The 111,242-nt window shown below is 42.1% G+C and overlaps 9 protein-coding genes and 1 pseudogene across 14 annotated transcripts; 9 read left to right on the forward strand and 1 right to left on the reverse strand.

The window, feature by feature from the left end:
* Positions 1-16,326: 16,326 nt before the first annotated feature.
* Positions 16,327-24,019, forward strand: LOC103703823 (RNA-binding protein csdA-like). Of its 2 annotated transcripts, none has more exons than XM_008786851.4 (4): positions 16,327-16,680; positions 22,572-22,959; positions 23,508-23,578; positions 23,706-24,019. In XM_008786851.4, the coding sequence occupies exons 2-4, from the start codon at positions 22,583-22,585 to the stop codon at positions 23,717-23,719; spliced, it is 462 nt and encodes a 153-aa protein (XP_008785073.1). In that variant the 5' UTR covers positions 16,327-16,680; positions 22,572-22,582; the 3' UTR covers positions 23,720-24,019. The 2 variants fall into 2 exon arrangements, with proteins under 2 accessions (XP_008785073.1, XP_017697636.3); XM_017842147.5 differs by lacking the exon at positions 16,327-16,680 and adding an exon at positions 16,708-22,024.
* A 4,095-nt stretch (positions 24,020-28,114) lies between these two features.
* Positions 28,115-32,145, forward strand: LOC103703808 (zinc finger CCCH domain-containing protein 39-like). 2 transcript variants are annotated; one of them, XM_008786822.6, is made up of 3 exons: positions 28,115-28,337; positions 28,971-29,777; positions 31,699-32,145. In XM_008786822.6, the coding sequence occupies exons 2-3, from the start codon at positions 29,060-29,062 to the stop codon at positions 31,926-31,928; spliced, it is 948 nt and encodes a 315-aa protein (XP_008785044.3). In that variant the 5' UTR covers positions 28,115-28,337; positions 28,971-29,059; the 3' UTR covers positions 31,929-32,145. The 2 variants fall into 2 exon arrangements, with proteins under 2 accessions (XP_008785044.3, XP_008785025.3); XM_008786803.6 differs by lacking the exon at positions 28,115-28,337 and having other exon boundaries at positions 28,898-29,777.
* A 2,409-nt stretch (positions 32,146-34,554) lies between these two features.
* LOC103703798 (nudix hydrolase 19, chloroplastic) lies at positions 34,555-41,169 on the forward strand. Its single transcript, XM_008786791.6, has 6 exons — positions 34,555-35,420; positions 35,969-36,109; positions 36,350-36,454; positions 37,020-37,119; positions 38,489-38,581; positions 40,613-41,169. The coding sequence occupies exons 1-6, from the start codon at positions 34,878-34,880 to the stop codon at positions 40,897-40,899; spliced, it is 1,269 nt and encodes a 422-aa protein (XP_008785013.3). The 5' UTR covers positions 34,555-34,877; the 3' UTR covers positions 40,900-41,169.
* A 5,307-nt stretch (positions 41,170-46,476) lies between these two features.
* On the forward strand, positions 46,477-48,755 carry LOC103703786 (transcription factor HY5-like). Of its 2 annotated transcripts, none has more exons than XM_089926737.1 (4): positions 46,477-46,728; positions 47,268-47,451; positions 47,642-47,798; positions 48,569-48,755. In XM_089926737.1, the coding sequence occupies exons 1-4, from the start codon at positions 46,599-46,601 to the stop codon at positions 48,632-48,634; spliced, it is 537 nt and encodes a 178-aa protein (XP_089782863.1). In that variant the 5' UTR covers positions 46,477-46,598; the 3' UTR covers positions 48,635-48,755. The 2 variants fall into 2 exon arrangements, with proteins under 2 accessions (XP_089782863.1, XP_008785002.3); XM_008786780.6 differs by having other exon boundaries at positions 46,477-46,680.
* A 2,747-nt stretch (positions 48,756-51,502) lies between these two features.
* Positions 51,503-62,111, forward strand: LOC103703779 (putative cellulose synthase A catalytic subunit 1 [UDP-forming]). Its single transcript, XM_008786759.6, has 14 exons — positions 51,503-51,847; positions 53,369-53,564; positions 53,748-53,941; positions 54,687-54,771; positions 54,867-55,053; positions 55,786-56,052; positions 56,169-56,514; positions 56,601-56,738; positions 56,819-56,944; positions 57,047-57,259; positions 57,337-57,601; positions 59,114-59,310; positions 59,401-59,751; positions 61,232-62,111. Exons 1-14 carry the CDS (start codon positions 51,767-51,769, stop codon positions 61,817-61,819), a joined length of 3,234 nt encoding a protein of 1,077 aa, XP_008784981.3. The 5' UTR covers positions 51,503-51,766; the 3' UTR covers positions 61,820-62,111.
* Positions 62,112-63,249: 1,138 nt separating this feature from the next.
* Positions 63,250-70,410, forward strand: LOC103703774 (uncharacterized; the record flags this gene model as incomplete). The annotated part of the gene is made up of 4 exons (XM_026803457.4): positions 63,250-63,473; positions 65,910-66,071; positions 66,196-66,247; positions 66,332-70,410. Coding segments are annotated over 4 exons (528 nt in total), but the record flags the coding sequence as incomplete, so codon positions are not given.
* Positions 70,411-75,792: 5,382 nt separating this feature from the next.
* On the forward strand, positions 75,793-81,060 carry LOC103703764 (F-box/kelch-repeat protein At1g55270-like). Its single transcript, XM_039130514.3, has 2 exons — positions 75,793-77,224; positions 79,350-81,060. Exons 1-2 carry the CDS (start codon positions 77,174-77,176, stop codon positions 80,592-80,594), a joined length of 1,296 nt encoding a protein of 431 aa, XP_038986442.1. The 5' UTR covers positions 75,793-77,173; the 3' UTR covers positions 80,595-81,060.
* Positions 81,061-82,626: 1,566 nt separating this feature from the next.
* On the forward strand, positions 82,627-87,342 carry LOC103703756 (uncharacterized protein At2g34160-like). Of its 2 annotated transcripts, XM_008786728.5 has the most exons (5): positions 82,627-82,894; positions 83,791-83,839; positions 86,657-86,719; positions 86,878-86,942; positions 87,012-87,342. In XM_008786728.5, the coding sequence occupies exons 1-5, from the start codon at positions 82,778-82,780 to the stop codon at positions 87,105-87,107; spliced, it is 390 nt and encodes a 129-aa protein (XP_008784950.1). In that variant the 5' UTR covers positions 82,627-82,777; the 3' UTR covers positions 87,108-87,342. The 2 variants fall into 2 exon arrangements, with proteins under 2 accessions (XP_008784950.1, XP_038986444.1); XM_039130516.3 differs by lacking the exon at positions 86,657-86,719.
* Positions 87,343-88,437: 1,095 nt separating this feature from the next.
* On the reverse strand, positions 88,438-96,079 carry LOC103703744 (adenine nucleotide transporter BT1, chloroplastic/mitochondrial-like). Its single transcript, XM_008786716.6, has 4 exons — positions 94,654-96,079; positions 89,433-89,594; positions 88,852-89,351; positions 88,438-88,686 (listed from the first exon to the last, which is right to left on the reverse strand). The coding sequence occupies exons 1-3, from the start codon at positions 95,248-95,250 to the stop codon at positions 88,878-88,880; spliced, it is 1,233 nt and encodes a 410-aa protein (XP_008784938.1). The 5' UTR covers positions 95,251-96,079; the 3' UTR covers positions 88,438-88,686; positions 88,852-88,877.
* Positions 96,080-106,121: 10,042 nt separating this feature from the next.
* Positions 106,122-110,579, forward strand: LOC103703737 (chaperone protein dnaJ 49 pseudogene; annotated as a pseudogene). Its single transcript, XR_015971774.2, has 3 exons — positions 106,122-106,329; positions 106,553-107,715; positions 110,215-110,579. The product of XR_015971774.2 is annotated as a chaperone protein dnaJ 49 pseudogene (transcript).
* Positions 110,580-111,242: the final 663 nt, after the last annotated feature.

Consider the following 111,242-nt stretch of genomic DNA (forward strand, 5'->3'; position numbering starts at 1 on the left):
ATATATTATGGACTGATTAACATTAATACCAATGTATTGTATATGAATCTCCATTGCATGGTGCGCATGGATTAACTTCTTTTAAGAAAGAAAAAGTAGGTGTACAGCAATAACCTTGAGAATGGGAAACAATATCTGCCTTTAGCTTTAAATGTTTAGGTGTAAACGGTGTACAAACTTGAGCAAGAAAAATAATGCCCTACGTCTTAGAGCAATGAGAATTGGGTGTAGCACAAATTGGACTATGATACGTGAAGAGCTAGAGGTCACCCGCAAGATCATTGCTCAATCACCGATTCGATATAAAATTGGCGGTTCACCGAGCAATAAATAGGGCCCAACCGAAACCGCCGGTCTATCCATATACCATACCAATCCTTGATCGTTGTAGCAATTTGAGCCACGAATTAATAAGTAATTTTGTTTTATTATTATACAGTTGAGCCTCCATTTGACTATGACCCCCATAAATCTCAAGGCAATGCATGATTTTTTCTAAATTGAAATGAGCCACTTAAGCTTCGGGACGGGTCATATCTGATGGTTAGTAGGCATGTTTGAGCTATTGCTAACATACCATGAAGCATATGATGTGTCGGTTGCTAGGATCGACCATAAGTAACCTGTATGGCGATAATGATGGTAGAGGAGTATGACAACAAACTAAGGAAATAATAATAGTAGTAGCAGCATAGCAATAATAATTAGAAAAATAATTGAAATAGTTGGGGTGGGGGCTGTTGGAGGAGGGGGCATGATAAGGTGGTGGTGTGGGTGCAGAGGCCGATGATGGATGGACGAGGAGACCGGGATGGAGGGTCAAAAGCAGGTAATGATAGCGGGGGAAGGAAGTTCGATGGTCTGGCTCTTGGTCAGCCAGCTCTCGATGACACGCTTAGGCACGCTCGTTTTGTCCCATTTCCCAATTACGTTTCATCTTCGTGCAGGCCGATGCATGGGTTAAGCCGACTTATACCGCCCATTTGCAAGTTATAAGATTAGAGTTGGGCACTGGGCCGGGCCGTGGCACGGCCCGATAGCTACAGTGCCGGGCCGTGCCGGGCACGGCCCATTTAAGGAGGCCGTGCTGGGTCACAGGTTACTGGCCCGCGGGCCGAGCCCGGCACGGCCCGCTTCGGGCCTGGGCCGGCACGGCCCGCTCTAGGCCCGCGGGCCAAGCACGGCACGGCCCATAAGGGCCTGGGCCGGGCTGGCCCGCGGGCCTGGCACGGTCCGGGCCTGGGCCCGGCCCGGCCCGATAAAAATTAATACTTCATAAATTTTTTTAATAAATTAATAAATATTGAAAACTAAGGATTTATGAATATAAAGCCACCTTAATGGTGGGGGGTTTGGCATAGACCCCTACCAGTTTATTAATTTAAATCAAAATGGTACATGAAGGGAGGTTTGGACCTTGGTCTGACCTCCAGAATACAATAAGAAAGGGCCGAGGTTTGGACCTTGGTCTGACCTCCAGAATACAATAAAAATGTACAATTATAAAAAATTAAGAAATCTTACTAATCATCAGTGATTCAGTGAATCAGTATTCACTCTTCAGTCTTCAGTAGTGTTTGTATCATCATCATCAGAGGATGTTGTATTATGTCCACCTTTATCTTGAAGTCTTGCCTCAGCATCCAACCAATCTTTGAAGCAGAGAAGCATCTCCACCGTTTCGCCCGTCATCCTACTTCTCTTTTCGTCAAGAACACGCCGACCTGCACTAAAAGGGGATTCCGATGCTACCGTGGACATCGGCACAGCTAAAATATCGCGTGCAATTGCAGACATAACAGGATATTGATTTCTAACACTCTTCCACCAAGATAATACATCTAGATTCTCTATTTGATTTTCATCATATGCAGACTGAAGATCATTTCGTAAATAAAATTCTAGTTCACTACTTAAAGATGAAGAAGATGAAGATAAACTTGAAGCATGTGTGTGTCTTCTCTGTGCGATGAATGAAAAAATAGATGACGAACGAGAACTACTAGAAGAAGAAATAGAGGTTTGTATTTGTGTTCTAGATCCACGAATTTTTTCATCATATATAGCATAAATATCATAAAGAAGTTGTTTTACCTCATTTTTAGCAGGTTCAGGATCTTTAATCATATTTTCACAGTATGCATCAAGTAAAATTAGCACGCCATTCAATTTAACTCTAGGATCAAATACAGCAGCTAAGTTATGCATAGGACATATCTTGTCCCAATACTCATTCCATTTAGATTCCATTAGGTCAATAATAGGCATTAAAACATCATCATATCTATGTTCTGCAAATTTTTGACTAATTATATATGCTTGTTGTAAAAATGAACATGAAGTTGGATAATAAATACCAGAAAGAACATTGGTAGCATTATAAAAACTAAGCAAAAAATCTTCCAAAATTTTTCCTTTATTCCAATCAGTTTCAGTCAATGTAAAGCCTAATCCACGATCATTAATATATGCACTTAATAAGTTTTTATATGGGTATGCATCATGTATCATGCTATATGTTGAGTTCCAACGAGTAATTACATCAAGTTTAAATTTTTTAAAACGTTTACCATGATTTATACATAGTTCCTTAAATTCTTGAAGTCTTGATCTTGAAGCATGAATAAAAGAAACTGCATTTCTAATTTTACCAATCACATCTTGAATCATGCCCATGCCAGCTTGAACAGAAAGATTTAAGATATGACATGCACATCTAATATGCAATAAATTTCCATCTAACATGGGATGCAATGAGTCTTTTAATAATGCAACAGCAGAATTATTATTAGATGCATTATCAAAAGTAATAGACATAATTTTATCATTAATATTATATGAACATGCAGTTTGATAAATGATATTTAAAATTTGTTGTCCAGAATGTGGAAAATCAAAAGCACAAAAAGCAAGAATACGTTTATTTAATTGCCAATCATTATCAATATAATGAGCAGTAATGGCAATAAAACAATTACTACTTACAGATGCTGACCAAATATCAGAAGTTAATGAAATTTTTACATTTAAAGTAGAAAGTGTTTCAATTAAACTTTGTTTCATTGCTAAAAAGTTAGTCATAGCTACTCTTCTAAATGTACGCCTACTAGTTCTTTTGTAAGCAGGTTGTAGGTTTAATTGAACATGTTACGGGGGAACTTAGCCACCATGCCCCACGTGACCGGCACGCGCGCCCAGGAAGACTACGGCTGCCCCTTGATCCAGCAATCCGACCTCGAGTCGGCAATCTCTCGACAACAACAGACTGTTCCTCTGAGGCACGCCGCGGCCCCCTGCTCCACTACTCCCTGCAACGGCCGTATCCGGCGCTGCCCCACGATCCCCTGTAACAGCCGTACAAAGCGGAGCTCCACTATGCCCTGCCATGGCTGTACCCAGCGCTGCCCCACGACGCCCTGTAACGGCCATGTCAGTGGCAGCCCCATCGTGCCACACGATGACGAATCCCCGGAAAAACCCCCCAGCCTGATATATATGAGGCTGGGGGGGAAGGGGGAGGGGAAGATATATCTTCCAGAGTATCATCTCACCTGCTACCTTCTCCTTCTCCTTCTCCTTCGATCTCCTCTGACTTGATCGTCGGAGGGCCCCCACTACCCCGGTGGTGGTGCGAGGCTTGCTTGCAGGTTTCACGGCGGAGGGCGGAGCGCAATCAAAGCAACTCAAAGGGAACCCCGTTCACACCGCTGTGTCAATCGTTCTCGGTTTGGACCACCAGCAACAGTTGGCGCTAGAAGGAGGGCCTGATCTCAGAGCGATCGTAATGGCACGGCGAGGTGGTCGTGGAGCTTCCAATGCTTCCGGTCGCGGGGCCTCTCGCGCCACTGGCCGGGAGGCCGCTGCATCTCCAACACGCTCTCAGCAACACTCCACCGCCCCACCGCCCATTCAGATGGTCGAAGCCGCCCAGTTCGACCAGCTAACCCAGCAGGTTCGCACCCTCGCGGAGGCGGTGCAGAATCTGCAGGGTGCGATGTCCCGGGCGCCGCGGCGGGCTCAGGAGCCGCTGCTGCCTGAGCGTTCGCCTGTCCTCCTCAACCCGCGCTCCTTCCTCTCCCATGGGGAGGAGCGCCGGCGCGAGGAGGATTCTCGAGCATGCTCCATTCTGCCGGGACCTTCCCACCGGAGCTGCGCGGGGTACGAGAGGCGGGCCCGGGCGCGTTCCCAGACCCCCCAGTCCTCGAGGAACCCGCGCTCCAGTCGGTCCCCCTCTCGCCGCTCCTTGTCTCCCACCCACCGGTCGCGCTCCCTGGACCGGCGGGTGGACGATCTTCACCGACAACTCCAGGTCCTGAAGGGCCATTCCAAAGATCCCTTCGCCGACTTAGAGATCTCCTCCCAGCCGGCGCTCGCCTCGAGGATCCTGCGGACCCCGAATCCGCCGGGGTTCAAAATGCCGGCGATCGAGCCCTATGACGGGGCGGCAGACCCGCGGGATCACGTCGAGAGTTTCAGGACCCTTATGCTCCTCCACGGAGCATCAGATCCCCTTCTCTGCAAGGCCTTCCCGGCAACCCTCCGTGGCCCGGCGAGGGCGTGGTTCGCCGGGCTGGAGGCTGACTCAATCCGGTCTTTCGACCAGTTCACTCGCCTCTTCATCACTCATTTTGCCGTCAGTAGCCGGCGGCGACTGGTCTCCGACTCCCTCTTTGAGGTCCGGCAAAACAAGGGAGAAAGCCTGCGGGATTATCTTACCCGCTTCAACAGGGCTACGCTGGAGGTCCGGAACCTGAGTCAGGAGGTAGCTCTTTCAGCCCTGAAGCGTGGCTTCCGGAAGGGCAGACTCACCTTCTCCCTGGACAAACGCCTGCCGTGGAGCTTCCCAGAGCTGTTGTCCCGGGCGAACCAGTATGCGGACGCCGAGGAGGCGGCCGCCCACCGGAGCAAGGAGGCCGCCGAGATACCTCAAAAGCTTGGGAAGAAAAGGCGGAAAGAGGCACGCCAGAGGAGGAGCCCGACGCCTCAGCGTCGGCGCAGAAGCCCGTCGCCGGCGAAGAACCACGGCGCCCCACGCCCTCGTTCTCCGCCCCGACGTTTTCACCGGTACACCCCTCTCCTAACCCCCCGGGCCCAGATCCTTATGGAGATCAAGGGGCGGGAGGACCTCCCGGCCCCGAGACAGATACGAAGGATCCCTGGAAAGAGGCCCTCCCGGGCGTACTGTGAGTACCACCGAGACCACGGCCACGACACAGAGGACTGCTTCCAGCTTCGGGACGAGATCGAGGCTCTTATCCGTCGGGGGTGTCTCGGTCGATATGTGAGCGACCGACGTCCCCCCGCAGACCCGCGTCCGGCCAACCCGGCTCCTCCGGAGCCTCGGGAGCAGAATCGACCCGTTGCGGGCGTGATCCACACTATCACTGGGGGCTGCTCTCGGCCCGTGAGGAACGCAGGGGGCTCGACGGAAGCGTCAGGGACGGCCGTCGTAAAGAGGCAGAGGGTCGGCAATGTAATCACCTTTTCTGATGAGGATGTAAAGGGGGTTCAGACTCCCCACGATGACGCCATGGTGATCTCCCTCACTATGGCAAACTATGATGTAAGGCGTGTTCTTGTGGATAGTGGAAGCTCAGCTGATATTTTGTTTTACGAGGCCTTCCAAAAGATGAGCTTGTCCAGACAGTTGTTGCACAAAATGTCCACCCCCCTCGTAGGATTCACCGGTGACGCTGTCCCGGCGGAAGGTGTCGTTGAGCTGCCTGTGACTGCGGGCGTCGCACCCGCAGAAGCCACGGTGCGACTCGGGTTCTTGGTCGTCCGTGTTCCCTCGGCCTACAACGCTATCCTCGGGCGACCCGGGCTGAACGCCCTTCGCGCGGTGGTCTCCACGTACCACTTGCTCATGCGGTTCCCCACGGCGGTCGGGATCGGAGAGGTCCGAGGTGACCAACCGACCGCACGGCAATGTTTTCTAGCAACCCTCAAAGGGAAGAAGCCCGTGGAAGCCCTAAGCGTCGAGTCCCTTGATGCCAGAGACGAGGTGGCCTTGCGGCAGGGGGAGCCGGCCGAGGGTGTGGTCGAAGTCCCCCTCGAGGAAGGCCGCCCCGACCGGGCGGTCCGGGTCGGCGCCAATCTCGATCCGGGAGCTCGGGCCCGGTTGGTGGAATTCCTCCAAGCCAATACCGATGTATTTGCCTGGTCGGCGGCCGATGTACCTGGGATCGACCCGGAGGTCATTTCTCACGCCCTCAACGTCGACCCGACCCACCGACCAATAAAGCAGAAGAAGAGACACTGTGCCCCGGATCGGATCCGGGTGGTCGACCAGGAGGTAGACAAGCTCTTGGAGGCAGGATTCATAAGGGAGGTAAGCTACCCCGAGTGGCTGGCAAATGTTGTACTTGTCCGGAAGGCGAGCGGGAAGTGGAGGACGACTATACCGACCTGAACAAGGCGTGCCCTAAGGATAGCTTTCCGCTTCCGCGAATAGATCAACTGGTCGACGCGACTTCCGGATATCAGCTGCTGTCTTTCATGGACGCCTTCTCCGGTTACAACCAGATAATGATGGCCCCACAGGACGAGGAGAAAACTGCCTTTATAACAGACCGGGGGCTGTACTGCTACAAGGTAATGCCCTTCGGTCTGAAGAATGCTGGCGCCACTTACCAGCGCCTCGTCAACAAAATCTTCAAAGAGCAAATCGGCCGGAACATGGAGGTGTACGTGGATGATATGCTGGTGAAGAGCCGCCATGCAGACCAGCACATCGCGGATTTGGAGGAGACTTTCACCACCTTGCGGAAGTTTCGCATGAAGCTGAACCCAGCGAAGTGCGCCTTCGGCGCTTCGGCCGGGAGGTTCCTCGGTTTCATTGTCAACCAGCGGGGTATCGAAGCCAACCCGGACAAAATCAAGGCCATCCAAGGTATGTCCCCTCCGACCAAAGTAAAGGAGGTTCAGGAGCTCGCTGGAAGGGTCGCCGCGCTTGGACGATTTGTGGCAAAATCGGCCGAACGTTGCCAACCATTCTTCAAGGTGTTAAAACGCCCGAAAGACTTCCTCTGGACGGCCGAATGTCAAGCAGCATTCGACCAACTCAAGGAATACCTGGCGTCTCCTCCCCTACTGTCCAAGCCGCAAGAAGGGGAGATGTTCTACCTCTATCTGGCGGTCTCCCCAACCGCGGTCAGTGCGGTGCTGGTTCGGGAAGAGGCAAAGCTCCAGAAGCCCGTGTACTACATCAGCCGGGTCCTACGGGATGCCGAGACGCGGTATACGAAGGCTGAGAAGATCGCCTTCGCGCTGCTGACCGCGACCAGGAGACTCCGCCCCTATTTCCAGGCCCATTCTGTCACCCTCTTAACTGATCAACCACTACGACAGATCCTCAGCAACCCCGGGAATGCGGGACGGCTGGTGAAGTGGGCAATAGAACTCGGTGAGTTCGACATCCGCTACCAGCCTCGACCCGCCATCAAGGCCCAGGTGCTCGCGGATTTCCTCGCTGAGTGCACGGTGCAGGAGGCGGAACCTAGACCGCCGGAAACGCCCAGCCTCGACCTCCCGACCTGGACGCTTCACATCGATGGGTCGTCGAACCCCGAGGGTGGAGGAGCCGGGCTGGTCCTTACCAGTCCTGATGGAGTGATAGCCGAGTATGCCTTGAGATTTGGATTTCCAGTGACCAACAACGAGGCGGAGTACGAGGCCCTAGTCACGGGACTCAAACTCACCAGGGAGCTCGGCATCCGGCGTTTGAAGGTCTTCACCGACTCCCAGCTGGTGGTCGGGCAGGTCCGTGGGGAGTTCGAGGCCCGGAGCCCGATCATGCAGAACTACGTCCGGAAGGTGCAAGCACTCATTCCCGATCTCGGCAGTGTCGACATCCAGCAGGTCCCCAGAAGCGAAAATGCTAGGGCCGACAGGTTGTCCCGCTTGGTGAGCGCAGAGGCGCACAACTTGTCGAGGGCAATCTACCTGGAGACCCTGGAGGCCCCGAGCATCGGCGAGGCTGGAGCGGTGATGGCGATTGATCCGGAGCCGTCTTGGATGGACCCGCTCGTCGCCTACCTCGCCGAAGGGATCCACCCTGAAGACGAAGATCAAGCTCGGCGACTTGTCAAGAAGTCCGCCCACTACGTACTCTATGAAGGGAGGCTGTATCGGACCTCGTTTACCGCCCCCCTCTTAAGGTGCCTCCGCCCCTCGGAGGCGGCCTACGTCCTCGGCGAAGTCCACGAGGGCGTTTGCGGATCGCACTTGGGGGCTAGGTCCTTGGCGCACAAGATCATGAGGCAAGGCTATTATTGGCCTACCTTGTTGGAGGACTCAAAGGATCATGTACGGAAATGCGACGCCTGCCAGCGCCACGCCAACGTCCAGAGAGTCCCTTCTGTCCCCTTGGCACCAATCACCGCACCCTGGCCCTTCGCACAGTGGGGAATGGATATCCTCGGACCATTCCCCGTCGCTTCAGCCCAGCGGAAATTCTTGATTGTTGCAATCGACTACTTCACCAAGTGGGTGGAGGCAGAGCCGCTGGCCACTATCACGGAGGCGCAAGTCCGGAAGTTCGTGAAGAAAAACATCATTGTCCGATTTGGGGTACCCCGAGTCCTCATCTCGGATAATGGTCGACAGTTCGACAACAAGCATTTCTGTGATTTCTGCGATGAGTTCGGGATCGAGCATCGGTTCACATCTGTGTCGCATCCCCAAACCAACGGTGAGGCCGAGGTCACAAATCGGACAATCCTCCAAGGAATTAAGGCGCGAATCGGTCGGACGGGGCAAGCTTGGGTCGAAGAACTCGAGAATGTCCTTTGGGCGTATCGGACCACGCATCGGACTCCTACCGGGGAGACACCTTTCAGCCTAACCTATGGCACGGAAGCGGTTGTTCCCGTGGAGCTCGGACTCCCCTCGCCCCGGGTGGCCGCGCACCGACCCGAGGCCAATTCGGAGCAACTCCGAGGGAAGCTGGACCTCTTGGAAGAAGCAAGAGAAATGGCGCAGGTTCGGATGGCGATGTATCAGCGGAGGGTGGCCCGATATTATAACTCCAAGGTCCGACCAAAACTTTTCAGAATCGGAGATCTGGTGCTAAGGCGAGCCAAAGCATCTCAACCCGCGGAAGGTGGGAAGCTGGCGCTAAATTGGGAAGGCCCGTATAGGGTTCGCTGGGTAAACCGACCTGGCTCCTACCAGTTGGAGGCCCTAGATGGTCGAGAAATTCCGAGGAGCTGGAATTCCGCTAATCTGCGGGCGTATTACCAGTAGAACGACAAAGCCAGGAAGACAGTTCGAAAAATGTACAATTCTTTTCATTTCAATAATTCCTGGTTACAACGGTGTGTTCGTGTGATTGCAAAGAATTCCCAGAGGGGAATTGGGGAGTAAAGAAAACAAGGAAGAGGTGGAGACTCCGTGGAGCTGAAGATCTGGGATCCCGAACCCTCCATCCGAAGCAGCTGCAATCCCACCGGGCGTGGGTGCTTCCCCCCGGAGGCGCCATCGACGCCTCACGAAAAAGATGAGGAGCCGCCGCAGAAGAAGTTCCCGCTGCCTCCAGAGGAACGCCACCTCCAAGGGATATTCCGGTCCTTCCCAGGAGAAGGGGAGGGAAGGAATACAAGGGAGAAGAGCGCGAGGAGGCGCGATCCCGGATGAAGCGTCTGGCGCAGAGCTCAATCGGGAGGCGGAGCTGAAAGGAGGGGGGATGTGATCCCGGATGAAACGCCTAGAGCGGAGTTCCGCCGGGGAGAACCTCCTTGTTGATCCCAGATGAAACGGCTAGTTGGCGGAAGTCGCGAGGGGCGCGCCTCCCGTTCCTCCGGCAGGGGTTTCCCAGCCACACGCCGGAGAGGAGGTCCACGATCCATGGCAACCTGAATAGCTCCGGCTTGGGAGGCTCCACCGCACCTGCACTTATATTTATAGCCAAACTGTGGCCCCCCGGTCGTTCCGATGCGGGTGGCTCCAATAAAGGCGGGCGCACCGAATCCGGAGCCGTTCCAGCTCTCGAGGCGTATCCTCCCACGATCTCCTAAGCGTCGTTCTCCTTAATTGCATTCTTCATGCAGGACACTCCGGGCGGTGTGTATCCCACGGCCCACGTATCTCCGCTCGCGCCCAGGCCGCATCCGCCTCGAAGAGCGCGCGTATCGCGGCCGCTTAACTGACATTCCTTGCAAGCAGCAACTGGCGATCCGATTTCCCAGGTAACGCCTCAATTAGCATTTAATACCCTTCTGGTGTTCCCCAGGCGATGCTTGGAGAATAGGAGAAACACGATCGTAGCTGGCCACGGAGAAATCCCGTCGAGCGGCAAGCGACAGGCGCGTGGCCAACGAGCGGAATTTCCCGAGGCTCGGCCCTCGGATGCCAGGCTAACCCGATGATCATCCCGGGAGCAGACTAGCCTGAAGCCCCGACCGGTCGCCTCGGCTTGCGCCAGCCTTGGCCGACCAACGAGCGGAATTTTCCGAGGCTCGGCCCTCGGATGCCAGGCTAACCCGATGATCATCCCGGGAGCAGACTAGCCTGAAGCCCCGACCGGTCGCCTCGGCTTGCGCCAGCCTTGGCCGACCAACGAGCGGAATTTCCCGAGGCTCGGCCCTCGGATGCCAGGCTAACCCGATGATCATCCCGGGAGCAGACTAGCCTGAAGCCCCGACCGGTCGCCTCGGCTTGCGCCAGCCTTGGCCGACCAACGAGCGAAATTTCCCGAAGCTCGGCCCTCGGATGCCAGGCTAACCCGATGATCATCCCGAGAGCAGACTAGCCTGAAACCCCGACCGGTCGCCTCGGCTTGCGCCAGCCTTGGCCGACCAACGAGCAGAATTTCCCGAGGCTCGGCCCTCGGATGCCAGGCTAACCCGATGATCATCCCGGGAGCAGACTAGCCTGAAGCCCCGACCGGTCGCCTCGGCTTGCGCCAGCCTTGGCCGACCAACGAGCGGAATTTCCCGAGGCTCGGCCCTCGGATGCCAGGCTAACCCGATGATCATCCCGGGAGTAGACTAGCCTGAAGCCCCGACCGGTCGCCTCGGCTTGCGCCAGCCTTGGCCGACCAACGAGCGGAATTTTCCGAGGCTCGGCCCTCGGATGCCAGGCTAACCCGATGATCATCCCGGGAGCAGACTAGCCTGAAGCCCCGACCGGTCACCTCGGCTTGCGCCAGCCTTGGCCGACCAACGAGCGGAATTTCCCGAGGCTCGGCCCTCGGATGCCAGGCTAACCCGATGATCATCCCGGGAGCAGACTAGCCTGAAGCCCCGACCGGTCACCTCGGCTTGCGCCAGCCTTGGCCGACCAACGAGCGGAATTTTCCGAGGCTCGGCCCTCGGATGCCAGGCTAACCCGATGATCATCCCGGGAGCAGACTAGCCTGAAGCCCCGACCGGTCGCCTCGGCTTGCGCCAGCCTTGGCCGACCAATGAGCGGAATTCCCCGAGGCTCGGCCCTCGGATGCCAGGCTAACCCGATGATCATCCCGGGAGCAGACTAGCCTGAAGCCCCGACCGGTCGCCTCGGCTTGCGCCAGCCTTGGCCGACCAACGAGCGGAATTTTCTGAGGCCTAACCCTCGGATGCCTGGCCTAGCGCCGGATGAATTTCCTGAGGCCTAACCCTCGGATGCCTGGCCTAGCGCCGGAAGAATTTCCTGAGGCCTAACCCTCGGATGCCTGGCCTAGCGCCGGAAGAATTTCCTGAGGCCTAATCCTCGGATGCCTGGCCTAGCGCCGGATGAATTTCCTGAGGCCTAACCCTCGGATGCCTGGCCTAGCGCCGGATGAATTTCCTGAGGCCTAACCCTCGGATGCCTGGCCTAGCGCCGGATGAATTTCCTGAGGCCTAACCCTCGGATGCCTGGCCTAGCGCCGGAAGAATTTCCTGAGGCCTACCCTCGGATGCCTGGCCTAGCGCCGGAAGAATTTCCTGAGGCCTAACCCTCGGATGCCAGGCCTAGCGCCGGATGAATTTTCTGAGGCCTAACCCTCGGATGCCTGGCCTAGCGCCGGAAGAACTTCAAGAGTCAGGAGTCGGCGAAGCGCTACCGAGAGGTAAAAAGAGGAAGGATGTCCGCCGAAATCCGCAGACCGCCAGATCAGCGACAACGGCCATACGCCATAAAGAAGGCGGGAAGCTCGGAGCGCGCGCGCCTTTCCGAGGGATGGCGGCAATCTCGAAGCATCACTCCCTTCACCCGTTCCCCTCCTGGTTCCAGGCTCGGGAGTGGGGGGCTACTGTTACGGGGGAACTTAGCCACCATGCCCCACGTGACCGGCACGCGCGCCCAGGAAGACTACGGCTGCCCCTTGATCCAGCAATCCGACCTCGGGTCGGATATCTTCGGCTCCGCAGCCCGACCCCGAGTCGGCTGCCCCTTGATCCAGCAATCCGACCTCGGGTCGGATATCTTCGGCTCCGCAGCCCGACCCCGAGTCGGCTGCCCCTTGATCCAGCAATCCGACCCCGAGTCGGCAATCTCTCGACAACAACAGACTGTTCCTCTGAGGCACGCCGCGGCCCCCTGCTCCACTACTCCCTGCAACGGCCGTATCCGGCGCTGCCCCACGATCCCCTGTAACAGCCGTACAAAGCGGAGCTCCACTATGCCCTGCCATGGCTGTACCCAGCGCTGCCCCACGACGCCCTGTAACGGCCATGTCAGCGGCAGCCCCATCGTGCCACACGATGACGAATCTCCGGAAAAACCCCCCAGCCTGATATATATGAGGCTGGGGGGGAAGGGGGAGGGGAAGATATATCTTCCAGAGTATCATCTCACCTGCTACCTTCTCCTTCTCCTTCGATCTCCTCTGACTTGATCGTCGGAGGGCCCCCACTACCCCGGTGGTGGTGCGAGGCTTGCTTGCAGGTTTCACGGCGGAGGGCGGAGCGCAATCAAAGCAACTCAAAGGGAACCCCGTTCACACCGCTGTGCCAATCGTTCTCGGTTTGGACCACCAGCAACAGAACATATTCTTCAAAATTAAAAGATTCACATAAACTAAAAGGTAATTCATCCTTAACTATCCATTTTACAAGTGCTTTTCTTTGATTTTCATGATTATATGCAAAATTACCTACAAGTAATCCCCCTTGTATATTAAGGGTACTTTGAGTTTGAGCATGAGAATCATGCATCCTATGACTCTCTTGATGTCTTTTTAAATGCCCTGTTCCCCCACTACTACTACAACTATAAAGTTTGGCACATTTTTTACATTTAGCTTTCCAGACTCCATCAACCATAACTCTATCAAATTCATTCCATACAGCACTAGTCCTCTTACGAGAAGAGGTTTGATCTTCACTCGGTTCACTAGTTCTAGAGGAACTAGGAACATGGGGTTGGGGATTAGTTTCTTCTCCCTCAGAAACAGGAGGAATGCCAAACTGACTTTCCTCAAAAGATGACATATCTAAATTGATGAATTCAAAAAATAAAAACTAACCACAAGGAGGAATTGAGTAGAGGGTCGGAGGGCAGAGGCAGAGCCGAGATTCTGAGCTTCCTCTTGTGCTCTCAACAGGAGTGACCTTCTCTTCTCAACAGGAACCTCCTCTTGTGTAGCACTTGAACACTTGCTAAATGCAAACTAAAAATTAAATTGCTAGAAGAGCACTTTAGAAGAGAGAAATAATAGTAGTAGAGAAGGAGAGAATAGTTGGTTTGGTGTGGTGAGAATGAGGGAGGAAAGGGCTATTTATAGAAGCCCCAAAAATTTTTTTCCCAAAATACCCCTCAATTTAGCCGTTTTTGGACTGTTGGGAGGGGTAAAATTGGAATTTTCCCAAAATAGCCGTTGGAAACGGCTATTTTTCTCCCCCCCTCACCAGGCACGGCCCGTCTCGTGCCGTGCCCGGCCCGGCCCGTCAATAGACGGGCCTGGGGCCGGGCCGGGCTGCCGTTCCGTGCTGAACGGGCCGTGCCCGGCACGGCCCGTTTAGACCTCGGGCCCAGTGGGCCTGGGCCGGGCCGGCCCGGCACGGCCCGTTGCCCAACTCTACATTAGATGACCAAGTGAATTCGAGTTGACCTGAATTTGACGGATCGGACCTGAAATTGGTCAACTAACAAAAATCTATCCCTCTTTCGACAAAATTTCTTGCTACTGAAATATTACAGCATTTTGTGGTGGATATCAATGCGTACGGCATCGAATGCTTTCACTTTCTAATTAGCAACAGAAATATTCTTGGGGCCGTCCATTTTGCCGGATGATCTGGCATCATGTCGCAATAGTCATGGTGCAATCCTTTTCGGCTACACCTTTGCATGATGATCACTCCGGGCTGTATTAATAGTCTCCAAGCCTTGCACCTAATACCCTAACTCGGGCCCTCACCTCTTTTGTCTACCAAATTGCCTTTCATCCATTCTAATGATTTTTCTTTTCCTTTAAGAAAAAAAAAAGAAAGAAAATAGCTGGACAGCACTGATCTGCCGCGCCACATAAACGTTTGTTTCATAAGATGGTAACGTGGCTTCTTCAAGTGCTGCAAAGTCTTGGTTCATATCAAATATTAATTAAGGATTTATATCACCAAGTTGATCATTAACCGACCTCATTATATATTGTGTTGTCTTGGCTCCCCGAGTCGGATGCATTCAAATTAATTTTGCATATGTTTTGGTCGGATATCGCTTTATTACTGGGCAAGCCGTAAGCCATTGGCATGTTATTGTGGGATCCGCAAACCACATCAATATACAAGTAACATGGCCTGCGGATGTCACTCGATTGGCCACTTGGTTTTGACATGTTAGCTTATAAAATAACTCACAGGGAACAATGAAACCCCTAGTCTCCAAGGAGAGGAGCCTTGATGTTTAATTACTTGGCTATCGTGGCTCATAATTGTTTAAATCTTACCAAAGAAATCATGCGAGGAATCCTAAAACAATGAGCAACAATCCGTGTCAATGATGGACCTCTCTTGCATGGATTTGTTATCAAGAATATACTATCCAAGTTAGCTCTCCAATTGATGTCTCCAATCATCCCCGCCCTTCAAGGGGAGTGAAATGATGGAGGGCGGTAAACCTTGTGGCATCGTGATACATGAACCCGACCCCTCACATGATTACATGAGGTGGGTGGCGGATAGGAGAGAGCTTTTTTCCTTCTTGGCTGTTGCATGATTTCAGGTCCACGATTGATGGAAATATGCACGCAAGGTTACTGACGAAAAGACCAACTGAATCATGGTAGATTATGACTTATTTACTGTTCTCTCCAGTAAAAATGGGCAAGTATATATATATATATATATATATATATATATATATATATATATATATATATATATATATATATATGGTTTGGTAGGAACTGCTCAGTATCCAAGGATATTAGATATAACGTTGCGTGATTAATCATACCCACGGCAGTAGCGGCTTTCAAGCCAACCTGATATTTGCCCTAGGCCTCTTGTTTATGCCCGGGCCAAATCCTGGGCCGGGCATATTATATCACGAGCCTTTCAGCCCAGTAGATCAGTTTATCTACTGGATGTTCAGGTTTGTAAAGCCACTGCTGATGGGTGAAAACAGGTCAGCGTGTAGCAAGTTCCGCCCCTGACACCATCAGGAGCTGGACCAAAAAGCCTTCCGTAGAATTTAAACACAAGTTTGCATTCATTGCTTTCAAATTTTTGATCAAATTATATTTCACGCAACAATGAAGAATTCTTTTTACGCATTGTTCGGCAAGTAACTGCGTCAAGTAATTTTCAAGTGGAATGCTGGAGAAAAACTATGGCTATTTAATGCCAACTTTCATTGCAAGAGTGAGAGCGGCCCTTGTACAGCAGCTTGAGTGGCCATCTTCGAAAGGGTGGTCTCAAGTCTCAACTACCTGCCTGCCTCTCATGCATAGCATGTGGGCTCCCACCAACCCCACCAGCATTTATATCAGCCTTCCCTTCACGTCTTAAGCCATTCCAGTGACAAAAATAAGTTACACATATATACAAGGAAAAGGGTGAATCAAACCCAATTTAGTTTCTTACGGCAAGCTGGAGTAATAAACTGGAGTCACGTCGTTGATGGTCCCATCCACCGTCTCATTCCATGCATAGCTGTATACCAAGTCATGGGCCATCACAAAATTGCTATTATTGCTTTGCCACGCGGATAGCAACCCGAAGCCAGACTCAATGTTTTGTGTAGGTTGGTTAAGAACCGGTCATTATCCGAAAGAAAAATCATTAGCTAGATGAGATCTATCGTCGTCGATCGGTCCAACCGCAAACCGGCACGTACAAATATATATATCTCCATCGCTTTTCTCTTCTTTTTGATCAGTAGTTGTATTTGTTGGTTTGTGATCGAACTGGTCCGGTCGGTGGATCCGAATTTTTCCTCTACGTGGAGAGTAGTGGGTTTGGATCCCGAGCCAATTCGGTACGACTCGACCAATTTACGCCCCACTACTCCCGTTGGTCCTCAAAAATGCCAGGCGGCCTTTGAGATTGATTTCCCCAAAATTCTCTCTCTCTCTCTCTCTCTCTCTCTGATTTGAATTCGATCTCAACGAGATTTGGATGCGATCGTCCAACCCAACCGCTCACCCACCACCTCCGTGTTATAAATCTTGGGAAGAAATGGAAGGGTCCGGCCGTTCCCATTCTCCTCCTTCTACCTTCTAAGAACAACTATCGGGCACCAGCAAAGGACAAAGATCGGATTGGAATAAAGCAGGTACGATCGTCTCCTTTCAATGTTTTATGCGGATTCTTTCTCCCTGGCTCTTGATCTCTTGTTCTGATATCCGTCATGGAGGAAATGGAATTGCCAAGGTTCTGCTTTCGATCTTCCCTTTTTCCCTTTCAAGATTCATTCTCCGGACCATCACTGAATTCCTCGTCGGAATTGAATAAATTATTATTGGTGATGGGGAGCGTTGCTTCGTGAGAAACGAATAGATTATTTTCTCTCTCTCTCTCTTTTTGTTTTCAATAGAACAAACCAATAATTTACGAATGTGCAATGCACATAGCATAAATGGATCAAAAATGATTGCGAGAAATTCTTTGACGTGTAGAATGATTTGCAGGGAATTAACCTCCCTTTAATTAGCATATGTTATATCAAAAATTAGAAGTAATTTTCGTGGTATCAGAGCATCTCCTAACCTTTCATAATTAATATCCCGAAGATCTCTCAAAAGCGAGGAGTTATGCTCCGCCAACTCCATTAAACGAATTAATCAAGGATGGGCTAGGGGTTCGGGCTGGTGGATAATAATGAAAGAAGATTTATAGAAAGATGAGTTAGTTAATTAATGACCGTGATTGGATTCTCTGAAATCATTTCTAAATCTAATATTAGAGTGGTTTCGCGTTTGTAAACTCTATAATTTAATTGGTGGGGAGACTGGAAGGTCATTTGTGACAAATGGACCTAGGATGTTTGTGGGCCAGGTCTAATATATTGATTCTATACACTATTCTTGAATAGACTTATAGACCTAACCTTAGATTTCTGGAGAATAGAGGTCAAGCAATGTTTGGCATGCCATTTCTTTTAAGGTTGATGACGAACTCCCTCTCTCTCTATGCGTGTGCGCTTGTGTTTCAGTTATAAGGGTGCATATTACTGGTCATGGACCAAATGATGACTCGGGCTTATATAAATTACTAGGGCCTAGTGGTTGTACATCCAAGTAAAAGCACTCAATTAGAATTGTCGATTGTTTTGGGGAAATTTTCTAAGAGTTAGGTCACGGTTTAGGTGAAGGTAATTTAAGGATGCAAGCCTTTTAAAGGATGTTGCCCGAGGGTGTATATAATTGTATTGATTCTACCACTGTAGAGAGCAGGGGCCCTACCAGAACTTGGCAAACTGCAGGTGCTTTCCTCAGCCTTTTCATTGTCTAAAGACTACTCTTAGCCCACATTTCATTCGACATATAACGCGTGCAATTAATTAGTCTAATACTCTTCTACATGCCGATACTTACGGCTGGATATTTAAAAGATTTTGAAGCCTAGCATCCCTTTTCTCCAAAAAAGAAGAAGAAAAACATACATCTTGTTTTTACACCAGAGTCGAGCCATCTTTCAGTTAAATTGGTCGCATTAATTTGTTCCTGAAAGGCTCTAATGCATTTATGCATACCCATTAGAAGTCTCGATCTATTAAACATGAACAGATTCCTCCATTTATTTTGCTGCATTATTCATTCATTATGCACCCAAGCTAGCTGAAGAAGACTCTTTATTCAAAGTATCTCCATTATTAGCAGATTATTTTGTGAGAAAAAAATGTTGCATGAGAGCACTTTTCTCTAATATAAAGTTTATCTCTTGACTTTATAGCATAGTTTGCCCAATCATGTTTACATAAGTTTCCAAGCTCATGATACTGCCCTGGATCTTATTTGCAAGAGGACATCTTGCGCATATCTCGCAGCAATGCGGGATATATTTACGGTTATTGCGAAGATGCTTTATCATGTACTAGCTAGTTAGTTTTCTTAGGGAGTAAATAATCTGCACGATGCATTGCTTGTACTTTTTAGGACAGCCTAAGCTTCTCCCTGTAAAATGTTCTAGATTCAAGTTGCAAAACAAATAGAGAGAGGACACTCAGGTGCTCTTCTCAATACCTCATCTTCTTTGCTTGAAGCGCCAATCCATGTGACTATTACAGTTAAAATATTATGGAACAGGCAATAGAACTCATACAGGAAATTTTTTTTATCAAGAATTAACGTCCTTGTTGAACCTTCTTTTTTGATTGTCTCAACAAGGTAATTGGTTCTTGATGTATGATATGACATAAAAAGATTTGTCTTGACAATGGCATGTGAACTTATCCTAGTATTAAGGGAATCCTATGACAAAACCCCATTATACTCCGTTCAAATCAAAATGTTGCAGCTTGGTCTGGATCAGAGACATCCAAACACAAGCTTGCTTTGAGAGTTTGTGGTGGGGTTCGGGGAGGTGTGCAAGGAGAGGTTGATACTTCTCACGAGAAGATGGGGTCGCAACAAGAAAGAGAAATTTATCGCTGTGTTTACGTCACTTACTGCACATTGACCAATGACCATGCCACGTGAGTGCAATCCAGCCCACAGACCCCATTCCAACGTTGGTATTTTAATATAGTCGGATATTTAGTTCCATGGTAACAAGAATATGCTGTAGATGAATTGTTAGTTAATGGCCATGAGTTTTTCGATTATTTTAGTTTAGAATTAGTCGGGTTTTGATCTTTAAAGCAAGTAGATCTGTATAAATATAAGTAAACTGCAAATGCGTCTATTTGTATGTCCGTAAGATCTATGTTTTTTTCTTTTTTTCTCCGAGGGAATACTACGCTTAGATAGTCGAAATGAGTTGGCTGAAAACATTGGTACTCATTGTAGTATCACCTGCCATTGAAGGCAAAGGAGGGTGTTGGAGGAGTTAAAGAGAAGAATAAGGCATGTGATGTCATTGAAACCCCCTTGCTGGGCTTTGGTCATGGTCATGCATGGAAGCATTTCCCTAGGCGAACGGAATCAGCCCACCATCTCTTTTCCCTTTAACTTCACCCAAGAGAATGGAAGGCATATCATCCTATGGTTTTGAAACATCCTCATCACTAACACCACCGGAAAGAAAGAGAAGGAGCAAAAGCAAAAGCAAACCCACTCAAATAAAAACGCAAGGGGTCAGAAAAAGAAAAGGGAGCTGAAGTTGGATAGACAAATATCAAAACATGAGAAGAAGCCGGGGGAGGAGGGATGTAAAACAAAGGAAAAAGATGGTCAACACCATCCTCGAAGACTACTTCCATTGTCTTTCTTTATCGAAACTCACCAGTTTTCCTTTACTTCCTTTCTTTTGAGCAATTCACTTGGTGCATGAAAACTAATAAAAGGATGCTTTCTCCCTCTTCAAAAATTCCTTCAGTCACTCTCAACTACGACAAAGATAAATATATATCTAAAACATTGTGGTCCTTGGCTTATGTTTTGTCTTCTTTCACATGGACATGGAATAGATGCACATCATATGCTCACATATACAAGTATGCATACTCATATATGTAGACGGAAGTCAATGACAAAAGAGAAACTAGAACAGTAATATCAGATTGATGGGATAAGATTTGGTGGACTTTGTATTTTTTGAATGAATGTGTACATGTACGAATGTATATGTATGAGTGAATTTCATCGTTTTATGCCACATGTTAGATAGACAGGGGCTTGTATTGGCTTGAAGGATCACCTGTGGCTGTTTGACCCTTCCAAATTCCAATTTAAGGTCAAGAATATGATGGTAGAAACTGTAGCTCTTATAAGTGTGTATTCATCAAAAAGTTGATCGCATAAAGAAATTCCATCAAAATTGGCAATTGGAAGGAAAGCCATATATGGGCAAGCTTGATTGATTCTGGACTGATTTCCTCAAGTCTGATCAAACTAAGGCATCCTTGTGGCCTGAAATTATCCATGAAATTGAAGGAATATTCACTCTCAAGAAAATATTTGATGACCGTCAGGAAGTGGGTTTTTGGGGAAAAAGACATAACCCCCTTGTTCAGGATGAGAAGAAGAGGTGGGGTGGGTGGGTCTCAAAGGTTTTGCTGATGGGTGCAAGAGCATTCACTTGGTCTGCTGATTGAGATTGTGTGTGTCTTCCATGTTCCTTCTTATCCAATCCTAGGTCAACATGAAGGTACCTCTCTCAAGCTCGAGCCCACGTGGACCTGAGCTAGTTTTGACACATCAGCATGGAATAGATTTGTAGGCCCACATTGATTTCTTTGTCGCTTCTCACCGAAATCTGAGATCGATCAAGTCTTCAGCCAAAATGCTCAATCCTTCTGGACTATTTTTGTCAATTATGAATACCGCTGGGCGTGCAAACAACGGACACGAATAAGAGATCTATGACCTTTTGAATTATTGTTAAGGAATGTCTCCAGGTGTGAATCTATGGCCTTTTAAATTATTGAGAAAGCTGAGGTGAAGTGATCGAGAATATATAAGAGATTGGAATGGGTTTTGGCCAATATGGGAATCGATTCTTAGGATTAAAGTATAATCTACACATGGACACTACGCCACCTTCCAACTACCAGCATCTTGGCTGCACACACTACTCAGAGTAGGCACATCAGCTGCCACAAATGGCAGGTGCATCTAAAGTTCTCCAGACCATACATGCATGTGTGAGCTAGTTGCATTCGTTTTGAGCTGATTCACTGTTATTCGCTCTGCTGTTATCTTTCTGTTCTATCTTGTGCTTCCTTCTAATACCCTGCCTGTCTGCTGTGTGTATAGTTTCTTCTGAATAAATTGGGTGGCCTAGCCTCCCCTTACCTCCAAAAAAAAAAAAAAAGAAGGACTAGTGACGTTCATGGTTCCAATGCCTTGGTGGTCCAATCATTTTACAAATAATTAGACTGCAGTTAAATCTATGTGTCACTTAGTCACACATGCGAACGATTGATTAGTTTCACTAGCTGAGACATATTTATTCGAAATGTAAAACCAGCATCCTAAGAGAGGGCCTATCCTGAAGAAAGGAAACTAGGACATGCATCCACCTCTTAAAAAAAACGCTTTGGGCAGCATCATTACATAGTAGATGAGATTTAACGTGCGTTTAACCAAGACAAGTGGGGTGAGAATCACGTAAAGAGGCGATGTTGGAAGTCGGATGCCAGATTACGTTCTACATCATAATGCACATGCACTTCGCTCCTACCCACGTCTAAAAAGAAGTTACTAAGAAAGCCATTTTCGAATTCCCCCTTGGTTATTGTATCTTTAGCATCCCTCTCAATGCCCTTTTTCTTCTTTTTCTTCTTTTGGTTTTCTGTGATTCCCTTGTTCAAGGAGTGCAAGTGGAAAAAAAAAAAAGAAATGAAAGAGAACATCCCCGGGCCTCCACACACAATCTTGATTCTCCATTATTGAGGCCCGCAAGTATAAAAGCCCCCCCAACCCCCAACCTAAACCACAGCAGCACACAAGCTCACCAAGCCATCCTCGATCTCATCTCCGACTCCTCCCCAGCATTCCCTCTCTATCTTCTTTTAGGTAAGCCGCTCGTGGTCATTCTCCTCAGCTTTCTGGTTCAATCTTTCTCCTCCATCTCTTTCTGGCTCACTCCCATGCATGCATAGCAAACACAGGCGATCCAAGTTCAAGTGCTTGGTGCAGAAGGCTTGTCATGTACTGGTAGTGCAGTTGCAGATGGAAGTAGTACTGTTAATATGGTTTCGAACCTTCAGTTATGGGAGTGGGATCTTGATTTGTTAATTTCCCTGCTTTGCTTCAATACCTTTTAGCTCTTCTTGTTTGTTTGGTTCTTGCTCTTTTAGCTCCTATTTCCTAATGCAGATTCTCTTTCATAAACTACTATCTACCAAGTTCAAGAAAGATTCGTACAGCAGTAATCTTTTTTGGGGTCTCTCCTCTCTTTTTCTCTACCTTCTTTCAGGCCTAGATGTTACTCGGGTTTCCTTTTTTTTTTTTTTTACTTTTTTCCAGCACTATGAGACATCCACCAGTAACAATCTCTCTTATATTGTGTCTCTCGTGTAACGAAGCAATGATTTCTGTATTCCTGTTGTGATGGCGGTAGGGTTTGAGAAGATGAACAGGAAGCCAGGAGACTGGAACTGCAGGTCCTGCCAGCACCTCAACTTCAGCCGCCGCGATTCATGCCAGCGATGCGGCGAGCCGAGGTCCGGCAGCGACCGCTCTGACTACGCCAGCTTCGGCGGCGGCCGTGCAGCTGGGTCCTCATCCTTTGGCTTCAGTGGATCCGATGTCCGGCCGGGAGACTGGTACTGCTCATGCGGCGCCCACAACTTCGCGAGCCGCTCCAGCTGCTACAAGTGCAACGCGTTCAAGGACGACGCCGCCGTCGGCGGTGGTTTCGAGGGCGATGTGCCGCGCTCCCGGGGGTTCGGCTTCGGCGGTGGCAGTGGTCGTACCGCCTGGAAGTCTGGAGACTGGATTTGCACCAGGTGTCCTTCAGTCCCTTATCTTCACTTCCCTCTTTCACTGGAGTTCTATAAACTTTTTAAGCCTCGCAGACACGGCTGCGCTGATTCCATCTCTTCTAGGCACGCAGTTAACAGACACCTAGTTTTCCTCTCTTTTCTCCTCCTTTCCTCACAAAAGAACAACGAAGAAGGCCGTAGATAAGAGAGGACGAGGGGGAAAAATATATAAAAAATCAGACACACATTGCCGTTGCTCGGTATATCTTGTCTAGGTGTGCAGAAAGTACGGGTTTGAATCATGTAGGTAGCTCCCACGACCAAACGCCTTCCTCAGCATGTCACAGTTGGCCATCTTGAAGCGTGGAGCCCTGCATGAAACCGTGACACTTGTCACACTATCTTACCCTACCTCGTAAGAAATGTTTGTGATGTAGATATATATTCACCATGGATCTGCTGCATGGTCAATAGACGACACCACGCCTGCAGTATATGGATAGTCTGCACGTAGTTGATTTGCTCCGGTTCAATAAATATACTTGGCTAATGACATCCTAACATGTCATCAGGTCGGGCTGCAACGAGCACAACTTCGCGAGCAGGACGGAGTGCTTTCGGTGCAATGCACCTCGGGAGTCTGGTAGTCCATCTCTGTTGTTGGATTTATCTCTCATTTGTTTTTTATCAAAATTTACTTTGAATTTTTCTATTATAATTTGTCTTTCCTGTTTCAAAGTTCTCATAGAATCCGTGGTTTTCCCTGGCAGGAACTGAAGTCTAAGGAGTAGACCAAGTGCTCTATAAGATGAACGTGAGACATGAAATCATATGATGTAGTAGTAATCTCAAGTTATTACTAGTTTTGCTCCTACCCAACTTGCTTCTCTTTTTAGCCAAAAAAAAAGGAACTTCTTTTTTCTTTACTTTGGTTTTAAAGCCTCTGGTGGAACCATGGCTGAACACCCATGCATCTTCCATGTTGAAGTCTCCTGTACCAGTTTTTTGTTCGCTTTTGAAGTTGTATCCCCACCTTCCTTTGCTCTAGAAGTATAATTATCTACTTGTGCTGTTGCCCCTCTTATTCAGCTGCTTGGAAAATTGTCTGTGTGTAATGCCTTAAAGATGGGCTTTTTAAACTTCTCGTAGGAATAGGATGGGTGGTGATCCTAAGATCCTTAAATAGCTAATGGCAAATCCCTCGTCGTCTATCTTATGAATGGAGAAATTATATAATCCAGAACATGTTCTCCGCCTGTCAATCTGCTATGATGGGATAGGTTGGATATGTTCTCACACCCATAATGCAAGTGGTCCAAGAAATGTCTTGGGAAATGACTTTGGTTCACATTTCAAGAGCGCTTAGAGAAAAGGAAGGAGATGATGGGCAATAACTAAGGCTTTTCTTGCAAACAATGCAGCATAGATTATAGACTTAAGATTAAAGGGATATATATGACCCACTTTAATTTCTAAAGTTGAACTGTATTTTTCTGAAAAAAAAGGGGGTTCTACTTTTAGACGTTGAATGCTGACTCATCAGGAGGCCTGAAGAGAACATCGATTTGCTAAGGATGATAAATGGATACAATGCTGATAAAAGTTTCGTAGTCCATTCAGATCCCTTTTTTTGTTCCTACTATGTGTGCTCCCCTTTTAAAAAATTGGTCTGCCAGGATTCAACATCTCTGGGCTTTCTAATTGCAAGATTTAATTCTGACATGCGTGGCCTCCAACTTTATGATAGACTTCACGCATCGCCGCGCGGAAATACATGAAAGTTAACAAACAAGCTCATCTTTATGACGCCTAGTTGTCCTCATTCAAGATTCATCCATTCCCTTCATCATCTTATGCCAGAAGCTAAATCATCAGGTACGGGGGATGTCTTTTAAAAGCAAATGCTATGATTCTTCTGTCTCTCTCCGCATGACCTAGATCATTTCTACCTGTGTTTCTTCAATTTTGTAGCCAGGTTTATCTTCAAGATTTCCTTCAAATTTGGCTAAAGCGGAAGGATTTTGATGCATTTGTCCCTAATGATCAATATTGAGTTTGACATGATTCACTATAAAATCGGACATTATTACTGGAGAAGAGCAATATATTTACTGAGAAAACATTCATTCAATTGCGTACCTTGGATTCTCTTTTGGGCCGACTTTACAAAGGCTTCCTGGATCGATTGAGCTCTTCCATGTGCTATCGGTCAAAGTCCATGACGCATGCATGAATGTATCCCGCCACCCTCCATTACTTCCAACTTTTTAGCGAGATTCTTATCCACCCCTCTAAGGCCACTTTATGTTGCTTCAGCTTTGCGTTGGTTTTCCAGCTTTTATCATATCTTGCACAAAGCAAACTGATTAGAGAGCACTTCCGTGGTGATATCTTCTTGGTTTTTTGAGTGATGCATTAGTACTTGTATTCATGGAGCAGGCCTTTCATCTGAATGTTTATGCAGATTTTTTTTTTTTTTAGTACGACGGCAGCTCACACGCAATGGCCAACAAAATTAGAAAACAATAGCTCACTAAAAGGCTCCGGTAGTGGGCAGCAAAAGACGCAACCCAGCCCGCCGCGCCATTTGCCTCCCTGTAGACATGCGTGGCCGTGTAAGAACCACACCCCCTAGTAGTTTGCAAATGTCGTGGAGCATCGGCCGTCCCTTTGCAGCACCTCTACGATTCCGGATCCACTCGATCACCGTGCCCAAGTCATCCTTAAAGAGAAGACGGTCTGCACCCAAGACACGCCTCACAAAAGTGATACCTTCCCAGGCAGTTTTGAGCTCGGCACAGATGGCAATCGTGTCGAAGACGCATCTATCCCCAGCTGCCACCAGTCTGGCCCCATGGTCTCTGATGACGAATCCCATACCACCACAGCTCCCGTCGTCACCGACGCTACCATCAAAGTTCACCTTGAGATGACTAGAGGTGGGGGCACCTAAGAGACGAGCACAAATCTGGACGCTACAAATAACAGAATAAGGGCCCCAAATTTTCCCAGCCATCTCAGAATGTGAGGTGAAAGTAGTACCAACAAACTTCGTCGCCTGTTGTAGAGCTTTGTCAACCACAACCCGTAGAGGAGTGCTGCTGTTCTCGAAGATCTGGGCATTTTTATTCAACCAACAGTGGTAGGCCAAGTAGGCAGCTCGCATCCCACTCTCCAAGAGCCTGGGACTCTGCTAGGAGGTCGACAAGAAATGCAGCATCTCCTGATAGATGTCCACCTCTGTTGTTGGTCGGGATCAACTGCAGCATATAGCCTGCGAGCACTCTATCAACACATGGATGACAAATAGCTGCAAGTCATCTAACCAACCAGGAGGCGAAGCTAAGGCCTATAGGTCCCTAACTAGCAACTTGTGGAACACCAGCAGAGTATTTGGCATCGGCTGTTCGGCTTTGTTTCGTATTGTTTTTGGAGGCCAGAAGCTCTTTTACATGATTTTGAGATACTTGGTAAATATTTCAAAACAATTTTCTCACTCCTCCAACAGCTAAAAATAGTCTAACAGAAAAAAGCATTGCTTGAGATGTGGCGTGAAACTGTTTTCTCGTGGGAAACTCCGTTCAAATCCTGATTATAATTTTTTGTTGAAAAATAATTTAGAAATAATTTTATAAATAAGTACTACTTTATAATAACAATTTTGTTAGCATAATACAATATAATACGATATAATTATAGTGTTAGCACATGTTCCATACGGGCCAAATTGTCGCTCGAGCTTAATGGGAAGAAGATTTCTTTAGGAAAAGCCTTATGGGGAGAAGACGACGTCGTTTCTTCAGGAACCAATGCACTGATAGAATGGATCCTATAATAAAATCCCCGACACAAGGACGCTTCTCAGACTTTGTTTTGCTGCATGGAAGAAAATAGGATAAACTCGTACGTGAGACCTGCAAGCAAGCAGCATGAGAGTTGAAGAAAATGTCTGGTTTTCAGCCTCTCCATGGTGGACAATTAATTTTTGGGATGGGGTGCAAGTGGAAGTGGGTCAGGCAGCAGACCCGGATTCAAACCGTTCCTGGCCTGATGCATTCTTGCTAAATAACCAACGACCAGTACTTTCCCCACTTCCCCACCGCCACAATTAGGGATTAGTTTGGCCCGATGAAAAATAGGTAGGTACTCGTATTTAGGTAGAATTTTCAAAAAAATTTATATTTTATAAAAAAATATATGAATATAGAAAACTCCTATTTTTATTGTCTAAAACTTAGATAATTTTATTTTTAAAAATATACTTTAATTTTTAGATAGAATAAGATAAGATCTTTCTCTTTATTGCAGGCATAACAACTATTTTATATATTTTTTCTAAAAAAATCCAATCAAATATAAGCCACTAGGAAATATGGTACTTTTTTATAATCAATGGAATATGCAAACACTATTTTTTTTTCAAAACATCAGCCTTTTAGAAAAAGATATTTTAATATAATATTTTTTTGCCGGCCAAGGGAGCCTAAGTGCAAGATTTTACGGTGGCGAACAACTCACCATAGGGAAGGAGCGAAAATTCCTTTGGTTTAGTTCAATAATCCGACAAGTCTTTGGATATGAATGAATGAGTGAACTTTGTGCTCCGGCGAAGGCAGGCTGCGGCTGCTGAGATGGGTCTCTAGTGGCCGCCGAGATAGAAAAGAGAGAAAAAAAGTCGCCGGCAGCTGGTGACGCGGCGGCGGCAGGAGAGAGGTGAGGGTTGGGGTGATGGGCCTTCGGTGGCCCGACATCGTTCGGCCCGCGTCGTTTGGACCTTCCTGACTCCTGACAGGAACTCCGTACGGGATGCGCGAACCAAACACTGTCCCCGCATTGCTGGGCCCTATCCAAACAGGCCTCTTTAAGAGGACACCCGAGCTTAACGGGACCCAAATCCATATGTGACCTATAAATCCTCGGGGCCCGCATGTGACGCTCAGTTCAGCCGGTCAATGGGTGAAACGTTCTTGCTGCCCGTACCCGGTGGCCGCCGTATGGCACGTATTTCCTTTCCCACTAACGGAAAATAAACACCAGGAATAATACCCAAAAGACGACTCCCAGGAAAGGGAGAAGCTCCGGATAATACAACTGGCAGTTGACGTCAATCGTCGGGTCAGACGGTTCGAGTGTCCCACGATTTTTTATTTATATTTTTGCAGCTCGTTAGGGTTTTAGAGGCGACCGTTGGGGTTTAGGGACTCCGAGAAGGAACTCCGGACGGCTCTTCCTCCTCCCGTTCCCACGATCGCATGAATTTTCCGAATGAAATTAGCTTCTAATTTCGGAAATCTAATTCCATTGTTTTTTTGGAAATCTAATTCGTTTTACGAATCCAACACAGAGTCTCTCTTTCTATATTCTTTTCCGACGTTGAGATTTTTTTTTTGGCCGCAATTAGGGTAAGAGAATCATGGAGATTTTATTTTTGGCCTTCTTTTTTTTGGGGTTTCCAATTAAACCGTCTAGAATTTTGGCCCATGGGAGCAGACGTTCTTCCTTCTTATTTTATGCTCAAAGTATTTAATGCTGATTTTCTTTTGGAAAACCTAATTGTGCCCAGCATTTATCGTCAGGGATTAGGGTTTTATGTTGATAAACAACTTTTCTTTCTCGAGTGTATCAATCTATTGGGGGAGGACTTGTTGTTGGTATGGAGCACAAGGTTTCTCCCTTCAAAAAATCGATCTTGATCTGAGATTTCATGCTGGGGTTAGTGTAAGAGAGCATCGATGCATCATTTCTTTTTGCTATTTTTTATTCGAATAAGCATTTGGATTTTTCCGTGGTAGCAGAGGTTGTTTCCGTCGATCTTGATTCTTGGGTTTTCCCTGGATTACAGATTTGCAATTCATGGCAGTACCAATGATTTAGATTTCTCATAGGCATTTTAGAAGTGATCTTTTTCTCAATTCTTTTATTTCAGTTTTCTTTTTAAATCTCCATCTGGATATTTTGATAGCAGCAGAATTTGTTCTCCGCTATTCTATGCTCAAAGTTTCAATCTTCATTCTTTGCTTTTGCTTGGATTACAGTTTCTCAATCCATATCAGCGTCCAAAGGAACTTTCCTAGAAATTTCGAAGCGAATCATTGAAAATTGGTATATTTCAGCGTTAGTTTCAATGGGCACTCCCCCGGATCAAGCCTCAGCTAGCTTCATCCCTCATCCTCCTCCTCTTTTCGCTGCTGCTATCAGCGACCATGTGATCACGCTGTGGCCGCAGAACCCTGCAGACCAGGCAGAATTTGAGGCTCCCCCTTTCAAGAGACCAAGAAATTCAGATGGTATCCCTCTGAATCCACTGGCGGTGATATCCTCTCCCCCAAACGCTCAGACAAACCCTCCTCCAAACCCTCCAACCAGAGGAACAAACTGTGTCTTCTTCAAGACCAGGCTCTGCCAAAAATTCAAAGCACGGTCTTGCCCGTGGGGTGGCAACTGCAACTTCGCGCATGGGATCGAAGAGCTCCGCCAGCCGCCACCCAATTGGCAGGAACTTGTTGCTGTGGAACGGGTGAATGGCAGCGACAGACAGAGAATGCATAGGAATAAGATCTGCAGGAAGTTCTACAATGGAGAGGTCTGCCCTTATGGCGATCGCTGCACTTATCTCCATGTGGAACGAGAGAGCTCAGGGATGGTCGTGGGGTCTGTGGCAGGGCTCGAACAAGGGGGTAATGGAAGTGGATTGCATAATTCTGATAGTACTGGGGGATTTAGCTCTGTAGGGGACTGCAATGGATCTAATCAGAAGCCAAAGATGAAGATCTGTTACAAGTGGGAGACCACAGGCCATTGCTCCTTTGGCGAGAGATGCATCTACACTCATAGCCGTGCAGGTAATCTTCACTAGTTACTTAGTTTTAGACATAATAATCATCTAACTCATGTTTTCCTTTGTGAGTTATCTGCATCCTGACTGTCTGCAGTCATCTTTTATCTTCAATTTTAACTCAATTCTGCCTTTCTTTCCTTTATTGTGATGTTATTTCTATGCTTATGTTATTGAATTTCAGTTCTTATTCTGCAAGTACCACTTTCTTCTGAAGTCACCTTTGTTAACCCTGAATTATATATTTTTGATAATTGCTTATTTCTCAATTTATATGCTAGTCAATGCTAAATTACTCTGATGATAATCTCTTGCTCGATATTGTGCCACTGATAAAATTTTTCTTATACGTAAGCATGCCTTCAAGATTTCTGGAGAACTTGCAATGCGATACGTTAATGGAATAATTACTTGGTGTAAAAGTGAAAATTGGTTCTTCAAACTTGAAATACAAGTGCTAGCTCAAAAGCTTAAACATTGGAGTACGGTTAACATTATAATCCTCATTGTCCACTTGAGCAGCAAATTTGAAGACCTAGTCAAGATTTTGGAGTTGTGCAAAAATGCATGGTCATTCTATTCATAAGATGTCGCATAGCTGGAGGGTAATTGCAAATTAAGTGTTTTATTAGAGGGAATGGTCATTATGGCTGTTGAGTTGGAGCCTCTCACCATATCCATATATGGAATACTTTGAAAGGTGGCCGACGACCTCAACAATATTTATTACTCCAAACATCTTCATCTAGATTGTCGGTATCGACTTTTGTTTGCCATCCATTTGGATGTGGATAGCTGGTTTTCTAAACACCCCCTCAAGTCTTTATACATCACAGAATATACCTCTCTTGCTGTCACCATTTTACTGGGTATTCACCTAGTTTTCTATGCCATTTGTTTCACAACGAGTTTGCAACATATTTTGGTCATTCATGGCAAGTATCTTATTCATGACAATGAGTTCTTTTCTTTGTTTTATGAGTCATATTTCATGTAGACTTAAAATTAAGTTTGGTTTTCTCTTTTTTAATTTGTTATTTCTTTTAACAGTCTTGGCTTTGGAAATCTTGTTACGAGATTTTTTTTTTTACATGATGAAGATAGATTTACGTTTACTAGTCACTGCTATACCATTCTGATGCTGATCTGTTGCTTTTATATTCAGCCATTAGTTCTGTAATCCTCAGACCCACTGAGATCTTGTAGAAATGTCTGTTCTGTAATTTTAGAGCCTGAAGCAAGATATAGGGGCTTGCAGATAAGCTTTTCTGTGTCAGCTTCAGGATATCATGCATATGGAGGGAAGGATGGATTTTGAGTGTTATGCTGGAGGGTAACCATAGGGTTATTATTTGAGCTGGAGTCCCCAGTCAATTTTATCAATATACACGGAATACAATCTGTTTGATAGATGATCAATCACCACTCTTGATCTTTACACTACTACTACCACTTACCTCCTCTCCTTAACTGAATGCCACAACTTGTCCTTGCCAGCAGTGCACAGTTATCATATTGGATGAATGGTTGATTTTTCAAACGCCTTTGAGAATCTTTACATGCACAAAGTTTACACCCTTTCTGCTGCTGATGATTTGCTTCTCAATGCTTTTACAGAAAGTCGTTTGCAACACACAATGCTATCCATCTCTAAGAAAACTTATACATAACATGGAAGGATCAAGCTTTCTTATGTCAAACAAGACAACACACCAGAGAATTGTTATTCCTTATGAGATTCTAGTCTCATGGCATGCTTCCTCTAGGTCCAATTGAAGTGACAATAGAAGAAACACAAAATAGAAAACTATTTTTTGCTTACTGTTTATTGTTGGCTTTGTGTTGTAGACCTGCGTTATTCAGTTTTTTAAAAAAAATTGAGATGTTTGCTGTGTCACATAACTTAGTATGCTGTTCTATCTACACAGAGCTAAAGAAATCTGGAGGCCATGTGGAGTTGGATGGTGGAAAAATTGGAGCAGCTCCATCAAAACCTGCCTCTAATTCGACAAACGATGCCCCGCTGATTAAGACAGAGTCTACTTGTATGCATCAAGCTCAGCAGAAGAAGAGTGTTTTTCCAAATTTGTCCAAGAAACTTAGCTGCATCTATGCAGATTGGATTGATGATATTCCACTCTTTTCCCGCACCTCTTAAAGCAAAGCAGAAACTTGATTAGGGCTTGGCCGTCAAAGTTTTTTTTTTCTTCAATCAAATATTTTTTGCTGTGTTGGCAACCTATTGATACTTTGGCTCAGCATGAAGTTTGGTGGCCATCTGTATGTTAGCACACAAGTGACACAACTCTCCATGCAGACATTATATCACACAGTTCTGAGTCATGAGAAAGTATAGAGGATTTTTTTTTTTGCCATAAGTTATGGGTAAATATTGCTATATTCTGCATTTTGTTGTTCTGTTAGGTGTGCATGATGCACGTTAATTTTGATGGTTGGAAGGTAAAAGTTGTCTTTCACAAGTTATATGATCGCATCAGATGTTGGATAGAAAATTGTCGAGTCCTGGTTTCTTTCAGACATGAAGCAAATTACATGGTTACAAAGTAATGCTCTTAACCAAACTGAATGATGTGCCTAAATCCAGGAAATATGTAGATATGTTGACATCCATAGAGAACAGATGGCCCAAACCCTAGATTCATTCTTGGATTTTGGTGGGAGGTTTTCATGGTAATTGACCAACTCCCAGAGCTTAGAACAATTGAAGGGATCGAATGCATAGAACAGTAGAACAAGTCATCTCCATAACGCATGTTTCTAGTTAGCAAGTTTATATTAGCTCACTTGAAGACATGGAGGACTCCAGTACATTAAGAAGAGCCGACACAAATATGGAACTTGAAATACAGCAACAGACATGTTATTAGAATCAGCAATTTTGGCAAATGAACAACTTTGGAAGGGGTCATGTTCTTAGAAGACTTATCAAGATGAAGCACAACTTAAAATTGCATGAAAACTGATTGAGCCATGTGAAGTGTATTACCGCTACGATTTTGAGCTGCCATTATCAAGCGGAGTATGAATGCAAGAAGATAACATGTGTTAATTAATTAATTGTTACAAGAGCTTAAACATAAATCACATTCTTCGATAAAAAAAAAATTATATGTTACATAAGAGATGAAATCTTGCATATAACAGATTGCAAATAACAAGTCATTGACCAACACACATTGCTTACAGCATCTGCACATTGATGGGCTATAATGACATGGCAGTGTTCAAGAAGTTCAATTTGAAAGTGCCCATATGCATGATTGAATGAACATGGAGACGCAGGCTCATACACACAAGCACAAGCACTGATCTAGTGGAGCAACCTAGAGGTAAAAAGACAAGTCATACAGGAACAATCAATTACTTCTGAACATGCATGGAAGTCACGGCAGGAATTTTTCCTTTCTGACTCACATATCATGACTCTTATGATTTTAATGTACCAGAGCATGGCATTTGAGCTATTCCGATTCCAACTTCACCGAAAGGTTGGATGCAAGTACATTCAAGTAAATTTGGCAGATGCAAGCACAAGAGCACACGGAATATGTGCCTTAATAACCACAGATTCAGCTCCCTGGTAACAGGATTATAGTTAATGGTAAGAGTGACCAAGTTCCACTTGGTCATGTTTAAGTGAATTCTGAGAGGGAACTACAAAAGACCAAAGCACAATAAGAAACCTTCGAGTTCATGTTGATTTAAAAGAGACTGGAAAATATCTAATGCAATTATGCTCTCAACGATTGTAAGAAAACAGACATCTTATTACACTGTATATTCAAGTCTTATATGTAGATCCTCATGAAGGAGAATCAAACGCCCGTAACCAGTGCGTGATGATGCTTTTTCAGGTTCAAGCATGAAGAGTAAACCACAGCTTGCAACTAAGATGATAAAAAAATTATGAGCAGAACATATCTGACCATTTATAAAATAGATCAGGTCAAAATGTCTCAGGTGATTGGTCGAATCCAGCGTCCCCGGGCACTAAAAGTCGTATAACCTTGATGATACATGAGTTCAGCTTGTGAATGAATAGCTAGAGGAACAAGAGGAGTGAATGCCTTATTCTATTAGGGCTTGTAGTTGATATACACTTTTATTGAACCCAATGCCATTGATCTCGCTAGTTGCTACATTAGGGGTACATGTAGACATCAACAAAACAACAATAATCAGTAACCACTCTTTTCTGACAGCTACTTCAAATCAGGGACTTCTATTTACTTTCAGACTCGGTCAATGTAATAAAGATTCATATCTTGAAGGTCTTCATGGGCTACCTTAGATAGCCTTGAACAAACAGAAGGGAGCTCCAAGTCCCCAACTATGTAAGGAACCAACAATCCTCTAAGTGTGGTCCTTGTACAACCTGAGCTTCATAATTTTCTGGAAGATTTTTGATAATTTATGATAACAGGGAAACTCTCACGAATCTGTGATGCCTTCTCAAGGTCCGGACGGTAATGCCAACATATCAGGAATCTGCAGGCGGAAGCTTTATCATTGTACCCAGCTCTGCAACCTTTCTATCAACTGCTGCTTGTTTATTCGCAGGTTCTTTTATTTTCCTAGGCTGCAGAACTAATTTTTATTGTAAATTTTGAATATTTATATAAAACTAAGAAATTTAAAAAATACTTTTAAGAACATATTCTGTGCCTCTAATAATTTCTATATGGAAGCATATTGAGCATTTCTTTTCTGTAGATGGTAGCTAATTTTTTAATATATCTCTAAGTCTTCAAGACAGGAAAAGAGGAAGCAGCGATAGATGCACAGCTTTTGAGCTGCATCCATCTCCGACGTGGAGGGAGCGAGGCCCACGTAAAACCTGTGGAAAATAAGGTAACCGCGGGCGCGCTGATTAAGAAAACTCCGACCGATATATCAGACAGAACGAGCGTGCCCATCCCTCATCCCCTCTTCATGTTCCACGTGTCGCCATCGGATTCACCCCTACACGTCACCCGGCCGAACCAGGAAGCTAGCACGTCGCAAATTTGGATCGCCCACCTCCGCCCACCCCGCCTCTTCTTCTCCTTCTCGAGGAAACCATAAAGAAAGGCATGGCCGCTGAGCGATGTTCCTCCCTCCTCCCCAAACGCTAATCTTGAGACTGAGAAGCCCGCTTCCCAAAACCGTAACCCGAGGACCAAGGATTTCAGCGGCCATGTCCGTCCACCTCCGAACCCACGCCTTCGCCGGCAACCCGCTGCGCTCCAAGTCCCCCGGCTCTGCTCTCGAAACCCTCAAGTCCCTCCTCGCCGCCGGCGCCGATGGGGGTTCCTCGCCTGGTTTCAAGGTCTTGGCCTTCAGAAAGGGCCGGCCGTTGGCTCGATCCTTGGAGCCCGCGTCGGACACCCCGCCAAGGTGGCATCTTGGATGGGTTGCCCCTTCCAAATTTAAGGATTCGTCGGTGGACGACTTCGTTTATCTGGGGTCGGGGTCCGAGGAGGACGCCGACACAGTATATTGGGCTATCGACGTCTCTTCGTCTTCTTCCGGTGTTGGATTGGGCGGTGGGGGTGATGATGGCTTGTGCTTTGTGGAGCTGAGGACTTTGATGGTTGCTACTGATTGGGCAGACACTGATTGCATGGGGGAATTGGCGATTGCGGGTCACGTATGCAGTTCTCATCCTCTTCATTCTCTGTTGGTTTTTTGAGTCCATTTACTAAAGAACGGATCGTAATATTTCTTCTCAGTGCACCATAAACTCTATTTAGAGTTGATTATAATCGACCAATCCAGACTCTTTATTTGACATTCTATAACCAGAGCTGTCATAAATCCTTGATTGTTACTTAAAAAATTCAAAGAAAAAAAAAAACCTACTGATATCATGGTGACACCAGAGTAGGGAGAATCAGAGACAAACGGTTATGTGTCTCTGGCTTTTTCCTGGTATAGAAGTCTTTGTTACCTATAAAATTGAGTCTTTAGGCAAAATCTCGTCATCGAGAACTATGCTCATAAAATTGTGTGTAGAGAGCTATTCACGTTTTGTGCACTTCCAATCTGATGGCCGATTGGAATTACTGAATTTTTCTTCCTGATGTCTGCTAAAAAAGGAATTGAAGCTCATTCAGCCTAAATATTTTTTTTTGCATGTAAATTGTTTTATATCACAATTATAAGTTTTGACGTCGCACTCCTTATGCCTTTGGTCAGGCTCGGGCACTATTAGAGTGGCACAATGTGTCCCGTTTTTGTGGGCACTGTGGAGCCAGCACAGTTCCCATTGAGGCGGGGAGGCGGAAGCAATGCACGAATGAATCCTGCAAGAAGAGAATTTATCCTCGAGTTGATCCTGTATGATTGTGATCCCGTTTCATTTCTCTCTTGCTCTATACCTCCCTCCCTAACATTATTGCCTATTATAATTGTATATTAGTGTGTAACCATGACCGCTAACATCATTTGGTGAAAAATCCAAAGGAAAAGAATTTACTTATTTGAATGCCCATAAACTCATTGTAAGTCTTATGCAAAGTTAATTGTGGAGCTGCTAAAAGGCTTAACCTTATCCCTATGGCAAATGATTTTGAACAGGTTGTCATTATGCTGGTCATTGACAAAGAAAATGATCGAGCTCTTTTGAGCCGCCAGTCAAGATTTGTACCCCGTATGTGGAGTTGCCTTGCTGGTTTTATAGAGGTACAGGATCTGCTCGTTGGATTTTATGAGATTGAGCTGTCATTTTTAATAAGGGTTAATGTTATTGCATATTGTCTAATAGGTTTAATCTTTATGTGGCACCGGCACGCATTAAGACATTCGCCACAATGACAAGCAGATCCCTTGAAATTATCAAAACTTGGCACTGTATATTGTCCAACTGCTTGTGGTGTATTTTAAAAACTTAAGTTTCCTATATCTATGGAAATCAATTGTTTTTATGAAAGTTCCTCAAAAATAATTTGGTAATCTTTTCTATTTGCTCTTGATATATTGTACAATATTCAAGTTGGATTCCTGCATTAATCTCCTGCAATTGTACCTGTATTTTATCCAAGAAAGACCACATTAGTTTTGATTAACAATCTAACCAGTGGTTCTTCCTGATCGATGTCAAGTACGGTTCTGACAAGTAAATCAGGTAGGCCTAGACTAGCTAGAGCTGCATGACACGGACAAGAATTATGGGATAAAGAAGGAAGCTAAGGTCTGTAATCAACTCAAATACAGTTTATATTGATCATAACTGTTTACCTATTCTTAGCCAGGGGAAAGTTTGGAGGAGGCAGTGAGAAGAGAAACCTGGGAAGAGACTGGTATTGAAGTGGGCGAGGTTGTTTATCATAGTTCTCAACCATGGCCTGGTATCTTCTTATGTTCCAAATTTCTCTTTGCACATTTTATTGCAGGCATGCATGTATGATCAATCCTCCAATATTTTGCTTTCTCAAAAGAGCTTATTTCCAAAGAATCAAATAAACGGACTGCTCTAAGAGATTGCCTGAAGATTTTTCCAAGCAATATTGTAGATGTGTGAAACACACTATCTTAAATAAAGGTTAACAATCTTGCAGAAATTCTAATTCAATAAAGAAAGGTTATCATGTGGCATATTTTACTTAATGGACTAGTCTGAGATGACAATACTTGTTGTTGCATTTGATATATTCTCTATAGTTATCGACACCTGATTACTGGGAATTCTTTTCAATAAGCAACCCAGTGTCAGTTCTCGAGTTATCTCCATAACTTAGTTCATACATGCCAAATGAACTGGGTCAACTACCATCACATGAACTGTGGCTAACCTGAAGCTCTGCTGCCAATTTGATGTGCAGCAGCCTGTAGAATATCTTTTCATAGGCTTGCCAGTGGTAACTTGTCGTGTGAAGTCAGAAGTCAGTTCTCGACTTAATGAATCTTAAAGTACAGAATCAAATTTTGTTGACATTCCATTTAATCAAACTAAACATAAGTTGTATGTTAACAAGAATTTTTTAGCTGTCTTGAACAACCATCTTGCAGCTTTGCAAAGGCATTACAAATCACCAATACCATGAGGACATAACTTTAATCACTGGAAGCTTTCACAATGGTCAATACCAATTGATTTTCTTCAGAAATAGAGACATTCTGCTCATGGCTATCTGCGAAGATTTGCATTAGAAGACTGCATCCGGTCCTCCATCTCTGTCTCTCTCTGTCCATAAGGACCATGAACTTTTAAAAGAACCTTCAACCCAACTGCTGACCTAAAAATAAGATATATTGGATGCACTCTTTTACAGATTGGACTTTGTAGATGTGCAAAATTGCAAAACTTGCTGGCTGCTTGGACTACTAAGTTTATCCTTTTCACTTCATTGTTGCTGTCTTTTTTCCTTGTTTCTTGTTAATGTTGCACCCAAGAAGATCATATGCAGACTAACCATTCCCACCTGCAATGCCTTTCAGCTGATCGAAATATCTCATTTCTTTAACACCTATCAGAAGATCAAAAAAAAAAAAACACGGGTTGGATAAGCACTTGAATTTGTCAACAGGAACATCTACCATTTATACACACCAAATTAACCCAAATTACCCATTAAAAGATGACTTGGACTATAAATACAACTCAGGAAATACAATTGCTTTTCGTCTCTTTCTTTAAGTTTACATCCACTAAAATTAACTTCTTGAGAAAGCAGAAAGATTTATGGCAAGCATTGACTGTTTATTTGATTTTTTCAGTGGGGCCAAACAGTATGCCATGTCAGTTGATGGTGGGATTCTTTGCGTATGCAAAATCATTTGAAATTCATGTCGACAAAGCAGAATTAGAAGGTATTTTTGATTTCAGGCAAAGTTGTCTTAGTAAACTGGAAGTAGTTAGCATGTCATGTATCAGGAGGGCCTTCCTCTAATTTTGAGAAAATCCAAGTTTGCTTTGAATTGACATCTGAACAAAATGAAGTAACCGTATTTGATTACCAAATCTCATCATTTGAGAATAAATGCTTCTTGCATCTTATAATTGTAAGCTTCTTTCGTGCTTCGAAAGTTCTTTTTCTTTCTGATCTCATATGTTGCTCCATCTCTGTAATGATTGTGACTCTAATCTTGAATCAGATGAAATTGTGCTACACATTTTTAGGCATTTACACAAGCGAATCTGCTGGATTGAGAGTGTTTATGTTATTCTAGAGAGTGGATAAATTGGCTAAAATAAATGAATTTTAATAATTTGTGAAGGACCAGATTATATGGATAAAACACATCTTTTTCTTTTTTGATTAAAATGGGAGATCATGTACTCTTCCAGGAATTACAATCTCTCAAAGAATGTGCCCCTTGCATCAGTCTGTGCCAACATGGCTGGGAAACAGTCAACCCATTAATGCAAGTCTTGTTCAAACAGAGTAATGATTATGAATCTGATTTAGTGTAACATGTGATTGATGTAATTATTCTGGTATGCATTCCACTGCGCTTGAAATATGTCCATTCTGCCGTTTCTCTCACTACTAATTATTGATCTGTAAAGAAGATGTTCTGAACTGACCAATCAAGCGGGCCTTTGTCTGATAAAACTTGATAAAATAATAGACTGACTTAAGGTCTCTATAACTTGTATGTCAGGAAGGCTTCTATAAGTGATTTGTCTCGATGATAAAGTAGATAAAAAGATCACCTAACTGTTTGGTGTGGTATCCAACGTTCAAGGTTAGGGCAGGACCTACTATAGTGAAGTTTAGCTCCCTATATGAGTTAGAAATCGAAGTTGAAGACTCTTAGAGAAAAGTGGCAGAAAAGGAAATAATCAAAATAATTGCAAAAAATTATGTGCATCAAATATTTGCGCTTGTTTCTTTGCCAGACAACAATAGAACTTTATCTATTTATAACTCAATACCCATCCAATGTGCTGTTAAAATAATTGGGCATAATATTGAAGTTTTTCTACTGCTACAACTAGCTTTTTTTTTTAAGCATCGTATGGTCCATTCTTCACCATGTTGCACATATGAGGGGATAAGGCTGCAATTATATTCTCTTCCAACCTTAAATTAGCACTGTTGTTGAGGATCCCAAGCTCAGGTCAGAAAGCAAGAGCATTTACATGAAGTAGTTTTGAAAGAAGAGGCTAAACTAAAAACTCAAAAACCAGTTTCAAATAGATATAATAAGTTTTTTTTTACTGATGTACTCTCTAAAGTTAATGTAATTAGCCATTGTTGGTGAATCTTGAGAACCAGTAGCTTTGAAACATCACCAGTCTGGGACAGGCTTAATTTATTTTGTGTGTGTAATAGTAAAATTTCATGCATAACTTGAAAATTTTTGTTGTTGTTAATGAGCTTGGATGTGTTCGTACGTGTGCATAGTTAGTTGTACGGGGTAAGCAAAATTTTGATTGAACTACTAGAACATACAACAACGCGTGCTTGTAGATTTTGCTTTGCCCTTTTCTTCATATGTTGCAAGCTTGTTATGACATGTAATCTTGTAAATTTTACTCTGATGTCTGTTATCAAAGTCATACAGTTTTCTTGAGCAAAGGGGGATTGGATGAAGTCCAGTCCAATTCATTGAGGAAATGAAATCACTTATAACCAAAGAGCTCTCCAAAGTGAGCTCAACAACTAACAAAGGACAAGACTCTTCAATTAATACATGGTTAAGTTTCTGAAATTTTTTAGCACTTGCACCAATGACCTAGCTGCCCACCATGAAGTTGATATATCATCTGCTCCAGTGACTTGCATGTCTATTGAAAGAGCCTCCTGTTCCTCCCCACCAAAGTCATACATATTGACCCCAAATAGATGCAGTTAATTCTTGTTTTTGACAATATTGTTCCTGATGTTTGTATAGATGCTACATGGCACAGCAGAGAAGATGTCAAGAAGGCACTGACCTTTGCTGAATATGAGAAAGCACAGAGGACAGCTGCCTTCAAGGTCAACCGAATGTGTAAGGGCGTCGAGAAAGGTCAGAACTTCTCGTCAGACTTCAATGTGGAAAGCGGGGAGCTGGCTCCAATGTTTATTCCGGGACCCTTTGCCATTGCACATCATCTGATCTCTGCATGGGTTCATGAAGGTGCACCTGGTAACTCCGAATTGTTGCCAAAACAGTTGAATTCCGTGTCAAACTTATGACTCTGCTCCTGAGTTACTTGATTTTTCTGTCAAATAACATCCTTGTCATTGCGACAGCCAGCTTGGCTGGCACACCACTGAACTGAGGTCCTTGACCGGGCCTACAAAGTTTGCTTTTGATTTTCATTTTATATATATATATATATATTGGCACCTCGTTGAGGGGATCATGCTGATGTTCCTAAGCTATGTTTTTGCTGGTTTCATGCTTTCTGTAATTGGCGGTCTGTATATCATAATTTTGTAATGGAATAATTTGCAATTGTACCATGCTGCTTATTCCTTGTAGAGATTGCTTTCTTGGAAGGTTTGAACCCTGTTGTAGGAAGAGGTCTAGTTCTCGTTTTTGAGAACTAGGATGGAAGAAGTCCTGGTTGAAATCTGGGTGAGGGTAGAAATTTCAAGCCAGGTTCTCGGTACCAACCTTAAAAGACTTTACCAAACGCACTAGGTAGCGTCCTTGTCTAGTTTTCCTATTCCTTTTTAATAGAGAAAATGACAAGGAGGAGATGTCCAACAATGTCTTCCTTTGAAGGCAATTTGATTTCTCCTCGAGGGTTTGGGCTGTTGGGTTATGGGTGGAAGCAGTCGAAAAGCTGATAGAGATGTATAGGAAATGACTGTATTTGTTACTTATATGCCTCCTTTCCCAGCTCTATGTTTGAACAAACTTAATATTGAGACATGCTGTATTTTTTAGTGGCAGGAATTGGCGATGCCCATAAAATTCCTGCTTGATATTTATTTCTTCCAACCGGTAGCAAAAACACTGAATCTAAATCTCACAACCAAATTTTGCAACATTCCTGTTTGTTGCTCAAACAATTAAACAGACAAAACATCTGCTATTTTTGGTTAAATAAGAGTCGTAAGCTTGTGGCAAAACCTAAATTGTATGAACTAACGCGCTTAGAGCCAGAATTAGCTTAAAACAGTAATAAATAATAAACGCATTCAAGGGATTCTAAGCCTGGGGAACACGAGAAAAAGCTAAACTCGACGTCTGATTGCCCACTTTCAGCAGACTCCTGCACGAAGACAGAGACCTGTCGTTAGAACCATTGTAGCATTTCTAAGTTAATAGATATCTTACGTAGTATTATGTTTTGTCAGGAATGAAGATTGGATTCTGACTGGCATCATGGAAATAGAAGGTAAGGATTAGCCTTTTTTTTTTTACTAAGTAAAAAAAGATGCTCATTAATAAAGAAACGTATCAAGAACGAGACGCGAAACAAGAGCCAACGGCTCGCTCCCGTTTCCAGCACTTGGATGGCATCTTGTCTTCCCTTCTTCCTTCTCTTCGTGGCCTTCTCCAGTTCCTCGCGGATGTGCTCTGCTCGCAAGTAAGTCTTCAAGATCCCGTCCTATCTTCGTTGGTTCTCCGTTTCACCTGATCTCGATTGTACAACTTGTAGAGATTTCGATTGTTTTTATTCCATTTCTGTTCTTGATGAAATCCCATGCGAGAAAATGATTATTTCGGGGACTCATGCATTCTTGGTCGCTGGTGATGTGGGTTTCCGTTAGATTGATGTAAAAAGAATCTGATGGGAGGGTCTGCCCCAGAGCTCTGTATTGATGACTTTGAAATAAGTCGGTTAATACTGAATTCTCCGAAAGACGGGAGAATTCTCCGAAACATCACATCTTGGGAGAATCGCTCTGGCATTGTATAGAAGGGAGGATTCCTTAATCACTACTGATGACGGTTTTTGGTAGCAGTGGTTTAAGGATTTTATGTGGCCACTGTCTTCTATTTTTAGATACTAAAAATTTCCTGCTAAGGTACGCGATTGGAATCTTTGTGATCACTACAGAAGTTGTAGAGATTTCAGCAGTTCATCTGTATATAAGTATGGATTTCTTGGACATGTTTTATCTTTTTCCATGGGATCTACAAGCACCCCATGCGAACATCTTTTCCTTATACTAATGTTTCGACTTTTACGTATCTTGTAGAACCATGGTGTCTGCTCTTCTTCCTGCAAAGGTTTACAAGATGGGCACAATTCTTTCATTCTGGATCTATGCCTGTACCAGTTTACTGGAGTTCCATCTATGGTATCCCTCGGACCAGGTTTGGCTTTGAAAGTGGCTGGGTGCCATCTCCATGAATGTCAAACTGGATAACTTCCTTCGGACATTGACAGTATCGAATGCGATTTTAGCCGACCTTAGGATTTTATCATGTGCTCTGTCCTGATATCACCTTTATTCTGGTGCTGTGACTGACTTGTCTGAAGCACCTGAAAATGTCATCATCACTGCATACATGCATTCGCATGGATTATCATATGAGAAATTTGACCCCCTTTGTCATGGTTGGATTTTGTCGCAAAGATCTTTCCCCTTTCTAATAGATCAAATCTGGTCCCATAGTGTCGCATTAATTCCAACAGGATCCGACATAATCTATAATTCTCAGAATAAGATTCCCTATCCAGCACATGCCATCTTAATTTGATCTCATGATATATTAGCATAGAATATCTGGTATCAGGTATCAAAACCCATTACAACTGCGTGCATGAGAAGAAGCAAGCAAGCAAGCAACTGGCCGGAAGATTGTTTTGGATCCAAGGCTGTTGAACAAGCAAGCCGTTCAGGAGCGGCTTGCATCCAGCCTGAAGAGTTTGGCTCAACATTAGCTCGGTCAGATGGCAAACTAGTCGTATTTAAGCTAGAAATTTGTTCTTGAAATATAAATTAGCCGGACAGGAGTCGCTCTTCTTTAGCTTGTTTAGCTACATAAGATTAAACTAGCAAATATAAAAATATTATTGCTATGTTAATTTTGTTCATTCATTCTTTTGTTTAGGGTCTAATTGGATGTCCGAACAGATCGATCCAAGATAATTTTCCCACAGAACCAAAATTTCCCTCGATCGGGGTGGCTTCAGATCATGAAATCCTGACAAATCAGAATATGAGATTCCTTCTAAAAGGTGATTGTACGATATGCTAATTTTTACTAAAGGAATCAAAGATTTCTTATTAAGATAATAATCTCTTCCCCAGCCCAAACGGCCACTTGGGACGTAGTAAACGTAAGTTTTAACCATGAGGACTTGATACAATGGCTCGTATGGCAATTTATTGTCTGGATCTGTCCTTCTCTGTTCTTCATAAAGCCCTTCATACTTTCCGCTATTGGCTGCACCTGTGCTCACCGAAGTTGATGGAGGGCTGTGAAAACTGATGGGAGAAGTATTGGGCTCCTCGACCTCAAACCGGACCGACCTCCTTAATCTCGGTATAAATCAAGGTAAACAATTTTGGCCCTAGCTGAGAAGCCGATCAGCTGAAGAGTTACCAGTATGTGCCGACAAAGACTGACAGTTTCGGTCACCTGTAGTTGTGGTAGCTCTGCATTCGGCGTGTGGTCAGTGTTGTACACCGTCCACGCCGTAGCCGTACTACTGGTTATTATTTGTTATTGACGTACATCACATCAGGTCAAGTAATAATAAAACATGTTGCCCTATATAAAGGGGCAGCCTAGAAAACCTTAGGTATGAAAAAAAAATATCATTCGCATAAAACTCAAGTCTGCTGAAATTTCTCCATCCATACTATTGCTTTTTCATCCTAACTTAGACATCGGAGGATTCCCATCGGAAACTCTTCAGCAAGCAGATTTCCTACAAACCATTTTTTCCACACCTTCAGCCAGCCAGTTCATTTTGGTTTCCACCGACCTCAAGAACATCCGAGCTGCACTTCAATTCAGTCTGATATCCCACAACAACAAAAACTTCCGGAGAAATTTGCAAATTTTGGTTAGTCCACCTACGCGGAGCAGGCTTGACCAGGATTTCAGCAGACGAAGTTCGCAACTCTAATTTTTTTTCTTCACTGCTTCGCTGACAGAGCCAACAACATCGGTGTCAAAGGTGTTGTGCGAGGTGCTAGTTTTGGACTGCAACGGCCGCCTCTGTTTCTCTTCTGAAAGGCATTGTTCCGTTTGTCCTCTTTCTCAGCAGAGTAGCCTTCAACTCTGCTGATCCTTTCTGCAAATTCTTACACAGCCTCCTGTAAATAACTCTCTTATCATCTCTCCTTTAATAAATTGGGTGGCACTTTGCCTCATTTCTCATCAAAAAGAAAAAAGAAAAAAAGAACAGACATCTGCACGTACATCTCTCACCGGAAGACGCTCTTTCATGCGTACAGCACCTAAAGAAAAAGAATGTTCTCTCAGGTTTCACATCTTGTTTGGCGAGCGAGGATGATGCATTTGGGCATGGGTGCAATAGTGCCTCTGCAGGGCTTGGTATAAATCTAGAGCCCTTATGTTTTTGCCTACGTTAAATGGTAACACAAATGCTGTGGCATCCTAGTCTCACTTCCTAACACTGCTTTGAACTATGAGCTGTTAAAATATTTGTTCTGCTGCTACCATTCTTAGCTTGTCAGTGATCACAGTAATCTCAGTTGCTGACATCCAGGACAAGCACTGGCTGGAAGAGAATAGAAATGCATCCTATTGGCTTATTCAGTGACCTTCATGGACTGTCAATGACCGTAGTGCATAATTAATGTTAGCTTTGCTCTCCGTGTTATGTATGGCACATTTAAGGTGGGGACTTGTGAATACAGTCTCATTGAACTAGTGGATACACATACACTTCCCTGCATTTCTTTCCCTCGAGTCATTCCAGAGAGATACAGACATGCTTGTCCATTCATGTTGTTGGATAATATAAGTGGCATTGGTATATAGAATAGGCATTCATACATTCTATGAGATAATAGATGTGCTATTACTTGCAGCCTGCCATTATTCTTGATTTAAAGTCCTTTTTTTGTTTATAAAAAAATTGTTCATTTCTTATTAGTAATTCATGAGCAATGAATATTCCATATATAGTCAAATTTTAGAAAATTAATTTTTATATTATTTTTATTTTTCATCACCCAAATAACCAAGTTGGAACTTTTTCATTTTTTCTTAAACAACCATTCTCTGATAATGCTTTGGTAATTATCCTAATAGAAACAAAAAAAAACATTCAACATCGTGCTGATCAAAACTTCTTGGATTGGTGTTTTGATGGACACAGCAATCAATCGGGCTCCTTTCTGCGGACCCAACAATTTATTGGTCCTCTGAATGGCATTCTTTTTCTATCCAAAAATTTTTAGGACTCGTCAATAAATTCAGACAATATTATCCTCTATTATAGTAGAACTGCTTTAGTTATTATAACATGAAAATAGGAGGCCTGGAAGCCGTTACAGCGTTACATGGCCAGTTACCAAAATATTTTGAAACCTCGATTTAGAAGAAAATGAAGGGTGTTTTAGTAACTCTGCAAAATCTCCCGATAATGACGCGTTGACCGAGAGGGGTCCGGACCGGACACGGCTAATGGGCCATTGGATCTTCGGACGATCCAACGGTCGGAAATCGCTCACGGTCTCCCCCCAGGCTCCTTTGGATCCCCTCGCCCATTTATGGCTCCTCCGTCGTCCACGCTCACCCATTGGCTACCGTCTGATGTGCCCCGATCCGACGGCGAGAGGTGCCTCTCTAAACCCCCCAAAGGCCCAAACCCCTTCTTTGACGAACAGTGCAATTATTAGGATTAGCCCCTGTTCTTCTTGTCGCTGCTTTCCCACCCACGGAGGAGGAAAACAAGTAAACAGCAGCCAAATCGAAGCTTTACGATCTCTCGCTCGTTGTAAGAGCAAGAATGCAAGAGCAAGCAACGAGCTCGCTCCCTCTGAGCAGCGAGAGATCGTCGAGCTCGGCGCCGCAAATGGAAGTCAAGGAAGGCGAGAAGATTTCTCTTTTCTGGGCCCCCTCTCCACTGCAAATGAAAAGTTACGGCTTTTTAGTGGATTTTTTTGAGAAAAGGATTGTTTTCCCTCCGTTCTTCTCGCTTCTCTGTGTCTTGTTACCATAAAAATGAGATCTTTTTCACTTGTTTTTTTTTTCTTAAAAAAAATTAGTGAGATTTTCCGTTCGCTTGTTTGATTTGGTTTGGTTGGAACAGTCTGCCTTTTTCTCTCGTTTCCTCGGTCAAGATCGATTCTTGAATAGAAAACTAACTTTTTTATCATTCTCTGTGGCTTGGCCGATTGAATTTGGAGTCATTAAAAAAAAAACGAAGCTCTCATAATGAAAGAAAAGTCTCGATTTCCGATGTTCTGTTTCCATGGAAATGATATCATTCTCACCTGCGTGTTGTTTAAGTTTTAAATAAATTATTATTTTGTCCCGGCCCGTTTGGTTGGGTTTGACCTTGGCGGGCCTTTTTCTTTAAAAGCCAAATATGTATTCCTTTTGTTTTCGTTTCTTTTATCTATGAATATTCTCGTGCTGGGAATGAATTAGGAGAGTTGGCCTGGTTCTGGTTTAGGACTGGAGAGCGATGAGGAGATCAGGAAAGTACCGGAGTTCGGGGTGGAGCCGGCCGGCCCGTCCACCTCTGGCCGGGAAACAGCTTCCTCGGCCGGACCCGACCGGGCCAAGTCCTCCGCCTCGGCCGGTCAGCGGAAAAGGGGGAGGAGCCCCGCGGACAAAGAGCACAAGCGTCTCAAAAGGTATGGGAATATGGTCAGGGAGCTAGCTAAAACCTTCGCCAACCTCCCAATAATACTCCGCTTTTCGTTTGGGTATTTCAAGAACAATGACATTATTATATATGACCCCTTTGTTTTCCATCGTATGATACGATGATGTGCTCCTCTTTCTCTCTCTCTCTCTCTCTCTCTCTCTTTGAATACGTACTAGGTTGCTGAGGAATAGAGTTTCAGCTCAACAAGCGAGGGAGAGGAAGAAGGCTTATTTGAATGATTTGGAGGCAAAGGTGAAGGATTTGGAGGAGAAGAATTCAGAACTGGAAGAGAGGCTCTCCACTTTGCAGAACGAGAACCAGATGTTAAGACATGTATGTGCTCTCCGGCCCCTCCCTCCCTCTCTGTGCTTTTTTTTTTTTTTTTTTCATACGAGGTCCAGGGGTACTTTGGGGGCATTTTGGACGCTGCGCATATTAGGAGATCCATCACGGGCTGGATGGGGAATTTAGATTTTTGATAAAGGAATGGAGACACGATCCCAGTCACGCTAGAGAAGCGTGCACGTGCTACATGATGGAGGGGTATTTTTTGGGTTGTTGGGACTGCCGCTGTAAGTTCTGTCCTTTTTATGCACTCGGACTCCACTGCAGTACGGTGATTTTTTTTTTTTCGTCTTGCGTTTGCCACACGGTGACATTAAATTACTGGTATCGTTTGCTTCTCAAAAGCTCTTCAATGATCAGTACAATCCTTGCCTTGCTCAGGCTTTGAATGGGGTGTTCTAGGTGCATAGAGCTGAATCATTAGTATTTTAAGGGGAGGGTGCTTCCTTTCTTTTGAGTGAAGGATACGAGATCTTTCACTAAAATAAATGCTTCGAGAGGGATGTTCCTTGTGTTCTAGGTGCCGTGTTATATTCTACTTGACGGAGTGTAGCAGGTACAAGACATTTCACTGGAAGTAATTACATACGAAATTGCATCAGATCTTTGGTGGTATCCCACCACTATTAATTCCTGGACACACATTCCTCACAATGTTACTTGATGCTTTCAGTCTTTATCGCTATCAAATATAGTTTTTGCATGGATGTGCTCTTTCCTTCTTGAACGATGTCTCTATATACATCGTTTTCTTGCAGATTTTGAAGAATACCACTGTGAATAGAAGAGGATCCGGTAGCAACGCCAATGGAGAAGGGCAGTAGCAGATTCGGAGGCAGACATCTTATCATTTATAATTCCGCATTGTAATTGGTTAGATTGTAATGAATGGAGAACCATGTTCGAGTGTATATTATTGCCTGGAAGATTTTTTTCATATTGAAATTTGCTATGATAATTCACTGCATATGAGTAATAGGCTGCCATTGTTCAAATGGGAAGGGCATTTCTATACGTTGTAACTTTCGGATGAGATTTGCCTTAATTCCTGCATGAACTGAGTTACTCCATTTTATTTGTGGTTTTATTCCTTCAACTCTACCTATAATGTTCTGCTCCCCTTTCCATGAGAAAACTTGCATCGCTTAATAACTTTGATTTGAGACAATTACATGGTATGCTCTGTATTGATCTCCTATAATCTTCTGGCTGCCATGGTGCCAACTAGCTACGTTTTCAAGAAGCCCTTCTTCTTCCCTTCTAACCGGGGGAGCATGCCAAAATTTGGACCACATCATACAGTAAGTTGATATTGTTTTAGAATGGGAACAGCTCGGTAATTTCTATCTAGAACTTCAATGTACATGTAATTGGTTGCGCAAGGCTCCATACAAGCCAGACAAAAAAAGTTAATTAATCAATTAAATTTATACATGACGTGTCAGTCCAGTGTGTTTCGGTGTTGTAATTGACATGATTAATTTGATGCCATCTTGCATTTTCCCCAGATAAGCATGGTCAATCACTTGAATAATTAAGGTTATGGGCTGTTGAGCCCTGAGCCTAAAGATAAATATGTGCACACTGAGGGTGCATGGAAAAAAAGGTGCCGATTCAAAAAGCCCGAAACCTGAGATATATACATTTAGTGCATGAGATACAACATGGCATGCCAAAACTAGGCCTTTAAGGACGGGATTCGCCATTCCATTTGCTTATTACCACGGCATCTGAGCCCAGCTTGGGAAGGGGGGGAAGAGAGAGAGAGAGCCAATGTGCTCCCAAGTCCCAACTCAAAATTAGGCGTTTCCTCCGGTCCGCGTCAGGCCTTACGATCTTTTGACTTGGAGTTATCACCTATGGTTGTCCCATGTGAAGAAGAGAGGAACAGAAAAAGAATTCCTCTCTCGCTCTCCCGCGCAGCCCTGCGCGAGAATCTCAACGGCTGCACGCTCAGGCCAGCTCCAATCAATCGATTTTTTTTTAAGATTTCGGTGTATTATTTATGCTTGGAGATGTTGCTACCAATTTGCCCCTGCGTGGTCTGATAAATTCCATTGCAACATAACGACGGGTTCATGGTCGCTGCTGGTGAAGGCTGGACAACAGTTCAAATACAAATTTGATTTTTTTTTTTTTTTAAAGAAGAACTTGCTAATAGTAAAACGCCAAAAAAAAAGAAGACTTTTTTTTAGCTGAGTTCCTTCGCAAGTGGATCATGACTGTCGCATGGGCAATGGAGGCATGGAGCGGTATTGGATTCATTTAAGCGAGTCAAGATACCCCGGTCATCGTTGCACCAGGCACGGTAAGCTAATCTGATTGATTCCCCGCTGCAAACTAGTTGGCTAGGAGAGAGATCAGAATCTCTCCGTTCTATGTGGACTACCTTGATTCGGTGGAGACTGTCAGTCATATTTTTTTGAGTATCTTCAGACAGCCCAGGTCTGGAGGAGGGCACCGTTTCTCCTTCCGGAATCTGATTTTGCGGTAAAGGACTTTCTTCAAGAGATGAGAGCCACCGTGCGATCACCGAGCATTGTTGGGTGGGGGCATTGATGCGGTTTACTTGGCTTATCATATTTGGCTGGACGGGAACACCAGAGCCTTTGAGGGTAGGAGGGCCCCCCTGAGGTTTGTTGTTGGGTGAACTTTCTATCAGGCAATGGAGGTCATTGAGTCATTTGAGTTGAATTCATCAGTGATGGTTAGGGACATCTAGAACTCTTCTTTCCCTACCATAGCGCCCAGATTTTTATTCCTATCTCTTGGGAGCCCCCACTTCCTGGTAATAAGGTGAATTTCGATGGGAGTATGCCGCCAGTAGAGATTGGGCATGAATGGCTTTTATATCAGAGACCACAGCGCTAGGCTGATTGCTACGGGGGGATGCCGTTCCTTTGAGGCCTCAACATTCAGGGCGGAGCTCAGGGCTGCATGGACGAGACTATCCCATGTGAGATATGTGTTGGAGGTGGATGAGATCATTCTGGAGAAGGACTCTAATGTCTTGATTGATCACCTTCAGGTGGAAAGACGGGAGGTGGTGGAGCATCCGTTTTTGTGCGACATGCAATGGATGTTACGGGGATGTCGGACTATTCAGGTCAGGCACGTCCCTCGGAAGGCGAACAAAGTTGCTGATTGAGTCGCCTCCTTCGCTGTTTAGCATTCAGGGGAGTTTCTACGGATCCAGCAATCTTTAGTTCCTTTTACTGTTACTAGTATTTTTGTTAGTGATGTAGCTGACCGTGCTCACGAGCAGTTTGAGCAGCGGAACTAAAAAAAAAAATATTACATAAATATGGAATTTAAATTAGCAAAAGGCATCGGGACAAGTGGATGCCAAGGAGGCGGCACCTCAGCTTCCCACTCCTCGCCCTCCGAAGGCTGGAGTCCCCGCTCCTTTGTCGGCACCAGGATAATCAAGTAATTACAATCAAAAATACGGGCATTTGCTCGAAAGCTGCCGTACGTCCACCGACAGATCCAGTAGTAAGTAACGTCTGTCCCGGCAGACGCTGTCGTCACCATTAACCGGCGCTTCCCGGTCGCCCACTGCAGCCAGCCTGTCAACAGCCTCGAAGGATCCGATCACACGGCTAGGGATCCATCCGACGGTTCCGATTGTCTAATACTGATTAAGGTCAGGGGTGCTCCCGTACTTAAATGCCATTAATTAGTAATGTATTATTACCACTGATCACTAATAAAACAAAGCGAGAAAGAGAAAAAGGATATAGAGGCGAGGGAGGGAAGAGAAGAGAAAGAGATCGGAAGGAGGACAGCAGGATGGGATGGGCAGAGGTGGCAGCCCTTTGGTGGTCGAAGAAATCGCTCTCTCTCTCTCTCTCGCCATCAGTTTCTCGTTCTTGATCTCTGATTTGTGATGTTCTTCTAAAGATCTAGTGAAAGAACCGAAGGAAAAGGAGCTTTTTTCGTGATCCGAGGGAACGATGGAAGCCAATGCGGGAATGGTGGCGGGCTCCCACAAGAGGAACGAGTTCGTGATGATCCGTCACGAAGGAGAAGCCGGGGTACTTGTTTCTTTCAACCTCATTCGGGTTCTTTTGTCCCTATTATCGTTTTTATAGTCTCGTTTTCTTGAACATCTTTTTGTCATTCTGGTGGCTGGATCGGCTGGTGGACTTAATGTTACTGACGTTTGACTTGGAATTCTTGGTCATCTTTGGGGGTTTTGATAACGGGTTCTGATTAGATCGGTTAGATTGGGAGAAACACACTTTGATGTGACTGAATTTGGACTCCTTGTTCGTTTTCGCTGGCATTAGTTGGAACAACTGGGTTTTTACAGGCATCAGCTGAATTTCTTGATAGATTTTTGGAGCAGTGGTTTGTGAATCTGCAATTCAATTGAAGTCGATAATTTTCTTGTGCTTGGAGGAATTCATGGTTTTAACCGTATGTTGCTAATATCATGCTTCACCTCTTCTGTCTTTTTTAAAGGAATCGGTGGATTTTAGTCGGATTTCTTAGTTTAAAATCATCTGTCCAGCATGGATGCATGTGAAAGTTCTCGCCTTGTTCATGCTGGATTTGTACGTCCATGACATCTTGCCTTTAGAATAGAGATCTTTGTTTCTTTTCTACCAGAAGAAAGAGATTTTTGTATCTCTGCTTGAATTTGCATAACTGGCTCTTGTGTCTTCATGTATTTCTTCGTGGTAGGACTGAATGCAGACACGAAAATTCCACGATTATTTCAAGAAATTGACAGATTGCATTGTATTTTCTTGAAGCGTTCTCCCCTGTTGCTGCTACCGTTGCAATGTATGAAATGACATGAATTTCGTTGATGCTTGTAGAGAATGCGATAACTTTCTTCCCCTCCCTCGGCTTCTTCTTTAGTATAAAAACTGTTAAGAACGAGAACGGTGGGTTTATTTTGGTAATCGTTTGCAGTTTTGGATTAGATCTGTTGGATTCTTTCTTATCTGAATTCGGAATTCTTTCATTTTGGATTACAGTATCTAGATATGTTCAGTTAAATCTGTGTAAATTTTAATAATTTTCTGCCTACTTCATATGCGATAACCTGATTGTAGCATTTAGACTGACATGCCATCGTGGGTTTTATTTTTTAGATATTTACTATTACGTGAGGTTTGCTGCTGCCTCAGGCATTCTTTTGTAACTATTGGAAAGTATTGGAAAGTGGTGCACCATTAACTTTCTGTTTCAAAGTACATTCTGTTTGAAACTAAAAATCGAGATGGTTCATAGGACTAAAGTTTATATTGTGTATTACACATATACATAAGAAATATGATATGTGTGTCATGTACATGTATATGTACAAATACATACATACATATGCGTACATACATATATGTGTATATACATGTTTTTGTATGTGTATGTTAATTTTCTGATTTATCTTCTTATCTTCTTGGACTTGTGGATATCTCGATGGTGTTTTTCATATATCTTTAGTTGAAGGATATATGCTTCTTGTATTGTCTGATGTGACGGTTTTATGAAAATGCTTATTGCTTCATTCAATTTGTTGGCTAATTTTATTTCTTTTGTTAATGCAGCCTAAGCCCCTTAAAAACCTGAATGGCCAAGTGTGTCAGATCTGTGGTGATACTGTAGGGCTTACGGTGACTGGTGATGTTTTTGTTGCTTGCAATGAGTGTGCTTTTCCAGTTTGCCGCCCTTGTTATGAATATGAGCGCAAGGATGGGAATCAGTCTTGCCCTCAATGCAAGACTAGGTACAAGAGACATAAAGGTCAGCTTCTTGTTTGTAATTGATGTCTTCTCTGTGCTTAGGTTGGTTTTAGAGTAATGTTTCGAGTTTCTGTGAGGCTTTGAGGAGATTAAATAAGGCTTCATGACTTGCTTCGATGGATTTGCTTCTTAGGTTTATCATTCAATATCAATCTTACTATTTATAGCCTATATGGAGTCGCAGGTAGTCCTCGAGTTGAGGGAGATGATGAAGAGGATGATGTTGATGATCTGGACAATGAGTTCAATGGCACGCAAGGCAATGGCAAGGCAGTGCATCAGTGGCAGTTGCAAGGGCATGGAGAAGATGTTGATTTATCTTCATCTTCTAGACATGAGCCTCAGCAACGTATTCCACGTCTGACCAATGGCCAGCAGGTAGGCCCAAAAAACAAAGGTCATTGTTGGAATTGTGATGTCGTGTGCTTGAGTTCGGAGCTATCTTTGATATCTTGGGTCTTATGCAGTTCTTAGCAATTGATGGAATATTCGCATGGTTGAATCAGTAATCAATTAGGGTACATTATTATTCTATTTTATAATTTATATAAATAAGCATTTAGGATATGTTAAGTTTGAATTTTAGTGGATTAGGTAATCATTTTACTTTGGAAAGTCAATATTCTGTTGATTTGGAGACTATTTTAGTAGATTTTGTGTAAAAATGGTCTTATTCTGATAGTAGATTGGATTAAGAAGGTTTTTGATCCATTAGGATTTTTAGTGTTATTTATTTCTTTTTAGATAAGGTGAAGGAGAGATCTAAAATTTGTATGGCTGTGGTGATTGATTTTTGAATGAAAAAAGTATTTCCTACAGTAAATTACACCTTCCTATTTTTCTCCCTCTTCCTTCTGAATGTTCTCCCATTCCTTTTACTTTTCCTGTTCTCCCCTTTGAATTTTATACACTTGTCTTTGTGGCTTTATCCAAATTTGTTTATGTCACTTTATTTGGTTAAGTTGTTGTCTTTTATTTTGTGTTATTTGTTTGTTATTTAATAAAATCCTGCTGCTCGTCACAAATGAAATCATGGAATACCTGGTGTGTCAGTCTGATAAGCATCTGATTTTAATACTAGGCTACCTTCTCCTAGCCTCAACAATAAATCCCATCCTTGCAGGTTTCTGGTGAAATACCTGATGCTACACCAGATCGTCACTCAATTCGAAGTCCATCATCAGGTTATGTGGATCCGAACCAGCCAGGTATTTTTTCTATTGGTAACATTTTTTAATGCATATTCTGTACTATCAATTTGACTTCTTAGCTTTCTTGATCTTGCTATGGTGATGTTGTACAGTGCCAGTAAGAATTGTGGATCCTTCAAAGGACTTGAACTCATATGGTCTTGGAAGTGTTGACTGGAAGGAGAGAGTCGAAGGTTGGAAACTTAAACAGGACAAAAATATGATGCAGATGACCAATAAATACACTGATGGGAAAGGAGATATAGAAGGAACTGGTTCGAATGGTGAAGACCTACAAATGTATGGACGATTTGTCTCTGCTTTGGCCCTTTTGTTTTGCTGTCATGTTTTTGTCCTACATTTGCCAAGAGGTTTTCATTGAATGCCTGAATTCATGGTTTTTTTTCTTTTTTGAAAAAAAGCAATCTTATGAACCTCGAATTTGATCGGATATAGTAAAGGTCTGGTTTTGGTTAATTGGTGTCTGGACAAGCAATTTTAGTGTAGTCATTTACTTTTATTATGTTCTTAGGTTTTTCAATAAAATTATGAAAAGAAAGAAAATCTTGACATTTTTTTAATGTTCTTATGTTCATGTTTTTCACCTTTTACTCTTTAGTATTGTTCAATTCTCCCTTTTTAAATGAAAATGCTGGAAGTTTTATGTTTGATAATTCATTAGCATAACAAAGACATAGCTTCTGAAGTTGAACCTGATGCAGACACAATTTTGACATTGGGAACCGAGTACCCATATAAGCTTAGCTTGCTAAAATGTGGGTCGTTATTAATTCTTATGTGCTCCCAATTGTTTGAACTTGTATGCCATAGAAAGGTGTTCTGTCAAACTTGTCAAGCCACTAAGTTTCATTCTTACCGTTTCGGTGTCTAAACTTTCCTTCCAAGTTTTTGTCATTTCATTTCAATTTAGCCAGAATCCTGTATCTATGAAAACTGGTGCTTGTTATATGATGCTTCTAACTGATATAAGCAAGTTTTTATTAGGACTGACATTTTCATCATTTTTTTTAGGGCTGATGATGCTCGTCAACCTCTGAGCCGCATAGTGCCTATTCCTTCTAACCAACTCAACCTATATCGCTTGGTGATCATTCTCCGGCTTATCATTTTGTGTTTCTTCTTCCAGTATCGAATCACTCATCCAGTGCAAGATGCTTATCCATTGTGGCTAACGTCTGTCATATGTGAGATTTGGTTTGCTTTGTCATGGCTTCTGGATCAATTCCCAAAATGGTATCCAATCAATCGTGAGACATACCTTGACAGACTTGCACTGAGGTCATTTTTATTATTATTATTCTGGTCCTTTTACATCCTCAGAATACGGTGTGCTATGCAATTTAAATTTTATAGAAGTTCATTATATTGATTTTTCCAATATATTTACCTGGCAGATATGATAGGGAGGGAGAACCTTCACAGTTAGCTCCTATTGATATATTTGTCAGTACAGTGGATCCCATGAAAGAACCACCTCTTATAACAGCCAATACTGTATTGTCTATCCTCGCTGTGGACTACCCTGTTGACAAAGTTTCTTGCTACGTTTCTGATGATGGCTCAGCAATGCTGACATTTGAAGCCCTTTCAGAAACTGCAGAATTTGCTAGAAAGTGGGTGCCCTTTTGCAAGAAGCACAATATCGAACCCAGGGCTCCTGAGTTTTATTTTGCTCAAAAGATAGATTACTTGAAGGACAAAATACAACCTTCTTTTGTGAAAGAACGCCGAGCAATGAAGGTAAATGTGGAAACTTTTTTGTTGGATAAATATCCTCCAAGAATATATTTTACAAAATGTATTAAACCATATATGGTTCGTCTCAGAGAGAATATGAGGAGTTCAAAGTGCGGATAAATGCTCTTGTTGCGAAAGCACAGAAAACCCCAGAGGAAGGTTGGACAATGCAGGATGGCACTCCATGGCCTGGAAATAATCCAAGAGATCACCCTGGCATGATCCAGGTGCATCATCATTTTTGTGACACTCCATTGCCACCATTTCACATTTAGTTTGTCTTACCCCTTTTTTGTTACAAATGCAGGTCTTTTTAGGGCACAGTGGAGGGCTTGATACAGATGGCAATGAGCTACCTAGACTAGTTTATGTTTCCCGTGAGAAGAGACCAGGATTCCAGCATCACAAAAAGGCTGGTGCAATGAATGCTTTGGTTTGTATCTTGTGTTCTATATTCGCTTGTACAATCACATTTTCTGGGATTATTTTATCTGCTAATAATGGGTTTGGTCTGTAATTCTCTGGTGTTGTTCAGATTCGGGTATCTGCTGTCTTAACCAATGGTGCCTATCTTCTAAATGTGGATTGCGATCATTACTTCAATAACAGCAAAGCTCTTCGTGAAGGAATGTGTTTCATGATGGATCCTGCACTGGGAAAGAAGACATGCTATGTGCAGTTTCCTCAAAGATTTGATGGCATTGACTTGCATGATCGATATGCCAATCGCAATATTGTGTTTTTTGATGTAAGAAATTTCATACATAATACATGCATTGGGCCTAGTAGAATGAATTAATTTCTTACCAAAATTTTGCTTTGCAGATCAACTTGAAAGGTTTAGATGGCATTCAAGGCCCTGTTTATGTGGGAACAGGTTGCTGTTTTAACAGGCAGGCCTTGTATGGGTATGATCCTGTCCTGACTGAGGCTGATTTGGAACCAAACATTGTCTTTAAAAGCTGCTGCGGTTCAAGAAAGAAAGGAAAGACTGGGAACAAGAGTTACATTGATAAAAAACGGCAAGCTAAGAGAACTGAATCCACCATTCCTATCTTCAATATGGAAGACATGGAAGAGGGGGTAGAAGGTAAGGATGTGGTGCTTATAGTGTTTCTCATTTAAATGTTTCAAAGGATCTAAAACAAATATCCTCCAAATTTCTACTAGTTAATTGTGCATGAATCATGTTCTTGCATTTGCTTGTGGTTGCTTTTTTACCTTGAGGTAATTGCACACATGAAAGGATTATGAAATAATATTTATTGATCTAGGATATGGCTGAACGTTAGCCATGTAATGTAGATTATTGACGAAGTGGCTGAGCCTAATACTGTTCTTGATGTTTTAGTTATTATTTAGGAGCTTCTTGATTCCTCTATCCTTTCTTCAATCTTGAAGCAAAGTCTGTTAATTATGTGAAGTTATTTTTTATGTGAACCTGGACAATAAAAAATGACAATGTTGCAAATCTAACTGAACACTCTTCTTCCAGTTCTTTGAAATTCTCTTTCTGTAATACACACCATCATGATAGCCCACTTGTGCATGTCTCAATTTCTTCTTTTCTTTATTGATTGTCCTCCAGCTATGAGCGGAGCCAATTGGGGAGGAGGGGGCAGGAGTTAAAAATAAGATCAGATTGTATATGCTATACATTGAGATTCTGAGAAAATTATGCATGTGCTCCTCTAGGAAATTGGTCAAGACGTTGTTGCCTTATATTTTGGATTTTAGGTTAGCGAACCTGTTCAAAGGGAATATAAGGATGGAAACCACATGTTAGTGGGGGTTTGGAGAACTAATGATCAAGCATGCATGGTTGGAGAGACCTTATTTGGCAGGCACAGTTCCCCTAGTGATTGATTGTCAAGCTATTTGTCTCATTCTCATTGTCCTTTATGGGTAGAGGAAAGCAAAGTGTTGCAATTGGGGGGTGATATTTGCTTTTAACAAATATGGATTGCATATTTGGTGGCGTGCAATAATTCCTGTGTAGGTTCTTGCATTGCATATGACACTTTTTAGTGGAAGGGAGCATGCAAAAGATAAGGCAGGGGGAGGGTGTTTTGGAGATGGGTGAAAGACTGTTCCGCCGGGAGAGGTGGGGGGGGGGGGGGGGGGGGTGGTGGTGGTGGGGGTTGTTGGTGGTGTAAAATGCTAAAAGTAAGGATTGCAGCATGGCAAGGTAATGGGATCTTCGTCCTAGAGAACAAGGAGAAGATTCATAATGCTTCATTCTTTTCTCTTTTGGGAAATAAAAGGAAGCAATGAAGGAGCGTGGACAGTAAAAATGAAAGAAAACCAAAGGGTCATTAGGTTTTCTTATGCCGATACTTATCTCTTAATTAAGTAATTGATATCTTTCTAGAACCTAATATACCCTTTCACCTTATTATAATAACAATACTTTTTGACCTTGTGATATTATCTGCCATCTTCTTAATAATATGTGTAATGTCATATTGTTTAGTTTTAGTGTGTGAACCATCAAATTAGTGATCAATGTTTTGAAAACCAATTGTTTACTTTTGCTTTATACTATGATTGATACTTCATTATCAAATTTTTACCATCATCGATGGGATATTTGCATTTTCAGCTTATGAAGATGAGAGATCACTGCTAATGTCTCAGAAGAGCTTGGAAAAGCGGTTTGGTCAGTCACCAATTTTCATTGCATCCACCTTCATGGAGCAGGGGGGCATACCACCATCTACAAATCCAGCTTCTTTGCTGAAGGAAGCCATCCATGTTATAAGCTGTGGTTATGAGGATAAGACTGAATGGGGCAAAGAGGTTAGCTCCAATAACGTCCAATCTTATTTCAGTGGCATGACTGCATTGCCAGAAATGATAGCCTGAGCTTTTACATCTTTTTTTCCCCAGATTGGTTGGATATATGGTTCAGTTACCGAGGATATTCTTACTGGATTTAAGATGCACGCACGGGGATGGATTTCAATTTATTGCATGCCACCCCGCCCTGCATTTAAGGGTTCTGCCCCAATCAATCTTTCTGATCGTCTGAACCAAGTGCTTCGGTGGGCCTTGGGATCAATTGAGATCCTCCTCAGTAGACATTGCCCGATTTGGTATGGTTATAGTGGGAGGTTGAAGCTTCTGGAGAGGGTAGCATACATCAACACCATAGTTTATCCCATCACATCCATTCCACTGATTGCCTACTGTGTGCTTCCAGCTATCTGCCTTCTCACAGGAAAATTCATCATTCCAGAGGTCAGCAGCAATTTGTTTAGCAGCAACTTTTACCTTTCATAATTTATGCCCATGCCTGCATATTCTATGCATTTTGGATGTTCTCTTTATGTCTATGGCATTATAGGGCTTAATGACTTCTAACCATGTATATAATCCAATGCATTACAACATTTGGTTGATATGGGCACATATTGATCTATTTCCATATCTATATTCATTTTTGCGAACTGCGTTCCAATTTTCTTATAATTTAGGAATTCTGTACGGTGCTCCTTGATTGGATGTGCTTATACCATGATGGACAAAGTGGGAAATATCCTCAATTGCAAAATATTTTAAACATGTCGAGCATGTATATTATGGGATATTTCTTCTGAAAAGAATCTTCTTGATGAGGAGTCTAATCAGTAGTTAAATCTATTAGTACTTGAGATTCAGATTTTGCCTTTGTCCTTCATGAGATTCAAGGTATTTCAGTCAGTATGGATGCCTGCACATCAATTGGGGAGCCATTACCTTGGTAAATACTCTTGCTCAAGGGTTTTCACCCCCAGTTACGTGCTCTTTGACCTGTCTGCTGTTTCTTATTTATTTTCTTCATAAAATACTTATTATTAGAAGGAAGTTTGGCAAAATTTAATGTGTAAATTTAATTCTGCAGATGATTTATGGATTTATTTTCTGGCTCTTTGGTGCCATGCCTCGCATTGTTAATGTTTAAATTGAAAACTTATTAATATTTAAGATCTGTATCAGCTCAACGAGTCCACCTTCTTATGTTTCTCTTTGTTCCAGTTAGTTTGACGGTTTGCATCTACAAGTCATCATATATGGCATAAAAAGTAGCTGAGGACTCTTAGATCTATCAATGTAATGTAGAGATGGAAGTGCCCATTCTGGACTTTTTTCTTGATGTCATTTGCTATTCTTCAATGCTGAATTTGATATTCATCATATTACTAGGTTGACTACATTTTCATACAGGAGTTATTGCTGTTGGTTTTCAGTTATTAAAAGAATGTAAATTGATTGCTGGTTGCCATGGGCAATAAAATCAAAATCTTCTTCACATATATAATCATCTGCAAAATGCAAGGTTAAGTTGAATGTCTTGGGCTGAAGGACTTCTTTTCTAGATACCTTGCTTGCACACATGCATGGGTGCAGTAATAATACAACATAGCGTAAAATTCAGTTTTGGGGGTTGATAAATGCATATTAAAACTGTTGGATGTTGTTCTAGGAGTGACTTGATATTTGGGCAAGAGATCTCCAAAAGCATGTGATTTTTGTACATAGGCATTTCAGGCATATAGATTGCATCCAAAGGTTTAGATTTGTATTCCTCTGGGTGTGCAGTTCTCTCTTTACATAGCAATCTGCATTCCTTTTATATATTTATATCTTACGTAACTAGTTAATGTGATCCCAACAGTTGGTATGGTGGGTGTTTGTCATTTAGGCCTCTAAACTTTCAATCCTTAAATGAATTATGCAGATAAGCAACTATGCGGGCATGTGGTTCATTCTGCTCTTCATCTCAATCTTTGCAACTGGAATTTTGGAGCTCAGGTGGAGTGGCGTCGGAATTGAAGATTGGTGGAGGAATGAGCAGTTTTGGGTGATCGGTGGTACCTCAGCTCATCTCTTTGCTGTCTTCCAAGGCCTGCTCAAGGTTTTGGCTGGGATTGACACCAACTTCACTGTCACATCAAAGGCATCAGATGACGATGGGGATTTTGCTGAGCTGTATGTGTTCAAGTGGACAAGTCTCCTCATTCCTCCGACCACTGTTCTGGTCATGAACTTGGTGGGGATGGTTGCAGGTGTTTCTTATGCCATCAACAGTGGTTACCAATCATGGGGTCCGCTGTTTGGGAAACTCTTCTTCTCCATATGGGTGATAGTTCACCTCTATCCTTTCCTCAAGGGTCTTTTGGGTCGGACAAACAGGACACCAACTATTGTTATTGTCTGGTCCATTCTCCTTGCTTCCATCTTCTCATTGCTGTGGGTGCGTATCGATCCTTTTACCTCTCCCACCCAGAAGGCTGCAACAGTAGGGCAGTGTGGTATCAATTGCTGATTCTTTCTTTAGGAGATACGTTTATGAAAAAGCTCAGCTCTCTCCAGTCCCTCATGTAAATACTGGAGGACTGGCGTTGGATCAGTAGCAAGGATGGATGTTTCAGCAATGTTATGTTTGTTCCGCACGGATGGTGCCATATGGCACCATTACTGCATTGGTGAAGCTGGTGTCATGTGAATTCAAAATCGTCTTTGTTGTGTAGCATATAATGGTTTCGTCAAAAACGGTGTAAAAACGTCAATGTACCCTTGTTATTTATTTTAACATTTATTGATAATATTTTGTGTCATAAGCGGCCTTTGTCTTTCTTGGTCATGTTAGAACTTCATTCTCAATAAATATCTCGAAATAAGATAATAAGAAACAATATCTTGTGAATAGGCGAGATATGTAAGGTATGCTCGGCTTTTAGACTTCACTTGCCGAACGGAGATTGCAGCGTCTAAAAATTGGTGCATCAATTATTGTTCATGTAACAAACTTGCAGGAGGTAGCAACCCAGTCCTCTTTTGGCATGGCAGAAGACGAACCAGCTTCAGCTCTTCGCGAGGCTCGCTCTTTGGCGCACCCTGACAGGCTGTCCGGCGGCTGGAGGGATCACCGGAAGGTTGTCACCAGTTGCATTATTTCAATCATGAAGCCATCTGAGTCGTGAAAGAAGAGTTGGTCTGCGTAGACGTACGCCACCCTCCTCGCCTCGCCGGCCTCTGGATGTAAGGTATGCTCACCTCCGAGGAGGGAGAAATAGGGAAGCCTTCGTTGCGGCGGCGCGAGGGATGTGAAGTGGGTCCCTTGAGATCTGTCCCTTGGTATATCGCTAGTTCCGTAGCCCCCGAGAATGGGTCGAAGAAAGGCCGCGACTTGGGGGGTCTCTCACCTCGCGCCTTGGGTTTCGGGGGAGAGAGAGCCACGGTTTGGTATAAAAAGAAATCCAAGATTTGATGAATTTTGCGTAAATGCAGGAAAGAGGGTTTTCGATTTGTGCTGGTTTCCAGGGCTGGTCCCCGAATAGAGCAGTCTTCGATATGGGACTTGGTTCTTTGCATAGGTTTGTTGATTTCGTCTATTTCTGGTCGTTATCTAAAAGCCAAAGCGGAAAGAAAACGAAAAGAAAAAACAACCAAGCCTGACCGGTTTTGCGTAGAATCTTTGTCGTGATTTCGATTTGTTTCGGCTGTTCTGTTCAGGACCAGTAGCGCGCAGGTTTGGCTTTGCCAAGAGATTCGGCTCTTCTGACTTTCAAAGGTTAGTTTCTTGATATAGCGATTCCACGAGTGGTTAGTGCGGTTTCTTGGATGATTCTTTTATGATGCTCTGTGTTTGCTCGTTGGTGTAAGAAGATCCAAAATGTCAGGGGGCACGCCGGTGGCTGGTGGCTACGTGAGGCAGAGACACAACCAAGGGTGCTTCTCCAGTGCTGACGACCTAGAGATGCAGAGGAACAGTGGAGGAAACTCCTCGACTGGCGAGACCTCGAGGACGATGCATCTTCAAGGCCACCAACATATTCGATACCAGCCCTTCGGAGGGCTCGGACACGGAAAGAAGTCGTTGAGACGGTAATCTGGCTCATTGCGGTGTGCATCATCTACTATGGCGATCGGCGCTCAAATCTGATCTCTCTCTTGTGCTGGGATGGAAGGATCAAGAGGTAAAAAGAACCAGTCTCCTTGCTTGGATTATGTTTTACTTTTAGATTCTAGGAGAACTTTTGAAGTCAATAATGTGGATGTGGTAGCTATTTTGGTTCAAGAATGACATTTCGAAGTTCTATAGGATTGCTTTTATGAAAAAGTAAATTGCATGATGTCTTGACTGGCCATAATTGTACACGCGAGAATTCCTAATTTTGTCATATCCTTTTTTTCTTTTCCTCTTATTTTGCTTTATGGTTACTTTTGTTCTACTTACAGCTGGAAGAAAAAAGAAGGATTTATCTCTCCAGTTGATGTCGAGCTCGTAAAGAACTAAGGGTGACTTTGGACTCATATTTATGCAGACATGAGATATGTTCTTACCTAGAAAAGGTGAAGATCAGATATACAATTGGTTCAGACATTTTAATTGTAAGATGGGGCTGAGCAGGGTTATTTGGGTTGGGTGGTTGGTGGGGTAATTCTTTTTTTCTATGCAACAAAACAGGCTGGAGGATATGTGGGTCAATGGCTTCCAGTGAATGTACTTTGGCTTGAAGTTTACAGCTCTAAGTTGTTGGGTGGTTTCTGGAATGAGTCAGGAGAGCTTGGATATACGTGGCTTGTTTTATGGATTATTAGCATGAAATCGATGTGGATTCTTTTAATTTTGAACTGAGTGGGGAAGCATCATCCATTTCCATGGAAGAGTTGAAGATTGCATCAAAGGTCACCATTCCATTATATTGACAGTTTGTTCACCTTCTGTGATTCCTAGATGATAAGGAGGTGTCCTAAGATGCAACAGTAGTATAATTAATTTCCCTTCTTGCTTTTATGTTGACGTAATTCCCAGGGAGTATGTTGGGACAGAGTATTTATAGTTGATAGGTAGTGCATGGGGTTATGTTGGATGAATAGGAAGCTTTTAGGTTTACAGGAAGTGAAACGAGCTGTGGAAGAGGCCTTCTGAGGAACAGGATATGCGCAATCACTCATGCTCTCCTCGTCCCTCCTCTCCATTGTTTCTTTGTGCTTGCTTGTATGCCGAATTTGCTGGTTATGTGATTGATCACCATTACTATCAATTACTGTTTCATTCCTAAAGACTATGGTGGCTTTTGGAATTTGAAATGTCAAGAAGCAAATGAACTTCTATATTTAAATGCTGAAGTCGAGTTTTTATGTTCTGGCTGATATATGGTTCAGCCTCTGCATGTCAATAACATGGATTTTATTGTTACTGCACCTCTGGTGATTAGTGATTCTAGGAAGTTCATAGAGCCTGATTGCTTTACATTGACACCATTATCTTGCTGGGAAACTATTATGTTCATTTGTTGTTTGCAGTGAAATTTTGGTAGGAGGTACCAATAGATTCTGACTTGACCTATGGCTTAATAATAAATATATTATTGATCAATAATTTAAGAGAAGGAAGTGTGCAATGGAGTGAAGTTAGTAGTTGCAGCATCTTTCGATATAGTAATAATTGATCAAATAGTACAATTATGTGCAAGTTAGAGTCTTACCAAGGAAGCGGGCACAAAGGTGTGTGAGATTTGGAAAAGAGCTAGGCAAAACTAAAAATTACAGACTTTGAAAACTTAATATGATCAGGATTAAACATCTGATACAAATTGTTTGTGAAATATTTGTCATGCTGATTACTGAATTTGATGATTAAGGGCCACTTTTTATGATTTTTTAAGAAGTATTTTCTTAGTGAGATCATGGACTGAATCTATTTTTATGATGATCAGTTGTTTTCTTTCCTATTCGACCTAATTTTTATTTGAGAGATAACATATAACCGAAGGGAGGAATATGTTTACCTGTAAATTGTTAAGGTCAATATATCTAAATCTGAAAGTTGGCAGCTTCATCATTTTGGTTGTTTGATATATATGTCGTTCACATGGATCTGCTATTTGACATATATATGATTTCCACATGAATCTGCTAGAATATTGTTGAAAATATCGATCTTGTAGTTCTTTGCATGCATCTCATTCTAATTGCTTTTTGCACCAGTTTATCATTTTATACCTTCTTTACCTGTAAATGTGAAGCTTGATATAGCTGAATCTGAAGACTGGTCCATCAATTTTTTTAATCATTTTAGTTATTTGAAATGTATGGTTTCCACATCAGTGTGCTTGATTTTATTGTGTAAAAATATTGATATTGCAGCAGTTCTTTGCATGCATCTCATCCAATTTCTTTCTGTTAGTTTAACATTTTATACCTCCTCTACCTGTAAAATGCAGAGCGTGATATAGTTGAATTTGAAAGCTGATACCTGAATTTTGCTTTTTCACCATTTTGGTCATTTGATATGTACATTTTCCACATGAATCTGCTTATTGTTTAAAAATTTTGATCTTGCAGCAGTACTTTTCATGTATGTCAATCCAACTGCATTTTACATTAGTTTATCAATTATTTTGCAGGACAGCTCTGTACCTCAGTCTTGTGGGTGTTGCCTTGGATTTAGGCCTTAATTTATATTCCACATTTTTCTTGTGCGGTCCACAGAAGCTTTATGAAAAAAATGAAGCCTTGCTTTCTATAGCACCATGTATCATCATGCTTGGATTCCTCTTGTTCTGCTTGTAAGTACAATTACTTGATGTACTCATTTATGAGAGAGGAAGGATCTTAAGCTAGAATTTAAGTTAAAGAGGTCTGCTTGATTTAGAGTATTTTGTTTAGTTTGTTGAAGCTCTTATTTTGCAGGTTATCATTTGCTTTATGGCCTATTTGGTGTTTCTTGTCCATTCCTCTTTTGGTAAGAACCTTGCCTTTTTGTAAAAAAGAAACAGCAAATTACTTTGATATTTCATTTCAATAATGCTGCTTTTTTTCATTGCAGTTTACACTATTCATGGCTGTCATGGTTATATCACCATACTTGCTAATTGGACCACTTAGATTATCTGAATTTGCAGCCCGTGCTGACTGATCTTTCAAAATTGATTATCTGAGAACTGAAGAAAAACTGATTTTAGAAGGGTGAATTTCAAATGTATGTTGTGGCACTCTAACCATCATGGGAAGATTTACCAAGCCATGGATACTTCAGGAACTAAGATTCATGAGGATGGCTGCAATGCCATGCTTTGGTGGTGAGTTCAGAGTTAATAAGGCTGGCATCCATACTGTGATCTGTTTGATATAATTGTCAACAACTACTTCCAGATCACGCTTTTGATAAAATTTCTAGGTTCTGTTCAGCTCCTCAAGCGTTTGATAATACTTGGAGTTTAAACAACATTTTGCATCAGTTTAGTTTATGGAAAGACACTATGGAGTAAAATTATCCATATAATACACCCATCTATTTTCCATTATTTGATACAGATTAAGTTTTAAATTCTGATGAATAAGTCTTCGTTTTCTTCTTTTTTCAGGCCACCTTGGGTCAATTAGTAGCCTTGGAACTTGTTATTTACTTAAATTCTATCTATAGAGAACCCCATTCTTCTTAAGGATGTTTCATTGCTTGAAGATACACATAATGATCGCTCTTTTCTATTTTTACCTAAAGTCATTCTGATTTTAAAATCATCTGTTCTGTATACAAATAGGGTCACTTTGCAACCATTTGTTGAATATGTATGGTACTTTTCTCTCTCTATCAGACTATGTGAATAATGTTTCTAACTGTGAAGGATATATATCTAATTCTAATTGGAATGCACACTTCTAATTGAATTGTAGGGAATCCATTATAAGTTGACCTCGGTGTACATGCATTCTGCCTATATTATGGATCTTGATTAGGTGGTGGCCTAGCAGAGTCTGTTTTTTGTAATAACCATCAAGATATCAAAAGTAGGGCATGCCTTATAGTATTTTAAAGGTACCATAAGGTGGCAACAGCCAAATAATACAGTACACATAGATAGTTGTGATCTCATAACTGCCAAATGTTTGATTCACCCTCCTCCTCTAGAACCCTCTTTTTTCCATCGTTGAACTACTATGTCTTCATCAACGTGGACATGGCGTAGGTGCTATCTGACCAAGCTGGTTAATTGTTTGGTGGTTATCCCAAGGGACCTGGTTTCAAATCCCACCTTCACCAGCTTTTGGGGGGTGAGGGATGCTTTGGGAAGGGCAACACTCCATTGTGTAGCCCATTGCCTACATGCCTCTTCTACCAAAAAAAGAATAAGTAAATAAAGTGGACATTGTGGAAAACGATGATTTTGATATACATGCATGAATTGCATTTTTCAATATATATGATGCATAATGTTTAACTAATGGCTAGATAACAGGATAAAATAGTTAAATTTTGATTAAATGTTAGCAAAGTCAGCATCTGTGATAATTTTCATCAAGTTGGAAAACCTATAATATATGGGAAGTATTACAGTATTCTATTCTACTAAATGTTTCATAGTACAGTAACTAGAGGGAGCTGAAATTTTATACCATTAACTGGACTTACACCTCGCCTCCATTGCTGCAGCACTCTGCAGTCTTCACTTGAATTAGCCTTTATAGAAATAGATTATACCCTATAGGTGCCCAGTATCACATTTTCTTATGTATTCTTTAATTGTGTAGTGTGTGCAATGACTACTGGTCCTTACAACAGAGACATCAGGCCTGAGGCAGGACATCTAGAAACATTCAGTCACTAAAGAATTAGAAACTTAGGGAAGGAGTAGCATTTCACCTCTTTCCAGCCAAGGAGAATCGATTAGATGATAGATGCAATCAAGGAGATCCTAAATCCATAAAGGCTATATCTATTTTAGAACATGGATGTGGATCGAGCTACCCATTTTCAATACTTTTTAATGTAAACTATTTTTAATATTCGATAGTATGAACATCATATCACTTGTAATTCTTCTGATTGGGTCGGTGATTGAAGTTAAGTTCGTTTCCTGTTAATGCTGCAAAGTGCAAGCAGTAACTTTCCAGTCCAACTGTCAGTATCATCATAAAAGCTAGATGCTCCAGTTTCCGTCTTACTGTTTTAAAGCCTATTTTGCTCAGCCTATGATATGCGAGGGAAAATTGAACATTTCTTCATTTGATTTGCTTCGCCTGCATTTATACATGGATTCTAGCTAGTTAAAAAAAAAAATATGTTTCTATCTACTTAATGATGAGCTGTGCTATGCCTCTAGGGGTTATTGATAGTATTCAGAAACTTTTTAAATCCTTTTCTGGGCTCATGATATTGGTAAAAAAGTATCCATTTAGTTTTGTGGGATGCTGTTTGTAAACCTAAAATGGCTGGAGGTCTGAGTTTATATGACCTCAGGTATGGATGCACTGCTCTCATCACCTGGTTAGCTGCTAATTTGATGCTCAATCCTTACTCCTTGTGGGCCTCTGTGATGGCTGAGAAGTATGGATTTCCGGGGACTTGGGATGGTTATAGGTGTACCAGAAGGTCATCCCGAATTTGGAAAGAGATTATTCTACATTCGGTTGACATTAAATTTGCATTTCAATGGTCAGTAGGAAACTGCTCGAGGATTGATATTATTAATGATGCATGGATTACTGACATTCCTTTAGTCAGAAGTGAAACCTTTGTCAATTCTGATGTGAGTATGGACGGTCATTGTGTTTCTTCTTTGATTGAACAAGGGGAGTGGAATTGGTGCTCTTGAATCATTTTTTCGGTCCTGATTTTGTAACTGCCATCACTTCTATTCCTTTGCCAGAGGCTACTGTTAATGATGTGCAAACTTGGTATAAATCTGGTTTTTCGGTGGTTAAAGCAAGGGATTTTTATCATGAGCTATTTCATAATGGTGGAGAGTTGGACGATAATTCTACTACTATCTTCGCTGCAATTTGAAATTTTCAGCTACTACTCGTGTTCTTTTTTGGTGGAAGGTGGCTTGGAGGCGGTTGACTTGGCAAACTCTGCTTATGTCCAGAGGATTATTAGATCCTTTGGAGGGAGGTTGTGATTTGTGTCATGATTCGGAGGATGTTGATCATATTTCACCTAGCTGTTCAATGGTTAAGGAGACTTTGTGTCATATTTCAGCAAGACTTCAATTTACTTTTCCATGTGATACTGTTGATTTACTTCTCTCTTCTTTTCAAAGGAGGATAGATCCATTGCTGCTCTCTATTCTGGCATATGCTGGCTGGATCTTGTGGAAAGCTCAGAATAATAGTCTTTCAACAACTTCATACCACTCCGCAGACTATGGCTGATCAAGCTGTTAGAATGGCAAAGGAGTTCCATCATGAGGCGTCAAAAGTTTCTGAACACAATATGAGGCACTGGGTCGTTTGCGACTAGAGAAGTCCCTCCTAACAAATCCTATCTTGGTTAGGTGGATGCCCCCTCCCCTTGGATGTGTCAAGGTTAATTTTGAAGGGTCTTTGAACAATCATCTTAGTGGGGTGGGGTTTGTTATTAGAGACCGTGAAGGGAGACTTCTTCTGGCTGGTGCTTGACTTTCTACCTATGCTTCTGTCCATTTCATTGAATTTCGAGGAGCATGGGAACGTGTCTGGGCTGCAGTTAATATTTTGAAATGCTCTAGAATTCAGCTGGAGGGTGATTCATGACAGTCGTCAGTTGGATTTCCAGTCGAGCTTCTAGTTGGATTGCCAACCCTTTGCTTAGTGACATCCATTGTCTGTTGTCCTCTGTGGAATTTTTCTCTGTGCAACATGTTTATCCGGAGGCAAATTTTGCAGCAGATTGGTTGGCTTCCTTGCATTCGAATCTGTAGGCAGATGTCCACGGACTCTCTCGGCTTAGAAGGGCTTCGTGATCTTTGTTATTTCTGTTAGTTTTCCTTTTAGTTTTTTCTGTTTTCTCTTGTCTGTCTGACAAGTCACCAAAATTTTAGTTGAGGATTTGCCCTTTGTGCAAAATGATTGCAGTATGGCAACTTTAAGCATGCCACCCAAAATGTATTTACTATTTATATTGAAATGGCATCATGTTTGTGTTGATGGGGTACTCTATACATCAACAATACTGATCATATAAGTAACTCAGAAGTGGGGTTTCACATCAAAGGTTCCTTTGCTTTGTAGAATGTTTTATACTGTTTAAGTAGACATTCAATATTGCTATTCAGCCTCAGCTAACAGGAGGACTTGAAGGTGATATGATTAAACAAGGAGTGGTATTATCTTCTTAAAAAGGTACTGATGTTTGTCTTATGAAGGAGCTGAAGCATTAGGAATCAGGTGCAGGAGCAGGAGTAAGGTTCTTGTGCGGCCATGGAATTGTATGTAGAAGATTCCAAACAGTGAGACTGTATTGTTGTTGTTGTTGATAGTCAGATGCGATCTGCTCCATCCATCAATGTAAGTGGGCTCTCTTAAGTCTCTAAGCTATACACTGTGCGAAGGTTAGAGGCCCCTGTGATTTTAGCCTTTATGACAGGGGTTTCAACCACATTGCAAACCATTATAGCTTCCCTTTGCAGCATTTTGAACTGCTTCATACTTGTTCCCTAGTCGGTGATGAGAGTTGTTGAAGACAGGTTTTGACCTGAAGGCTTAACATTGTTGAAGCATGTCTCAGCAACCAGGGATGCTGGACTCGCCACCCAAAATTATTAAGTTCTGTGTGGTTGCTTTTCATGTCCACCTTTGCTTTGTAGCCTATTTAGAGCGAGAGATTTTCTTGTTATGATTATTAGTTGGGCAAACATGATTGCTACTAGGGAGTTCAGGTTTTAATCTTCTCCTCTGCCTTGTGCTCACTGGTTAAATCAATGTGTTCCTTTGAGAAAAATCTGATACTTACAGATTACCGGGAAAAGATCAAATTTCAGACTGTTATACAAACAATGCCCATCTTAAGGAATGATAGCAGTCATTAACTAGAAGTGTCTTCCTTCCAGTAAACCATATCTTGAGATTTTACATGAAAGGGGAAAGATATTTTATGTGCACAGACATCATATTTCTTGTAATATTTTGACCCATCCTACCTTTTTTGTGGCAGATTGGTGACCAAATTTTTGTCATTGAGTTTATCCCAAGGACTATTTGCTCAAAGGTACTAAAGATATGTTAACAAAACAACATGGACAGCATATCCAAAAAGTGGCTGCAGTACTACATGCTATCAAATTTTAAAATTTATTATTGCTTGTGACATCAACTACATTCTGAATATCTACTGGAGCTCAGAAGAGATTTATGATCAGGAATCTGAGTTTATAGTAAGAAATAAAGCACACTTGTAGTTCTGCGACATAATTCAATGGTAAGATTTGCAAACATAGTCTAGATTCGATCTGCTGAGATATCTTTTAGAATGCTGATTCTAGAAAGGAGGTCAAGCAATGAGACAAAAGACTAATAGTGTTTTTATTGGATCGCATAAGGCTTGTTTTAGTTGTGTACATATTTAACATGGAGGCACACTACAATGAGTCTCTAGATTTCTAAGTTTTCTTTTTTGCTAAGGCCTCGTCTTCAAGTCTGAATGTCAGATGTACAATTTGCTTTGGCTGATCTGGTTGTAGGATGATGTAATAAAGAGAAAGGAGATTTGTTATATTTATGAACGTTACCTTATATCTTTTCTTTTCTTAATTTTTCTTGTATTTTTTATTATTATGGGTCTCTGGTATGTTATAATAGTTCTTTTATATGCATAAAGCTTACTCTTTGCTGGTATTTGTATTACTTTGTGGGCTTTGAGACTTTGTTCTTTGAACTTTTTGTGTGGATGGTAGAATATATGAATAATGGAACTCGGATAAGTATTTAATTTTTTTTCTGCTATAATATGATATCTGTGATGTGGTAGCCTCCCCACTTTCCCCTCTTTGTGATGCTCAATGATATCATATTACCCTTAGGGAATTGGCTTTCACTACAAAATTTCGTTTAAATCTGCAATATTATGAGCAAATGCGGCCTTGCTTGCATGCAACATCATGTCTGTGGCATATACATTGAACTGCACGTAATTGTTAACTTCAGTAGAATTCTGGTTGGCCTTTGACGCAACTAGTTTAGGAAGAAAAGATAGTTCTCCTTGCCAGTTGAACTCATAGGATGGTGGCTGTATTAGGTTGAAACAATCAGCTGCAAAGGGGTGCCTGCAAAGACATTGTAACTGGTGCCAGTGGTTGAACTAGTAGCAGCAGTACTGTTTCGATGGAGCAGTTGCAAAAATGGGGTACCACAGAAAGATGTCATGCCAGAGGGGTTGTTATGACTCCCATATCATTGCACATGGATGACTGAGATCATGCTTCTAGGTTAATTCTTATTGATTACTGAATTAGCCCTTTCTGCACTATATATGCATAAAAGATTTCTGTTGTCTTTTTTTGCTAACAAAGGCCAAAGGCCAAAGCAATATTATTAATAAGCAGAGAATATGAGGTTAACCAATATCCATTCTCAACAGATCAGACATTATCTGTTAAGGAAAATTGGAATACTAGAAAGCAAAATTGGAATGCAGAACATATTTGGCGAGCCAATTAGCAACGTGATTGTCTTCCATATATACATGAGTAGTTTTAACTTTAACTTCTAAGCAACCTGCAAGAATCTAAAATGAGAGGGCTGACAGAAGAAACATTAGCCTTGAAGTTCTTGAGATCTGTTGATTACCGTTTTTGTCTGTTCTTCTTTAGTCTGGAGAGTTTTTTCTTTGTGCAGCGGAAAAGGATCTTTTCAGCATCATCATAGTTTTAGTGATCTAGAAATGTCAAATACATTGGTAGTTTTTCCCTTTGAATATGAAGGTCTTTTATGTCATATTAAATGCGTTTGTTAAATGTCTGTTGTTGTATACTCAACTTAGAAAGAAGTGCATGATGTTTTGAACATGGAATAGTCACCAGTATCTGTCTTATATGTAATAGAAGTTATGATGATGGCATTGATGCAAACTGTTCCGGCAGTATAGCAGATTGATTTTTCATGTTTTGTATCTATGTTCTCTCAATATTTGGATATTGTCTTAAATTTTAACATGTTACCATTTTACTTTTCCCATATTTAAGGATCGTTATGATCTGGTTATCCATATAAAGATTGGCGTATACTGTAAGATGGCTTTCATATACAGTTTGTCAGAATATGCTTCATTATTTATGGATTTCTGGCGTTGTCAATTAGTAACTATCAGCCTTCTTGATTATTTTTGTATAGGTGCTAAAGGAAAAGGTCAGCCGATATATATACAGTCATCCTAACCAGGGTAGGAACTGATTATTTTCCATTGTTTGTTAAATAATAGAAGTTATTTGGATCATGTTGAGTAGGTTTTATCATCAAATTTGTTTCAATTTTGTCCGTCCCTTTCCCATGCTTCAAATGGCGATCTTTGCTAGCTCGGTGGATGTTTGCACAGTGAATCCTCGGAAGTTTTTACATGATTTGAGGAAGACCATGTAGTACCCAAGATCTGCATCGGACAAATATATGCACTAATTAGGTGCCAACACAGGCTACGTGTTGCTTCACCATTGTAACTTTCAGCTCGTCAAAAGTGACTATGTTTACAAGGACTGCCTATTCCATCTGCTTGGAGTTTGATTTTGGACTAGTGATCGCAATTCAAGAGGGAAGAAAAAATTGTCATGGAAGGACTTGGATTTACTATAAACAAATTGCACTGCAGAGACCATATCCATCAGCCAGCTAAGACAAACAAGTTGCATTGCAATGACCATCTCCATCACTCATGGAAGACTAATGAGCAACTTGCACTGCAATGACCAGCTCCACCACTCAGCAGAGACTGCTAGCTTCGGTTTTTAATTGACCCTATCACCCTATTTCAAGGGCTTGCCATCCCTATCGCTCATCTGCTTATGGGTCATCAAGGTTTCTGGAAATTAAGGTACGTCTACAGTTAAAATTGATTCAGAATTCTGGCTGCTTTCTATTAGTTTTTCTTCAAGAAGCATAAAGACTGACTTTAGGAAGATCCAAAAGCACATACAATTCAACACAGGAAATATGCCGTAGATATGAAATGTCGTGCATGATGACCAAAAGTAATTTGTTATTATTTTTGGCAGTCAAACGAAATATATCGGAAATGTTGCCGATAGAGATATGCTTTAATGAATCGAGTTTCGCAAAATCTTAGGAGATCTTTGACTCATTCATGTGGATGCCAATGTTTGCCCCAGATAAATGAGCATTTGCCTAACACTTTATACATCGTTTTGTTGTTAAGATCCTGATTTTGTGCTACACGCAAAGTAGAGTTGTCGAAATAATTGAGAGATCGGGAATATAATTCAATCAATCTGTTGACTAGGAAGTTTGACAAGGCAAATCAGATGCGCCCCTTTTTTTCCTAGCTTTTCCTTTCTGGTTTGTTTGTTCTTGTTGAGCCACCTATGGGTAATTGCTACAGTCGATGTGTCTTCTGATTGTGGAAGATCATCTCTAATCAATAACTACCGTCGAAGGTGCAAACTGGAGATCGATCATCCGGGCAATAATAGATCAGAGATCTCTCTTGTAGATATCAATTGCAGCTGAGTGGGTCCCCAACAGCCATGACTCATGACTCCACTAACCATCCATTGCGCCATTCCTTGCATGAGAAAGGCATCTTTCAAAAAATATCGCATTTAGCGAAGGGACCAGCAGAGGCTTTTTAATCTATAGTTTTGTTTTTCCTTCTGGAAATATATGCCGTTCCGCATGTTGTAATATATTGATACGGGAGTGGTTGAAGTTAGTGCAGGATGGCGATAGTATCGTGACTTTTCCTTCTCGCTTAATTTCCTGTTTGTTTTCCGTGGAATACCTGCGGCATGATCTTGTATCATGATAAATAGAATTAACAAATCAATAGGACCGAGTCTTGATGTTTCCTTTTTCGCTTCTCAACAATAAAAATGTGTGGCAGTTGAGAATCCATGGCTGTCATAAATCTGCATCACACCAAGTTGGTGCAAAGTCTCCGAGTCGTTGCTTTGACCCGGAGGGATGTCTCCATGGATGTCATGGTTCTTTATTTGATTTAAGCTTCACGCCTATTCCAGGATGACTCTTTCAACCGAGATCTCAATTTCGGCTTTGCCCTGCTACGTGGGGTTGGCGTCATAAATCTGCCTCATTTTTTTTAGTATTTTTTGTACTTGCCTCCTGAGCCCCATTGCATGCCAGCCCAACAAAATGAGGTCATTTCTGGTTAAACCATTGAAAACCTCGAAGTCAAATTAATTTAATTATCGCTTTCCTTTTCCGATGGTGATCCCACTGGGATTGGTTCAGAGGCAAGGAAGATAGCCTCCTTATCACATCTGACTTGTTCTCCACTCACGCTGTTGCGATCCGGCTTCCTCCTCTTCTTCATGACCCCTCTAATTGTCCGTTTGCTCTCAGCTTGTATCCACCATTGCTGCTTTCCCCTCCTATTTGTTCCCTATTTTCACTATCCGACGGCCACATAAAACCTTCGATCCTCCGTCGCCCTCTTTTCCCTCTCTCTTTTTCCCCTCTGCCGCTGCTGTCTTAGTGGTTCGGGTGTCTCCTTTCCTTCCTTCCGCACCTCACCTCGAACCATAAAGAAATGTAGACCGGAGCAAGCCGGGGAGGTTGGGATATGGGCCACCAACCTTTCATAACAGCCCATCTGCCTTCATCGTCTGGCTTTTATGAAATAACACCTGCCAGTAGCTAGTTTTATATTGGAAAACAGCAACCGGAATACTTGTACTAGTAGTAACAACGGCTTAGTTGCTGGAAAAATTTACTGAATGGCGTACAAGTTTGCTTCTAGAAATTTTATTTCTGTCAGCTCAACGGTGAGGTATTAAACGAGGGCCCTCGCTCCTATCATCATATCATATTGCTATTATTATAATTCTAATGTTGTTATGAGCCCATTATCAGTGGGTATGTTGTTCCCTGGATATACCGGTGCTGGCGCGGACCGTGGGTCGTGGACTTGTACACGACGCGGTGGGAGGACTTATTGCATGGATCAAGAGGTCCAGTGGACCAGTCCACTAGTCAGTCGCCGCATGACATTCTTTATATTTAAACCAAGATCAAAAGTATTCAAAACGGGGATGAGGATTCGTTCAGCTATTCGCCGGGATTTGGACTGGCTTGCTGAACCTTAAAAGAAAATTATTACATGGATCAGATCCGGTGGATCGATCCAAGTCCTGAAAATGAGACATATCTACGGTAGATAACGGGATGAATCCTGATCCCTGTTGTGATCTTGAATGGTTTAAATACAAGAAAGGTAATATGGTAGTGACAGACTATCGGGCTGGTCCACTGGACCTGATCTATGTAATAATTTCTCCAACGAGTGCGGGGTGGGCCACCACCAACACGGTTTTAATGCGCGGCCGGTGGCGTTCCTTTCCTCCATTCCTTCGCTTCATGCCACCTTCCACCACCACTCTCCTCTTCTCCCTCCCCCTCTCCCTTCTTCGCTCTCCTCCCCCCCCCCCTATCTCTCTGTCTCTCTCCCCCCTTTAGATTCGAGGAAGAACGAAGCCAGAGAGGAAGAAAGGGCGGGAATCCGCTAGGACTGTTGGAGGGTTGATTACTTAGGGTTCTGACCCGTCTCCCTCCGCGGATCTGGGTTTGGGCTTCTCTTGCGAGATATATCGAGGTGGGCAGGGCGTTGTGGAGATGGCTTCTACGTCTCCGAGGTTGGGATTTGGCGGATGGTTGATCTGGTATAGGACTTGAGGTGTCTGTTTCCGGGAAGCTTGGAGAGAGGGTTTTGGATTCCTCTGGGTCTGGGATGAGTTCTTCGGATCGAAGGAAGATGGAGAGAAGAAATCAGCCTCCTTTGGTGAGTCTTCGGCCTTTCTTTCCATTCTTTGAACGCTTCTCTTTTTTTTTTTTCTTTTGAACCGAAAAAAGCTTTGGTCCTGATGATTGGATTGGAGTGGCATTTGATCCTTTTTATTTAGTTGTGCAGAATTGGTATGATATCCCGTTCGTCCTTAATTTATATCCTTTGTCGTGTTACGGTGGATCAAACTAGGCTGTATTTCCTTGAAAGAGGTTACCTTTTAAGTTGGAACAGGTAATACCAGGGAATTTAGGTCGAGAGAGGAGACAATCTCGCATACAAAGTAGTCCACTTGCCTACAGTTTGGAAGCGGAAGCCAACTAGCTGTATAGTCAGAATTGCCTGATGTATGATACTCTGATCTTTGTTCCACAGTCACAAAATTGAGATATTGAACTGTAATTTGGAAAGAAAAGGAGGAAGCTTGCAAAATATAGCAATTTGATGACAAGAATTAAAGGGTTGAATTGAGAGACAAGAAAATGATATTGTTATAAGCATATAGGTGCTAGGCACAATTTCATAAAATGAAGGTCAGAGAAAATAGCGAATTGCTGTACTATTTGCAGGATTTGTATGAATTAGGCAATCGCTTTTTTCTTAATCATGAATCTTTTTCATTACCATGAAATTCCTTATGTGTTTAGTTGTTATTTACTTTCCCAAATATTCGTGGATAGGGGCAAAAAAAAAAAAAATCTTGGTTCATTATAACCATATAGGTGGTGGGTGCAGCTACATCAATTATCAGAGAAATGGATTATTTGCAATATTTTGCAGGATTTGTTTGCATTAGAAAATAATCTTTTTTTAATCATCAATCTCTTGGTTCCTAGTTAACAAGCAATTATATTCTTGATGAGTGTTCATTTTTTCAATTACTTGCTCCAATATTCTTGGACGACTTGTGAGCAATAAGGACTTAAGTTCTTCCATTACAAGGAAGGGAGAAAATAAACTTCCTTTGGTGGTTTTGAGCGATGTAACTTTTCTTTTAGATGATGTAATATTCAATGATTATCAAGTTGTGCTATATTTTTCACTGCAGACCGGTTGACCTAGTGATGATTTACATGTAGACCGTGATATGCTAAAGCCTTGTTGTCCTGTCTAGAATTTTCAAAGTGATGAGAAAAATGAATTAGAAGAACCATAGCTTAGAAGCCTTGTTGTCCCTTTAATAAAATTATTGAGAATAATGGTTGAATCAAAATAATTGGAGATGATTGAATAAGTGATGTATTGGTTTCATTAAGAAAAACATTTAGATTAATTTAACTGAGGTAAGCTAATTAAAGAAAACAAGGGTTCTCAGTCAGTCATATTTGTGTGGCTATTCATAGGAGAACTATGTAGATGCTGATGTTCTTGATTGACTGGGACAATCAAGAGAAAATCCACTAGAAAAGCAATTCTGTCCTAGTCTATGCTTGCCCTTCTTAATGTTCTTTGCAGTTAGTTACTACAACAAGCAGTTATTCTTACTGATTGGCACATGGAATCGGCCTGTCGATTTTTCAAGGCGAATGGCAAGTAAACAATCGATCATGCCTACTTTTTGTGCACATTAAGTTCATTAACTGATGCGGTAATATTATTGAAAATATTGTATGTCTGGCTAGCACAATGGCATCATAAGCAAGCATGGTGAGCTGCAGGAGATAGTTTCCGCGGCTGTTCTAGTTAGAAGTTTCTTGTTCTTTTCCTTTTACATGATGAACATTGAAAAGCCCATGGTTTCCCTTCATCAACGGCAAAGCAGCTTCATCCCAGGGTGTTATAGATCGTGTCCTATGTCCTACTTGTTTAATATTCTGCACTGAATAGCTTATGCAGCGTGCATCGAAAATATGGGTGTGTTTTCGAGTTCTTTGCTGTTTCTGCTTTCTTGACACCATTGGTTGTTGGTTTTCTGTCTTGAATTCCTTGGTTTGAGGGAACACCGTGCTCGGTGTACTGCGATACGTTTCTCTTGTTATGTATGTGTATCTAGTTCTGATTGCCATGACAGAGGACATGATTTTCATTGATCCATCAGCATTCTGTTGATCCGGTTAGGTGCTTCAATGCTAATTACATCCGTCTAGTTGACATCTCATGTTGAAATTTTTGATCTATGCAGGTGGATAGCTCGGCATGCCTCTGCCGAGTAGACGCAGGCTTGAAAACCGTTGCTGGGGCTAAGAAATTTGTCCCAGGATCCAAGCTCTGCATTCAGCCGAGCATCAAAGCATCCATCCATCCATCCAAGCCCAGGGCAGCACGAGGAGACCGGAACCGCAGCCAGTCTCCTCTGCTGCCCGGCCTCCCTGATGACCTTGCGATAGCGTGCCTGATCCGCGTCCCACGAGCCGAGCACCGCAAGTTAAGGCTAGTCTGCAAGAGGTGGTACCGTCTTTTGGCTGGCAACTATTTCTACTCCCTCCGCAAGAGCCTTGGAATCGCAGAGGAATGGATCTATGTCATCAAAAGAGATCGGGATGGTCGGATCTCATGGGATGCCTTCGATCCTGTATACCATCTCTGGCATCCTCTGCCACCCATTCCAGGAGAGTACTCTGGAGCCCTTGGATTTGGGTGTGCCGTCTTAAGCGGCTGCCATCTATACTTGTTCGGGGGTAAGGATCCGCAGAAGGGGTCCATGAGACGGGTCATCTTCTACAGCGCCAGAACCAACAAATGGCACCGGGCTCCTGACATGCTGCGGCGGCGGCACTTCTTCGGCTCCTGTGTGATGAACAACTGCTTGTATGTGGCCGGCGGGGAGAGCGAAGGCTTCCATCACTCTCTCAGATCGGCGGAGGTCTACGATCCGAACAAGAACCGCTGGGCCTTCATAGCGGACATGAGCACCGCAATGGTCCCGTTCATCGGGGTTGTCTACGAGGGGAAGTGGTTCCTCAAAGGGCTTGGCTCCCAGCGACAGGTCCTCAGCGAGGTGTATGTTCCAGAAGCTGACGGCTGGTACCCAGCGTTCGACGGCATGGTAACTGGATGGAGGAACCCAAGTGTTTGCTTGAATGGCCGGCTCTATTCTCTCGATTGCGAGGATGGTTGCAGGCTAAGAGTGTACGATGGGGCTACGGACTCCTGGAGCAAACACATCGACAGCAAGATGCACCTGGGGAGTTCTCGAGCTCTAGAAGCAGCTGCCCTCGTCCCTCTTGATGGGAAGCTGTGCATCGTCCGAAACAACATGAGCATTACTGTTGCGGATGTTGCAGGGAAGGACGGCGGGGATCTGCGCTGGGAGACGATTGCGGGCAAAGGGCAACTCAAGACGTTCGTCACCAATTTGTGGTCTAGCGTTGCAGGCCGTAGCCGTCTCAAGAGTCACATCGTCCACTGTCAGGTCCTTCAGGCCTAGAAGGAACAAATCCTCGAGCATGCATGCGGCGATATGGTCTCTATTCTTTTGCTTTTCACCTGGCACTCTGGCAGCCGCGAAGCAAGCTTTCGGAGCATGTTGCAATTAGTAACATGTTTACTGCTATACCGAGCCTCCTGTATTATACGACTTCCCCTCTGTTCGGAATTATATTAAACCTATAGAAAATAGTAAGCGCGATGGGAGTCATTGATTGTTGAGACGCCATGAAGGATTCATCAGGCCTTTACCTTTCAAACTTGAGCCTGTTTTGTGGCTTGTCTGAGATGTGGACTGTGCTGCTTCGCTTTCGATAACACAGCATCCAAATTGAAGATCCGAGCCACCGGTCATAATTTATGTCCCTAAAAACATCAGATTATAAATCATATATCTTAGTGGTCTTTTTACTCTATACACTTTTGTAGTGTACTAAAATGTATATAAAGTATTTAAATTGATGGTCTATCTTATTGATTATGATCCGGACATGTTTTATGATATATATAGATTGGAAATAGTAATTTTTAATACTTAGATTGTAGCAAAATATAGTTTTATACCGCTTTAACTATTCATAGTTGTATGTGTGTATTTTTCGAAGGAGGAAGGTATCTACCCTTTCTGATTGTAGTGTGTATATATATATATATATATATATAACATATATAAATTGAAAATCAATAGATTTTAATGCTTATAATATTGTTTATTTTTGCATTCATTTGGTACATTGGCAGAAATTATGAGTGTTTAGCGGATTTGAGAATTGGTGTACATGATACCCCCTTGCCATGGGAAGGGATTACTATGAATAGTTTTGCTTTAGAAGAAGATATTATACCGTGGATGTTGAAATGAGATGATATGTGGAGTCTTGTTGTGACTAGGTGAGTGGCATATAGGGGTTTTAACATAAAAAGCTTTTTCCACCAAGCGGCACAAAATATGGAATTATGGTTAACCTGTTTGACAAAATTAAATCCAATGGAAACTATCCTCATGTATTATTACCTTCTTGTTGCATTTTGTGCTTAGCTACAATACCGACATGAAACTTGAGATTGATCGGATGGTATGCGAAGCATGCTTGGCTACCCTATGTAGGGCAACAATGCCTAATTATTAGAGAAACTGTAGCATTCATTAGGTGCTTTTTGTTGAATGAATTTATGTGCATCGAGCTATCAAGATCGAAGATGATGGCAACCTTGTGCAACAAAACAATTTTTGAAATTCAACTTGGGGCGCTTGGGTGTACATAAGGAATTTTATCAAATATTGCTAAGATGGATTCTACAAATTTGATTTCCTCAACTCACATGGATAATGTAGTTCGGGTTTGTATTGACTCGTCGAAATCCCTGGTTCACTTGGATCATTGAAAATTTGAATAAATTAAGTCTTTTATATATATATATATATATATTTTTTTTTCTTGGAAGGCTGAAGGCTACAATATTCCATTTCATTTTCTCGACACAATTTAAGACATCTCTTAATAAACTTATTTATTTGTACAAGACAGAGACATGATCAATACATATCATTATTTGATGGAACGAACTGTACAGCAAATACTCATTTGCATCAGCATTCAATGTTTGTTCAGACATGCAAAGCATACCCTTTTACACTCCTCTTTCTCTGGCCTTGTCATGATGCTTCAAACAAGGCTAAATTCTGATATGATTTCATTCCTTCGAACTAAATAATTGGCGACTAGCCATCACAAAGAAACAAAGAATATAACAACAGCATCATATATATAAATGTGTTGATTATCATAATAAACCATCAATTGTTACCTTCATAGAAAAATTTGATGTTGAATAGATGAGGCTGGGTTGGAAGTGCATTTATTTGTGTTCCTGGGAAGCTCGTATTGGTTAATGTTTGCCCTAGCCGTTAACCAAATCCGGCCTAAATTCGGATCGGCCGAGTCCAAGTTGCACCCCTTATCCATCCCATATCTGGTGCGACCACCCGCACCTGCACCCGCTATTTAACGAACGAGAGCGACTCGAAAAAAACTGAAAAAAGGATAATAGGGTTCAATCACCCCTCGTCACTTCACTCTCTTTCTGCTTCACGTTTAGGGCTACGGTTAGGGTTAGGGTTTCGGTTGCCTCTCTCTCTCTCTCTCTCTCTCTCTCTCTCTCTCTCTCACATCAAATCCTCCCATGGAGGAGATCACAGAGGGGGTGAACAATCTTAGCGTCACTGATTTGAACAAGAAGAATCGGATCCAGGTCTCTAATACCAAGAAGCCGCTCTTCTTCTACGTCAACCTAGCAAAGGTATATTTTTTTTACGAACGAAATAAAAAAAGGAAAACGTAATTTTATTGCACCATTAAACCCTACCCTAGTTTATCTGTTTCACAGTCGATGGTATCTCGATGTCGGTTTTTTTTGAAGTTTGTCTAAGTTGTTTTCTGTTGTTTATGGTGAAATCCGTTAATTTCTTGTTGGTGTCGCCGGTTCGAGTTTTGTTCTGACTGCTGTGTTGTGGGCATCTTCCCCCTACGAAGCTTGGGTTTTGGGTCATTAATATCCAGTAATTTCTTTAAATCTTTAGCTTGAAATTGATTCCTTTTGTTACCTTCCACCAATCTTGTTACTGTTCACATACTTAATAGTATGATTAATCCCTGAGCCTGGCCATAACCCGTCCCTTTCGCGGTCCAATCTTTGGGTAAGAATTGGGTTATTCTCTATCGCTTCTGGTTTCCAAGTTGATTTCTTCGGTTACATGTCCCCTGTCTTTGAGTGGTGAGGTGAAGAGGCGACTCGAAAGATGTAGTTGGGGGATTTACTTTCGTTGTCAGGGCATTTTCTGGCAAAACCGTTCGTTTGTGTTGCTTGGCATCCGAGTTTATGATTCAGTTTCCTCCTTTTGCTTGCAGATCATGTGTTTTGAGTCTTTGTTGTAAGGAGTTTTCATTTCATTTTTGGCCTGCTCAAGCAAGTTGTTTTGTTTTTCTGATTGCCTTCCTGCGTATCAAAAAAAGAGGTAGTACCAGAGATATGGTTGGGGATTGAGTTTTGGTTCAATATCTGATAACTGGAGCATAGGGCTAGTGATCTGCATATTGATGGGATTTATTGTTTTTCTGTGATTATCTCTGCAATATTTATTTTTCCCTTTTAAATTAGCTGGTTTTTATGAGATTGGTGCTTATCTGTGAATGCAGAGGTATATGCAACAGCATGACGAAGTCGAGCTTTCAGCTCTTGGAATGGGTAGTGTTTCTAGCCGCTCCTCCCCCTTTCTATGCCGGATTATGCGTTCTAGGACAAATACAAGCAATTATCTTATATTTGTGATTTCTCTTATTTTCACTTTTTTTATAGTTATTTTTAATACGTGAAATCTGTTATTTGAAAAGAGGTTAACATATGTATTTACATATGTATGAAATTTGTTGACAATTTGTAGTATTTATATGCAATGATCATGTCATTCTGATTGTTAGGAACTACGAAAATGAAATTTTTGTTGATGTTGTTTCTTGAATTTTAGAAAATGGATTGCTTTGGAAAATGTGAGACCTTTAAAAACTGAAGTTACTCATTGAATTCATGCTTGTCAAGGCCCTTTTAGCCTTTGATGGATTTTGGTGTCATCATTATTATAAATGATGTGAAGATGAAAAATGTTTTATTTTTTCCTCTTTTTTTTTATTTGTACACATTCGTGCTCTGGGCAATGTGCAACAATTATGTTATGAACCTCTGTATGTTTTCTTTCAGAAGACATGAGACAATCCAAAAGGCACTTGATCATGATCAAATTTGTAAGCTTACTTGGGTATTGAGCTCATGTTAACTGCATGTAAATATTTTATTTTTTAAAACTTCTTCATTAGCAATAAAACAAGATATTCTATGATTCTGTGTGTCGTATAAATGCTGTCCTCTTCAGATTTTATTAATATCTAGACTATACACTAGTGTTGTTTAACAAAATCTTGGCTGATCATTTGAAGGCGGATGTGTTCTTTTGACTTGATAGCCCTTCCCAATTATGTGAGGAATCTCATTTTCATCACAGATGATTTCATATGTAAATGTTTCCGAGAGTTGTCTGTGAATATACCTACTTTCCATTTTCTACCACTTCGACATGGAATTTGTTGTACTTCTTAATCATATTTTATTCCTGCCATTTTTCTAATCACGTGCATATCTGGGTGCTTATTCATATACACATACAGTTAATTGGGTGCACGCATTTGCATGTGGATGCATGAGCTTGTTTGCTTAGTTGGTATGCAGGAGATGCTCTGCTTGTGCTTTTATATGTTGTACTGAAGGCCCTTAACGATATACAATCAATAATTTGTTTATACCTTCTTAAGGAAGGAATTGCTTGGTGGAATTAAGTGTGTTAATAACAAAAGTTTTCTTGTTTACATGATAAAGTCATGAAAGCACTAAGATCAATCATGGACAATTTTAAATATTGGTTATGATTCTTTCAAGAAAGATCTGGAGGCAAGTTGAACATCTTGGCTGTGCTTTTAGCATTGTACAATGAAGGGAGAAGCAGCATATTTGGGGTTGGAAATGGAATTGCTTGGAGGCTCTATTCAAATGTAATGAGGCTTATTGTTGGGCAGCTGTTAGGTTTCAATGGATTCAGGGTTTGCTAACTTGCTTCTCTGGGTTGCTTATGCTGAAAACATGTTGATCTTAGCAGGTTTCTCTTTGATTTCTAGATAACATTTATTTTTGTGCTAGCTTGTACACATTTTTTAGCTTATCTTCCCATTATATTTGGTCATCTTCTTTCCTATATTCTAGGCGACATCTGGGCATTTCACCTGCTATCAGTGATTCTGAAGGCTGATGTACAAATTGAATCATCTGTTCTGTTCTACTGTTCGTTAAATTGTTCTACTATATTTTGCTTCATTAGATGCTAGATCATCATAAATTTTAGGTTTATTTTTATCTACATGGCTACTTTGGTATATGGCTTTCTTTCCCCCTTGTTAGACTTCATGTTTTCTAGTTGATTATGTAGGCATGCATGATGTAATGATATACTCTTTCCTGCATCCCCTTGGTTAGGTCCAATGTCAATTTATCTTCTATGATCACTTCTGTTCTGATGCTTCTTGGTTCGGTAGTTTTAGAATAGAAGAATGAGACTATTAATTGTAGAACTGGCTTTTAAAGATTGGATATGATATCTTTGATTAACTTCAACTTGTTATTCCTCTTATCTTGTGCTCGTCTGTAGACTGTGCTTTGTGGTTGACAAATAGACTATCCTTGCTTTTGTCTGCCTGTTATGCTGAAAATAGTTAATTTTCTTTGAATCCATTCTGATTTCAATTATTGATTGGATTGAACAAGTAATCAGTAACCACCAAAACTGATCATAGATCAGATCGAAGTTTCAAAGTGGAACTAAGATGTGTTCGTTTTAAAGTGATATAAGGTGAGAGAATTAGGTAATTTTTTTTGCTCGCATGTCCCATTTAGTGCTGCGACATTTTGAAGCTGAATTCTGTTGGAGGTTTCAAAGAGAGCCTGTGTGTGATTCCCTTTGAGATTTTTGTAGGAAATGTAGAAAATGCTTGAGTAATTACAGTTGGGGAACTTTAGCTGGCATTGGTGGCATATTGCATGACAAGCTAATCTATGAGCTATTACATTAATTGCCATTTCTACAACCTGCTGCTGACCGGACATTGCACCCTTTTTTTCTCATTTTGCCTCTGAGAATTTATTGGTGGAGATGTTGGCTGGAGGCTAATACATTCTTCACATGTTTTATTTAAAACTAGTTAGCATGTAATCCGTACACAGACAATTAACATGGTTTTTCTGGACCTTATGCTGTTCTTGAGCCTTGGTTCTTTACATCACTTGCAGCATTAACATTGTTTGAAAAAGATTTTCTCGTATGCATTTTTGTAGTCTTTTAGATTATTTTTAATGTTGTCAGGGACCCATGTGGACTTGCAATTTTTGTGTTCTAGTTAATGCACTTGCAATAATAACAATATATTTCAAGATTATGTAATTAAGCAATGTTGAATTTTTCAGCCATTGCAACCGTTGTGACTGTTGCGGAGATTCTGAAGAACAATGGTCTTGCTGTTGAGAAGAGTAGGATTCTTGCTTTTTATGCCTCTTTTATTGTATGTTAAAGTGCTTGATGTTCTTGTTAATTTTCATTGAGAGCAGTATAGCCACACTTTTTGTGTATCAAAGTACATGACCATCACTCTTAACTAGTTATTTATTTTTCCCCAAAATCTTTGTAGAGATTATGACATCTACTGTTGATATGAAGGATGAATCAAGGGGAAGACCCATCCAAAAAGCAAAGGTCAGATCTGATTGCAATGTTACATAAATGTGACTGTTATTTCGTTTATTGATTTGAGTCTCATGCCAGATTGAGATATTGTTGGGGAAGACAGAGAGCTTTGATGAATTGATGGCTGCTGCAGCAGAGGAGAGGGATGTGGCAGATGGCGAGGAGCAGAGCTGAAGAAATAGATACCTTTTTCTTATTTGTTTTTCTGTTTGGTATGCCAGTTTTGTTTGTTTTCCAGGGTATTAGATTGTCCATGATTATGAATTAAGATCGCTGCTGTATGCTTTCCTCGTAAGCTCTCGTTTTATCATTGTGGTTGCCTTGTAGAGATTGGATCGAAAGGTCTTTTAATCTTCAAGTATGTTAGATTTACCGTGGAAAAATTCATAAGAGAGATGTGATTCAAACCTGTGGCTGGGTGTTCATATACTCTGCTAATGCTGTGCGCTTTAAGCTTGAACTAAGCCCTAAACGAAGAGCCATGACGCTGGGATGTCTCGTGATTCCATAAAAAATTTATTCTAGATGAAAGAAAAATTCTAAAACTCATTTTATGAAAATCAAAAGATCAGCCGCGTAAGTTGGGCTTGATGGTGGCACGATCGAATCTATCACGCTCGGTTATTGATTGCAGCCGGGTGATGCTGGAAGTCAACGACACGCATCATGACCGATAATTAGCACGTTTTTAATCTAAAAGTGAATTGGCTCCTTCGCAATGCTGTCACGTTCTTGGCTATGTACGCTGCTGCAATGGAGGGGTGATAGTATTCAGACAATTTCATTTGCAACGAAGGGATCTTGATGGGAGCTAACCTGACTGAAGTTAAACAGGCATTTAGAATGAACCGTGATCTCCCTGTAGGCTTGTTTGTTGCATTGAATTTTAGTGGTCGCTGGCTTGCTGTTCTGAACCCTAGGTCAAGTTGGAAAGGTTTGGACTAATTGAGCGGTCTCATGGAGGCTAGCTTATGACGGTCGCGCAGCCCTTAAAGACAACATTATAGGGAATAATTCGGCTGTGGTGGGATTCAGCTTATAATGGGAGTAGACTCGCTGCGATGCGGAAGCGGAAGGGCACTTCTCCCCATCCCTCTAATAATCCCGAGAAGCATGGTGGCGGCGGCGGCGGCGGCGGCAGAGCCAGCAAGATTGTGGAAAGAAGAAAAGGCCTGGACCCACCCAGCCATGCCCTTGCCTTGATGGACTTACAAAGACCATCACAAACTGCCTTACCCTTCCCTCCCTCAACCACATCTAATGGTTGGGTGCATCCCACCTTGACGAATCAATCAATGGGCATGGAGATGGCAGAGGCATCAATAGGCATCGAAATGGCACGGACCCCGAAGCAGCAACAAGATAAGATGTTTCGGGAGAAAGGGCAATAAAGGACAACCATTGCTGAAGTTATTTTTTTGGCAGAAATTGTTGAAATTATTGTCCGTCGCATTTTCACTGAAACCCATCGGCCTGCTAGCGAGCGACGTGAACTGATTCATCGTTGAAACCAAATAATAGAATAACATACTATAGGGTGCTCTTGCAGTCATAAAAAGAAGCAGAAACTCCTGACAAAAAATAAATAAATAAAAAGAAAAGAAAAGCAGAAACTGCACAAATAAGCAGTCAAGATTGCTACCCTAACACTTCTTTGCCATGGTTTAATACCATACCTTTCTCTGGTCATCTCTTTGTCCGTCCAAAAACCAGTTCTTTCAACAGTTTACGCTTTTTTCTTTTCACTACAAAACTAAAAACCAAAAACAAAGGGCCAAAAAAAAAAGCCTAGATAAGAACCTGAACCTTATTGTCAGCACTCAAAAACATCAGAGTTTCAAGAACAGAATTTTAAGAGGCACATAAAAGAACCTAGGCTAGGGCCAAAAATCTGAAATTTCGGCTTTGACTGGCGAACCTTATTGCTGAAGGGAACCGTTGAAACTATGCATCATCCTCATCGTCTATCAGTAATTTCTTGCAGGCCTCATAGCACATGAACGAGATCCCTGCAGCAGGCACCAACTTCATGCAGCTCGGGCCCAAACCCTTATAAAGACCATCAATCCCCTCCTTCTCCAATATGCTTACTAGAGCATGAAGCATGTTCTTGTAGACCTGCCTACCACCGACAGCCCCAACCTGCATGTGCTTCCGAGCCACCTCAAGTGGGAAGGTAGCGCTGCTTGAGATTGCCCCAGCTGCTGACCCGATCAGAAGAGTTGCCATGTTGCCTATTTCCTCCTCCTTGAATGTCTTCCTATAAAGTTTCTTCAGGGTTTCATATGCAAAGTAATTGGTCGCAGCATATGGTACCACTCCAATTAGACTTGGAGTGAGACCTCTGTACAGCTCTGCAGGGCCTTCTTCACGCAAGATTTTAATAAAAGCATGTAGGAGATTGTCATAGGCATCTCTCTGCAGATGAGGGATTGACATAATTTAAAAGGTAATTCTCTTGACTTTACCAATACACCATTCATTAGGTAAACTACAAACCTGTATGGTTAGTCTGGTCTTGAGTAACTCTAGAGGATATGTACAGAGGGTAGAGCTGACTCCAGCAAATGCTCCAGCAACTAGAGAAGAAGGGACAGGAAGTTTGGGCGGTTCCCCCATCTTAGGGGTCAAGATCTTCTTGGCTGTATCATAAGTGAATAGCTGCGAAAACGAACATTATCTGACACTTGTGAGTGCAGAAATGTTAATTATAAGTTCATCTCTGCTTATGTTGCCATATCTTTATATTCAATGCATTTACTTTTTTTATACTTTTTGTCAGAAAAGAATAAAAACTTAAATACCTGGCAGAAAAGACATTATTTCATCTTTTTTAACCGAAATTGGATTACCGAGACAACATGCACGCATAATAACAAGCATGGAAACCTTTTACACCAAAAAAAGAAAGGAATGCAGACAATGATCAGATGCATTACCACAAAAACTTTGTAGATTTCCAAATATAAAGAAAATTGGAACATTAGCCAACTAATTAAATCTGATAATTATTGTAGTGAACAACTTTTCAGAAAAAACTATTGTTGCCCCATGGATCAAATGGCCCCACTTAAAAACTTGCACAAATCAGTTTGGAACTCCAATAGCAATGCAAAGTAGTTAAACAAAAGCCGAGGGTGCAAAAAAGCAGCTCTAATTATCTACGCTAATACCCCCGGAAAAGGATTGGGTTCAATGCTCACTGGACCGTTTGATGATCCAATGCAGCATGGGCTCTTGGATCATGCATTGAGATGCAAGAAAGCATGGCTTTTGATGCCTTGCTCCTGTTTATTGCATGAGAATACTCCACGACTCCACGCGGCATTGGATCATTAAAGTCCAATGAGCATTGGACCCAGCCTGCTACTGAGAACTTTGAGGTGCAAATTAGTTTAGCAAGAATTCCAACAGGAGACTCAAGATAAAAGGATAAATAATTAAATTCTGCTGCACATTCAATGTGCAGATCGAAATTATGACCGCATAAAACTGATCGCAATGTTAAGTCCACTATCCCTACTGACCATACATGAAAGCTAATTTTTTTTCAAAGCCACAACCCTTTAACAGATTAAGACATGCTGTAAGAAATCACCTCTGGACTCAAAACTCAAGATATTCCAATGAAAAGAGTCACTTCCAGACAACATTGCAGTACTGGGAAGGTTCAGATCTCAAATATGCCTTATGTTGAATTCTAGATAAAACTTCTAAAGAGATGGAACATATAAGCTGCCTTTAACACTCTCATGAAGGATCAACAGTAGCATTTAATTCTCTCGACACTGTAATGCTTTCAAATACAAAATCTTCCAGATGATTTCAGAATGCAGAGCACACTCTGCAGCTACAGCCTAAATTATTAGTTTGCATACATTCTCAAGGTTCTAATCTCTATGGCCAGCCTTCTTGTGCAAACAGAGAGTGTATATCATCCGTCAAGAAAATCATGACACTGAAAGTGCATAATCTGCCATGTTCTGTATCCCAATTGTTGGCAAAACAGGTAATGAAATTTACCTACTTAGCAACTGGTTTAGAGAACTGCACCATGGAACCATCATGACATGGTTGTCAGTGGGTTGATGTGAGAAAGAAATGAAGTATCAGAAATTTTACGATATATTTTGTCGGATTCTAGTTTTCTTACAGAGTATATTACAATTTCTCATTGGCAAAATCTAGAAGAACACTACAATTGCCACTTAGGTACAGGTCTTGATATGTGGCTACCACTATTTTTCAAACCAATAGAATAATAGAAGAATTTATGTTATATGGATGACTATGCAATGAAAATATGGATTTCTTGAAACCTATGCAGGAATATTGAATTGGCAAATTACTAATAATTGTTCGAGCATTTATAAAATTTACTCTAGAAAACACGACCCAAGAATAGAGGTTAGTGGTGAATGAATCATTGTAATGATTTCAATGTGAGGGTTCAGGGATTTATATATGAGCAACAATGACAGATTAGACATGTAACATTCATTTCAGCAACGAACAAATGACCCTTAAAGACATGGACAATGCAATGCCACATAGAAATGATTAAAAGGGGTTTGAATGTATCTTTGGACCGCTTATTTAAGTATTCGACAGCACACTTGAAAAAAAATTTGAAATGCATGTCTACTGCTTTCTAATGGGGAAAAAAGAAACTTCTACAGGAAAAGATATAGAACATACACGAATGAGTGGCAGAGGAGGAACAAAGGGGAGAAGTATTAAACTATTTATAAAGGGGATTTTAAAGAATATTTTGACCATGAAAATAATAAAGAACCAGGGAGGGGGAAATCTAAACAAAGTTAAACTAGCTAAATGAGATTCCATGGTACAAACTATTCTTTAAAGAGGCTTGTTTGAAGGTTGCCTCCACTCACACCTCTCAAGGCACTTAAAACACCATAACAGAACTTACACCTAATTGTATGCCCTCTACTAGAGGCATAAGTATTAATCAGTTACTTCATCTATTAATGAAAGGAAAGGATGAGTCATTTTGATTACACTTGCATTATGAAGTATAAGGATGAAAATGCAAAGTTTGGTATTGAAGACTTTGTTGACTTAAAATTTACATAGCTAATAAAATGAGTAACAACAAACTAAAACATGCAATATTTAATGTATTAACTACAAAATCCATAAACAAGGATAAAGGATTTAGGTACTGGTCCATAACAGCTGTTTCAAACTGGACTAGTGAAGGATCGGTACTTGGGAAGCCATATATACTGATACAAGAAAAATGGAAAGAAGTTTGTGCCGACTGTTGTGCTGGTATCAACTACTGCACCGTGTGGCCATACACCAGACTGGCTATGATCATATGAGTACCAGTAATGAGATGTGCACCTTTGACCCTTTCACCGTGTTTGCTGCCTCACAGTCAATTAATCTTCCACTGAAGCTACATTATGCATTCATTGGTTTGATTCAACTGACATGTTCTCATATGTTGTCCTGTGTAGCTCCAACCAAACATTAAGCCGTGCTCCAACAAATTTACACCACATTATCTACAAATAACATTCATAGCAAGAGTCCTTCCTAAATATCTATTGCCAGCAGGCCTGCACATTCATCATCTATTAAAAATTGCACAAGCTTATGGTAAACCTAGAGGAAAAACAACTATAATCTGAAACTAATCATTATGTCCTCCAAAAGTCATTTCAACTAAATTTTGCACATTCATAGAGATGGTTGATGAAGTCAATGTAGCACGGTGAGATGCACCTGCAAATTTCACCAACTCTCTTCTATATTTATTTTCATCTAATTAAGTTATGGTGATTCATCACCAAAAAGGAAGAAAAATAAATCTATAAGCAAGCCTCACATCGAGCCAAACACTTGAGAAGCCCTAAGATCTTGAGCAAGACTCCATGTATTCATATAAATTGCTCTTTCCTAATAATCTTCTGTGAACTCTTTTCTGCTCCAACAGAAATGCTCAACATCTCTTCCTTCTCCTTGTCTTCCTTCTTCCTACTTTTCTTCTTTATTCTATATTTTCATCTTCCTTCTTGTTCTATTCTCTCTTCCTTCCTTTCCTTAAGCGAAAAACCAGCATAAACCTTCAAATATCCTATTTTCTTCTTTGAGTAATCATCCCTTTATTTCCCACAGAAAGAGAGATAACAGGCCACTATTGGCCATTAATACAGAAAAAGCATAAAAGAAGAGAAGTCGGTAGCTCCTTATATGCTAAAACCTAGCAAAACAAAAGGCAACATCTGTAACATATATCATAACCTTAGTTACTTATGTTCCATATAGTGATGGAATTAGAACAGTATGGTGACAATAATCAATGGCGATAGCAAGGATAATAGTGATTGGGAATGGCAGAAAGGATGGTATCAGACTATGAGTAATCACAGAGTAGTGTTGATCAGTGTTAATTTCACCAACGCTAGTTGCGGCTGTGACGGTTTGCTAGAAACAATGACAAAAATGGAGACAATTATAAAATTGGAGGTAGCAACACTGCTAAAAGTGATAGCGCTGCTGGTGGCAATAACAGTAACAGCGCTTGAAAATGTTTATGAAACTGGTGGAATTAAATATCACCTTTATTTTGAGCATCGATGATGATAGTGCCCTGCAAAATTGAGCCTTGTGAAGTTGGAAAGTGTCCTCCCTTGGGGAACTTGTCTCTCTCAAGCAATCTCCCATTAAAAAAAAATGAATTGACAAAAATTACCAAATATTCCTCCCCAAGGTCCATTTTTTTACTCTCCTAATTATTTTTGTACAGGAAACACCATTTGAAAGTATCATTGAACATCTATGACAAGCACATTCAAAATAAAAACCATGTGTGAAAACTTGCCAACGATCTTTTTGCCTTCATAACACGAATAGCAAGCAACATGACATGATTTTGGTTTGGGTCATAACTTGGTCATTGACTTTCGACTTTGAGGTCATGAGATGACACCCCGCTTCAGCCTTAAAAAATTGGAATTCTCGTATGAAAAGGATTAGCATTCGAAACAGCAAAAAAAAAAAAAGGCATCAAAATTTCAATCATGCTATCATGCAAAAATGATTTTGTGCTATCGCTGTTAGGCCTCTGTCTAACAATAAATATGCCTAGAGATGAAATGCAAGTATTATCATGAATTGGACTTCCAATTCGAGCTTAAGACAAACTGCATGCCTGTATCCTTGCTTACATCAGAAAAGGTAAAGAAGAGAAGGCAATCAGTGACAGTATATACTCAATCAAATGACTCAGATGCATCCTGCAACTCACACTTGAAGAATTCAAAATTGTTCCACAAATAAAAAACAAAGAAAAAGCAAAACGGTACATTTTTTTCTATTTTTAGTACAAGCCCCTATTGTCTAAGTCCATGCATCCTTGGCATATTTAAGCTTGCTAACTCAGAATACTAGAATAACATAAAATCAATTTTAGGAAAGGAGCACTACACACAGAATCAACTCGAGTATAATATACTGAAGCATAAGCATACGGTGAATACATTTGAAAACTCAAAGTCCCCATGCTGATCGAATAAATCGACAACAAACGAGTCAGAAGAAAACGAGGAACAAAAGAAAATCGAAAAAGAATTTTCTTTCTAAGCAAAAAGACTTACTCCAGTGTAGATTGTACCAAGTAAACAGTAATGGCAGAAAGAGAGTCACAAAAAGCAAACACAAGCTCAAGACAAAATCAACAATCACTTACTTCGATAGCCTTGCTTGGAGCAACTCGGATGACGTTGACAAAATTGCCACGAAACAACCCCTTCCACCCCTCAGTCCCTATAATAGTGTGGAACACTTCGGTCGTCGAGTTCCCATTGCTACCCACCATGAGATGCGTTCTGATCGTCTCCAAGGGAGCGACCGCGGTTCGCGAGACCGCCCCGGCAATCCCCCCACTGAACAACCTCCTGAAATGGGGGTTTCCAATCCGGATCTTTAATTTCAACCCGACCTTCGTCTTCTTCCGAGGCTTGGCTTCCTCTAACACTTGTTCGGCGGCTTCCACAGCCGTGTCGCTTGGAGAACCGACGACGCGAAACCCAAACTCCGGCGACACGTACTTGGCGTACAGATCGGTGATGCCGTTGTCTTTGGGATCGGGATGAGGATTGGGATTGGGATGGGGATTGGGAGGACTGGGCGAAACGCCGAAGCCGACCCCCATCTGGCCCACGCTCGCAAACAAGCCACCGGGAGGATAGAAACCCTCCTGGAGGTTCCAGGAAAGCCCGAGATCCGGAATGGGGAAGAGCCCATCCCTCTTCTTCTCAAAGGTCTGCATTCTCTTCTTTGACATGAAAACTATCTATTTATTTGCGGCAGCTAACTAGAGTTTGGACAAGGTAGGGTGCCAACAAAATTCATGTATGCCCTTGGAAATTTAAGAGGTTCGCAGGGATAGCGATAGGGATTCCTTTGAGAGGATAAGGATGGATGGTTGATGGAAGAGAAGAGATGAATCAAGAAATGCGTTCTTTCTAGGCCAGGGCACGGAAGGAATCCAACACAAAAAAGAAATAAATAAATAGGAAGCTAATATTGGCAGTCTAAAAGGTCATGCTGCTGTATTTTGACGAGAAACGGAGATGTATTTTTAAAAAAAAATGGAAACTTTGTCGAATCGTCAGAGAAAAATAGGGGAAAAATTGGCTATTTGAGCGATCAGGCGATGAGACGGAATCTCGGAAAAAGCCCGAAGTGCAAGAGGTGGTTTTTTCTCGGAAAAAGAAAAAAAAAAGTAGATTATTTGAGTCGGATATTACCGCATCCAGGATTTAATGTATCGCTAAGATTTGGAAGACGGAAGAATACGCGATTCCCCGGCAACTTCGGAAAACCCGAACATGAAAAATTCCTTCTCCTTGTGGAAACGAGGGTTTGGGGGCTCAAGAAACAACCCAAGAGGAAGAAGGAATCACATCCAATCTCGACAAGAGAAGAGAAACTTATCCATCTCCTCTCCTACGCTTCCTTAGTCTCTCTGGGAGATGGGGATAGGGAAGGGGAAAGAGAGGGCGGCGGGTTCCTTCCCTACCTTCTCTCTCTTGCCCCTCGTTTTATCCCTCACAGTTGCGATCGACTTTTTAAGGCTGGGTCGCTCCTCGACATCTCTCATCGTCACTCGTGTAATTACTTACCCTTTTATTTAATAAATTGGGGGGAAGCTTCTAGGCTTCTTGCTTCCTCCTATTTCCATCAACAAAAAAAAAAAAAAAAAAGGCCGAGTTTTGGACGGCGACGAAGTCCCATCCCGCTTTGACCAAAATATCCTTAAATATATATACTTATTCGCTCCTTGCAGAATCTTTTGGGTCGGCCACGGTTGTTAGGAACCTTTCTCAGTGACCGTACTGCCACCGCCCGCCACGGAAACCACCTACCTTCCGAGGGCAGCTAGCGCGGGAGCATGCTTGCCTCTTTATCACTTTTGAGTGGGTCGTAGGTTAGATGAGAGGGGTAGGTAAGCCAAAGGCGGAAGGTTAGAAAGCTTTTAGCCTTTTCCGATGAGGTGAAAGCACTAAGATGAAATTACTCTATTCTTTTCTTCTTTTATGTGTAATAGCAATACCATTCACCGTCGATCAAACCCACCTAGTAATTTTTTCATATTTAGATATATTTGAGATGTTAAAATAATCATAAGATAAAACAAAATTTATGACCCTACTTCCAAATAGGTGAGCCAGCAAAGTTTGACGAATACTATGGAAATACATATATTTTTTGCAAGATTGCAGCCCCATATATTCATTTTGGGTTCACGTTGCTTTTCCATTATAGATACTGGGATTTGATGCTTATTTGCGTAACTCGCAAGATTCTTTAGCCAATTCTTTTTTAATAATCAGAATTATTTTGCTTTGTTTATTTCTAGTAGTGTGGTGTCAAGTGAATTAAGGATGCCCATTCTAGAATTCTACCTGCAGCATGAATTTTTAATTTACCGATGCTACTCTATTTCAAGTAAATTTAACACACACAAAAAAAATGTAAGCTTCGTCTTTGCTTTGTCATGACTCGCGAGCAATGGTGAGAAGCATATTTGGCCATTAGAGCAATTTATTTAAAATACAAAGAATTCTCTTGCGAAGTGTTGAGGTGATGGTGTTAAAATATTGGTTGTGGGTGCAGCCAGGACGAATTTATTCCAAGCAAGTGGCATTATCATGCTGTAGTCATGATGATTGTCCCTGGCCTTAGAATTGTAAATAAAGAAGCAATTTCCCCTCATTTGTGTAATCCTCTGCTCATCGTTGACAAGAAAGCCCACCGAATCTGGAGCCCACAAATTATGCCGTATTAATGCGACTTGGAGGGGCCATGACGTATCTCATCACCAGTGGAACAGGATCGAGCGTGGTCCTCTTCACTGTAGTTTTCTGGCAAAATTCGATCACATCTAACCATCGTTAGAGCAGGATAAAAGCGGCGTCCGCTCGTATGGTTTTCTCTGCTCCCCTTGGGCCTGGAAAGTACGAAGACACAGACTGGGCTCGATGGACCTGAAATTTGCCCCAGCGAGTCCGCGGTACCTTCGATCGCACGTGATCGGCGTGCCCATTCGAGGCTTCTTAGAAAGGCCGCGTGAAACCTAAATCCAAGTTTGGCCGGCGAGTAATTGTCCCGGGCAGATGGGAAGCAGGCACGTGTTTCAGCGCAGCGGTCGTAATCGGGTTGACTCGGAATCCCGAACGGTGAAAATTACAAAGAGTCTCCCTCTGAGGCACGGTCCGTGCCCGATTTGAAAATCTTAGCAAGCCTCGGCTTTCCAAGGCATCGGATCATGACTTCACCTTTGACTTGACCGCCGTAACCGCATTCGCGAGGGCAACAGAATAATTTTCTCCGCCGAGGGCTGCTTGCTGGGTGAGATTCGCATGCCGACCCGGACCAAGTCATCAACCTATACGACCAACTTCATCCCTAAAAAAAAAAACCCGCTTATACCGGATCATTTTAGGTGAAATCATCTGATCGCAGTTATAATTACAAATTAAAGACCAGTAGAATAGGCCATCTTCAGGCATCTTAAACATTACTACCAGGAGCTGTGCGACACTCATGGGAAAGAAGACCATGCATTAGCTGCATTCTGGAGAACAGATAACTGGTCTAATTTCTTGATAAAACTGCACAAACAAAGAAAAAAGAACAGGATATTGCTTGCCAAAGGTGTCGGAACATTCTGAGAAACCTAAAGCTCTTCATGAAACCACCATCTATTGTTTTCTTCTTCAAGGATTTTTTTTTAAAAAAAATCTTTTTGAGAGATCACTTTTTGGATTTCAATCCATTTGATGTGCTTCACGATCCTTTCCCTTCTTGCATTGCTTTTCTTCATGTCGAACATTGCAACCACCTGTTTCTAGATTAACTCAAGCCACATGACACCTTTTTTTTTTTTTATGAGGTCGAATAAAGAACAAGGAATATGCTCAAGTAAAAAAGCAAAAACTGAGTAGAACAACAACATTAAGAGAATGTTTGGTCAACAAGTCCTATTAGAAGGGATGTACAGAGAACTCAAAATGAATGAGTTCTACGAAAATGGTTGTTTGGTTGTTTTCCATGAAACTTGCTCTGTCCAAATTGACAAGTTATTAAACCTGAAAAGTGAGTTCTATGAGAAACACCTCCACCTATTTTTCCGTAAAACCTGTTCTACAGAGAATGAGAGAACCGTATTTCATGGAAAATCAAACAGCCCCTAAGTTTAAATGTACAGATCAGAAATCTTACCATGCTGACATCAAGAATGTCATGGGAGCTTCCGGCCATCGGCTGGTCAAGAATTTTCTCTGTTTGCTGCTTCTCTTGGGTGCCCATCCCTTTTCCTTCTACCATGGGAGGAACTAGACAAAGAAAAGGCCACTGAAAAACATCAAATGCATCTTATGTCGCAATAAAAGGCATCATTAAGCAGACACAACATAGAGGTTGTATTTTGAGTACAAGCTTTTCGATACTTCCCGGTATGCTTGGAAGGTTTCTCCCCTGGCAGGTTTTCGTCAGATTTCCCACCACTCGACGTATCTGTTGCCGCCATGCATCTCACCTACATTCTCAAGCTCCTCTTTGCTAGCTTTCTTTTGAGCTTCTTTCTGACTTCCTGTGATAGGCAAGGCCGTTGCAGCAAGCTATACATGACTGCACAGGAAATTTCATCTAGATACAAGACTAGAAGTCTAAACTTTGGAAAGACAGCCAGATGGGTGCTATGATCAATAGAAAATTTATCGTTAGAAGGTTAACAGTACACATGAGTAAGAAAAAGAAGTAAGAGAGATGAAACAATTATGAATTCTACCATAGCTTATTGATCCTTGGATATAGCAATAAAGTTTCAGATAAGCTAGCTGTGTCCTATACCCAGGAGAGCAAATAGGCAAAGATGAATGCTTAGAAGTTAGAGAGTATAATATCTAATAAGTTTTAAATGATTGTCTTACAACATCGAGTAACATGGTAAGCAACAAAGAAGGGACTCGAGAGAAGATGGACATGTTAGCAGCTGAGAGCGTGTAAAGTTTCTGCAGAGATAACTTAATGGGGGCATTGCCAGATCTGTGGCACAACTATATACGTAAGAATCAGTAAATTCTTTACAGATTATATAGCAACCAGCGGGCAAAGACAGAATGCTGGTAAGAAATCTAAATACCTAAAACTCCATAGCCAAAAATCGTGCAAAACCCGAGGGAAGAAAAAAACAACCTTGCAAAGCACCAGCTTTCATGCCGTGCTTTAGATTCTGCGGTCTGTTTTTTTCCTTGCTTTTCGACTCATTTCTTCTTATCAGCCTTCCTTTTGGCAAAAGGATCCTCCACTGATGCTGTGAGAACAACATTATTAATATAGGACATGAATTGATAATGATGATGATGATAGCAATAAGCAACTAAACTATATACTTATGCACAATTTCAAAGTTAGAACAAAAGGACACCGATATGCTAAACAAAAAGCAAATTTAACTTTAAACCACTATAATCAGTTAATCACTTTATATGCGCCCTCGTAGAAACTGATCAACTACATATAAGAAAGTACGAAATCCTATTTAAGAGAATAACAAACTTAAATTGTCACGCCCCGGACCCGGATCCGTGACACGGCCGTGCTATTGCCGACTACTGCCCATAATAGCACGCAGCCTCATACCTGGGTAACAGGGTAGTCAAACCAACCAAATCTTTTCATATGAAAGCATTCTTAGTACAACATGCTGGTCAGTACCCAAATACAGAGCTTCTATGTAGTTTATGTACACAAAAGTATACTTGCTTTACCCCAAAAAAAGAAGCCCTGATACCAAATTAACGTGTCTCTGGCAGCTATCAGTGATGAGGATCTGAGAGAAAAAGTAAATGAACGGATATGAGCTACACGGCTCAGTAAGTAATCCTGCATAATCCTACCGGATCAACTAGTAGGCTAAACATGTAAATCAGGGTTTGAGAAGCTGACATGCATATTTATCTAATAATCATCATGGCATAATATGTATGCAATTTAAACAAAGCAGTAGTGCAAATCACAAAAATTTTCATAAAATATGCATATGAAACTGTGCCCCTGGCATGCCGTGGTCCATTCTCTCGGATGCTACTGCGAAGTCAGTCTCGGCCACTGGCGGGGCCAGCTCAGTTACTATTCAGCCACTGGCGGGGCATGCTCAGTTACTATTCAGCCACTGGCGGGGCAGGCTCAGTTACTATTCAGCCACTGGCGGGGCAGGCTCAGTCATTCTCGGCCACAAACAAGGCCAGCTCAGTTGCATTCGATCAGTAGCATCTTTGAGCCTATTATAGTGCCGCTTGGCTAGCTAAGACTTTATAAACTTATATGCATGATTAAAATATCAGCATCATCATGTTGCATACATAGCCAAAGCTTCTGAGATCATGCAAGTTACTTATGCATTGTAACATATCATGCATGAAACATATATATACTTAAAATAAATGCTTAGGAAACATTAATAACATGACATGATCCATAACAGGATTAGGACAGGTTACTTATTTTCTTCACAAATCATGTATACAATTCAAATTGTATGAAAAACACTGGTTCATCTTATAAAACGTAATACAAGATCTACGATAAGATTAAGACAGATTACTTACCTCAATTCGCTTTCCAAATTTCTCAAGTCCAGGTGACAAATCCTTAATCACCTAAAACAACACCATAGGGATCACATTATTCCCCATTTATTTATTATAAAATTTCTTAGTTCATCATACTATGAACTTACTCGCTTGGATCCCATCCAAGGATCTAGCCCAAGTCCAATTTACCCAATTTAGAGCCTTTGGGGCTCGATTTAAAAACAGATTAGGTCCACATGAGTTGATTGGGTTTTTAATTAAAGGATTGGGCCTCGTTTATAATTGGGTCCAACCTTTTCTAGCCAATTGGGTCCTCTGATTGGGTCAATGTGGCTCATTTGGGCCTGAGTCAAGGTTAGCCCAAGGTCAATTCGACCTTTTGTCAGTTGAATTGGGCTTGAATTGGGCCTGATTCATAATCAATTGGGTTTGCTGGATCTAATCCAGCTTAATTGGGTTCGGACCCAAATCAATCTGGGCTTAATTCGGTTCGGATTTGACCCAATTTGTAGTTTGGGCCCGTCCAGACTTAGCCCAATTTAATTGGGCTTAGATTCAAGTTTAATTGGCCTCTAGGGACCAATTGGGTCCTTTGTACTTAGCTTAATTAGAGTGGGTCCAATTTTGGGCTCGGTCTAAGGCCAGCCCGAGCCCAGTAAAATAATTTAATTTGAATTGGGTGCGGACCCAATTGAACCTGTGCTTAACCTAAATTAAGGTTAGCCCATTTTAGAATTCGGGTCCACTTGGATTTAACCCAGCTAATTAAAATTATTTGGGCCTAACGGGTTTCGGATCCAGACTCGGATCCGACCCGCTAAGCAGACCCGTTAAGGGTCTTTCTCAGGTTCTAGAGGCTTCGGCCTCTTTCATTCGCCCCTCTCTCTTCTCTCCGGTCTCTTCGTCTCCCCCGCTTTCCACCGAAACCCTTCCCGGCCTCCTCCGCCTCCAGTCCCCTCCCGCTCCGGCCGAAGCCCCTTTCCGACCGCCTTCTCTCCTTCGCGGACGACCGGGGGATGCAGCGCCCCCCGATCCACCGGCCGAAAAGGGTGCTCCTCCCTCGGCAACGGCGGCGGGAGGCCGGCCCCTTCTTCCCTTCTCCGAAGTGCTGCCGGAGAAGAGGGGAAGGGCCGGGAGGTGAGATCGAGGCCGGACCTCCTCCGGGGGTCTTCACCGGCTCCGACCACGGCTAGGTAAGGCCGTGGCCCGAGGTAAGTATTTTAATATTTTTTTTTTGTCTTTCTTCTTCTGTTTCCTTCTCCCCCCTTTTTCTTGTGGGAGTCATGCCACCACCTCTCGGCCGGCGGAGAGGTGGGGCTCGGCTGGGGCTTGAGGCCGCGTTGGTCGCCGGCACGGCAGACCCGGCGGCCCTTGGCTGCCCCTCAGCCCTAGGGCAGCCATGGCCGGGGCCTGTCACCCGCAGGCCGAGTCCGGCTGGGCTCGGCCCGGGTGGCGTTGGGCTCGGCTTGGGCCGTTCTCAGGCCGGCCCGCGGCCTGTTGGTCCGGCCCGCAGTCCGTGGGTCCGGCCCGCGGCCCTCCTCCTGTTTTTCTCTTCCGTGCCGGTCTACTCCTCTCTGTGCCAGTCTCTTTCCCTCTGTTTCATCAGTGAAACAGAGGGGAGAATACCCCACAGAGGGGTACCTCCACCCTGTCCTTGCCTAGAGACCTACTTACAGAGCCTTACCTTGATTCGGTTGACTGGAGTTGGGCAGTATCTCCGTCTCGGCAAACTCCCTCCTTCCTCTCCTAGGGCTGCAGGGTCCCTTCCGCCTCCAGCTCCAAGGCTTGGCTCTCTGGTGCAGTAGATCCAGAGGGTTAGAGATTTAGGGAGGGTACATTCAATTCGGGTTAGCAAATCTTAGGGGTTTTAAATACAGGGCTTATGACTTGACCCCAAAGGAGAGGTGGCGTTCTCTCCTTCCTCACTGCTTCGGGAGCCACCAGCTGCCCCTCCTCCTCAGGCCAGCTCACAGCTCATTTGCCGAGGGGGAGGAGGTGGCGGGCTCCTGTTTTGCATGCCGGTGGGGGTTTCTCCGTTGGCCATCTGGTGGTCTTGTCTTTTCAGCCCTCAGGCGGGAGATTATTGCCATCTTGGGCCAGTGTGGCCTGCTAACCCCTCCCTGGCCCAATACTATTCAACTGGGCCCTACAGTATTGGGCCCGGTCTGTATTGGGCCCGGACATTACATAAATTACCTTAGAAATATAAGTTTAGAATTAACATGGAATTAAAAAGCTTCAAAATTGATTCCATATATAGAAACCAAAATGACTTAGTTATCACTGACGATGATACTAGATAATTTACTAATAAATTGGAAAAGTAAAAGGACTTCAACTACAAGGACAGCTTCGATGATATAAGGTCCAAAATATCCTAACCATGAAGCGATTTCCCAACAAAATTGATAGTACAATTCTGCTCATTAAGATTATGGGACTGATAACCTTCAAAGTCACGATCATGTTCTGGAAACAACCACCAAACGAGGCATTGCAGCCTTGCAGGCAAGGTTGACAACACCAAGTAATATTGAGGGTCTAAGGGAAGCCCTATAAATTCGGTTGGTCTCCAGCCTTTCGACAACAAGGGAGTTAAGGAAAATATTATGGACTAAAAAGGGCAAAAAAGCATAGTCCTAACAACACGATTCATCTTCTATGTGTGGGTTTGCAGCAATATAGTCCCCAAAGTACAACAACCCGGCTCAGCCCGAATCTCCTCTAATGAGCACGATCGATGAGGAGACTTGATCCGGCCGATTCCTTTAAATGCCCAAAAAATAATAAGAAATAATAAACAAGAAAAAATAAAAAGCAGAAAGTTGAAGAGTAAACTGCCTGTGGAAGAAACTCTCGATAGATAGTACAAGAAATAAGGATTGTATTAGGATTAATCCTGAAGAAGTCTATTGATAGAGTCAATCCGAAAACCAAAATATGATGGTTCCAAAATATATAATATTTCAAAAACACCAATTTTTTTCGAAGCCAACAATCTTTTTTAAAGAGTTACAGCTCTTCTAAAAGAAGCCACTCACAAAAGAGTATTTTAAAATATTTAAAACAATTAAAGGTTAGGGGATAAAAAAATAATTTTTTTAAATTAAAACTCTAACAGAAAATTCATACATCTGTACAAAAAAATAAATAAATAAAGATCATTATAACAGCAATGCCAAGCAGGTAAAATACAAGAGCACCTTCCCCGAAAGAAAAAAAAAAAGAAGAAAACTTGCATGTGAGCAACTTATGATCCATGGGATTCGGGGAAACCACAAGCAACCAAGGCGGTGAAAGAATTCGACGCAGAAGTCCAAGAACATCATCCAAAAAAGGTAGTTTCCAAGTACGAACTCGTTAAGCATCGTGAGGGAGCCGGAACAAGGGAAGTAGACGCGGATAAGGCCAAAGAAAATCTAGGATGCACCTGGGCGCCGCTTTCAGCGCGAAATCATCACGAAATCCTCGAATCCATGAAGAGGGTTTTGCAAGATGGCGCTTGCATCCGCGACAGGACGGGATGGTAGTGGTCTTGATAAAATATACTCCTGTTTTCGTCAAATGCGCACCACCGCATCCAATTCCCGGCTGCCGCGAGGCGCGTGTATTTATGTATATATATTAAAGCAAACAAACTTATAACGCATCTTAATAAAGATAATTACATCTATACCCTCCAAAATATATAATATTATATAAATATTTTTTATAAAATTACTATTTATATTTATATCCTCATAAATACTTATTTTGGATGTATATCCTTCTTTAACTTTTTTATTAAAATATGTACACATTTTATAGAGCGTTGTTAAAAAATAAATAATTTAAAATTAATATGACTAAAATACCTTTATGAATAGGTTAAGAAAAAAAACTTTATATGGATATCAAAATCTAGTAAAGAAAATTCTTTAGTAAAAAAAAAAGCAAAAATGATTAAATTGTGTTGATATCAACTCTTATAGAATAAATTATGTTGCTTTTATAAAATTTTTACTTCAAAAACAAACAACAACTCAATATTTATAGATTACTAAAAAATATTTTACTAATCTAAGTATCTATAATTATTTAAAATTTGATATGCTTTGATTTTTTAAAAATAATAAAGAATATGCATGTCATAGATTCAATAATGATAATTATATCAAAATTAAATAAAGAATAAAATAATCAAAATGATCATCTAGTATTCTAATTTGATTAAGTCAAGATCTTAAAAAGCAAATTGACAATATGACTCAATCTTTTTTTGACCTATTAATCCAACTGAATTATAAAAAACTTGCAAATTTCAGTTGAGTTTTATTTTTTTTTTAATAGATTCTTTTGAATGTATATCCTTTTAATATGAAAAATTGCATAAATACCTTAGTAAAGTTGTTATTTGTGTGTATATCCTTATAATTTTTTTTTTTTTGGCATATCTACCAATAAGGATATTTCAAGCCATTTATTTTTTAACAATCTTAAATAGTATGTGTATGTATACAAAAAAAATAAAAAAATATACATGTAAATAGTAATTTATAAGGATATTTATGTGATTTCGTATATTTGGGATGAAAAAATCCAAAAAAAAATCATAACGGGGAGAAAGGGAACGTACTTTGCACGTGATTCGAGGCCTAGATGGTGCAATCAATATTCCTGTCAATCATCTGTATCACCTGATAGACGTACTCCCTTTTTCTTGCTTCGGTCACTCCCGTTCTCTCCCGATCTGTTTCCCCACCGAGATGAAATAAGTCGGGTAGGTTTTATAAGAAAATTGAGTAGCTATAGCGCCCCTCGGCGTTTCCTCCGCGAAGCCATCTCGTCCACTTGTGTTCGTTATATATAAATGGACGGATGCGATGTGCTCGCATAAAACCTCCCATGTGCGTATCCATACGATTGTGCAGGCTACCAGCATTTGACTCGACGAATGGACTAGATCTTCTGATCGACACCATCATGAATCATGATTCAAGATCTGGACGGTAGAGACGTTGTAAGGTGGCCGATGGGGCCCCTAAAAGATCACGTCACGAGTACTTCCCCCTCCGCTGCCCTTTTCCTTATTCCCACCCCCTCGCCCCTCCTCGATCCCTCCTTCTTTTTCTTCTTTGCGTCGCCTGTCCCGGAGCCTTCGGGAATAATAATTTCTCGCCTTCCGCCCTCTCGAAGGCTCAAACGCTAAGACTAACCCTATCGATCAGGAAACGAGGGAAGCGGGAGGGATCCGTCTCACGCATCTGGATTTTAATCTGCCGGTAAGCTAGATTTATCCCAAGTTGTCCTCCTCACCTTTCAGATCTTTCGTAAAATTATTTTTTTCCTCTCTTTTTTTCGATCGGCACTCGATCAATTTTGTCGTATGTTTTCAGCACCATATGTCCCGATATTTTTCAGAATCCCATAATGTTTACTGTTTTTCTTAATTAAATACATGACGAGGCGGAAACTCCAATTTTTCCTCTTCGTTTTTGGTATCAGGGTTCGTGGACTTTGTTTTTGAAACCCTAAACATCTAATCGGCGATGGATGGGAACAAAGACGAGGCTTTGAAATGCCTGCGGATCGGAAAAGAAGCCTTGCAGATAGGGGACCAAACCCGTGCCCTTAAATTCCTAACCAAAGCCCGCCGCCTCGATCCGTCTCTTCCGATCGATGATCTCCTATCCGCTGCTGTGGGTGGAGAATCCCGTGACGCTGCCCCACCGGATGGTGCGGCCCCTCCTGGTAACCCCGGCGAAGAGCCCGAGAGGCCAACCGTAGGCTCTGCTTCGGCCTCCTCTTCCTCTGCTGCTAGGACCGCGGCGAAAACTTCTTCTGAGGGGTCGTCGAGGGCTTACACAGAGGAGCAGATCACTATCGTCGGGCAAATCAAGGTGAAGAAGGATTACTATCAGATCTTGGGATTGGAACGCGGTTGCACCGTGGAAGATGTGCGTAAGTCATACCGAAAACTATCCCTGAAGGTCCACCCGGACAAAAACAAGGCACCCGGTGCCGAGGAAGCCTTTAAGTTAGTCTCTAAAGCTTTCCAGTGCCTTAGCAATGAAGAGAGCAGGAAAAGGTATGATCTTCTTGGGTCCGAGGAGCCTGCTTACACTAGGGTTGCTGCAAGGCGCCATGCTCGTGGCTTCGATGGATTTTATGATGCCGATGTTGATGCTGAGGAAATCTTTAGGAACTTCTTTGGAGGAATGGCTCCGGCAGGTGCTCCTTTTGGCTTCCAATTTAGAGCCGGCGGCATGGGTGGCCCAAGCTTTCACCAGACACAGGGTGATGGTGGTTTCAACCTCCGTGCTCTGATTCAGATCTTGCCTGTTATTATTCTGATTTTGTTGAACTTCCTGCCTTCCAATGATCCCGTGTATTCATTGTCTCGCTCATATCCTTATGAGAACAAAATTGTGACTGCAAGAGGCGTGCCCTATTTTGTCAAGTCTGCAAAGTTTGAACAAGAGTACCCATACCAAAGCTCGGAACGTGCTTCTCTGGAGCGGCACATTGAAAGGGACTATTTTACGATCCTTGCACAGAATTGTCGAGTCGAGATGCAGCGGCGGCAATGGGGTCTATCAAACCAGACGCCTAACTGCGACGCACTTCGGAAGTTTGAAGAAACAGCTTCTTAATGTCATCATCTTGAGGTCTGTATTTCTAATTTATCGTCTACTTTTTTTTCCTTACTATTCTATTTTATGATGCCACGATAAGAGTACATTGTAGCAATTTTGTGATATATCATGTGACTTTGTGCACATTTTTAAGCATTTGAGCATAACTTGTTAGTGTATCTACTAATTGTGCTTCAAATTCTGTGAAACATCTTTGAGGAAAATCCTAGTCTTTAGTGCACATATTAGATATTTTCTTTTTCTTCGACCAATTTCTATGCATATTTCGTGGCAGTTGTTTCTGTTACATGAAGCCTAAACTATTTGTGTACTGGGAAGATATTAATTGCTAGATGGAATAATCTGCTGCTGGTGGTGGTGGTGATGGTGATGCTAGTTTTATTCCTTTAATTGTTATGCGGCACTTCATCAAATGGAAAGCTTCAAAATGCTGTTTGAATAAGAGAGACTCAGAAAATAGGTTTTGCAGATGATATCTTGGGAATCTAGTCCGTTGAATCTACTTATCTTGGAGCACTAATGGTAATTTTTATGTGCTAATATGGGACACTGATCAATCTTATGAGCCACTGGCTTTTGGGTACTAGAAACAAGAAGCAGATTTTGTGCTGTTCTGAATCAGGATCTCCTATTTGAAATGGGTCTATTAGAAGATTCCTCGTATGAAGCTGCTCTTTATTACCCCAAAAGAACATCTCTTTGCCATGTTTAAGTAGACAATGGGAAACCAATCTTTAATAAATGTCAAATTTCCTTTGTAGTATGGTGATTAGGCTTAATATTCTGAATACTTACACCCAAAAATGCAAGATTTTGTTTACGGAAATGACCAGATATATACTGGACAATTTGACTTGTCTAATTTATTGTTGATTAACATATATCAGTCACCCATACATTTACTAATACTTGTAGGATTTCTAACAGTTGTTCTGGAAAAAAAATCTCAAATTATAGGGAAATAAATCTACAATCCTTTGAATCAAATTTTGTAGTCCAATGAATTCTTTTAAGTTTTCTTCTACACCTATTACAGTTGATTCTCGAACGTATGTAAGAAACATAAATTATATTTCAGAAATTATAGGAACATAGTTATTAGAAGCAGATGGCCATAGCATAGTTTCTATATGCGTTCATACTTTGATGGTTTAAATGGGCAATTAAGACATATCTCTTTCATGGATTAGCCATGTGGTCCTCTGGCTTAGGCAATAGTTTTTTTGAAGAAGCATATCAACACCTTATTTAGCAGTTGAAATAAAAGTATTAACTTTTAAATTCTTCGTATTAATATGGACTTAATAGTCTACATATGCATGAATGGATATGCATCCATATAGACATGTTCATATTGTTTCTATTTATGTATCCATATGGACATGTTCATATTTGTTAAATGAATGTAACAATGTTTTGACAACAACAATTGTCGGGCACTGCCAGAGCACATCTTTGGAAACCTCACCTTTCATCTGTTCACATGTCAAGGAAATTTTTTTAAAGTGCCAACTATTTTTAGAGCATTCATGTTAAGGACTGTTTCAAAGTCAGAATTAAGGAACAATGAAGCGTATGTTATTGTACAACAGTGATATTGGGACTGTTGTCCTTTCAAAAAAAAGAGGCAAAAAAAAAAAAAAAGGAAAAGGGGGGGGGGGGGGGGTGATGGGGACGGGGAGGCAAGCATACTGGTACACATTAAGCATGCAAATCTAGATATTTAATCAAGGAAAACTTGAGTAACATTCATCAATAGATATAATAGCTTCCATGAGTGGCCATGGTCCACTTGTGATGCTAGATGCATTTCAATCCAACTGAGAATCAGAAGTTTGTTAAATTTCAATTTACTGAATACTGCCGATTTTAGTGGCTGACAACCGTTAGCTTTCTGCTGGAATCATTTTCTTTGCATACTTGTTTTTAGCGGCATAGAATTTATTTGAGCTTCATTTTTTTTTAAATTACTGCTTCATTTTCTGGGGGTTCTGGGGCTGCTTATTCCTCCTTTATTATATGCTTAGGGATTATAATTCCTTTTTTCTGGAAGTCATACTTCTACATCGCTGGGAGAGTTTTCAGCAACCTTGTGGCCTTTTGCCAATTAATTTGAGATTTTAGCTATCAAGTGCTTAGCTCTTTTTATGAACATCAAGGAAGTTGTGCGGTTAATAAAAGCTATCAATTATGATCAACTGGACAGCTTCAAGGCTGTTCAAGGGAAGGGAAGGTGGGTCTTTTTTTTTTTTCGGGGTTGTTGTTGGGGAGGGGGGGGGTTGCTGTTGGGGAGGGGGCGGGTTGCGACTACTCATGCATTTGTTCTATTTCAAGCAGGGATTGAATTGGATTTTTGGATGAAAGTCATGATATCTTTGGCTGCAGTATATGCACGTTCTCAATTGTTTGATTGTTAAACTGAGACACCATTTTCAATCTCTTTCAATACATGTTTGGTACTTATTTTTGTTTGATTTTGTCTTATAATTTAAGTGATTTTTACTTCTGCAGATTGACAAGAATTATACTTTAGATTTGGAAGTGACTTGTTGCGGAACTTTGGGCTAGCTTCTTTATGTTCTTTTGCAGCTGAGGAAATTGGGGTGAAGAAGTGGTTTGCCCTTTGCATTGCATGACTCTTGCTTGGTCTATACCATCTCAGAAGACCTACAATTTTATCACTACTAGGAATTTGATACCGACATTATTAAATGTGTATATCAGATGGCACCTATCCCATTCGGCTTTTGGTTGATCAATTTTAAACTCGTGCAGCTTTACATGGTACATAGAAGTAATTATGTTTCTGCTGTCATTTTGTTACATCTGTGCTTAACTGTTCTCAGCATGACTGAATACTTAGTGATTTTCTACCACGTATTCTGAGTTGGCTTTGTTGAATCTCATGAGGTTTTTCTTAGATTTTGAGAGGTGGGTTTAAGTTTGCTGCAATATCTGTCATCCATCATTCCCTGTCGAACTTTATTCAACAAAATATACAGGTTCGGCAATTAGCAATCAGGAGTGATAATTTGCAATTCTTTCATATGTTGAATTTCTTCGCCCACCGAGGTTGGGCAAGAACGCCTGCAGCGGCAGGTGCTGAAAGAGTTCAAACAAGAGTTGCAGGTGCCTTTAAGGGCATCTAAGGGAAGCCAGTATGCTGTGTTAGGTGTAACAAGGATGTTGCAGGGGATGCTTACATCCTTGGGATCAGAATTTGCAGAGGTCGCCCCGTGAGATTCTTGGAAATTGGGATCAAACTATTGGCCTGTGGTGAAAGGCAGACAGATCAAACTTCTGAGTTCTAAGCATCAAAAGGATCATAAAGGCTTGCACTAAATTGAGTGATCAGGAATCCGTTGGAATTCTTCCCTCATCAGTGGAAAACATATGACCTTCGTGCCGAATGGCATGAAAAATTATTCGGTCTCTTCGCAAAAAAGACTAGATCCTTCCGAACGCAGAGCCGCTGCTGGCAAAACTCTACAACCTCTGCAAATGTAGGGCCGTGCATTTCTCACCGACCTCTGCAACCT

Source organism: Phoenix dactylifera, chromosome 12 (genome assembly GCF_051530095.1).
Source record: "Phoenix dactylifera cultivar Ajwa chromosome 12, Ajwa_hap1_PhDact_Kaust_v1.1, whole genome shotgun sequence".
Lineage (NCBI taxonomy): Eukaryota > Viridiplantae > Streptophyta > Magnoliopsida > Arecales > Arecaceae > Phoenix > Phoenix dactylifera.

Excerpts from the sequence above, each read along its gene's own strand:
- LOC103703823 (XM_008786851.4), top strand. The coding sequence starts at position 22,583 with ATGAACAGGAAGCCAGGAGACTGGAACTGCAGGTCCTGCCAGCACCTC. Across the intron at positions 22,960-23,507 it reads GGAGACTGGATTTGCACCAG|GTCGGGCTGCAACGAGCACA; the intron begins GTGTCCTTCAGT and ends ACATGTCATCAG.
- LOC103703808 (XM_008786822.6), top strand. The coding sequence starts at position 29,060 with ATGGGCACTCCCCCGGATCAAGCCTCAGCTAGCTTCATCCCTCATCCT. Across the intron at positions 29,778-31,698 it reads CTACACTCATAGCCGTGCAG|AGCTAAAGAAATCTGGAGGC; the intron begins GTAATCTTCACT and ends CTATCTACACAG.
- LOC103703798 (XM_008786791.6), top strand. The coding sequence starts at position 34,878 with ATGTTCCTCCCTCCTCCCCAAACGCTAATCTTGAGACTGAGAAGCCCG. Across the intron at positions 35,421-35,968 it reads AATTGGCGATTGCGGGTCAC|GCTCGGGCACTATTAGAGTG; the intron begins GTATGCAGTTCT and ends GCCTTTGGTCAG. Across the intron at positions 37,120-38,488 it reads TAGTTCTCAACCATGGCCTG|TGGGGCCAAACAGTATGCCA; the intron begins GTATCTTCTTAT and ends TGATTTTTTCAG.
- LOC103703786 (XM_089926737.1), top strand. The coding sequence starts at position 46,599 with ATGCAAGAGCAAGCAACGAGCTCGCTCCCTCTGAGCAGCGAGAGATCG. Across the intron at positions 46,729-47,267 it reads CTCTCCACTGCAAATGAAAA|GACTGGAGAGCGATGAGGAG; the intron begins GTTACGGCTTTT and ends GTTCTGGTTTAG. Across the intron at positions 47,799-48,568 it reads AGAACCAGATGTTAAGACAT|ATTTTGAAGAATACCACTGT; the intron begins GTATGTGCTCTC and ends GTTTTCTTGCAG.
- LOC103703779 (XM_008786759.6), top strand. The coding sequence starts at position 51,767 with ATGGAAGCCAATGCGGGAATGGTGGCGGGCTCCCACAAGAGGAACGAG. Across the intron at positions 56,945-57,046 it reads CTGGTGCAATGAATGCTTTG|ATTCGGGTATCTGCTGTCTT; the intron begins GTTTGTATCTTG and ends GGTGTTGTTCAG. Across the intron at positions 59,311-59,400 it reads AGACTGAATGGGGCAAAGAG|ATTGGTTGGATATATGGTTC; the intron begins GTTAGCTCCAAT and ends TTTTTTCCCCAG.
- LOC103703764 (XM_039130514.3), top strand. The coding sequence starts at position 77,174 with ATGAGTTCTTCGGATCGAAGGAAGATGGAGAGAAGAAATCAGCCTCCT. Across the intron at positions 77,225-79,349 it reads GAAGAAATCAGCCTCCTTTG|GTGGATAGCTCGGCATGCCT; the intron begins GTGAGTCTTCGG and ends TGATCTATGCAG.
- LOC103703756 (XM_008786728.5), top strand. The coding sequence starts at position 82,778 with ATGGAGGAGATCACAGAGGGGGTGAACAATCTTAGCGTCACTGATTTG. Across the intron at positions 82,895-83,790 it reads TCTACGTCAACCTAGCAAAG|AGGTATATGCAACAGCATGA; the intron begins GTATATTTTTTT and ends CTGTGAATGCAG. Across the intron at positions 83,840-86,656 it reads GCTTTCAGCTCTTGGAATGG|CCATTGCAACCGTTGTGACT; the intron begins GTAGTGTTTCTA and ends TGAATTTTTCAG.
- LOC103703744 (XM_008786716.6), bottom strand. The coding sequence starts at position 95,250 with ATGTCAAAGAAGAGAATGCAGACCTTTGAGAAGAAGAGGGATGGGCTC. Across the intron at positions 89,595-94,653 it reads CTCCAAGCAAGGCTATCGAA|CTATTCACTTATGATACAGC; the intron begins GTAAGTGATTGT and ends TCGTTTTCGCAG. Across the intron at positions 89,352-89,432 it reads AGACCAGACTAACCATACAG|AGAGATGCCTATGACAATCT; the intron begins GTTTGTAGTTTA and ends CCTCATCTGCAG.